Source organism: Dermacentor variabilis, chromosome 11, assembly GCF_050947875.1.
Source record: "Dermacentor variabilis isolate Ectoservices chromosome 11, ASM5094787v1, whole genome shotgun sequence".
Classification (NCBI taxonomy): domain Eukaryota; kingdom Metazoa; phylum Arthropoda; class Arachnida; order Ixodida; family Ixodidae; genus Dermacentor; species Dermacentor variabilis.
Window position 1 is genome coordinate 60,178,506 of NC_134578.1, and position 120,721 is coordinate 60,299,226.

The window sequence follows — 120,721 nt, forward strand, 5'->3', positions numbered from 1 at the left end:
CGTCATTTCGTGTCGACAAGGATTTCGAGAAGGGAACGTTTCAAGATCATAACTGCCCCAACACTGTCATCCACCATGCGCATTAAAAAAAAATATATATAGCCACATTGATTGAGTTAATGGCAACAGACCAACTCGGAAGCAGTTATGATTTAAAGCGGCAAGTTCAAACAGGAACAGTAAGAGTATTGCTGCGGAACAGTTTTATTTTTTCTGAAAGGCATTAAGCCTTCATTTGTTATCTGCACCTCAGCCACATAACACAGTAGGGTACAGTAAAACAGCAAGAATGCTACTCTCCTCAAGAACCGGGATATTCAAATAAACAGGCAGGGACGAGTAGTACACGCGACACAAACTTACACGCTTAGTCTTATGGCTGGCTGTATGTCGTCATGTTTACTCAGATAACCAGCCTTATCTTCACCCCAGTCCGTGGGAAGACCGCATTCTTACAAGGCCGGGTTTATACGTTACCGCATGAAAGGGGTACTTTATCAGAGCTGCAGCGCAAGTACATCTGAATTATCGCTGAACTCATTTATATAAGTTCACTCATACTTAGGGCTTTTATAAGGAAATTTGAAGGGTCTATAAAATAAAAACTCTTATAATAAGAACTCTGCTTATACTGTATTCCAATAGTGTGCTTCGCGGATGCATGCGCAGCCGTGGTTTAACAACGTAAGAAAATTAAATTATGGGGTTTTACGCATCAAATGCACGATCTCATTATGAGGCATGCCGTAGTGAGCGTCTCTGGAAATTTTGAGCACATGGGGTTCTCTAACTTGTGCCTAAATCTAAGTACCACGGGTGTTTTCGCATTTCTTCCCAATCGGAATGCGGCCGCCGTGGCCGGAATTCGATCCCGCGACCTCGTGCTCAGCAGCCCAGCACCATAGCCACTGAGTAACCACGGCGGGTGCTTTAACAATCTATTGCGGCTCTTACGGGGAAGCAGAAACGAACGCCATGGAATGGGAACACCAAGACAAAGTGCACAAGCGCATCTTCTCAGCTTCACCACATGTTCCATGAAAATATTCCATCTATGCCCTTGAGGGTCAGTACAATAAATAAAATTCGAGCGCCACCTTTAAGGCCTAAGCTACTTAATATTAACTGCTGCAGGCTAGGTCTTGTCGAAACGCTTTATGTACCTCTTAGGTCGTGATTCTTTTCTTCAGAATCGGTACCACTATCACCACATATTTTATACGTCAATGAATAAATCTAGTTTAACGTCGGGAGCGCTTTACGCACAGATCAGTTAGGGAGAGAGCGACAGCGGTTCTTATGGAAGCAGACGGCGTAAAATTTCATGCGCAGATATGTCGGTAATTATCAAGGGCTCATGTCCGCAACGGCATGGATACTTGTATCGCCCGAGCCACGAATTGCTTTGACGAGTGACGATCTCTCTTTTAAAGTTGAACACGTCAGAGGTATGCGACGTGCACGTTACTATTTGAACACACGTGGAATGACGTCGAGGAAAAGTCCTTTCTCGTTGAGTGATTCCGCTCGATTACTATGACCTATTCCCTCGCTTTGCGCACGCGCAGTGGTGCATGCTTAGTGACCTTACGTCCACTGCCGAGCGGCATATACGCCGTTCATTCATGACGCAGCTCTCTAAAGCCTTGGCATGTAAGGCGTTTGTGGAAGAGTGGTAGATACCTAGTGCATTTGTGGCGCAGCTTGTTAAAGCTTCGAGCTGTTCTTGAGAAACTGTTGTGACGTAGGTTCTATTCCGCGAAAAAAATGGAGAAATTCAAGTTATCTTTCATAACTTGTAATACTTAGATAGCGCACCATTTTGACGGGACAAACAGAAGAGAAACACAGAAAATGGAGCGCTACTTGCGACCATCCATTGTCAGCAGAATAACTGCAAGAAGGTGACGTTCCTTCTTTCACCCGCTCTTTCACCCGCTCCATTAGGCATGGTGACAAAGGGAGGAAGGACAGGGACACGGTGTTGCACTGCCCTGACTGTGGGTGTGCTCCGTATTTTGACAACAGTGCAGTTTTGTTCAGAGACAAAGATCATTGCACGTGCGAGATTGTGAATGCTGCAGTAATGAACAGTGAAGATTGTGAGCGCGTCAGCTCACCGTCGTTTTTCTTATGTGCCAAAGAAATAAGTTTTCTTGGGGGCAGCTGTTCACAAGTGCTTAGTAACGCACACATGTTGGTAAGATAAAGTTATTAGTTGTGTTTGTTATTTCTTTTTTGCCTATTTTGCTGCATATATTCACATCTGGCATAAAGCTTTAGTTGGAAGTTGTCGACTGTCTCGCTCCTGTCTCTGTGTGCTTCTTTGCAGATACCGCGCTAAAACACTAATAAGGTTTACCAGGGCTAGTGAAAGAGATCTGCGAGCTCTTGAAGAGGTAGTCGGCTAATATTCATAACACTTTATATATAATCTGTTGATGCCCTGATGCACTGTTCCGGGCAGTGAAACCAAGGGCATGTTTTTTCTGCAGCAGTTTTACATCTGCATCCGGATTTTTGTCCGGATCGGCGGGTTTTAAAGGGGACGCGTTCGGATCCGGGGGTATGGGCACCGATATATATAGCTTTTATGTGCGTGACCATAACCGCCATGCCCTTTCATTCTTCTACGTAAAGAGCTCATGGGCCGTCTGGCCAGGGAGATGTTCCTCCTAACCAGCAGTAGAAGCCCTGAGTGCTGCGCAACCCCAATGTGTCGCATCAAAGTATATTTTGAAGAGCGATCGAAGAGCTGTTGTTGTTGCGCATACAACTCTACCATCTCCCGCTAACGGATTGGCAAAGAAATGGGCACTTTAGTCTAAGTTATAGCTACAAATAAACTTTCATGACAATACTTTCAACTATATAGGACGCTTGACTAATTCGGAGCGCGAACCACCGGGACAAAAGCTAAAGCACGAGAGGAGACAAGACAGAGCGTTGTGTTTTGTATTTTCTCCCGCCTTAGCTTTTGTGCCATTAGTTGGCGCTCCGAATTATCCATGCTTCCATACCAATATGCCCACAATCTGTTTCTGATAAAGGACGCTCTTCGTAGCATGCTCCCGCTACAGCACACGTGTGCTGTCCATTGTTAACAAAATTAACCTTCGAGTCCTACAGGAAATTTAAGGACAAGCCCTTCTAACATTTCTAGGGCTACCTCGATGTGCTTCAACTTTGTCAACAACTGCCATAGTGCGACGCCACTCAATGACGATCTATGTAGCTGTCGACGCACTCCGGACGCATGTGCGCCATGTATCTAGAGTTCCTGACCGCGATATCCCCCGCTTGCCTTAGAAAGGGCCCAAGGTAGCGTTTTTCCAAATGAGCTGTGGCAGATCAGCATTCCTTGTCTTTGAGATAATCTCGCCCGCAACAAGAACGCCGTCTCCTCTGTGGTGCCTGAAAAAGCCTCTTGTTTACCTTGCTGTTGCAGGAATTTGGAAGGAGGCTAGCCTGACCTCCGCAGCTCTCAAGCTGAGCACACTGGAGTTTTGAATATTTCGGACGCTAACCGAAGCCATGTTTGCACGGACGGGTCACTCCCGCAAAGTTCGACGGGCGCCATTGTTATACCATCTCGATTAGTCATCGTCAAGTTTAAGCCTTGACACGTCACGGCATTTGCAGCTTCCGTACTCGCCGCTTTTCGCTCCGCTGTAGAATACGTTGGAAGAGAACCACCTAGCAAATGGGCAATATTTTAGGACTCGAAAGCAGCTCTACAAAGCGGGCGAGGTTTTCGACTTGGAAATTATGACCAAATGGTGTCCGAAATCAACAAAATTTGCCTTTGCGTCTGGACGAGATATAATCTTTATTTGCCAGCAGGGAGTTCGCGGCGTCGTTTGTAATCATCTCGCCAATGATGTTGCTTGAAGTGCCCAGGCTGGAGCACCGACACTATTTGTACCTTTATCGAGAGTATACGCTGCCCGTGAGCTTCGCAATATCGCGCGTACCATCATTTTCAGTCTGCAGAATACTCGACAGAATTCTACCCATCGACTATAGAGCTTCGAGCCATCACTGAAACTGCTAATAACAATGTTGAAACTTCTTGTTTGCTCAACTGCTATCATCATCGCTATCCTCAGAGTTGTCCCATGGATCATTCCACGCCGACTGTTCCAGCCTTGGCGCTCGACCATCAGCGATTTCCTTGACAAAAATTGAGGACTACCTATTCAAAGCAAGAAGTCTTTCGGCAAAACATTTTTGCGGAAAAAATTTTTTTCAGCACCGCTAGGAACATGTGTAAGTTTTTTAGACAGCTCGCAAGTATGAGTCGTAAAACGCATTGTCAAAAAATTTTCTGTTCTTACATTAGACGAGCACATGATTTTTCCTTGAGAATGAAGATAGGCTTTTCACTTAAAAAACGTGTTATCGATCTTTACGTTTCCGTGAGTTTCTTTTACGGCACTAAATATGCAAAATTTGGTGCATATTAGGATCTTTTTTGCAGAAACATATCTGTTACCGAAAGGTTATAATTCATAGAAACTAATTGCCAGCAAGTTGTACTAAGTCAAAAATAATTTGGGGCGAATATAATGCGAAATGGCCTCTACAGCTGGCTACAAAGTTGCAAAACTTTAGCCTAAGTTTAGTAGTAAATCTAGCAATGAGGTTTCCGGTGTAAAAACACGCTAAAAAGTGTATTTATTAGAAACGTTCATTGTTTACAAACTGAGAAACTTTTATCAAACGAGAAAAACATTTTTGAGTTTGTGCACGTGTTTCCCCTTCGTACGAAAGCGCCGTAGCGGTAAGTAGAACTTGCGCGGACGCAAAATTGCCTGAGTTGATGGAGCGACATCTAGGCAAGATAATCAGCTCATCAAGCTTTTAGCTGAGTCTTTTATTACAAATTATTAGCCTAGCCAATAAAAAACGCGAGCCCCAGTACAGTGCATTTAACCTGATGTCGTCGTACACCGACGGCCTGCATAGCGTCGTCACGCGGCATCGGAAAGTTACGCCGGTGAGTACAGAGTGCAGTTAGATACACCAAGATTTAGAAATGGGCGAGAACGTTGTGAATAAGAGAACAATTTGTTGCTTTGTTACGGCAAATATGTAGCAAATATCAGCCAACACAATTGTGTTTTAGCGACCATGTTGTCAATGATGTTAGAGGAGTGATGTCGACTCATCATTAAATGTTTTCGCATGCTTAAGTTCAAACTAATGCATTTAAAAAGACAATTGAAAGAAATAAATACGTTTAGTTGCTCGTCCACTCTGTCTTTCTTGTAGTTAAATGTTAAATTCAGACCGAATGACGCAGTCCGCTGACCTTAGGGAAGCGCAGGATTTAACATACAGAAGAAAAAATGGGAAGGCTCATTGGAGCTGTCGACTGTAAAAAGGTTGCGGCTATAACCTTAAAACGCGCTCCTATCCTCCTCAGATGCATTATATTTTTTCACACAAAACCTAGTATGTTTCAATGCTTGCACTTCCCCTCGAGGTCTTCTTGGAGCAATGTTCAGAATAAGGTTAGAATGATGTCTCTTAGGCATTAAAAGGCCACAATAATTGCTTTAAATGAAAGGAGGGAAACTTCGAGGGGAAATATTTCCGGTACCTACAGCGACAATGTATTTCTGTAGTGGCTCTAGCAAGACATCAGAACATTTATTGGCGATATCTGCCAGAGAAGTCAGATTATATGTGCTGAAGCGCGGAAAGACTCATCCAGATCCGCCTAGAGGATTACAGTTTTGACTGTGCCACTTTTGCGTTATAGAATAAGAAGGGCATCAGATACTTTTCTTCGCGGCTGTGCTTAATAGTCTTCTTGTATTTGCGTGTTTAGAGTTGTCGCACTCATTCTTTCATATGTCGGAACGCAAGAATAAAAACGCACGCTATTCATTTCGCACACGTTTATTCCATCCGACATAGAGGAAGGAAACCCAGGACAGGCCCCAACAGGCACACGCGCATTGGAGAGAGTGTGGCGGAAGTCACGTGCTGTTTTTCGCAAAGGCGCACTGGGACGGGTACCCCAAATGTCAACATTGAATGTGTGGTTTTTCTTGGCGCAAGGGCCAGGTATGGCCAAAGAGCGCCATGCAAATGTTAATGATTTCGCAGTGGAGTGATGGGTTCTATGGAGTTGATGTGACGTGGCTGTAAAGGGGCCTGAAATATAGTCGCTGTAAAGTGCGTAAAATGTATGTGTAATAAAATTATGGCGATGACAAATGATGCGTACTATGAGCGTTGAGGTGCATTTCAGAATAATGATACGATATTAAAAATTGCATGAGTTTCTAAAATTAACTAGAGCACCATGGCCTCGTTCGAGCTCTTGCGACACAAGGGCCTGGAGGCATGTGCTATATAAAACAACTATCACAGCGGCATCCTCTGGAAAGAGGATGCGCTACGAGTTTAATGCTCTTATTACATGTTGCACAACATCATTTGAAAAGTTGAGGACTGTCTTGGTGTCAAAAAGCGGTTCCTTACCGAGAAACATAGCCGGGTGTAGAGGGATGTTATAATGGTAAGCAAGCGGAAAATGTTTCTTTCCATTTCGGCTTCCCAGAACTCCAGGAGCACGTGGAGGACGCTAAGCCTCTCACCGCATCTACCACAGGTTGGAGGTTCACTTTCAGTAAGCAGATAACTATGTGTGCCAAACGTGTGTCCTATTCTGAGGCGACAGAATTGGACATCTGTTCGCCGAGATTTTGTTGGGGAGGGCCAAAAACCTATCTGGGGCTTTATAACGTGCAGTTTGTTATTTGTTTGCGCGTCCCACGTGCACTGCCAGTGATGTCGCAGTTTATTTCGTAAGAAAGGCCTCAGATCTGGGACAGGCTCATCAGCGGTAAGGTTAACAGCTTGCGATGTGAGTGACGTGGCCATCTCGTCCGCGAGAACGTTACCTTCGATTCCCCTATGGCCAGGGACCCAGCATATTATGATGTTCTGGTTAGATGAGTACGCTTTACACAATACCGAACACAGTTCATTGAATACGGGATTTTTATGTTTGTAGAGTGACATTAGGGCCTTCACGACGCTTAGAGAGTCTGTATAGATCGCTGCTTTTGGAAGTTTTGATCTTCTTATATGCTTCACAGCAGAGAGTAATGTATAGGCCTCGTCCGTAAAGATGCTTGTTTCCGGATGCAGTACATCGGATTCCGAGAAGGATGGGCCGACGGCTGCATAGGATACCCCGGCATTTGACTTCGAAGCGTCTGTGTAGAACTCTGCGCAGGAGTGTTTGTACTGCAGTTCTAGGAAATGCATTCTGATGTCGGCCTCAGGAGCGTGCTTTGTAACTTTTATAAAGGATATGTCACATTGTATCACCTGCCACTCCCAAAGAGGTAAGAGCTTGGTTAGGTGCATTAAGCGATGCTCGAGGAGTGGGACATGCATTTCATCGCTAAGCTCCCTCACACGCAGCGAGAAAGGCTGTCTTATGGAGGGGCGATTGCTGAAAAGTGTAGCGCACGTCATATCGGTAACGGTATGAAAACATGGATGATCAGGATTGGAGTGTACTTTAAGGAAATATGTAAAGCTAATGCATGATCTCTGTAGGTGGAGAGACCATTCATTCGATTCGGCATATAAGCTTTCAATCGGGCTTGTTCTGAAAGCGCCCGTGGCTAAGCGGATACCTAGATGGTGAACAGGGTCTAGCATCTTTAGCGCGCTCGGGGCGGCAGAGTTATATACCACGGCACCATAATCTAATCGTGACCGGATGAGGCTCTTATACAGATTCATTAGGCACTTCCTGTCACTACTCCACGTAGTCTGGGATAGAGGTTTCATTAGGTTCATTGTTTTCAGACACTTTTCTTTGAGTTGTATAATGTGTGGGACGAAAGTGAGTCTATTGTCAAGTATAACACCTAGAAATTTGTGCTCTTTGTTTACAGGTATCTGTTGTCCACACATTTGTAAGCAAGGATCCGGAACAAGGCCTCTCTTTCTTGTAAACAGCACACAAGAACTTTTTTGAGGATTGATTTTAAAACCATTTTTCTCTGCCCACCGTGACACCTTGTTCAAATCATGCTGTACCTGTCTCTCGCATACTGTGAGGTTACAGGATTTGAAGCCTATTTGAATATCGTCCACATAGACGGAATACAAAATGGCTGGTGGTAAGGAAGAACAAAGCGTTGTCATTTTAACAATAAAAAGTGTGCAACTGAGCACGGCTCCCTGGGGTACACCAGTTTCTTGTGTAAAAGGACGTGACAGCACATTGCCGACTTTCACCCGGAAGGTAGGATTGGACAAGTAGTTTTTTATTATGTTTAGCATATTACCATGAATGCCCATTTCCGATAAGTCTCGCAAGATCCCGTATCGCCACGTTGTGTCATACGCCTTTTCCATATCGAGAAATATCGAGAGGAAGAACTGTTTATGTATAAATGCGTCCCGGATATTTCCTTCAATACGTACAAGATGGTCGGTTGTGGAGCGCCCTTCTCGGAAGCCACACTGATAGGGATCAAGCATTTTGTTCTGTTCAAGGAAATGGATCAGTCGCTGATTTATCATTTTTTCAAATACCTTACACATGCATCTTGTGAGGGCTATCGGGCGGTAGCTTGCCACTGAGGAAGGATCTTTCCCTTGTTTTAAAACAGGGACCACAATGGCTTCTTTCCATGCGGTCGGAAGGTACCCTGCGTCCCAGATAGTGTTGAAAAGTGTAAGTAGTGTCAGTTGCGTGTCATTGTGTAAGTTTTTCAGCATTTCATACATGATTCTGTGAGATCCCGGTGCAGAGCTCTTGCATGCGCTCAAGGCAGCTCTCAACTCTGCAATACTAAAGGGGCGGTTGTACGGTTCATTCTGCCGACACTTTCTTATGAGTGGCTTGCGTTCTTCTATTTGTTTATATTTGAGAAAGGGTTTTGAATATTTGTTGGAACTTGACACGCTCTGAAAGTACTCCCCAAGTGAGTCTGCTTGTTCAAGCAGGGTATCACCTTGAGTGTTTACCAGGGGGAGTGAATAAGTTTGTCGTCCTTTTATCCTGTTAACCCTGTTCCAGACTTTCCCCTCCTCTGTATAAGAGTTGATACCCGATAAAAAACTTCTGCCAACTCTCTCTTCTGGCCTGTCGACGCGTTCTCCTTCCTTCGGATTTTGCTTTTTTAAAATTAGTAAGATTCTCCGCAGTGGGAGAGGCGCGTAGCAACCCCCACGCTTTGTTTTGTTTCTTACGGGCGGTCCTACATTCGTCGTTCCACCACGGGACGCGCCGTTTGCATGCGAAACCGCTTACTTCAGATATGCATTTAGATGCGGCATCTATAATGAAGGCTGTAAGATATTGAACGGCAGCATCAATTTCTAAAGAGGACATGTCATTCCATGAGATCCTGGTGAGAGTTCGGAATTTCTCCCAGTCGGCTGTATTGATTTTCCACCTGGGAGCCTGCGGTAGACATTCGTTTTCTTTATATGTTCTTAGTAGTATAGGGAAGTGGTCGCTCCCGTAAGGATTGTCGTTAACTTCCCATTCAACTTCAGACAGTAGTGACGGGGAGATTAGGCTAAGATCTATTGAAGAAAATGTTCTGTTCGCAAGAGAATAGTATGTCGCTTCCTTCTTATTCAGAAGACAAGCTCCAGAAGAGAAAAGAAACTGTTCAATAAAACGACCTCGCGCATCTATACGAGGGTCGCCCCACAGGTCTTTGTGTGCATTGAAGTCGCCAAGAACAACATAGGGTTCTGGCAATTCATCTATAAAGGACTGAAATTCATGTTTAGTTAATTTGTAATGTGGGGGTATATAAAGCGAGCAAATAGTGATGAGTTTGTTTAGCAGAACAACTCGCACCGCCACTGCTTCAAGGGGCGTTCGAAGCTGTGAAGGTTGACATGCTATAGTTTTATGAGTGAGAATCGCAATACCACCCGATGATGCGACGGCATCATCGCGACCTTTACGAAACGTAACATAAGTACAGAGAAAGTTTGTGTGTTTGTGTTTTAAATGTGTTTCTTGTAAACACAGCACTTTTGGATTGTGTTGGTGGATGATTTCCTGCACATCATCAAGGTTTCTAAGGAGACCTCTGACGTTCCATTGTATGATTTGTGTATCCATATTTAAAGTAAATTGGTGCTGTGTATACGGAAACAGAAATGTTGAATAAGATTACAGAGCTCTTGCGAGGCCCTGTAACCGGGGTTTTGCCGTTTTTGGAGCGCTCGAGGGAGCCTCGCCGCTCCTTAGGCGCTTGGTGCGCCGTGGGGATAGGTGTTGTGTCCATTGCCTCTTGTGAGGCGCCGGACACGTGCTATTGCGAGCGGGAAATTACCAGCGAGGGTCCCGCCTTGGAGGGCAAGACCCCTGCGCCCACCAGCGCGGAGGTCGATGGGGCTCCCTGTGTAATTTGGCTGCGCCGGCTGTTGCCAGCGCTGGGAGGGGCCGGGGAGGTCGAGGCAGCCTCGGCTGCGCCTACTTTCGTGGCCGCTATCGGCCCTGCGGGATCGCTGCGCGTAGCGCAGGTTGCCGCAGATGACTCTTGTGGGGCCGGCAACCCAAGGGTAGCCTGGCCTGGTTGCTGGTTGGATGGAGTAGGCTTACCTACTTCCACTCTGGGGGCAGGAGCCAAAGGTACCTGCTCGCTGCACGCGGGCTGGGTACTTGGCATTGGCCGCTGCGACGCTGCCCCCCGACGCGCCGCATCAGCATAAGGTGTGCTGTGAAAAGGTGAGCACCGTTTACGAGCTTCCTTAAACGAAATGTTTTCCTTGACTTATAGGGTGATTATATCTTTTTCTTTCTTCCAGTTCGGACAGGAGCGTGAGTAAGCTGCATGGTCACCACTGCAGTTCACACAGTGAGGTGTGCCACTGCAGTTGTCGGAAGGGTGGCCCTGGACTCCACACTTTGCACAAGTTATTTGGCCACGGCAGCTCTGCGAGCCATGGCCAAGCCTCTGACCTTTGAAACACCGTCTAGGGTTGGGGATATATGGTTGCACAGTTAACCTGATGTATCCTGTTTCGATTGTTTCTGGTAGTACGCTGGATGCAAATGTTAAGATAAGATGCTTGGTTGGAATTTCCTTATTGTCCCGTCTAATGATAATACGCTTTACATCGGTCACATTTTGACTTTTTCACCCTTCCAATAGTTCAGCTTCTGTCAAATCCTGAAGGTCTCCCTCTGGCACGACTCCGCGTGAGCTGTTCATTGATCGGTGTGGTGTAACAGAAACTGGTATGTCACCAAAGGTTACCAGACTGCCTAGCTTTTCATATTGATTTTTCTGGGGGATCTCAAGAAGAAGATCTCCGCTTGCCATTTTCGTCACCTTATAACCTGACCCTAAGGCTTCGGTCACGGATCTTGAAACTATGAATGGTGAAATGAGTCTCGCCTGTTTTGCAGTGTTCTCACTATGTACAACATGGTATTTCGGGTAATTCTCTTTTGAGCGGGTCAAATATGTAGTTAAGTCATCGGTGCGTCCCCTCTTCTGAGGGTGACGATCAAGTAGACGGGGAAATGCGGGTGTTCCCATAGTATTTCAGTTTCTTTTCGGCGGCAATGGCGGCCACCCACCACGGAGCCCAACATGGGGACGCTGCAGAACTAAACGCGTAAGGCTGCAGGCGCCAACCGTGCATTGCCACTATAACCTAATATATTATACCCAAGGGAGGGCACATACACAAGGTTAACCCTTGCCGCCGTGGAGAAAGGAAGTAATAAGAAGTGAAGAGAAGACAGGAAAGATGTAAAAGTGGGAGAGAAAGACGAAGATTGGAGAGGAGGACAGGAAAAGGCGACTGCCGATTTCCTCCAGGTGGGTCAGTCTGAAGGTGCCGTCTATGTGAAGCCGAGGCCGAAGAGGTGTGTTGCCTCCGCCGGGGGGCCTTAAAGGTCCAAACACCCAGCATCGGCTCAACCTCCAGGATCCCCTTTTCCCCAGACACGGCTAGCCGCGCACGGCTACGCGCGGGAGGGTCCAACCCTCGTGTGCTCGGGTACGTGGTGTCGCAACACACCAAACGCCTGCCCCCGCAGACGCCCCTTCGGGGGCCACAAAGAGGAGACGCGCATTGTGCAGCTGCTATGTGTGCTAAGTCTCTAATGGAAAGAACAAAGGCTTCAGGTACATTCTACACTCTATCAGGGGAATCGACTGGGTATCGAGACAGTAGTAGTGGTCGAGACAGTAGTAGTGGTCGCAATAGTCTCGTATAGAAGTAAGCGTTGAAGTAATTACACATTCGCTGTCAACATTAGCGTTAATTATCAATGAAAGCAAACAGCATAGATAGCTTCGTTTACATGGATTCCCACAGGCCGTCGGATCTGCATAAATATTTTGATATACCTTAGGGTCCTTGCTTGTGGCCAAGCTGTGTGTGGTGTCTGTTGTTAGGCAACGTTAAGACACTATTTAGCTTGGTTTCTTCTGACATGAAAAAAAAGAATAGACTGCTTAGCTGGTGCTCTAGAATATCAACGCTTCACTTCTATGCCTTTTATTGCCGCGGTACTGTGCAGTTCGCATATCTGGAGTTAATTGAGATTCTTGCTTCCAGAGGCTTCCCTGGCCTTCCTTTTTAGAAAATACTGAGGCAACTTCACTACATACCGCGAATAAACCTTATAGGGCAGAATAGCATACAATGACAGGCCGATACAACATCTGCCTGGTCTCAGGTTATTTATAGAGAGATCTCCAATGAACCTAGTCCGCAGTAACAGCACGCGAGGCTTACTCGCCTCGCCTACCTCAGTAATGAACTTTTTGCTTAGAGCGATGACTGCCTTAATAAACAATTAGGTCTTTGCCCTAGGTGAAAAAGTACACGAGCTCCTGAAACCTATGCAAACTAGGCATGTTGCAGAAGGTTCAACTCATGGGCCGGGCACTGCTAGAACCTCGAAACACAGGAACAAAGACAATTCGTTTGACCAGAATATCTACAAAGCAGTGTGGGATGAGGCCCTACTCTGCTCATGGTCTGGCACAGCAATTGCGAGGAGGCTGATACGAAGACCATTATTAGAATGTCTGCTTGTCACTCGACTGCCCGCATGGCTCTACTTGGGCGGTCGCATAATGCGCATACATGTGTCCTATTTTTCCCTAACGGTCGTTAAAAGTTATGGCTATCTTTGTCATTGAGCAGCAGCGAACAAAAGCGCATCCGGTCGGGAGGGGTGCTCTCCTTTCCTGTAAATAGTTAACTCCTGTCTCTCTTTCTTGGGTAATCTATAATTTTGCATCAATTTTTAACATATCGTTCAGGCCTGTTCATCGAAAGATACAACAAAACTTATAATCTTCACAATCTCCGTGTTTCATGCTTGTTGAAAAGCTTTCGCTGCACTGTGTTACCGTTCCACAATTTTTTACATGACAATCTGTCCACGTTTGACAACCTCAAACCCCTTGCCCATTTCCGAAAACATTCCAACCTATGCACACAAATAAAATGAACATTATTGGTGACCTTCAATTTTCCCGTCGAATATTTCACTTTCTATTTCAGAGACAACACTGAGGTTATCACCATGAGCGTTGGATCTTATCAACGGCATTTTTAGCACCGTAAATGTCGAATAAATTTTTTAGGAGTAAAGCATCTGTACCAAGAAAACTTTCTTACATAGTGAGCATGGGTAACCGCCTATGTCGCGTATGCTATACACATTTTAGTGGGCTCTTATTATGGTGGAAGACTTGAATAGGGGCGTAACAGGGGCGTAACCAGGGGGCGGGGGGCTTATGGGGCAACAGCCCCCGCCCCGCAATTTTTTCGTCCTTTCATTCACCACCGACCAATCGACCAATACAACCCCCGACGCAGGAAATCATTCTGGATTTTCTCTAGAATGTCTTTTTCACGCTCGATAAGACATTTCAGCGCGAAGATTGCGAAGTCTCGCTGGATTTCGTGGCAACGCCCATGCACCTGGAGTCACATAACGCAAGAAAGCCCCATCCGAGCACAACGTTTCGATGGCGTTTGGATGGCGAGCGGGCTCGTCGCGGCATCTAGCAGATGCCGCGGAATCTACGGAGCACATAGATTTCAATTCCGAAACCTCATGGGTCTAGACCTCAGACTCTGCTAAGGTGGCGCTGCGGAAAAACCCTTCACCAGCGCCCCCATCGCAGCCTTGGCGCGAACTGAGTAGTGCAAAAAGAGCTGTCCACAAGCGAAGGTGCATAGGCCACAATGGACCCTCCTCTTTCGGTTGTGTGGGGCACGGTTTTCTAAAAATCAAGGAAAGAATGAATGAATGAATGAATCAATGTTTGATGTTTAATGGCGCCCTTGAAACACAAGGGCCTGGAGGCATGTGCCATGCAAAACAAATATCGCAGCGGCATCCTCTGGAGCCAGGTGTCTACAAATTTAATGGGCTTATAACATATAGAATGGCATAATTTAAGAAGTTGAGGTATGCCTTGGTGTTAAAAAGCGGTTCCTTACCAAGAAACATAGCCGGGTGTATATGGCTGTAATAACGGTATGCAAGCGGAAAATGTTTCTTTCTTTCCATTTCGGCTTCCCGACACTCCAGGATCACGTGGAGGGCGGTCAGCCTCTCAGCACATCTGCCACAGGCTGGAGGTTCACAAAGGGACCTTAAGAATAGTCGCTTAAAAGTGCGTAAGCTCTTTATAATAAGATTATGGCGATGACGTTTGAAGTATACTATGAACATTAAGATGCATTTAAAAAGAATGATACGATGTGTAGAAATATATTAGGTTATAAATATGCTAGAGCACTACTGCCTCCTTAGAGCCCTTGAAACACAAGGGCCTGGAGTGATGTGCTATGCAAAACGAATATCGCAGCGGCATCCTCTGGAGTCAGGTGCTCTACAAATTTAATGGGCTTATAACATGTAGAACTCCATAATTTATTAAGGTTAGGACTGCCTTGCTTTTAAAAAGCGGTTCCTTGCGAAGAAACATAGCCGGGTGTAGATGGCTGTAATAACGGTATGCAAGCGAAAAATGTTTCTTTCCATTTCGGCTTCCCGACACTCCAGGATCCCGTGGAGGACGGTCAGCCTCTCACCACATCTGCCACAGGCTGGAGGTTCACTTCCAGTAAGCAGAAAATTATGGGTGCCAAATGTGTGTCCTATTCTGAGACGACGGAATAGGACATGTGTTCGGCGTGATTGTGTTGCAGAGGGCCGAAATCCTAACTGTGGCTTTATCACGTGGGGCTTAGTATTTGTTAGCGCTTCCCAGTTTCGCAGTTACTTTCGTAAGAAAGGCCTCAGATCTGTAACAGGCACATCAGCGGTAGGGTTAACAGCATGCTATGTGATTGACGTGGCCATCTCGTCCACCAGAACGTTACCTTCGATTACCCTATGGCCAAGTACCCAGCATACCATGATATGCTGTTTAGATGAGTACGCTCTACACAAGACCGAATAGAGTTCAATAAATACGGGATATTTATGTTTGCTGAGTGACATTAAGGCCTTCACGACGCTTGGAGAGTCTGTATAGATCGCTGCTCTTGGAAGTTTTGATTTTCTTATATGCTTCACAGCAGAGAGTAATGCGTAGGCCTCTGCCGTAAAGATACTTGTTTCCGGATGCAGTACCTCGGATTCCGAAAAGGATGGGCCGACGGCTGCATAGGGCACCTCGGCATTTGAATTCGAAGCGTCTGTGTAGAACTCTGCGCAGCAGTGCTTGTACGGAAGTTCCAGGAAATGCATTCGGATTTCGACCTCTGGAGTGTGCTTTTTAACTTTATATAGGATACGTCACATTCTATCACCTGCCACTCCCAAGGAGGTAAGAGCTTGGTTAGGTGCATTAAGCGATGCTCGAGGAGTGGGACATGCATTTCATCGCTAAGCTCCTTCACACGCAGCGAGAAAGGCTGTCTTATGGAGGGACGATTGCTGATAAGTGTGGCACATGTAATATGGTAACGGTACTAAAACATGGATGTTCAAGATTAGAGCGCAGTTTAAGGAAATATGTAAAGATGATGTATGATCTTTGCAGGTGGAGTGACCACTCATTCGATTCGGCATATAAGCTTTCAATCGGGCTTGTTCTGAAAGCGCCCGTGACTAAGCGGATACCTAGATGGTGAACAGGGTCTAGCATCTTCAGCGCGCTCGGGGCGGCAGAGTTATATACTACGGCACTATAATCTATTCGTGACCAAATCAGGCTCTTGTAGAGATTCATTAAGCACCTTCTGTCACTACCCCACGTAGTCTGGGATAGAAGTTTCATTAGGTTTATTCTTTTTATACATTTTTCTATAAGATGTTTAATGTGTCGGATTCAAGTGAGTCTATAGTCAAGTATAACACCTTGAAATTTTTGCTCTTTGTTTACAGGTATCTGTTGTCCACACAGCTCTAATAAGGATCCGGAACCAGGCCTCTCTTTCTTATAAAGAGGATACAAGAAAACTTGTAAGGATTGATTTTAAATCCATTTTCTCTCTGCCCACTTTGCCACTTTGTTCAAATCACGCTGTACCTGTCTTTCGCACGCTGCGGGGTTACAAGATTTGAAACCCATTTGAATGTCGCCCACGTAGACGCAATACAAACTGGCCGGTGGTACGGAAGCACGAAGAGTTGTCATCTTAACAATAAAGAATGTGCAACAGAGCACGACTCCCGTGGGTACACCATTTTCTTGTGTAAAAGAACGTGAGAGTACATTGCCGATTTTTACCCGGAAGGTACGAGTGGACAAGAAGCTTTTTATTAGGTTTAGCATATTACCATGAATGCCCATTTCTGACAAATCTCTCAAGATTCCGTAGCGCCATGTTGTATCCTACGCCTTCTCGATATCGAGGAATATCGATACGAAAAACTATTTGTGTACAAATGCGTCACGGATGTTTCCTTCATTACGTACAAGATAATCGGTTGCGGAGCGCCTTTCTCGGAAGCCGCACTGATAGGGATCAAGCATTTTGCTCATTTCAAAGAAATGGATGAGTCGCCGAATAATCATTTTTTTTTCAAATACCTTACAAAGGCGACTTGTGAGGGCTATCGGGTGGTAACTTGCCACTGAGGAAGGGTCTTTGCCTTGTTTCAAAACAGGGACCACAATAGCTTCTTTCCATGCGGTTGGAAGGTATCCTACAGCCTCAATAGTGTTAAAAAGTGCGAGTAGTATAACTTGCGTGTCATTGTGTAGGTTTTTGATTATTTCATACATGATTCTGTCAGATCCCGGTAGAGAGCTCTTGCATGAGCTCAAGGCAGCTCTCAACTCGGCAATACTAAAAGGATAGTTGTACGGCTCATTCTGTCGACACTTTGTTGTGAGTGGCTTACATTCTTCTATTTGTTTATATCTGAGAAATGATTGCGAATGATTGGTTGAACTTGACACGCTCTCAATGTTATCCCCAAGTAAGTCTGCCTGGTCTTGCAGTGTATCCCACTGTCAATTTGCTAAAGGGAGTGAACATCTTTGTCGCCCTCTTATCTTATTTACCCTGTTCCAGACTTTGGCTTCATCAATAAACGAGTTGATAGTGGATAACAACTTCCGCCAACTTTCTCTTCTGGGCTGTCGGCGAGTTCTCCTGCCTTGGGACTTTACTTTCTAAAAGTTGATAAGATTCTCTGCAGTGGGAGAAGCACGTAGCGACCCCACGTTTTGTTCTGTTTCCTACGAGCGATTCTGCATTCCTCATTCCACCACGGGACACGTCGTTTGTATGTCAAGCAATTTACTTCCCATATGCATTTAGATGCGGCATATATAATGAAGGCTGTAAAATACTGCACAGCAGCATCAATTCCTAAAGAAGACATGTCATTCCATGAGATACTAGTAAGAGTTCGGAATTTCTCCCAGTCGGCTGTATCAACCTTCCGCCTAGGAGCCTGTGGAGGACATTCGTTTTCTTTGGGTGATCTTAGCAGTATGGGGAAGCGGTCACTCCCGTAAGGATTGTTCGTAACTTTCCATTCGAGTTCAGGCAGTATAGACGGGGAAACTATGCTGAGGTCAATTGAAGAAAAGGTTCTGTTTGCAAGACAGTAATATGTGGGTTTCTTCTTATTCAGAAGGCACGCACCAGAAGAGAAAAGAACCTGTTCAACAAGACGACCTCGCGCTTCTATACGAGAATCGCCCCAGAGGCAGCTGTGCGCATTGAAATCACCAAGAACAACATATGGTTCTGGCAATTAATCTAAAAGGACTGAAATTCATGTCTGTTTAATTTGTAATGTGGGGGTATGTAAAGCGAGCAAATGGCAATCAGTTTGTTTAGGAGAACAACTCGAACCGCCACTGCTTCAAGGGGCGTTTGTAGATGTAGACGCTGACACGCAATGCTTTTCTGAATAACAATGGCAACACCGCCCGGTGATGCGACAGCATCATCGCAATCTTTGCTAAACGTAACATACTGTCGGGGAAAGCTTGCGTTTTGTGATTTTAGTTGTGTTGCCTTTACACGCAGTACTTTTGGATTGTGTTCATGGATGAGTTCTTCCACATCATCAAGGTTTCTAAGAAGACCTCTGACGTTCCATTGAATAATTTGTGTATCCTTATTGAAAGGAAGTTAGTGCTGTGTGTGCAGACACAGAAGTCGTGATAAGAGAGATTAGATTACAGGGCTCTTTCCAGGCCCTGTAACGGGGGCTTTGCCCTTTTTGGAGCATTCGAGGTAGCCTGGCCGCCCCATAGGGGATTGGTGCGCCGTGAGGATAGGTGTACTGCCCATTGCCTCTTGTGAGGCGCCGGACACGCGCTCTAGCGAGCGAGAAGTTTTCAGAGAGAGTCTCGCCTCGGTAGGCAAAACCCCTGCGCCCACCAGCCCGGAGGTCGATGGGGCTCCCCCTGGGATTGAGCTGCGCCGGCTGTTGCCAGCGCTGGAAGAGCCTGGGGAGGTTGAGGCAGTCTTGGCTATGCCTACTTTCGGGGCCGCTATCGGTCTTGCGGGATCGCTGCGTGTAGCGCAGGTTGCCGCAGATAACTCTTGTGGGGCCGGCAACCCAAGGGTAGCCTGGCCTGTTTGCTTGTTGGATGAAGTAGGCTTACCTACTTCAACCCTGCGCGCAGGAGCCAAAGGTCCCTGCTCGCTGCACGCGGGCTGGGCACTTGGCAATGGCCGTTGCGACGCTGCCCCCCGACGCGCCGCATCAGCATAAGGTGTGCTGTAGAAAGGTGAGCACCTCTTACGCGCTTCCTTAAACGAAATGTTTTCTTTGACTTTGAGGGTGAATATTTCTTTTTCTTTCTTCCAGTTCGGACAGGAGCGTGAGTAGGCTGGATGGTCACCACTGCAGTTTACGCAGTGATGGAGTTGACTGCAGTTGACGGAGGGGTGGCCCGGAACTCCACTCTTTGCACAAGTTATTTGACCATGGCAGCTCTGCGAGCCATGGCCGAACCTTTGTCATTGGAAACATCGTCTAGGGTTTGGAATATGTGGTCGCACAGTTAGCCTAATGTATGCCGTTTCAATGGTTTCCGGCAGAATGCTAGACGCAAATGTTAGGACAAGGTGTTTGGTCGGAATTTACTTGTCACGTCTAAGAATAACACGTTTTACATAGGTCACATTTTGATCTTTCCATCCTTCCAGGAGTTCCGCTTCTGTCAAATCCTGAAGGTCTGCCTCTGACACGACTTCGCGTGAGCTATTCATTGATCGGTGGGTGTAACAGAAACTGGTATGTTACCAAATGTCATCAGACTGCCTAGCTTATCGTACTGATTTTTCTGAGGGATCTCAAGAAGAAGGTCGGCGCTTGCCATTTTCGTCACTTTATAACCTGACTCTAAGGCTTCGGTCATATATTTTCAAACTATGAATGGTGAAACGAGTATCACCTGTTTTGCAGCGTTCTCGCTGTGTACAACGTGGCATTTCGGGTAGGTCTCTTTTGTGCGGCTGAAACATGTACTTAGGTCTTCGGTGCCTCCCCTCTTCTGACGGTGACGATCAAGCAGGCGGGGAAATGCGGGTGTTCCTATAGTATTTCGGTTTGTTTTCGGCAGCAATGGCAGCCACCCACCACGGAGCGCAACATGGGGACTCTGCAGAGCTTAACGAGTAAGGCTGCAGGCGCCAAACATACATTGCCACTATAACCTAATATATTATACCCAAGGGAGGGCACATAGACAAGGTTAACCCTAGCCGCCCTAGGAAATTAGGAAGTGACGGAAGGGAAGACATGATAGGACAGTAAAAGAAAGAAGATGGGAAAGAAAAAGATTGAAGAGGGCGACAGGAAAAGGCGACTGCCGATTTCCTCTATGTGGGTCAGCCTGGAGGTTCCGTCTACGTGAATCAGAGGCCGAAGAGGCGTGTTACTTCCACCGGGGGACTCAACGGTCCAAGCACCCGGCATCGGCTCATCCCCCAGGATCCCCCTTTCCGCGGACACGGCTAAGCCGCGCACGGCTACACGCGGGAGGGTCCAACCCTCGCGTGCTCGGGTACGTGGTGTCGCAACACACCAAACGCCTGCTGATGCAGACGCCCCTGCGGGGTAAAAATCAAGGACCTGAAAAGCTTCTTCCGCTCATCCGCGCTTCGGGAAGGGAGGAAGCTCAGCAGGGCGAAGTACTTGTACAATATAAAAGAAGTCTCAGGTGTTTTTTCGGCGTGTTGCAACAGGCAAGTACAGAGAGCATCAGGTTTGTTTATAGATATAGCACAAAAATCTAATCATTTCAAATTGGTTTGTATTGAAAATGTGCTGAGCACAAAGCTTAAGTATCTCCTTAATGAGAGCAGCATTTCGGGCAAGTTGGTAATCCATTACTTAAATGATATTCCGCGACAAAAACGACACGGACGTGAGAGAAGACGACACACCAAGCGCAAAGTATCTCCAATATTTTTTTGCATTTTATCGTAATGTTTTTCTCGCAGTTATTTACAGAGAATAAATCCTTCCATAGCCTTTTTAGGGCAACGAACTGAAAACATTTGCCAAGGCAGCAAACAGTGTGTGAACATAAAGAAATTAAGCTTCCAACAGTGCCTGCGCGTCGCATCTTTCTGCCTCGCAGGGGGTACAGCATCGCTCAGTACCTTTCAACTTTTCGCAGACGCTTCAAGCAACACACGCGTACACATAGATGTAAATAGACGCGACATTTATTTTACAAATGCGCGTTACGTCGCAATTACTCAACCAGTGCTCCATCAGCAACTTTATTGCTCACATTTGAGAGAAGGCTCAGCACAGTGCGAAACGTGCTTCTTGTATCGGCGCAGGACACGTAAAATACCGAAACTAGAAATGAGCTCGTGATACAACGATGCTCTAGAACAGGATTTTGAATTCACAAACGAAACAAATTGTCTGGTTAAACTGATCTGTCAAATCTCTCCGTTCCACTTGTTGAGTCAAGCGGACGCGGACGTCTGTTAACACGTGGAAGTATCAATCGCACATAAGCAGGATGGTTCGCAACGTTGTCTTTTTCTCTTGGCAACGAAGGGGCGGCTGTAGATTCTTGCGTTTTCGCTTGGTTGCCACTGTCCTCCGTCAGGGCTACGCAGCACAATTCCAGGAGAACATTATCACACTTTCTCATGCGAGACGCTGTGTTGTGAGGAGTACAAGTACTTCAAATACCCAACACGTTGAATGGCCCGTATCCAGCGCTCTCGCCTTTCCCCTTCGTACGATCGCGATGGAAATCGGTAAACCTGAACGTTGTTATTCAGTCATTCACGTTCATGGGAAATTACAACACAACAGTAGCGTCGATTGCGGCACTTCTTCGTAGCGCGCGGAGTTATCGAGGTTGCCGGCGTTTCCGCCATCAGTGTGACGAATGAGCCAGCAAGCGCTTTATGGCAGTTCGGCGGCGCGTCCCACTAGCGGAGAACTTCATAGCTCTTTGTCTGGGTGTTATATGCGCGAAACGCTCGCAATGTGGACCAAAATCTAGTTAAATCGTTGTTTCGCAGCTGCTAGCCACATAGGCAACTTAGGAAGGAAGTCGGGTTTCGCAATACTCAATTACTGCCTCTTCACACCGGTAGGTGGCGCTACGCAAAGCTCCAGAGTCTGACGTCTATAAAGATCACATAAACTTCTGTTGCGAAAGGTGCGTTGACATTTGCAAAGTCGTACTTTAGATTTTCAATTCCGAAATTCGGGGGTTTGATGTCCCTATAAACACTGGACGCCAAAGGTGCATTCACATTTACAAAGTCGTACAACGGACCATGCAACGACGCAAGCCAAATCAACATACTGTCACGCAAGTTGACAAGGCGCGCAGCGAGGTCCGATGGGGCGAAGCGTTGTGCCATCATGTCACAGAAAACAATATCAAGATTTTTTTCACCATCGCCGACGCATCCATGTCAAGACACTAGAGCCAGCAAAGATAACTACGTTCTCATTCATATTTTTTGCTTTGACTTTTACTAGCGACCACACATTGGGCATCTTCAATTTTCTTGTTCTCGTTACCCGCGGGCTGCCCGAGGCAGCCAGAGCTCTCATGCGTTTTTCTCGTGTTGCCCCGACCACTGCGCGACGCACTTCAGTGGACGTTCGTTTTTCGCTGCACGAGTGGATTTTTGCCTGGAAGAGTCGCTTTCCGTCTAGCAGACGATAAAAAAAAACAATGGTCGTATGGCGCCACCACTGTGGAGACTCGAAAGATTGCAACGCGCTCGCTTGAGCGCAACCTCTCCGGAAAGTCTTGTCTCGCCGGCGTATGATACGCAGCAGTATGCGCATGGTTCTTTGTGGACCAAGCGTCTCACGTTTTCTTCGATATTCCTTGGGTAGACCCATTAGGTGTCCAAAGTAGGCATTCGATTGTGGCCAACATGCTTTTCTACGGGTTTTGTCATTTCGGTGCCCCCGCCGCACAAAAGAGAAAATTCATTCTTGCGGCGTAGCGAGTTGCCGCGCGGTGAAAGTTCATTTTTGTTACTTCTTTATTTTGCAGAAAGTAATGGGCCACGGGTTTCTTCATTTGCCGGATACTCTTATTATACTATTGCGGATTTTATGATATGGACACTCCAGGCGCATACTTGCCGTCGCCGCCATGTTCCGTATAAAGTCCAAGGGCGATAATGTGACCGCGCGCGGCATGCTGTACGTGCCTGTGAAAGCGTAGGGGGGGGGTTGGTATGGGTGAGCCGACCATGTTGGTAGTCTTGTGTACGAAAAAGAGAAAAGCGGCGAAGAAGTGCGCCGCCTTCCATCGCACGCGATACGTCAGGGGGAGTGGAGGGAGGAGGAGCAGGACCTTAGGATTCTATGATCTGTGAAGTTGTGATTGCGCATCAGGTTTATTTGGCTTGTTTGAGACGCATTGTATACAGTGACTTTTTCATAGCTACGTTGATTTATTGGAGACATACGTATATTTATATATCTTGTTGCGCGGGTTTTCGTATACGTGCAGTGAATTTACGTTTCCAGTGACGCTTTTTGCCATTTGTCAAGCTGTATCTTCGCATTTGTGTATTTCATTGTATCTTCCCATTTTTAATGTACGAGGGCTAGTGAAATGAAAGTGAGCCAACCCATCCCGCGCAATAATGGTTCAGTTCATTATCTGCGAGGCATGCACGTAGCACACAGGCATCTCTCATTTCCAAAAGTGACACGCAGGTGTGAGGATAAACGTTCTTTAATGCTCTCATACACTGGGTTGAACATGGGTGCGTCACATAATGGACACTCCAGAAGTTGGACAGCGTGGTGCCGTGAGGTTTTTGACAGCTTAAGGTATTTCCCAAAAAGAAACTGATCTCGGTATAGCTGCCATGTATACGTGGAACACAGAATTTTATTGGCCACTGTGGAGCCTTGGAGCAAACAGTTCAAAGAAGGACGGGGAAGAGGCAAATTTGACCGAAGACCGGGCCAAAGCCGCCATACGATCCCCCCCAACAGAATCGCAAATGTTGATGAGCTGATTAAACAAAAACACAGGATAAGCATAGATGAACTGTCAGAGCTTCTGAACATCAGCCACGGTTCGGTTCACACCATAATTTATGAACATCTCGGTTATCGGATCTTGTTTGTGCAATGGATGCCCAAGCTTTTGTAACACCGCCAGAAGACAGAGGTTCAGTGCTGCTTTGACTCATCGAGATCTGGTATCACCATGAGGGTGACGATTTCTTGCCGTTAATTGCAACGGATGACAAATCATGGTGCCACTGCTATGAGCCTGAATCCCCCCCCCCCCTCACGACAGAAAAGCTTGCAGTATAAACATTCGAATTCACCACACCGAAGACAACAAATAAGCCACCATTTCCGCCGGAAACGTATTGCTAACTTTTTTTTTCAATCGCCAGGGGCAGTTACTGATAGAATTTGGTAAAGCTGGAGAGGCTATCAATCGTTTCCAATATTGTGAAACACCGGATCGTCTGCATGTCCAAATCAAGAACAAACGACGTGCAAAAGTGGCGAATGGGGTAATCTTGCTCCACGACAATCTCCGACCCCACGTCGCTGATTGGTTAACACAAAACTGGCAAAGCTCAAGTGGGAAACGCCGCAACATCCTTCATACAGCCCAGACATGTCACCTTGCGACTTCCACACTTTATGGCAATTGAAGAAACAGCGCAAGGGAACCAGATTCGTGTGGAACGATGACGTGAAAGAGTCACTTATAGACATTTTGACGCAGCGACCCAAGGAGTTTTATGAAACGGGAATCACGCGACTCGTTAGTCAGTCGAACAAATGTTAAATGGTGATGGAGATTACCTTTAAATAAAGTAAGCCGTTTCGCATGTATTGGCATCGGCTCACTTTCATTTGACCCGCCCTTGTATATTTTGCAGAACTCCTGCTTTTTATACGTGCTTTATGCTGCCACTATAATTTCGGTGCAATTCAATACACGACCGGTGACAGCTGCTCCTCGCAATGCATTGAAACGAAGGAAAGTGTCATTGAGATTTTCCCTGGCCACTACATTTGCAGAAAATGTACACAAGCTTCTTCAATCACAAAGTTTCATTAAAATACTTATCCTCAATTTGTTCATTTCATGGCCTTTTTTTTTCATATCCGCGACATGTCCTTCTTTGCTGGTATCGAAATGATATAGTTCTAAAGGTCGTGTGATATTTTCTTTAGCTATTAGATAGACAAAAAAACATGGATGCATTGATATCAGTTATTTCGGGTACAATTTTTGGGACATGCGAGCACATTCTTTCATGACAAAATGCATATTTTACTTGTCTTCATAGCTCAAGAATTTGTTAGAAGGATCTGTAGCAATGGCAATGTATTTGATCCCTCGAGAAACTCATAACGAGGAGGCCGAGCGGCAACGTGAGCCCCCCGCCCCCCCCCCCCCGTACAAAATTTCTGGCGGCGCCACTTGCGTTCACCATAGATCCTGATCTTCTCTCAGTTGTAATTAGAGCTTCTAAATGGGAATAAATTGCGATAAGGATCATATGCCCGAGCGAAACCTTTACAAGAATTTAGCAAAAAACTAACGAACAAACAATCCTGCAAGAAAAAAGAAAACAGGCAACGTCTTTAGAACAGAGCTGCAGCAAAATATTAATCATGATGTGCTTTTAGCACCCACTGTCGGCGACCTTCAGCTGACCTTGACCCAAAGTCAGAGCCCTTGTACGGGCGCTCAAACGAGAACAACCGGACAAGTTGCGAGAACAAAAAGAGATCATCCGGGCAACCAATCAAAACTTACGGCGAATTCCACTGGTCGATATGGAACACGTTTGGGTTTTCCGAATGGTCGATTGGCATCAACCGGCTCTTCGACGGAGCGCTCCTCGTTGATCTGCCGAGCAGACACAGATTTGATTGGAACTGTGGCGGCACGTTTGCGTCACTGCCGGTTTGTTCGGTTGCCCTGGAAGTTCTCGACTCTTTTTGAGGCGTTGTTTGGTAAGCCTGCGCAGTTGTTTACATTCTAGAATTGGCGTCGTTCAACCATGCGGCAGTAGTTTTCTTGCCTTCAGCGATTCTGACATCAGCTCTAGTTCCTCGGAATACAGCAGCTGTACGAAATTAGATTTAAGGTTAAATGATCTAATCGCGATAGGGGGGGCGGATATGGCGGGCGCCCAACTTCCTCTGCGCTCCCTGCCGGAGCATGTTTATTAGAGCGAAAGTTCTACTTGGGCACATCTCCTAGGGTTGCAAAAGGTTTGAGTCTCCGGAGCGCAAGTGTGGCTGATGTGATGTCATGCCACGTGATCCGCTGCGGAGAGGTGTAAAAGCTACGCTCGCTCGGAGCCTCGCTGCTGCGGTACCACCTGACTAGGCGAGAGTGTACGGTTGCTTCGCCGGTGCTTGGTCGCTCAGCCTCGCCATGGATGGCGCGCCGGCTGGGCTGTCTGTGCGTGCGCTTGAGAGCAAGCGACAAGCTCATTCCAGTCATCCAGCAGATATAGCAAGACGGCAGACTGCAAAATCTCAAGCGAAGGCAAAGTTTCCTGTTGAAACACCGGAGAAAGGGGAGGCCCGATTAGCACGTTACAGAGAAGCTTACCAAAAGTGGAAGTGTGCCAAGATCGGAGCTATTGCAACAGCCGCCGTCTTTCAGCTACACAAACAACAAGGACACGAAGCCGTGCATGGAAGTAATGGCACCCACAACGAACGTTTGAGGAACCACACCATTCGGCTGGCGGCAAGCTCTACTGTGACGGCCAGGTTTCAACGCGAATTCGCGGACAACCCGTTCGGCAGCATGCGCGGCCTAGCTTTAATGAAATACTGTGTGCATTCTCTTTGGAAAACCAATATACAGACCTTTCGTTCGTAGTAACTAAGTTTACAAAAGTTCAGCAAATTTTTTTTTCGCTGGTCCATCTGTGGCAGATTTTGTTTGTCTCTTGTTTATCCCCGCTCTAGATCGACCAGTGGAATTCACCATAAAGAAAATGCGATTTCTGGCCTCCAACCCTTTGTACAGAACCGCATTACATACGCTAGTTACTGCCCAAACAAGTTATAAAATAATGTTGCGTCCAAGTTGTTCCCAATATTGGCTCACAATATCACTCAAGCTGTAACTTCTAGTATGCTGAAGCTTTATTTGCCATTCCCAATACCTACGCTCAAAAGGCAGACACAGGGCACAGGCGCTTGACTGTCATCTTTCGGCGCTGAGTGCTCTTTTCAACGCGAGTGATTCGTGAGTCCAGCGGCGCGTTCAGCGTGCCGCGAATGGCTGTTTCACTGAGACAAAACTTGCAATGAGGTTCTTTGTGTGACAGGAAACTATTGCGTCCATATGGACCCGTACACAGTATGGTGTGGTGCGGTGTGGTGTGGTGGAGTGTGCCGTTGCGAACATGCACTACACACGTTTTAAGATTCTGGCTAGTATCTCCATTCAATCTGCTTTGCCGGTTTCCATTTCACGCTTACATCTACTCTCGATTACGGAAGAGCGAGAACTTTTTTGCTAAGTACTTATCTTCCTTAAAGCGATGATTGTTAGTGCGCTTGAATGAGAATATGTAGAAAGAAATTTATTCACTGCAGTCGGCTTTTATCTTGTGTCCATGAAAACCGCACAAATTGTGGCTTGAAGCATCCCCATATATCAGAAAAGTTATTTTGTCATGGTACATTGATGTTGCTCATGTCTAAGCCACAGTCAGGGCGGACACGGTGCATTATTTGAGGCATACTATCACAGCAACCTTTGCAATTTGTGCGGGAATCAAAGCCAGGCCGCTTGGATATGTAGTCGTAAACTGCTAAACAGTCGTAATATGAGGGCTCGAATGCATTTTCTAATTGCCACAGGAAGAAAATAGCTCTCGCTGAAAAGAAACAAAATAAATAAGATCATACTGTATTGTCAACAATACACAAATGTTGCATGAATGCGTTATTCTGTCGCAGTAAACAAACATTTCTAATGTGCACAAAAACTTGACGAAGCATTGCTTAAGCGCTCTCTAGTATAGATGTACCTGGAAAATTTTTGTACTGGTGACGTATGGATATCTGCGAAGCAAATTCTTTTTTTTTTCAGAGCGCGAGCACCTGTTTTCCAATAATTTAGAGAAACCCAGTCAACGCCTGTGATCGCTTGCATGGTTTGAAACGATTTTATCGAAGTGTGTCAAGCAATTTTGATTGCCATAGCAAAGAAATGAAACATTGCGCGCAGTTAGTTTTAGTTTCAGAAGGCTCGCTTTTGCCCATTTGTATGCTGAAGGGCCACGAAGCTCTAAAGAATGTTATGTTGAGAAGCTGTTAAATAGTGGCAAACTGCAGCGGCACCACTGCCTCGTGGTTCTCAGAAAGCCTTCCACGCCTCGCCTGCGGGCCCGAGAAGAGACCACTTCATTAAGTGCGCAAGCACCAACTTGGATAACAAAGCAACCACTGACGACTTCCATTTTGCTCTTTTACCGGAACGGAAGCGCTTAGTAAGGTCAACCAGTGTTAAAACTTCACACGTCAACAGCTGTGCCTAACAAACAGCCCCGCGACAAGAGCAAACAGCTTTTAGTAGGGCTTGCTTCGATTTTCCATTAGAAAGCTCACTACTCATATTCAGGCACCTGTGGCAATCTGTTGAACTGACTGGCCCAATGTTGCATTGAATGCGCATCGCCACGGACAACGCTAGGCTGGAGGCACCGGGTTAAAGCAAACGTTTCTACGGGCCCGCGTCGATCATCACTCAAAGTGTCGTGCCACTTGTGTGGCCTCTCTTCTGGAAGGTTTAAGGGTATACTTGCACACAGACCGCCGTATCACCTTGCGGTTATCAGTGGTTTCAATGAGCAGGGTACGTTTACATTGAATTACTGGTCGCTGATAACTTCGTACAGCAAGGACTAATATCACTCCCGCTGCTTTTGCATTTTCTAGTAGTTAAGCTGCAATTTTTACATTACCCTATAGTTTCGCACAGTGATTATGTAGGAATCCTGTATATATTAGTTACTTTTACTATTTTGTAGCTGGAAAGGTGTTTGAACACGAGCCCTTTGTTAAACTATGCCCGCAATGTCAGGTTTTAGGAGCGTGGGACGCTTAGCGCGCTCTCTTGCTGGGCGTACGCTCGGTCGAAGCTGCGTGACTGAGTGGGCACCAAAGGTGAAAATTTTAATCCCTCGAAAATCACAGCCATCAGTCTGAATTTGATATCTGAAGAAAGGCTGACATCTAATCATCCCGGAAAAATTTGAGCCACGTGGTAAGAGCGCTGTAGATTCCTGATCGGTTGGGATACTTCAGTTTGATATAATAGAAGTGCTGAAACTGCTCAGGAACCTAGAACGTTAATTGCCACACCGATGAAGTTCTCCGAAAATGTCATCCAGTCTTTTCTTGCTTAAATAAATGAGAATAAAATCCTAATTTACAACGGCGTGTTCTCGAAATATTGGATTTTGGAACTGTATTGTCCATTCACTTATGCAGCTCTAAGCGGACGCATATTCCGCATGAGTCTTACGACATACGTACGCCCTCAGATTTCATTTTGACTATGATGCACGCGCTACCATGTGTGAGCCACGCGAAGTGCACATGCGTTTACTGCAATAAAATTCTGCAAAGATGACCACGTGGTCATATGCTACACTATAGGAAAGACTTTCACCAGCATCTGTCGTGTTAATTCACTCAGGTCATTTTTTTGTTTTCCCTTGGTTTCAGATAACAGTGTTTTACCAAATTTCGGAGTGCGATTTGAAATACGCCGGTCTCATTCTGCAGACAGGCGCGCACCTTTTGTTGATAGCGTATTGAAAGCTAGTGAGTAGTGGCCATAACAATTTGTCATTACATTTGATTTTGTAGCAGGTGCATGAGCCTCTTCTCATAATAATGATGTTGCAAATGGGGATTATACATACATACAGAGGGACGACTCATAGTCAACAGACTGTACCGGGGACCTCCCATTAGAAATGAGTAGGATATGTAAATACAAAGCAGCTATATGCAAACACACAAGACACCATAATAAGTTAGTTACTAGCTAACGCTGTAAATTATTTAACGATACAAAGCACCTATTAATAGGATGATAAAGATGAAATGGTTACACTGAGTGCAAAAATTTGTGAATATTTGATTTGAATGTGTAAAAATGAGAGAGCATCATAATGTGACATGGTAATGAGTTCCAAATTAGTGTGGCTGAAAAATTATTAGTATATTTACCATAATTAGTTCTAGGTTTTGGTAGCCAATAGTTGTTGGTAGTAGCGAAACGGGTAGACGTGGAATATGGATACTGGCTGTTAGTAATTATAGAAAATGGGAGCTTTCCGTTAACAGATTTATAAACAAGTAATCCAAGTGATTATTTATTTAGTTTCTATAACGATAAAATGCCGTTAGAACTGAGCAGTGGAGATGCTTCCGATGTGTAGCTGCTGCGTGTAATGTTGCGAATTGCCTGATTTTGGGTATGCTGTAGTGGGGATAAATGTGTGGGATACGTGTTTCCCCATGATAATATGCAATAAATAATATGCTTGTGAATAACAGCGTAGTAGAGGGAGAGGAGTGTCTTCACAATAAAGAAATTGCGTACTATAATTAATATTCTCATTCCATATGCTGCCTTCTTTGTTAAGGATAAAACATGCTCGTCAAATTTAAGGTGTTTGTCTAATGTGACGCCAAGAAACAGCAAACTATCACTAGGATAAAGTGCATTGGAAGAAGAGGTTAGCGATGGATACACTGAGATATGCTTTTGTTAGCTGAGAAGATGACGAAGTTAGATTTGTCAGTATAAATGTGTACTCTGTTTAATCGGCACCATGTTACAATATTAGCCGCGCCTTGGTTAAGCTTACCCATCAAGGAATGAAGACTTTTCTCTGAGGAGAAGAAGGTAGTGTCGTCAGCGTAAAGGATACGGTCAGAGGACGTTAGGAACTGTGGGCGGTCATTAATTTATATTAAAAACAAGAGAGGTACTGATATATATCCTTGTAGTACACCAATGTTAGTTGTTTTAGGGTGCGAGTAAGTGCTGGATATTGATACAGCATATTCTGACAGTGTCTTTGCGGCAAGTGGACATGCAGCACTGAGTACAAATCAATAACATTAGAAACGTATATAATATTGCGTGAACATACAAAGAAAAAATATATATGTTAGCTTTGGGAAGACTTAAAAATGGCTCCAAAGCTTCTATTGGCTTCTTCAATAATACTGGTCCTACAGGTAAATTGCCTACAAAACCAGCTCGATGCATAAAATAATCTGGTGCATAGAGAGCCCATAAGACAAGCGAAATTTAATGACAGTGCAAAAACTTAGAGGAATCAAGGTTAATTCATCTTGTTGCAAACGCTTCTGTAACGTCGCACCTAAAGTGGTGGCCCAGTAGCTATGGCGTTGCGGTACTTGGCAAAAGGTCGAAGGTTCGCTCCAGGTCGTGGTGACCGCATTTCGACGTAACAAAATGCAAAGTCTGTTTTTTAGAATTATGTGCGCAGTAAAGAATCTTAAAGTGGCAGAATAGTCATGTGTCCCTCACTACGTCGTGCTTCATAACAGTATTGTAGTCTCTTGGCGCGTAAAACAAACAAAAATTAATGGAAGGTCTCACATTTGCAACAATCTAGAAAGTCTTGTGCACAATACCGGTATATTAAGCAGCATTTATATTGAAAAGGTTTAGGCTCGCGAACATAGAACAGCGATCTTTTTTAACCACGTTAATTTTTATGTTCCTTAAAGACTGCTTGCCTACGATCGGCATGTGAGATAGTTTCCAGAAAGCGCTTCATGATGCCTCAAACACCGCAAGGGCGCGAACATTTGCATATCCCCTTAATTTTAATAAATCGAAATGCATGATGGAGAATTGTTTGATACTTAGTTCACGACAGGGTTTAATAGGTTTAAGCTCGATTAAGGGAATATGTAGCTAGGAATCTCGCAGCCGCTTCTGATCATTGTTGCTTTATAGTTGATTATAAGTAACTTCTTTTTCAAGAGGTGTCTTTTAGGAAATGTTCTGATTGTCTAGTGCCAATTTAGTTGAAGCATAGAATCAATTTTCAAAAGAAAAACCCAAGAAATAAACAGCTTTGCAGCATGAGCAGGACAAAACCTTAAGAAGATATCATATCTTTCTAGGCACAGAACACTGCACAATTTGGGATACTGCCGCGGCACTGGACCCATCTTTATGCAAGCTTCTTCAATAATTACAATGTTTGGGATTTAGGACACTTACGAAAGTCTTCATAGGTTTACCTAATGTCTGAAATATCATTTCCCTCTCACTCGCCCTTGCTCTCAAGGCTCGGGGCAGATTTCTGAATTTGTGGCTTTAGAGTTTTACCAAGCTGTATTTAAAGAACACGCGGGTAGCACGCAAAATGATGCGTGAAGGTACAACCAGCCTCCTTTACTCCCCACCGGCGCACGTTTCTTTAAAGCAGGCATTGCCGACCAAGGCAAACGGATATGCAAAGAACGATCGGAAAAACTAGTCGATCAGCTGCAAGAAGGCCACACACTAAATGACAGTTATTTCTAGCAGGTTTGCTGTTGTACAGACCTATCGTACAATTTTGCTGTCACGAAATAAAAATAATTGATGAAGCATAACTTTTTTTATAAAAGCAAGTTTGAAAGTTATTGTGGTTTCTTTTGTTACAAAAAAAGCAAAAGAACAGCTAAGGCTCTGAGGCTTGGCACAGGTTGTTGCTCCCTGTGCTTTTAATGACAATATGCTGTTAAACCATTACAAAAGCACAGTCAGCTAATACCCTTTTAAGCCTCGTCACACCCTATTTCATCGCTTGAACCAAGAAGAATCTCCCGAGACGTTGCTAAGTTGTGGCTATGCTAAAATAGCGCAAATATTGGTAGCAAAACCCCTTAAAGGTTAGGGTACAAACGTTCGCATGAAGGTTCCATTAAGTCTAGTGGCACAAGATTTCGCGTATTTTTTATGATCTTATGTCTCTATGCCCTTCTGAAAATTTCTTGTTTTGTGCCCTTTTAAAACTTTCTCGCATTTCACTAGTGTCACCTAAGCGACATAACGAAACACCATGAAGCCTGCACTCATTACACTTTTACAAAACTTCTGGCAAGTTGGCAAAGGTACGTTGCCAATGCCGCATGGGCTTCTACAGCTGTACAATCATACATGAGCTGGTATTCTTTCGATTCGAAGGTAGTTACAACATAATTGTCCATCCCATGTCAAGGTAAACAGAAGCTAAAATAATTTCTGGAACACGGCAGGCTATTTCACGTGAACAAACAGTAAAAGCTTGCTCTTTCAACTGATTAAAAGATTTTTTACTTGAAATCGAAACTGCTATTTCACAAAGAAGAAAACATTGAAAATACATACGCAAAACTGCGTAATTCTCAGTTACAACTTCAAGCGAGCAAGAATACAGTAAACTGTGTAGCTAGATAAGGAAGAACTTCAAAGGCAGGCCACTTTAAAGCAAATAGTTTATGAAAGTACGGCTGTTAGTCATTATGAGATCTAATAGTCAGGTTATCGCTGCATAGAGATAGCTTAGTTCAGGAGACATAAATCGCAACAGTCTCGAAACTTTTGAACTTTAGAATTTATAGTAAAGATGAATGAAACTCGAGCCCCCTGTCAGAAAGCCCATTTTAAAATCTGCAACTGATGCAATGTTTGGCATATACTTAACAACAGAGCAGCTTACCAGAGAATGCCGTTCTGTCGTCACGCAATATAATGCAACTGTTCGTGACGAAAATAATTGTGTACCTTGATTGCACGGTCGGGGGAAGTCTGTCAGTACCTGCAAGATTGCGAAGGCCTTGAATCTTCCACGCCTAAAAATGCCTAAAATTCAATAATACGTAAACAAGAAGGGGTAATCCTGTTTTCTTGCGGTTGTCCACAAGTGTCTCTGCCTATAACCTAGTTATTTGTGATTTTTTTTTCTCTGAGGATATCGCTATCTCGAAGCGATGGAAGGGCTTGCGTGACATCTCGGTGAGCTATGCCAAGCGTAGTACAACTACTGTAGTAGGTGCTAGCCTTGTTGAACTGACCCTAGATATAGGGTCCGACGAAATGATATAGCTTGATTGCAGGCAGTGGTGTAGTCAGTACTGGCACCATATAAAGATGTGTAACGTTTTCCGAACTCCATCTTCAGATACTCACCGGCGTTCCTGTAGTGACTGCGACAACTCGAGGGAGAAGGGAATAACAAAGTATACTTCCTTATTCATTGCCAGGAAAACACTACGAGTAAGAATGTAGTCAAGGAAGCCGTGTACTATATAATTTAACGAAATGATAACTTTCACGACGACCGCGAAACAGCCAAAAGAACGGGCGCTGCATAAGCAATTCAGTAAAAAAAGAAAGAAAAACTAATCCTAGCCTATAACGCTGTCATCAATCTCATTACTTCGTTCCAGATAAATATTCTTTAGAAACGATCTGCGGTGATTGTAAACGTAAGCGAAACAACGAGCGAGTGACAACCTCTCGTCCTCGTCCCTCTGGTTCGTCCCCGCTCGCCCAAGAGCACACGCCTTTCCCCGGCATCCAGCGACGAACGAGGAAACCAGTTGGAGAGCCACAGCGTGCCCTCCTCGTCCCTGTCTCTTCCCGCCACTCAGTTATGCAAGAGTTCGCGCATGACGACACCCCCCCCCCCTCTTTGCTGCGTTAAATACTTCGGCATTCGTTGCCACCATTTGAGGCCCCGATTGCTACAAAATGAGGTTCTGCGTTGCGTTGAGTCCCCTGGCGAGGTTGGGAAACACAGCGTAATATGGCAATGTTATGTTTTCGAACAATTGAGAAACGTATTCTATTGGGCATTCTGTATTTCATGCACAGGCGTTTTGGCTCGCGTATTGATTTCTATGGTGGAACTTTTCACGAAGTTCGACTCGTTGGCATTCGTAGTTGGGCAAGAACAGCGGACTAAATTTTGAGCCGTAACTACGCACTACGTTACCCGTGAATAAGTAACTTTTGCAAATAATTTATTACCCCCCGCTATGAATTTCGCGGGAGCGTTGTCTACACCGCGTCCCTAATTTGTACAATGTATAAGGATGGTGTCTTGCTCAATTCGCTGAGGAATCCGGGGAAACTAATAAAAAGGTCGTGTAACGCACGAAAATAGGCGTGAAATCAGGATTCAGTAATTATTTGCAATGTTTTTAATTAGGCCAAGAAGTTGAAGTTTTGTCACACACTACACTTAAGATGCCCCTGTTTCCAATGAATTAAAATTCTTCTTTGACTACGCGCAGCATTGTGGAAAGCTTGAGTGCGATACTACGCAACGCTGAACAAGTATTTTGCACAAAAGCTATATTTAGGCTGCGTAAAATAAACACAAAGCCTCCCGTACCTATCGGCCATAGGGTTACCTTGCTTCCTTTAAATATGAAATTTGTCGTTCTTGGCCCTGTCAGCGAAGCGGGAAATCTTGTTAGCATCTTATGTAGCGCCTTGAAGCGAGCAGGTAACGAAAGTTTATTAATTTTCATTCAATCTGTGATTACCAGACCCATCGCAAAATTTGCGTGCTTGCTTCCCCTTGCAGTAACCACATTTTTTCAAAGTGTAAACTTCGAGAGTAATCTAGGTTTCTCAAAAAGAAAGCCTGGGAACCACCATACAAAGTTTTGAAGTGCTTCTAGTCGTACTAAGCACTTTAGTATAAAAGCAATTCTTGTGTGCTATATAGCTCAATACCTAAACAAGCGATTGATGCTGTTGAATCCTTTAGGTAAATGAAGTTGTGGGATTATTGCCAGCCTATGCAATGCAATACAGGCAGTTCTTTATACTTGGCTTTTCATGTTATTGCTAATATTTAAAAATCGCCCGTGACATGTAGCAGAATTCTACTTCTTGAGCTGGACACGCAGACAACATATCTACAATCAATAAAAGTGAATATTTAAATAAATAATTTCTTGCAAATTAGCTTGTAAACTAACTACTGCACGCCGAATACTGCTTGGAGCCCGTGCCTTTTAAAGTCATATCCATTTGGAACTAACTCTGAGGACTCACTTGTTTCGAGAAAATACATTGGCGCTCTACTAACTTTGGAGCTTCAATGCGGAATAACGAGTTTTCGTTAAAAATTAAGTAGAAGAACAGTGCATTTTTACAATTTTAACTGTACTAATCTAAAAACTGGTTATAGTTTCAAAATACTTTCCAAATGAATGTGCATTGTGAAATGAGAGGCTTATATTCGTGTTTTGCGATATGTGCAGGAACGCAACTAGTTTAAAAGCTAATCCGTGAAAATTTGTTTATGCGTATTAATTTCCAGTGAAAGTAATGTATGGCTGATTGACTAATTAGTTCAATAAGTTGAATTGAGGTAAATGCAACAGGAAATTAAAAAACATTGTTATTCTGAAAATTAAATATTTTGTTTTACTCTTATAAACGATTTCCTCCGCCGCACTAAAAATTGGGCGAGAACAATATAACAGCCTTGAACGATCTGTTTGAATTACACCGCACCCTTCGGCGAAGCTGTTTCTTTTGAGCGATTGCATTAGGAACTCATTAACTGGTAATTATAGCAAACATTTTGAAAATTTGGCCAGGTCTGACAACCGTTTGGAACGTGGCCCGGATGTCCTTCAGTGCTTGCATAAATAGTGTTTTTGCAGAATGCTCACTTTACTCTGGGCGGGTATGGACAGGCTTTCAAGTTCGCATGCACGTTAGCCATACTGTTCTCAACCTTTCGCAAAATTTGATCTCAGTGGCTGTCATACTTCTGCCAGCAGAGCTAGCTAAGTCCGACACTGTTCTAGAATCAGTTATATCGCTACTAAGTGCTCGTGCATATAAGTAATTATCTGCAAAGTCTATAATTAACCCGTACACGTAAAACTTTGCGTGCACGTTGCCCATAGCCTGCTCCGATTTCCACAAAACATGGAGAAGGTCGCCTGTTCAGCATGTGGACGACACCGTGGGCGCCTCATGTATGGCGCATGAAAGTGTGTTGAACACCACGACTGAGTAAACTTCATCATGGTCCATAATGAAGCCTTCAACGCTAAAATTTCGCAACATAACATTCTTTCTACTTCGCCAAATATGAGCCCAGTGAAACGCAGCGTTCTCGCGGGACGCTGAGAAACACCAGACAGCAGCTGCGTAACGCTTTTGAGCACTAGCCGAAGGAAGTTTTTTTTTTACAAAGGCTGCAATTTATGTACATTCATTTAACCTAGCATGCACCCTTGAAGCAACCTTTCCCATTTTCACAAAATATTTCTCAATAACGTTTGTAGTTGTCTCAACAGATGTTCAACGAAATGGTTTGCAATGCCCGTAAATAACCGACGCTCTTCGAACTTTGCCCCATGCAGAACTAACCAAAATTCTTTTTTTAGCTCGACATGTGGACTTTGTAGTACTCAAAGTTTTGTGAAGGTATTTGTCGGATCATCAGCGATTTCAAGGGGCCCCAACAGTCTGGCAGCCTTTGATATTTTCTAGAAGCGTGTATTCAACTAAGATAAATTTGATCGCGCTTAACAAAGAACATATTCCTCACTTCAAGTCAATATAAACAAGAAGCGTCATTTAGTTTGCTGATGAGACTAGACGAACCAACTAGGGTCCTTGTGTAACGCACTAAATTAGTGAGAACACAAGTTTTCTGCAATTATTTTTTTAACACCGAATCAACCTACTCACTTGAAAGTCCATACACTGAAGTAAAGATTCGTTAAAGTCACACGTTAAATTTAGTTCTTACCATTCGGTGCAACGTCGAGGAGATCGGTGCCAACACCGACGCGAGCTTTAAACTTGAGGTTGTATTTGCTGAAAATAGGCGTAGGAACTTCTTCATGAGGTGGCTCCACAAAGTTCGCAAGAAAGGTTTATGGTGGTTTCGTTTTGTATTCAACGGTGTAGCGGACCTTAGTGAACAAATATAGGCTGCCCTTGCCTTAAGTTCTTCCAATTTGTGTTTTATTAGACAAACGCTTGAAAGACCATCAGTCCTCTTGTAAGGAGTAGGTGAAAGACATTGTCTTTCTGGGCGGGTTAATGGTTCGAGTGGGGTGTATGGACCATAGAAATTATTGTGAGAGCCGCGTTGAAGCGACAATAACTGAACGACCGCCACTCGATGTTAAATCACCTTCCAACTTTTTGCCGTCACATATCATCATCATCATTGTCACCGTCGGGTTCACAATCATCACAATTCTCTTCAATATCATCACAATCTCCATCATAATCATCACAGTAATCTTTATCCTCATCATCATAGTACCCACTGGCGTTATTCTCCGACACCTTCATCACCTTTGTCACATTTTTAGACGGCACTGCGTTGGGGATCGGCTTATCGAATATGGTGGAAACAGACGTGAAAAACAGATACACTCCATATGCAAAACTGGGAACACTGAAGCCTCCAGGGCGTTCTGACTTCAAATTTTTCACATACCTAACACTCACCTTTATATATTTATTCACCTAAATACGGCTGCAACTTCTTTTGCGTAATTATTTCTTCATTCTTATGGTTCCTAACAGAAGTAGAACTCTTTGGTTTATTTATTTATGTGGCACTCATTTCAGCAACATCCAATAATAATTTCTGATGCAGTTTGCTTCAGGCACAATTACTTCGAGCAGTGCACATATTTTTTATCATTATTTTATGAGAGTTTCTAACATCTGCGGTGACACCCTTCCCGGCTTAAAAACAAGTATTAGTACCTTTGCCTTTTGGGCTATTTAGAGTTTTGTGGAAAAGTCTTCTATCAGAAAGTCGAAGTGGTGCTGTTATGTCGATTTTGCGCCAGACAGTTACACGTATTCATTAAACATTTCAATGAATAACTAAAGCTTCAATCATTTCTCACTATTACGATAACGTCATCTGGGTAGGGCAATACTTTAAGAGGAAGCTTTAGCTCGGGCCCAACTCCGACGCGGCCTATTCAAATACATGTAAAACGCAAAAATGTTTTTATGAGATAACCCCTGTACCGATTTTGATGAAATTTGTTGCATTTGAAAGAGAAAGTTAAATTCTAGTGACTGTTGGAAGCCGAATTTTGATTTAGGGCTTGAATTTTCTTAAAATGATTTTCAAATATTTGACCGTTTGAAAAAAATAGAAGCACGAAGTTTACAAATTCATGGCTCTGCATCAAGAACTGATATCGCGGTTCTGTAAACGGCATCTATTAGATCATTCAAAGCGGACAAATTCAATATGTCATTTTACATCTTACGTGAATTTGTTACGTTGGTTACAACGGTTTTGCAAAAGTTGTATTTTCCTATGATTAATTTTTTTTATATTCATGTGTAACATATCAATTTTGTCCGCTTTAGATGTACTATTAGATGCAATTCACAGAATTGTATTATCATTTTTAGTGGTTGAGTTACAGAGTTGTAAACTTGATAGTTTCGTTTTTTGAAAATGTTCGGTTTTTGCCAATTTTTAATAAAAAATTGACGACCTAACTCAAAAATGCGAAACCAACAGTCACTAGATTCTAGGTTTGTCTTTTAAGTGCAACAAACCTAGTCAAATTTGGTGCAGTGGTTGCTGAGAAAAACGAATTCTCCTTTTACATGTATTTAGATAGGAGCACTCGAGCGAAAGCTTCCTCATAAACACGTTTTGTCCAAGTGAGGGAAAGGCTTAAGTATTTTTTATTTCTCTAAAGTGTGTGTACGATGATAAAGTAAATAAAATAGGGCTCAGGGCACTTCCTTGGCGTACTACCCTGGTGTTTCCTGGCTGACGTGACACTGACGAGCCCTCAGGTTCCCGGGGCGCAGAGAAACGAACTCTCAACTGACCTAAAACGCGGAGCCGGTGAAACGCTACCGGAGAGACAGAAATTACAAATTACTCAATAAAATAACCACGCAAAGAATTTACGTATTGGAGTTAAACATATGCAAGCAAGATTTATTTTATTGTCAATCATGATTACGTTTGGAAGTTAAAATTCGTTTCTCCGACGCAGGTTGCGTTACTTGCCATTAGTTGACATCTGGGGCCGTATAAAGTAAAACTATTCCAATATGTTTCTATTCCAATCTCCTGACGTGAAATTTGCGTAACCACCGACGCAAGAAACGGGCGGTCACCCGCAGGGTTGTCTGAACACACCAATAAAACGCCCTCCTCGTTCATAGGAGGTCACTTTTGTTTGTTTTAAAAACGAATAACATTGCCTACACTAAGCGGCTTGTCGTATATAATTGGCTGACAAGAGGCGAGGAGAACGCTCAAGTGGAGAGGGATTCGATGGGGCAGAGCCAGTGCTCTGAAAATCGATAACCGGATGAAGAGGGTGGTGCCGCTGTCTGCGATTGGTCGGCTTTCCCTTACTTAGCTTGCGGTGGCTGGTCGAAAATCGCGGCGGCATGCAACGGAAGCTTAAGAAGATTTATTATACGCGAATACACCCATGCTCTCCGGCAGGTGCGAGTAGCCAGCGTCTCAGCGATCGGCGGCAGCCATCTTTTATTCCTTTGGGAACGGGGCAGCCTGCGGCTATTCAGAAGAAAATTCAGTTTTGTTCGGCATATTAATGCATCTTTAATGCGTACACGTCACTTTCACGGGGTGAGTTTTTGCGGTTTTGTGACGTCGCGTGACAGGCAGGTGAAGTGGGTGCAGCCCGAAAACTTTTGACCAATAGCCGGAGGCTAATGGCGAAAAAGCGTCGAATCAGAAGTAACTGTTTTTCTTTTTTCTCTCAAATCATGCATAATCAGTGTGTACACGTCATATAAGATGTGGAGGTATCGCGGTTTTCGTGACGTCGCGTGACAGTCAGATGAAGTGGGGGTGGTCGAAAAAAGTTTTTGACCAATAGTGGAGCGCTGATAGCAGAATTGGAATAGAAAAGTTTGGAATAGTTTTACGTTATAGCGCCCCTGATGGCGAGCACGCCACTGCACGTAAACAGCGGGGTAGTTCCCTTAACAGCTTCGGTGTACTACAGGCTCGCTTGCTGGTCTATGTTTCATTGTGTTTTACAGGGTTCAATGCCGGATTGAAGGTGGCAAGAACAGATCAGGTGATGCCGCGCCTACATAACCAGCGCTTATATTTAACTTTTCCTCAGCATTCACCTAATGCAATCGGAATGATTTCCTTAAAAAAAGCGGGGTATGTGTAGGATCTTGTATTGCTCCTTTGTTGAGTGATCTATTTTTGGCTTACCTAGACAGGAAGATCATGTCACGGCTGGCCAATACAAAAATTTAAAAAGCCTTTCGTTATGTGGATGATTTTTTATTCTGTTTAATTGTGAGGACAGCTGTGTGGCGGCCTGTGTTCGTCAGACATTGGATCTGTTTGAAGAATGCTCAACTCCGCTCACACTCACACATAAGCTTCAGGAGAATGGATCCCTCAAGTTTTTAAATTTGAATTTATCTTTTTCCTGGCAACATGTATGCTGGATGTATCAGCTGCGAGCCAATAAGCCTCTATTATCCTATGCACCCGCCTATTCAAAACTGCTTAAGAGAGGTATCGTTCATGCTTGCTTGCGTAATGCACTAACAAAATCCTGTTATCATTTGATAGAACATAGTTTCAGTTTGCAGATCGGTCGATTGAGGGCGGCAGCGTACCCTAGCAACCTCCTTGCCTCAGTCTCGGAGAACTTGCGTAGTAAGTCAAGCACTGATCCTCACGGCACTGAGCCTCAGGTACATGATTGAAGAAACCAAACAGCTGTTATCCCGTACGTTCATGGTATATCCCACAAAGTTAAAGAAAAAATAGGACAAAGAGCAGGTATCGATGTTGTTCTCCCTGGTCTAAAAAAAACCTTGCACAGCTTTGGGTCAGGACTATTCCTGTTGCTAAGGAAAGTAGGTCTTGCAGTATCAATCATAGAAAAAAGTATACAGTTTGTTCGAAACGTGCTGTGTACAAGATACCCCTGAAATACGGTCGGTCTTATATATGACCGACATGTAGATATCTCAATGTTAGATTGCAAGATCATACCAATAAAGTGCGCAAATGGCGGGAAGGGTTTCTAGTTGTCCATTGCATACAATGCGGGTGTATTCCGGTTTTTGAAAAAAAAAAGACGCTATGTTAGTTAGCCATCCTCATGAATACACTAAGCTTATCATTGAAGCAGCAGCGATCACTGAAGGTGAGTCCGTTAGTAATACGTCAATTGCATTAACAGATAAAGAACTTGTTTTTTGACGTCGCACATGCGCTCTCGTTCATCTTAAGGCGGCGGCCATGATTCCTTTGAATTTTGAATGCATACAGCATGTCGGTTTTGTGCTTTCGGGGGGGGGGGAGGCTTTTGTTTTGGTGTCTCAGTGTATATGCATGTTACTCAAAATAAAAATCAGTTGGAAGTCAGGGCTTGTCTTCGTTGTTCTTTTGACCCCTGTCTATGTACGCGCTGTAAGTGATGCTTGAAATGCTACAACCGGTTTTCTTGCACATGCCACAATTTTGGTATCTTCGCGATAGTACTTTTTACTCATTCAAATGTTTATAAAGTAATACATACCAAGTTTTCCATAGGTACTAAAGGAAAAAAGAAAGCATATCGAACTTATTAAAATAAAACAGGTATCTTAGAACACAGAGTTAGCTTAAGGTAAGCGATGTATTATTTTTCTTTGTTACAAAGAAGGAAGCTGGGGCTAGACGCTGAAACGCCTGATGAAGGCCTTAGCTTTCTTGTGCAATTTGACTTATTAGATCACAAAATAAATAGTATGACCAGCAGGATATGCACACGTACATGGCAAGCGCACTGTAAGTACTACATAGGAGCAGCTAAGAAGCAGGAGGTAGCGCCATAAAGATACTATTCGACTGTGAACAACATTAGTTCGACGCAATTATTGTTTAGTCCTGTTTTTAAACACCTTCCAAGAGACACCAATTTGGATATCCGTTGACACCCTATTGAGAGTTGCGATTACATAAAAGCTTAACTTTTCTTTGCCATAATAAGTACGAATTTTAGGGACTACATATATATCTCAGTAGAAGCAGTCTTGTTACAAGTAAATAGCTTATTGGCGTTAATATGCTGCAGCAAATCAAATTAGTTCAAGTGATTTAATTTAACCTACCCGAACGCGCTAGATAACGTTTGTGTGGAAAAGTGCTTTGTTTTGTCATCATAACCGAGAATGTACCACAAAGCTCTGTTCCGGAGGATTAGCAGTTTCTGATAATTAGTAGTTATGATGGTCATTCACTGTAAAATAAAAACGTTTATTCCCGAGTAAATAAGGCCGTAACACATCTGTAGCCTTAACCACACAGGTACCAGATTGACTACTTTGGAGAGATAGCCATTATTTTTACAAAATTCAAACTCTCGAAATTTGTATGTTCCAGGACATTTTATGGTGAAACCAAACGTCTAACATCTAATACAGACAACTCATGTATTTTAGCAACTCCCAAATGAATATGAATAATATGCATTTAATTATTATTATAGATCGGCATGAAAACGATTTATGTTGTTCTGGTTAAATTTATAAACCTTTTCTTTAGTAGAGACGGAACTTCAAATTACAGAAGTATCAAGTTTCTTTAAGTTTGGCTTACGTTAGTTATATTCCTGTGAAAAAACGCTTTCTTGATGCCTGAACTGGACGTGTAAACATATGAATGCAAAAGCAATGTCGGTCACGAAATATTTCCGTGACTCTATTGTATGTCTTAGGTAATCAACTACAGAGAATATGCATGCTACAGACTTTCACATTTCGTAGAGGTAAGCGGTATGCTGAGTGCGCTCCCCAACGACAAGCTCGTGCTTCACTACAGCAGTCTGCTGGCTGCTTGAACTGGTGCCGCGTAAAACTGTAATAACTGCACGAATGCAAAAACAACTTATATGTTTTAATTATATACGTATATTCATCAAAATCGAAGCAGAATCGGCATGCGTACTGGATAATAAATACGGGCACCAGCTTTCTAGACATTGTAGAGATGACGGCAATTTGTGATGACAATATAAGAGCGAAAGTGCCTGCCTGAAATGACTGTCTAGTCAAAAATAACAGATTGCAAATTTTGGATTTTTGCAAAGTAAACTCAGGAAACAGCTATAAAAATGTGTAGTGCAGAATAGTATACCAAGGGCAGGGTGCCGCTTACATTGGCCAACACGTGAATGAATCTGCTGTGTTTGCTGTACACCAGCTAATGCTTGCGTTGACTTAATCACGCGCCCGGGCCTTCTCATGGAGTGAAGCGCGTGTGTATGATGGATTAAAAGAGGCTGTTATGGCGCTGCCTTTCTAAAAGCCAATTATGTGCGCCATTCTCACTAAGATTTCTTGGGCAGCCGGCTAGCCATTGTATAGGTACGAGGTACTGACTAAATATTCAATGAGTGTGTATCAGAATTCACTGAAAGAAGTTCATTTGCCAATAAATTTAGTGCGTAAAGTAAGAGAACACAAGGCAGAAGCCTTGTGTTCCTCTTGACTCCCTACACCGATGGTTCGATCTTCAATGCCCTTCTTGTCTACTCTGGACGTAGCAATATCTCACATGTTCTACGTTTGATTCTCACGGCTCATTTTGTGGCTTAAATTGCTTCGAGGGCTGCGAAAGTGCACCAATAGATATACCTGGAGTCACTTCTCCTATACACACGTTTCCTGAATGTTGGGCTGCCGAGAAAGAAGAAACCGCCTGAGACAACCGCGTTTATTTGTGCGCTGGTGAGGACTGCGCTTCTACCTTCTGTCAATGATATTACCAAATGGTGTGGCCGACCAGGGAACTGAGGAAGAGGAGAACCAGGTTCTTGACCCCTCGCGTCAACACTTACGCCCAGTAAAGTGCTGACGTCTGGAGACTCAGGGTGTACTTCCACAGGGTATACGCAAAAATTTTGGCGAAGTTTGCTGGGTAAGCTCGACTCATGCAAGAGACCCCGCTAAACAGCAAGAACAACGCCCCGCAATTGGAGATAACTCTAGTTCACCGCAAAAGCCGGAAAATCCGAGGCGGGCGCCAGAACTTGAAACCATCAGCAAAAAGCGATGACTGCGACCACTCTGAACACTACACAAAGGATGACGCCGACTCATATAACATGACTTATATGACGGTGGTGAACCCACGAGTGACAACGTCATTTCATGACGAAATCTTTGAAGACGTGGAACATTATTGAATAGCTGAGGTCGAGCATGTAGCTACGTTTAACGAATGGGACAACACCACCAAACCCAGGAACGACTACTTCAGCTGCGCGGATGGTACTCACACGTGGTTTATGAACAGTGAAAGCTCGCTGTCATCATGGCCTGACTTCCAGCGCAGGCTACTCCAGATTTGCTCCAGCCCCGATCCGCGAAAAAGCGGATCGGGCGCATCAGTCGCGCATTCACAAACCCGACGAGAGTGTCGGGATGTATGCGGAGGACATGACGCTTCCTTTCAGCGTGCTGATACGAACCTGCCGGAAGAGAAGGAGTTGCGTCATCTAAAGAGATGCGCAAAGAAACTGCTTTTTAACGATCCTGTTCGGAGTCCACCGAAGTTTATTGCGGAGTTTCTCACTGAAGCGGCCTCTATAGAGAAGACGCTTCATCATCGATCCAATGGGTACAACCGACGAGTAAATGCCGCCTACATTTCGGACACGTCTATAGGCTTTAGGTGAGACGTAGTCTTGCTTTGCGAGCTATTCATTCAGTGGTTCCCTATGAGCTGCAGAAACTACGTGGTACGTCACTTCAACCTGTCACCTCTTTTGTCAGCACCACACGCAACGAAGTGCAGCATGCGCTTGAGACGTCTTTTCCCAATAGTGAAGCGCCACCTCAGCCAAGCGAGTCCCAGCGCAGGACTTACGGGGAAACATTGCTGTGGCCCGCCCAAGCTATGGCGCGTACTTACGTTGCTTCACCAGCCGCGTTGCAATCGGCGAAAGCGACTCCGCCAGCTCCGCTACTCCGGCGATCGCTCGCTGAACACCCACAAGGAAATCAGAGGTTTGGCAAGCACCTGATCGTAGACCGCTGTGCTACGCTGCGACGAAGCTGATCATGCGTATCGGGAGTGTCCTTACGAACGACTCGGACTACGGGGTATATATATCGATTGCGTCCGACGAAGATTTAAGCCAGACACCTCCATCACAGAATTCCTTGACCAGTAGCGAAAGTCGGGCACATCGCAGTGACAGTCACACTCACCCTCACTGATGGTGAATATGGTGTTTTGTGGCGCAAGGTCCAAGTATGATCCAAGAGCGCGGGGCCAATGTCAATCTCTTCAATGCGAAGCTATAAATTACGAACAAGGGATGTGACAGGGCTGTAAAGGGGCCTAAAAGACGGTCGCTGTAAAGTGCGTAATAGATACATGTAATAAAGCTATGACAATGACTATGAAGTGTGCCAAGGATGCGAAAGATACATTGTGTGAAATTGGTCACAGGCTATAAATTCCAAAAACCACTACTGCCGTCACAGAGCCCATGAAGCGCAAGGACCTGAAGGCGCGTGCTATACAAGGACTACAATCATAACAGCATCCTCTGGAGAGAGGATGTGCTACGAAACCTTTGGGCTATTAACATGCAAGACCACATCTTTCAAGAAACCTTGGACAGCTTTGGTGGTAAAAACGGGCTCTTTACCAATAAACATAACAAGATGGAGAGTGATTACAAAGACGGCGCCGAATAAAACAACACACGAAGAAGGGACACGAGACAGCACGTAGGCTGTCTCGTGTCATTCGGCGCCGTCTTTGTAATCATGCTTAACCAACTAGCCCACCAACACATGCTAAGATGGAGAGGGAGACAATAGCGGTATGCTAGAGGAAAATGTTTCCTTCTTTCTCTTTAGGCTTCCCAACACTCCTCGAGGACGTGGAGGACGCTGCGCCCGTGACTCCATCTACCACAGGTTGGAGGCTCATTGCCATTCAATAGGACATTGTAAGTACCATATGTGTGTCCTATTCTGAGTCGACAGAATAGGACGTCAGTTCTTCGTGATATTGTAACGGAGGGCCAGAAACCTAAATTTGACTTAATCAGGTGGACTTCATTATTTGTTTCGTTGTCCGACATGTGTTTCCAGCGGCTTCGCAGTTTCGTTCGCAAAAAAGGCTTGAGATCTGTGGTAGGAATAGCAGTGGTAGGGCTGATAGCTTGCGATGTAATTGATGTGGCCATATGGTCTACCAGCACATTACCCTCGATGCATCTATGGCCACGAACCCAGCATATTATTACATGTCTACGAGATGAATAAATATTGCACAAGTACGAGTAAAGCTGAATAAAAGCAGGATTTTTAGCTTTTCTCAAGGACATCAGCGCTTTTAGGACACTTGATTTTTCTAGTCTTAATTTCTTTATGTGTTTAACCGCAGATAGCACTGCATAGGCTTCTGCGGTAAAGATACTTGTGTGGGGGCTCAATACACCTGATTCAGAGAAAGAGGTGCCAACAGCCGCGTAAGACACGCCAACATGCGATTCTGATGCATCGGTGTAGAATTCAGAACAAGAGTACTTTGATTGGAGTACAAAGAAATGCACCAGAATTTCGAGCTCTGGTGCATATTTTCTGTCTTGCAAAAGATATACCACATTCAATGACCTGCCACTCCCACGGAGGTAGCTGCTTCGCAGGAGGAATTAAGCGATGGTCGAAAAGTGGCACATTCATTTCCACGCTAAGCTCCCTCACGCGTAGTGAAAAAGGCTGTCTCACAGAGGTTCGATTATGGTAAGGTGCAGTGCACGTCAAATCGCTAATGGTTTTAGAACACGGATGTTCTAGATTAGAGTGCACTTTAAAGAAATATATGAAGCTGATGTATGATCTCTGCAGATGGAGTTACCACTCCTTCAATTGAACATATTAGCTTTCAATGGCACTAGTTCTGAATGCGCCTGTGGCCAGATGGATACCGAGGTGATGGACGCGATCCAGCATCTTCAGTGGGCTCGGGGCGGCACAGTTGTATACTATGGCACCATATTATAGCAGTGATTGAATGAGGCTCTTGCAAATATTCACTAGACATTTCCAGTCGCTACCGCATGTTGTGTGACAAAGCATTTGCAGCAAGTTCATTGTTTTTAGACATTTAGTTTTGAGATATTTTATGTTTGAGATGAAAGTAAGCTTAGAGTCAAGTATTACAACTAGAAATTTGTGCGCTCTCTTGAGAAGTATTTGCTGTCCGCACAGTTCCACGCACAGGTCTGGAAGGCCTCTCTTTCTTGTAAAAAGAACCGAAGAAGTTTTGTGGGGATTGATTTTAAATCCGTTTTAATGTGCCCACTTGGACACTTTGTTCAAGCCCTGCTGTACTTGTCTCTTGCACACTGCGAGGTTACAGGATTTGAAGCTTTTATGAATGTCATCCAGATAGAATAAAAAATTGCCGGTGGCAATGAAGCATGAAGTGTGGTCATCTTAACTATGAAAAGCGTGACAGCTGAGCACACCTCCTTGAGGTACACCAGTTTCCTGTATTAATGGACGTGACAACACGGTGCCGATTTTAATGCGGAAAGCACGATTTGACAAATAGCTTTCTATTGAGGTTAACACATTGCCACGGATGCCCATTCCCAAGTCTCTCAAGATTCCGTAGCGCCACGTTATGTCGTATGCCTTCTCCATATCGAGGAATATCGATAGGAAAAACTGTTTATATAGAAATGCCTCGCCAATATTTCGTTCAATGCGTACAAGCTGATCGGTTGTGGACCGCCCTTCTCTGAAGCCACACTGATAGGGATCGAGCATGTTCTTTAGTTCCAGGAAATGTATGAGCCGCCGGTAATCATTTTCTCAAACAGCTGACAAAGGCAACTTGTGAGAGCTATCGGGCGGTAACATGCCGCCGACGAAGGACCTTTATCTTGCTTCAGAATGGGGATCACAATCTCTTCTCTCCATGCAAGTGGAAGATATCCGGCAAGCCAAATAGTATTGAAAAGTGCAAGTAGTGTCAGTTGTGCAAAAGTGTGTACGTTCTTAATCATGTCGTACATTATTCTATCAGGTTCTGGCGCAGAGCTCTTGCATTTGATCAAGGCAGCTTCCAGTTCGGCAATACTGAGCGCGGTTATATGTCTCGTTGTGTGAACATTTACGATCAAGTGCCCTACTTTCTGCTATTTGTTTGTGTTTTAAAAATGACTTCGAATAATGGGTGGTGCTGGACACTCGGTCGAAAAGCTCTCCCAGAGCATTGGCCTGCTCTTCCAGGCTATATGCTTTATCATTCACCAAGGGTATTGGCTGAATTTGCTGTCCCTTCAGCCTTCTTACACCATCCCATACATCGTTCTCTTGCGTGTAAGAAGTGCGACCTGATGTAAATCTCACCCAGCTTTCTCTTTATGCCTGCCGTCGTATGCGCCTCCTTTGTGATTTTATACGCTTAAATTCAATTAGATTCTCCTCATTTGGCGATCGACGAAGCATGCCCCATGCCCTAGTCTGCCTCTTTCGTGCTTCTTTGCAATTCTCGTTCCACAATGGGACACGTTTTGAGCATGAAAGACCATTTGTTTATGGCATGCACTTTTGCGCTGCGTCAATAATAAAATGAGTGAAATATGATACTGCATATTCTATATTATAATAGCCTGAAAAATCTCGAGATAAATAAGTACAGTCTTTAAAACTACCCCTCGGCTGAGGCGAATTTCCAGCGAGGGACATGCGGTGAAGAATCATATTGTGCTGCCAAAGTTAGAGTGACTGGGAAGTGGTCACTTCCAAAAGGATTCTTGATGACATTCCACTTCAGGTCAGACAGAAGAGAAGCAGTACCAATTGCTGAGTCTATCGATGAGTATGAGCTGTGGTGTACACTATAATAAGTCGGCTCCTTCTTATTAAATAGGAATGCACCAGATGTCAAAAGAAAATGTTCTATCAGCCGACCTCTCGCGTCACATCGCGAGTCGCCCCACAGGGTGTTGTGGGGAAAGAGCGTTTGGGGAAAGAGGGTCTTTTGGAAAGAGGGTGATCAGAAGGAGGGGGAATAACATTTTAGCCATAACGAATTCATTTAATTTCGGTAGCTACGCAAGCCGCCCACCACCGAGCCCAACAATGGGACGCCACGGGTCCGGAAGGAAACGCAGACGCCAGCTGTACGCAGCTACTGTAACTTAGTATAAAACACCCAAGGTTGGATACATACACCAAGTTAACCCTTGTCGCCTAGAAATTTGGAAGTGCGAAGAAGTGATAAGACAGGAAAGAAGAGACAGCGAGAGGAAAATTTTGGAATGCGGCAGAAACATAAGAAAGCAATGGGAAATTGTTAACTCCTTCTTAAATCGGGGAAATAATCGCGAAACTATAACAGAAATTGCCTATCAGGCTAAAGTGTACAAGACCCCCAAAGAAACAGCTGATGCGTTGGCTGATTTCTTCTTTAGCAGCGAACTACAGTCACCTGCGCATGACAGTTCCGTGGCACAGTGCCTGCCACAGTCTTTCTTTTCATTTCCTACTACATCCCAGGAAGTTCTAAACATTCTATAAAACATGAAAATAACCACCGCTGGCATCGATAAATTACACTCTTCCCATATAAAATTAATTGCACCCTTATTAAGTGATATCACTGCAGACGTAATGAACATTCTATTTAAATCGAGCAGTTTCCCACAGGAACTAAAATAAGGCAAGGTCATCCCAATTTTTAAGAAAGGTGACCGCTCTTCAATTTCCAATTATCGCGCCGTTTGTGTGCTATCTTTCTTTAGCAAGGTAATTCAAAAGCTTATCGAAAAACGCTTAACTAGTTACCTTACAAAATTTAACATCTCATCATTGCTATACAGCTTTCGCGAGGGTTACTCAACCGAATTTGCTCATGTTGCGCTAACCGATCAACGAAAACTGGCTATCGATGAAAGGCAATTATGCAGCTTCTGTATTTGTAGATTTAAGCAAAGCGTTTGCGAAAATAAATTATCACTTCTTATGTCATAAGAATGAATCGTTAGGAATTACCGGCTCACCGCTTTTTGTTACTACAAAATTACTTAACAGACAGAATGCAGGTAATAACGATTTCAGACGTTCATTCCAAAACCATGTTCACTAGTACTGGCGTGCCCCAGGGTTCTATATTGGGTCCGCTTTTATCTTTATGATATGGACATAATCTGCCTAACTGCACATCTTCGAAATGTATACTTTATGGAGATGATACTACTATCATTAACTACGATAAATGTCTTAACAACGTCAGTGTCCAACCATAACGGTGATTTACCCAGCCTGTAGGGGTGGTGGCATACTAACAAGCTACAGATAAACCTGTCGAAAACAAAATTTCTAGTATTAACTTCCCACCAACGAACACTTTACTTTATTCCTCCTATTTTTCTTGGCGCAGTCCTATTCATGCAAGTTTTTTTCCTGTAATTATCTTGGTGTAGAGTTAGACATAAATCTTAAATTTATTAAACAGATAAACAAAGTAAAACAGAAGATTACCTACGGGTTTAGTGTACTTCTAAAGGAACAAAACATAATGAACCATCAGTTATTACTATCGTCATACTTTTCATTTATTTATTTTGAGATTAACTACTGCGTTACGTGCTGAGGGAACACTTACGTAACCCATTTACACTCATAGCAAGTCCTACAGACTCGGGCTATTCAAATAAATAAGTTTAGCCCATATAACCACAACACTTCATATCTTTTGCGAACTAGTCACATTCTTTCAGTCACACACTACTCGTTCAAAGGTACCTAAGTACCTTTTTGCTCCGTCAAATCAATTACACATGATGCGGTAATTCGACACCACAATCTTCTCTAATAAATACAATATTACCAGGTTTGCAATAAATAGGAGCTTCATTTTACTCAAAATACATAATAATCATGGCAAGCAGAGCGTCCATTTTTCATCTATCGCGTCTTGGAACACATTACCATTAAATCTAGAAACACTTAAAATTCAAAAATTCAAGAAACAACTAAAAGAATACATTCTGTTGAATGCTGATGCCTAGTTCGTGCTCACAACCATTCTTTCAGGGTGCCTTCATTTTATTGTCATTGTCATACCATTAGGTTTCTGTTTGATATCTTGGCCACACACATATATTCGAGTTCGCAAATTATGCTGTGTACGTCACGTCATTTACGCTGTTACATTATTAGCCGTCAACGAGATTATGTTAGAGGGGCTTTTTATATGACATTTATGCACACGTAATTTTTCAGTCACGCTATTCATAATAAAACCCGGATTTCTTCCACGTTAGCCATTTGTTGAAACTGCTGTAATTTGTGTTTTATTGCGTTTACATTGCAAGGAGGTCCCATTGCAGTTTTCACTAAGGGACCTCTTTCTGTATATTACCATTTTGAAATCCTTCTAATCATCACAATAAAACCGATTCTGATTCTGATAATCCACGGATGTGACGCAGCCAGGTGTCGACCACAATTCGGAAATCCACGTTCTGTCGCCTGTAGAAACCGTTCAGAAGGATTCATAGTTCTCGTCTGAAGTTTTTCAACTAATGCAACATTCTTTTTGTCAAAACATAGGACCTGCAATAAGCAGTACCGGCAACATCTCGGCGCCAACATTTTCACTTAGAAATTGTCAATTGGTATCTGGTGAACGAAAGACTCTTAAACCTAGTGCTTCTGCTAATATTATTGCATGTAGTGAGTGGCCACTGACCACAATAGAATGCATGCGATCGTTGTTTTTCTCTTCGCACGCAATAGAGAGACGCCGTGACCTTGCTTCATCCTTAGGGCTTTAGGGAAAGGCTTAAAAACACTCGAGCAATATGAACACAGTTCTTTCCTTGAAGGCATTATTTCCATCGACCTCTTGCAAGATCTCGTGAATTTCTACGTGATTCCTTCTCACTTCACATGCAATTTCAAACAATTTCACAAGAAATTGAGGTTCATTATTAAAGGACGAGAAATGGTTTGCACAAGTGATGGCAAAATGCTGCCTTTCCCTGCAGCAGTAATGCTTATACTAGAGCTAAACCGGACGATTTCGAGTACAAGGAGGCCATAGTGGCGCCGCTACAGACTCTCCCTCTCTTTTGCTTACTGACAGCATGAACATTCACGACAGTCTTCCTAATATGTGCTAAAAATGCCTGGGCCAGCAACAGAACCTTCCTTGGCCACTCTACGCTTTCAGCACACTTGCCAAATGGTAGTATATATTCAGAGCCAAACGGTAATATATTCAACATTTAAAGACTTTATATTAGGCGCAGTCAATGTTGAGCTAGCGAACAGGCCCACATATTGCAAACTATCTTGAGAAGTGCGTTCTCTGGGTTTTTATAGTGAAGAGCTCTTGAAAAACAATGCTAGTAGATTTACAAATAACTGCCGCTTTTTATATGACAACCTATGTAACACCTTAGATTTTTATTATTAAACTTATGTTTACTTTGAGGTATTCTGTACCCTAGAATTTAAACATGATCGATATGACACACAATTAGCCACGCTACATTAAGCACATATTCATTCCTAAAGTATTTTGCTGATGTAGCATATGTGTATGAAATGACGGAGGGTGCATTTAGTACAGAAATTCAACACGTTCATCGTTCTTCCCCTTCAGTGAATTGTTTCGAGCAAAAATGAAAACCTACGATGCAGCCTGATTTACGAAGACTGTGAAGTAATGTGAACAGTACTCGGAGGCTGCAATTATGAGGATTTCCAACTCACCCTTTCATACTTTCTGTAGAAAATTGTGCGGTATACCCAGTTGCCATCGGTCCCTACGAAGGTGGAGTTGAAGCACCTGTATACCGATTTGTTGTAGGGGTCTAGTGGCATCTGGCCCAAAAGGAGACTTCTCTTCTGGCTCAGCAACTGTGGGTAAGCAGAGTTGGTCCCTTCATTATGACGTTCACATGGAGAATGCTATAAGTATGAAGTTCCTCGAAAACGAAGCAGGTGAATTATATAAAAGCAACAGCTTTTATTCCCGTCCTGAAAGGTCCCTGTCACTACCACAGAGAGTGCAGATATTTTGCCAATGGATAACATAATTTATGCCTGTACGAGAGCGTATTGCGAAATAAAATCTTAAAGAAATTGCGCACCTTAAGGGAACGAAAACGAAAAACAGAATCGCAAGGTTTATTTGGGAGCTGAAACATATACGCAACATAACAGAAGGAACAGAGGTGCAGTAAAAGAAGCACAAAAGAGAAGCGGAGCACACAAAGTGACCTGCATTGAGTGAACAACCAATGCATCAGTCTGAAGCCAATATTTCAGCAATTCAACTTTTCTTAGACCTTAAGAAGCCATCAAAGCACAGGTTGAGTCTTCCCTTATTTGGGCTTTGTAGATCACTCCATTTCATTATTATTGTGAGCTTCTTGTATTGCTTGAAACCTTAGAGAGTAGGGGCTTCTTTATAAATATTTGTATCTGTTAGAAACACTCGAAGGGGTCTTCTGGCCCGGCAGTACCACAGCTGCATCCTTTGACGTAGATGAGATGAAACAAGAAGTAGAATATTAGTGAGCAAGCGCCTTTCAAATTTATGCTACCTACAATATGCATATATCACCGCGGTGCACCAATGGTCAAGGAAAAAACAGGTAAGCTTGTAAGTAGAAATGCTTGAAGTGTTGCGTGATTTCCCACCTCATTCTTGACGGTTAATAGGAAGTGACCCGAATTTGTATTGAAGCACCTCTCGTCCGGTGTCTCTTTACAAATGAAGCTGCAATTTCGATACAGCATTCTTGATTTGGGACGAAGGTTTACAGAGGAATCGTGTATGAGTAAGTGAATATACATTTTAAGGCGTCCGCAGACCATTCCGACTACAGTAAAGTTTTCTGGCGGGCTAGAAGGGGATGCCTTTTTATAGCAGTGTTACAGCTTATACCAAGCATATGTAAAAGAAGACAGGACAGGACAGAGTGCAGACCTTCAACTAACAGTTTCATTAAGGGGAGCTCGCCAATTGTCATTGGACAAGATTACAAACGAAAAAAATATACTCATACACCACCACCTCGCCGTCGTTGTCTTGCAATCCCAAAGGTAATACGCTTTCTAGTGAAACGTACATGTGCTTTTTTCTTGTTTATACAGACACGTGTACTAAATTGTACTTCTCCGGGGACCACTTTTAAACGGATAACAAATGGTGCACGTTATCGCACGGCGCAGGACGCACCTACATCTACAGGAAGCTTCTCGCATGTTATAGATAATTGTATTTGTTAGTTGACATTGACAAGAACTTTAATAGATTGTCCTGAGGAACTTGAATGGGGGAGCCGAAGGCTCCCCAATTAAGTTGGTGGCTCCGCCCACGACGGGAAAGGGAGGTGGTGACTCTCCGCGACGTCGCGGGCCCTCTGGAGGGCGTGTAGTTGGTTCGTGAAATCCGAGCTCGTCAGCAAGGCGTCCCACTTGGACTTGTTATAAACGTCAGTGCCCGCGTCGTATGGGCGCCGCCAGAGCATGTGGTCGAAGGAGCAGTATGCATAACCGCATTTAGAGCACGACTGCGGGAAGTTGAGGTCTATACAACTATAGGCTCTGGGGGTGAGGTAGGATCTGGTCTGTAAAAGCCTGAAAGTAACGGCCTGAGCCCTGTTGAGTTTCGGGCTAGGGGGAGGGAATTTCCTCCTGCTGTGTCTGTAATAGGACGTAATTTCGTGAAAGGTGGTAAGAGAATCTTTGAAGGGGCTATCCTGTGGGAGAGCCGGATCGTTAGCTCGGGCGCGGTTCATGAATTCACGCGCCAGGCAGTTGACCCGCTCGTTAGGGTTGCAATCCGCTTGGTTAGTTACATAGTTCACGTGGGCCGGAAACCACGCTATGGTATGACCTCCAGTTTCTTCGCCCGTAGTAATACGATAGGATCTGTTGGCGATGCCGGGTGCGTGTTTAGAAACTAGAGCGGACGAGAAAGGCCTGGCCGCCGTGCGCGAGTCGGAGAAAATGGTCGTCGGGCCTTTTTCGACTTGAAGAGCCAATGCTATCGCGGTTTCCTCCACCTCGCTCGCTTGTTTAGTGTAGATTGACGCGGCGCTGATAAGTGTTCCGAGTGGGTTAACGACCGAGACTCCAAACCTGTCCTCGCTGCCATATTTGGCGGCGTCGACGAAGAATGCATCTGCCCCGTAAGGATAAATTCGTTGAAGGATAGTTCTAGCCCGCGCTCTTCTTCGACCTTCGTTAAATATTGGTTCCTCGCTACGGGCTCAACCTTTATACCTTTCCGGGGCTAATTTAAACAGGGGGTGTCTGTCGAGTGGTGCCTGCCCTCTCCCCATACCAGCTTCATCAATAATATTCATTACCGGCTTAGTTGACGCAAGCCTGGAGATCTGTGAAATAAACTGTGCTTCAATTAATTTGCCTGTGGTATTGTGAATTCCGAGTTCAAGAAGTTTTACCGTGCTAGCGGACTGTGTAATATCGGGTATTATTTTGAGGCCAGACCTGATGTGCGTGTCGAGTTTGTTCTTTTCGATTTTGCTACTTTTCAGGTATGGTGCCATGTAAGTAATATGACGGATGAAGAAAGCTTGGAAGACCTTGAGGAGGTTGTCCTCCCTGAGTCCCCCATTTTCGCTTGTGATTCTAGTGGTGAGCCTTAGTATATTGTTCACCTGCGCGCCCAGCTTGTTTAGAGCTTGTGCATTAGCGCCTTTGGCGTTGATTAAAAGTCCTAAAATTTTGATGGAGTTCACCCTAGGAATAGGCTGCACTTATCGTGTTGTAATTTCGACTGACATTTGCAGAGGCTCGAGGTTCCTAACGCCCTGCCTCGACTGTCTGTAGAGGAGGAGTTCGGATTGGGCGGTGACAGCTTGAGACCCGTGCATGTAAGAAATTCTTCTGTTACTCTATGGCTGCCTGGAGAGAATGTTCTAGATTAGCCAGAGATCCCCCCGGGGACCAGATTGTGATATCACCTGCATAGGCTGCATGGCCTATTTTTGGGAGTGCGGCCAGCCTTTCGGAGAGTTTAGGAATCGCGATATTAAATAGTAGCGGGGATAGGACCGAGCCCTGAGGGGTTCCGCAGTTGCCCAGTTCGTAAAGACCGCCCGAGATCGTGCCCAGTCGAAGGAACGCTTTCCTTTCCGATAGGAACGACAGAGTGAAATTAAAGAATTTCCGCCGAAGGTTGAGATAGGTAATTTCGATCAAAATACGTTCGCGAGCCACCTTATCAAAGGCCTTAGCGAGGTCGAGTGCAACGATATCTCGTACGTCCCGCGCCTTGTTGTCGAATATGGATCTTTTCAGGAGGAGCATTGCGTCCTGTGTTGAGAGTTTCTTTGTAAAAACTATTAGATTGCGCCTAAATAGTTTGTGCTTTTCTACGTGTTCTACGATTCGATCGTGTGCTGCATGCTCGGCCACTTTGCATATGCACGACGTTAGAGAGATGGGGAAGGGGAATAAACTTTTATTATAGAACCAGCCCTTTATGATGGCCGGGCCTAAGCCTCCCATGAGGGGACGTCGAGGGCTTGCCTCGCCGCTGCCTCACGGGCGTGCTGCGTCGCCCAGGTTTGGTCGTCGAGGGCGGAGCTCCGCAAAGCCTCATACAACCTCGACGAGAGGATCGTGGTGTTAATGTGTGTGTACTGTGCTGGGCACTAACACAGCATATGCGGAAGCGTAGCCGGGTGAATGCCACAGCATCGGCAGTGGGGGGCAGTGCAAACGTCTGGGAATATAAGGTGGAGGCGGGTGGGTGAAGGGTACGTGTTTGTTTGTAACAGACGCAGGCTGGTAGACTGCGCCCGGCTGAAATTAGGGTGAGGTGGAGGGAAAGTTCGGCGACTGAGGTAAAAAACCTTAACGAGATCGTTATAAGTGGTCAGATTATCGCTGGTGTCCAACTCGTCTCCAGCGGCTAAGGTGCGGTTGAATAGGCCTCGCGCAATGAAGTGAGTGACTTCTTTAAGACTGGGGAGGTGTGAGTAGACAGGGCCCACATGGGGCGAGTTCCATGTCAGTGAGCTCATGCTGTCTTTAGAGTGTGGTGCCTAGCAGAGGATGCGAATAGCTTGGGGAGAAATACGGCCTTTGCTGAAGTTAGTGACGCCTGAGCGAGAGTCACACACGATGGTGTAACAGGTGGGATCTAGAGTGGACAGGGCGATGGCCACTTCTTCAGGCGCCTTGGCAGTGTGGATAGTGACGCTGGAGGCGTTGTGTAGGACTCCATGGCGTGTGTCGATGGCCGCAGATCGTGTGCCATGAGAATATTGGGCTGCATCAACAAATGTGACGCCAGGTACGTGAGCAAGGGTTTTTATGAGAGCTCCGGCCCGAGCTTGGTGCCGGGCCCTGTTATATTCAGGATGCATGTTTCTAGGGATAGGGTCTGTGCAGATCCAGCTGCGGATGTCAGTCGGGATCGATTGTTTGGTGCCCTGCTGCTGATGGTAAGTGAAGCCAAGCGTAGATACTATAAAGCGTCCCGTTTCAGTAAGGGTGAGCCGTTCAAGCTGAGAGCGTTGTTGGGCTTCAATGAGTTCAGCAAGGGTGTTGTGAACTCCCAGTTGGTTGAAGAGTTCAGCGCTGGTGTAATGCGGGAGGCCAAGTGCTTGCTTTTAGAACCCTCGTATGAGGGTGGCGAGCTTGTTTCGCTCAGCCCGGTACCCGTTGAGGTACGCAGCAACGTAGGTATTGTTACATATGACAAATGACTGCATGAGGAGGAGGAGGCTTCCTTTTTTTGAGTCCCCCTCGTCGGTTAGAGATACGTTTAAGAAGGCGTAGAGTGTTTTGAGATTGGGCACAGATCCTGTTGAGAGCCAAGGCAATGGCGCCGTTGCTAGAGATGGTGACACCGAGGACCCGGGCACTAGGGACGTGTGGAATAGGACTGCCATCTTGAAGGTGTAGGTTGATGGCGTCACAGGGTCGGTGATCAGATTGGTGTTTGGGAGGATCGACACCGCTGAATGGGCTTGTAGAGAAGAAGCTCCAATTTAGCCGGCGAACAGCGCAGTCCGGTTCCTTGGAGATAGGCTTCAACCGTGTCCATCGCCATTTGGAGGGCCGACTCCAGTTGACCATCACTGCCTCGGTACGCCCAGATGGTGATGTCGTTGGGGTAGATGGTATGGTTGACATTGTCGATTGTCGACTCGTTGTAGTTGCTGGGCAAGGCCAATTATTACCAAGCTAAAGAGCAAGGGAGAGATAACTGAACCTTGCGGGGTGTCTTTGCTGCTAAGGGGAAGCTGGTCTGATTGTAAATCCCCGGCCAAGAGGGTGGCCGTGCGATTGCATAAAAAGTCACGAATGTAATTGTAGGCTCGCTCTCCCAAGTGCAGGTGGGAGACCATGTCAAGGATAGCTGCATGGAAAATGTTGTCAAAGGCTTGAGTGAGTCCGTTGATGGCTTTCATGTTACGGGAACGGTCGTTTACCACTTGATGTTTCAGCTGCAACCTTGAGTCCTACAACCTGCAGCCTTGAGTATAAAGGTGAGGGCGAACTCCGGTGATGGTGCGGGGATAGAGATAGTTGTCTTCGAGGAGAGTGTTGATGCGTGCTAAGAAGGCGTGTTCCATCACCTTGCCTACGCATGAAGTGAGGGAGATGGGCCTTAGGTTATTGAGGCTAGATGGTTAGCCAGGCGTTGGGATTAGGATAACGTTGGCAGTCTTCCAGATAGCTGGGATAGCGCCATTGCGCCAGAAATCGTTGATGTAGTCAGTCAGATGGGACACGGACTCGTCATCGAGATCGCGAAAGGTTTTTTAGTGACCCCGTCTGGGCCTGGAGCAGAACGACAGTTAAGCTTGCGAATAGCAGCACGCATTTCAGATATGCTGGAATCGGCGTCTAGTGTAGGGTTGGGATTACCGACGTAATGGCTGTGGGGACTAACATGTCCCATGGAGATATATCTGGCGCAGAGGTAGTCAAGCACCTGTTGTGGACCTTGCTTAAGGGTCTCCGTATAAAGAAGTTTCTGCAGCCGATCCTGTTCGATGGTGCGAGCGGTGGTATTGTCAAGCAGGTGTTTGAGCAGTTTCCACGAGGATCGGCGATGAAGATGTCCATCCACCATATTACACAGCTCAGTCTATTGTTACCGACTGAGGGTTTGACAATGCTCCTCGATGGCTGTATTGAGTTTGGAGATCTTACTTATGAGGCGATGGTTTAGGCGCTGCCCCTTCCATCGAGCTAGGATGGAGGCCTTAGCCTCCAGAAGATGGGCGACGCGGCTATCTATGCGTTCCACTGGGGCATCTGTAGTTACCACCGAAGTCGCCGTTTGAACATCAGTACATAGCGCTTGCATCCAGGTGTTCATGTCAGCAATGCCTGCTGCTGAGGCAGGACCAATGCGTATCTTACGAAAAACATCCCAGTCGGTAATATTGAATTCTTTAGTGGGGGCAGGGGCGGCAGCGAGTTGGGGTGAAGAGATAGCAAGTATATAATGTTCTGCCCATGTCTTGCTGGATATAGGTCAAATGTGCATTATTGATATGTTTGATAAAGGTGAGGTCGGGGGTAGAGTCCCAGGTAGTGGAGGTACCGAGGCGTATGGAAAAGGAGGCATCCGTGATAAGCGTGAGGCCTAAGTCGTGGTAATCTTGCCAGAGGTTGCGAGCTCCAGCTTCCGTGCGAATGTAGCCCCAGCCTGTATGGGCGAGGTTGAAAGCGCTGCCGATGTGTAGGGGGTGCGTACCAGCTACGTGAAGAGCCTTCTTAATAATAGTAATATTTGGGGTTTTACGTGCCAAAACCACTTTCTGATTATGAGGCACGCCATAGTGGAGGACTCCGGAAATTTTGACCACCTGGGGTTCTTTAACGTGCACCTAAATCTAAGCACACGGGTGTTTTTGCATTTCGCCCCCATCGAAATGCGGCCGCCATGGCCGGGATTCGATCCCGCGACCTCGTGCTCAGCAGCCCAACACCATAGCCACTGAGCAACCACGGCGGGTGGGAAGAGCCTTCTTAAAGAGGGCGAGGAGCGACACTTTGTTTTGTCCTTGGGGCTATTGTAAATGTTCAGAAGGAAGATGCGTTCTTTCCGTTTACGATTGGGAATTGATTCGAGGAATAGATGTTCGATGTGAGGTCTATAGAGATCGTGTTGAATAACAGGGATACGACACTGTAATAGGGTGGAGACGCGACGAAGAGGGCGGGTGGTATGGAAGGTTTGATAACCGGGGAGCGTGGTGGGGTCGGTATTAGTTTCTTGAAGTGGGATGGCATTCTGGCGGTGGGTATGTTGGCGTATGTATTGATTTAGTACTGGTAGTTTCTGGTGAAAGCCTCGGCAGTTTCACTGCCAAATGCGAGTGTCTTGATTAGTGTGAACAATGATAGGAGATGGTGGATGTCGCCATGGGCGTCCCGGAAGGGTGGCAGACGGGGGCAGCATGGCTAGGATGCTTGAGAATATGAGTTTATGAGACACCGCGACCCCGGCATACCTTGTTATTTGGGTAGGGACAAACGTCCATACGGTGTCCGAGGCGGCCACACTGGTAACAAATGTCAATTTGCTTTCGATATAGCGATCATGGGAGTAACATGGAGCCGAAGCGGACCTGATAAGGCACATCCAGGCCGTCAAAAGCGATGATCACTGTTCTAGTAGAGGCGATGCGCTTGGCTGCCGAGGCTGTCGGGTTTCGGGGAGTAACAATTTTGTTGTGGATCTGCTGGGAGGTCTCCGTGAGTGGGATCCCACGGATGACCCCCTTTGTCATGTGCTCATCTGCGGTTTTGTAGGCATTCACCTCGTGGGTGACACCATTGAGTTGGATAGGGTGGATACGAGCATACCGGTTTGCATGGTCCGGGTGAGGTGTGCTGACGACAACGACGTTTTTTGCGTATTCGGGTAGACAGCGTCTTCTAAGCTTTCTTCGTCCGTGAGTTTGGCTGCTTGGAGAATGGCTGCGACCACATGACTGCCGATCTTGGCTATATGAAGGGAGCCCTTGGGGCGGATGACAATCTTGATGTCCTCCGTCGGAAGCGGTGGCATGCGGCCAGCATTCAAAACTTGAGCTTCAACGGGCTGCCTCACACGAGAGCGGGGCCGTTTACTTGTGGCTTCCGATGATTCATTGGTCGGGGTCGAATTGTCCTTGCCGCGTTTTGAGCGGTGGGATCAGGCAGTGAGCCAGCCAGACTGAGCGGTCACTTCTTCCGGCGAAATATCCTGGCCGGCGACCTGGATTTCCAAAGCGAAGACAGAGGGGCGGGTTCACACTAGTGGGAGATGTAAACGGCGTGCACCAAGGCGTAACACGCCGCCGAGATGCAGCCGGCGCAGTCGGAGACCTAACGACCGGTGAGCTAGGCTTAGCATGGCGGCGACGTGGCGGGTGGACAAGAGGTGCGGTTCCCAGGAAGATGGAAAGTCCCACCTGAAAACTAAGTGCCCACAGAGTCCGGAGAACTTCACGAATCACGAAATGTTTGCACAATTACGTTGGAATGGTCTTGTTGAAAGACAAGCTCAGATAGGGTGATAAAACCGGAAATTTGCGCAAAGGAGGCGGACTTATTGAGGTATAGAATATGTTTTGCTCCGGTCCAAACAACATTGTGGCATTCTAAATGCAGTTTGGAGCTAATGTACGGCAGTGGACTTCCTGATATAGAAAGCGGGAACCAACGCTCTACTTTAGGCAGAATTAACTTTCACGGAATGGATACTTTTGTTATCACGCGAATATTATAGAAGTTTGCGTACATTAGGACTACAGCAGAGCTTTGTGAATTTCGCGCACTCGCATTTAAAATTAAAATTAGCGCTGACTGCATTTCTACAGTTAAAAGCGCTGGTCTTGATCATGGCACAAGTAATTTAACAAGTATTTGGCGTACCGAACAAGTGCTTCTCTGTGCGCCAGGCTGCGATATTGCGATAGTATTTCGTAAGGGACCGCAAATTTCCGCGTAGCGCGGTCTATATTGAGGTAATGCTCCCTTGAAGATCAATGCAGTGCATAAAATGACGGTCGTTAATGGAAATGTAAAAAACTGGAATATTCCTGACTAACACGCTAGTACACAATACGTGATTACCGCCAATTTCAGGTTGTAGCAACGACGCTGAAGATGGTCGTGCTCTCGAGATGTTTGTATCAGAGAGTGACAAGTGGCCCTTTGTTTGATCATTGCTCTATCCATATTAAAGAAAAAATGAAGAGTAGAATCACAACATACAGACCCGGCTGAATTGAGAGTTACACTAAAATGTGCAAATTTTCCGACTATAAATAAACCGACAGTTCAACCTCTGCTTTTTATATTCACAACAATGTTGCTCGCCGCATGGTAAACTGCGAATTTCTTTGGGAAGGTTTCGTTTAGTGAATTGAAAGAAGCAGCTAACCAGAATATACGAGACCGGCAGCAAGATTTGGCACGTCGCGGTGTGTTGGTGCTTTTTCGTCATCGTGTTTCCATTACTACTTAACAAATCAACAATACTAAGGCTCAGTATTACTGTTACGTCTTATTCCATTCCTTTGACAACTCACAAACGCATTGCTGCTAATGTGTTAGCCACTTCCGCGCGGAGAGAAGATAAGGCGTTCGAGGGGTACTTCTACTTGGCAAAGTACGTAGCACGTGATGAACTTGAAACAGTGCTAAAGAGAAGTTCAATTTTTGTGCTATTTTTCATTGATTGAAAATGTTCCTTTGCTCAAAACAGTGACTCGAAGACGATACTCCAACTACTTGCACTTTGGTGAGCTACTTCCAGTGAACGAAAAGGGTAGTACCTGCTCTCTATCACAAAACCGTGCAACGTAGTGGTCATATGTCTTTTAGAAGCGTGCACTCGTATGGGAACTTGAATTTCTGAAAAAATTCTTGCCGCTTCGAAATGTCTAACACTTTGCGCTTCCTCATTCCGAGGTTGCATGTTCGATCACCGCGGCGGTGGCCTTAATTCAATGCGGCAAAATGCAAAGCGTGTACGCCAATTTAGGGGTTCGTTAATGCATTTAAGGTGATCACAATTAGTCCACAGTACCCCACTAAGGCGTGCCTAATGATCAGATCACGCTTTCGGCCCGTAAGGCCTCAGAAAATGAGAAAATGGTGCTGCTTGTGACCAACGCGGCAGCAAGGGAACTATTGAACACGTTCTAAGCCCTTGTCCTCACTAAAGCCCAAACAAGCAGTAATTGGCGACCGCGGTGGCCTGTCTTGATGACTGAAAGCTTTTGGAGCAGCCGTGGAACACCACTCAGCACAGTCGCCACACAACAAGTTAGTCAAGGCACTCTTGAAATCCTTACGTTCGAGTGGCCTACTAGAGAGACTATAATTCTTACAGACGTTGCATTTTACTTTCCCGCATTTGCTTTATCTGTCCCGTATTGTTTCAACCTTTCATTACCACACACTTTTCCATCAGTTCAGGGTAGCATACAAGAAGCTCTTGCAGTTAAGCTCCCTCTCTTCCTCATCAAATTCTCTCTCTCTCTCCAAAACCACATATTGTATGCTTTATTATGATATACATATAGGCTTCTAGTCTCATCATTGTTTCTTTTATAAAAATAATGTAGGCGAGAGTCGGGCTTACCTCTTTTACTATCTTGGTCGATCCAAACGATTCTGAAAATGAATAAAAATGCCATACGTCGTAATCTAGGAAGCTTGCCTTTTGGACAATAGTGAGAAACATTACACAATAAGAGATAGAAATTGAAAAAGAAAATTATAATGATCTGTTGTGATTTTTTTGGGTATTCGATGCGGTGAAATGGGATGTAACGCGTTATACGTTTAAACAAACTATATTAGAGTGCAGTGCATGACCCGGGACAGTATGCATCAAGGTATATTTTGTTATAGAGAAAAATTGCAGAAATCCTTCACGCTGTTGCAATTGGTGTTATGCGAATCATTTTGCAGGTAGCTTGCTAAGCAGCATCATTCCGAGCTTACCAAAGCGTAACCAGGTGTTACCAGTTACCAGTGCCAAAGTACGGCATGTAGCTGCGACCAGTGCCAAAGCGTTACAAAGTCTCTGTGTATACAGAGCATGTGCGTGTGTGACAAGATCGGACGTGCGTATGATTACAGCCGAAAGACGTACAGCATGGTAACAACGAACGTATGACGGCAAAGGCGTGATTGCTTACGCATCTGGTTGACGCGAATTTATACGACAAGAGAAATGGGTGGTCATACAAAGGTACTTAGCGGGCGTAAGTGAGAGTTAGACGGATTGGAACGTGATCTGTGGGTATAAGCGTTATACTCTCCTACGTACCTATGCCCACGTTAACATGAAGAAGGCATTTGCTCTCCAGCGACGAAATAATAAAATGTGAATTTCCCAGAATGATCATAAAGGTGATATAGCGTGACACAATTTGTAGGTATCGTTAGCTACTACGAGGAAACTACTGGCGAATGTGGGCCAGTCCCAAAGACGGGTGCAATATAGCGCGGCGTCTAAAAGAGCGAGCTCTCACGAGGAAAAAAAAAGCGAAGGAGACATTGGCACATGACGCATGCGCCAAACGTCTAGAGGAGCTAGTCGGTTTTGGCACGAAACTGTTCGCGTGAGATAGTGGAACGCTTTGCGGCTCTGCTCGAAGGCAGACATTCGGTTACGCGTTGTTTTTCATTAAATCGAGACAATAGGGGAACCCACTCGCAGAAAAATGCCTGAAATGAGGGAAAGAAAGCGTTGCATGAAAAGTATGTGTAATATGTGCAACGCCTCTGAACATGGTGCGATATCGCGCAATGTGTTTACGACTTCACGAAGTGCACTCAGACACGCCACGCCTTTATGCAGAGACTCGAACATGGAATTACCTACGACATATACTATTCCAATTCTGAGCATACAGTCATGGTCTATAAAGCTTTGAATACTTCTGCTTCTATAGATTCAGTTATTGCGCATATTTAGATTCGGTTATTGCGCATATTGGCACGCAAGCGCTTTGCGGAACGTAGGAGCGCGCGTCGTGTCAGAGCTTTTGGTACTGGGAAATGGCTAGGTACGTAAGCGGGCGAGCGTAGTTAGACGCCGGGCTTGTCAGCCGCGTCAGCCAGTGCGTCGAACCATTGGTCGAACTATAGACGCTGTTGTTGTCGCCAACGTGACGCAACGTGTGTGCGCATTCACGCTACATCGGACTCTATATAGGCCTTTAAAAGACGCTACATTTAATACCGATGCAATACGTGAATTACATCGTAAAAATTAAAAACGGAGTGCTCACTTTCTGAGGCTGCACGGTCATTTGCGATGAAATGCGCCAACAGGAACTCGAGCCTTTCGAGCGTACTAAACACTTTCTCAAACTCAAAACAAGGTTCATACTTTTTACTACAGACTCCTACCGTGCACGATCCTGGAATGGGTTCTGCTCGTTCGTCGCGTTTGACGTTGCATTTTGCGCAACTCTTTTGCCTCGACCTCTCCCGAACAGACGGTAACCACGAGAGCAGCACGCGCGACTCCCCACATCCGCGCCCAAGAGTCCAATGCGCACGTTCCGGCGCCGACAAAAGTGGTATACTCAACGCAGCGGGAGCCGGAGCAACGGCAAACTGCATCACAACGCCATCTACAGGCAGCATCTGGGATCGAGACCGCCAATGGGTGCCCCTTATTATCTGCAGGCATGTCGATCCCAGATGCCGCCTGTAGATGGCGCCGCGATGCAGTGTGCCGCTGCTCCTGCTCCCGCTGCGTGGAGTATACCACTTTTGTCGGAGCCTGTACGTGGCGGCCACGTACGCATCACGTACCGTTAGTGTTGCATTCTGCACATGCGCACGTTGCAGAACGTAGTAATCTCACGTACGCAACGCCGTTGCGCACGCGAAGCACTCAGTACTAAAACTGTGAAATTACTGCTGCATCAACTGCCGCACTTGCTTTCATAACGTTCATGCGCGCTTACACAGATGGAAAAATGCATTCTATTTGGTGCTTCTCGACGCGATACTAAGGAAACATGTGCTTCTCGCAAAATAAACCAGTGATGCAATTACGCGCCGCTAGATGCACACCCAAGTGATTGGTACAAATGCATCTGTGTTGCACCCTATCGCCATTAGGAGGGTGTAGAAGTAACAACTGCCATGCTGAAATTAACACAAACGTCAACTAACTGAACTATCGAAGCTCAACTCCTCTCCGAAGTGTTAGCTGCCCTAACACCTCTTAAAGTATGCTTCAGTTTTCATTCATGAACAGGCGCAAGTTACCCATTTGCTCTGTCCCACGAACCGTTTTTGACACTTCTTTGGGAGACTGCTTTATACCTATCGCCATGCAGCGAATTTACACAAACTTAAATGTTGGTAACGAGATTTACGGCAGCTTAGAAAGGTCATGGGTTTGCATATGTTCGAAAGTCTTTTCGAGCATGTCCGTATACACACTTCTACTTTGGTGCTGTGTCACCTACTAAATGTAGTTAATACCGCAAAGGCAGGGTCCTGAACAAACATAATGCAGAGTATACGTGGTATAGATAACCACAAAGGCAATCAGTGCCATCGCTAGCCACCCAGCCATTCCGGCTTAGAGCTCGCTTTTCAAAGAAAACAGATGTTTTTGATGTGTCTTTCTGTGCACCATACGCATTATAGATTAAATGTTAGAGGAGAACTTGCGCAAGGGGCACAAAAATTGGCTTTCAGAAAGGCCGAAATTGACAAACGTCATGTGGCAGAAAGACGGAACCTTTGCAGTCAGTGGTTAAAATTACAAGCAGATAAAAGATTGCGAGTCGGCCGTTTCATTGGAGTTGCCGTAAGACCTCCGATTGCTACGCTGGGTTTTTGAGCTCAGTACTAGTAAACTGAAGTTTGTTTCCTTTCGTTTCTGTTGTTGTTACCGCAGTTTGCCTACGTGGCTAAAATCTGTTTCGTCACTTGCGTCTGTCAAGGAAAGGTGACAGCAAACAGTGCGTTCTCGTGTCTATTCGCAAGTTCCGTCGCCTATAGGGGGCGCGCGAGAGACTCAATATGGCGCCCACAGAGAGTATAGGAACCCTTGAACACATGTGCGTTCTTCATGTCGGCTCATATTTTGCCTAGCGCTTGAAGATGGCACTACCTTTTTGTGGATCGCTGTCGCTGAGTGACATCATGCGCCACATTGACGCCTCAGAAACGCGAATACGGTGCCTCATTGAAGGGGAAGAGGTCCTGAACGCCAAGCACATCATTTGTTGCGGTGTGAAGGCCTGCAGCGCATCGTCTGTTGCCGTGCAAGGGCTTTGTCTGCAGACGTCCCATGTCCGCCAGAAGCCACACGAGCTGGAATTTATTTATGACAGGGAGGGTTCTATCAAGGTACGTTAGCTTGCATTTCCTATTTTTCGTGCTAATCGCGACGGCCCGCGAAGCCTGCCTTTCGCGCACTGTCGTTTCGCGACGAAGCAGTTTTACTGCTTTATATGTTCTCAGGCTCCTGTCACGTAATTAGTTATGAGCAGATATTTTCGATAATTAAAAAAACGATATCACTAACTCGATTTTTCAGACGTTATTTTTGTACTTCGCTATGCTAAAGCATGCAGATGTAAAGAAAGGTTGTTTTATTTCTCGCTGGTATTATCGTTCGAGTGATGAGGAGTCGCGACAGAAGCTTGTTGCGTTCGCGTCGCGAATTCAGTATGTCTGTTTTATGTTCCACCAATCTTGTTTTCAGGGCCACTGTAGCTGTAAAGCTGGTAATTCACAGCGGTGCAAGCACATGATTGCGATGCTGCTACTCGTGAACAGGCAAGTTAATTTTATAGTTTTCGTGATATTGACATTGATACTGCTGCACACTATCAAACAATGCACGTAAGCATGCCTAGGCCAAGTGTCGCTCAGTTCTGTTACAACCTCATTGTAATGGGTTCCGAATGCGAGAACGCTCGCGTACCGTGCAGTGGGTGCACCTTAAACACTCGGTGGTCCAAATTAGCCTGAAACTTGCTTCAGCGTGCCTCTAAACCAGATAGTTACTTTGGCATGCAAAACCAAATAATTATTTTGTAAAAGTTTCATAGATAAACAGAGTACACAAATTCGTGAAAACTCTTTATTTGTCATGTGTAGATTGCTTCTTGATCTTCCGCCTTCAGCGCGTCTCTAAATCAGATAGTTACTCTGGCACGTAAGACCCTATAATTATTTTTCAAAAGTTTCGTGCATTAAGCACAGTACACAAACTCATGAAAACTCTTTATTTGGCATGTGTACATTGCATCTGGGGACACAAGAATCTAGGGGAGCAAATTTCATGGCAAAATGTATGTAGCCAAGTTGCGCCATAAGAAAACTGGAAATTATCAGTCTTCATAGTGCTTTGGCTTGATTCATTTGCGTAGATACCTTCTGTGGGTTTATCAGAACAAGTGGAATGTTAAAATACAGGCATGTTAACACAGACTAACTTTGGCTTACAAACAGGTCCGGCTTTGAAAGCTTACAAGCTTTGTCATCTACTGACATGAAGCAGGCCTGGGGAAGACTGCACGCTTCTCCACTCTACGAGGCAAAGCAACTGCAAGAGCTTTGTCACGTGCAGGTGCGCCCGTGTCAGCACCTTAGTGACGAAATGAAGCAACAGACCAGAAGAAGACTCCTGGAGGCTGCACCACACAGTGCACTTGCGTTACATTTTCATGGTCGCCTTCATCCAAGTGGGTTTGATACTCTTAGCACTGATGTATCCCATGATGAACAAGCCCTATTTAACCACATGGACAGTGAAAGGATAAGATTATACACAAGCATGCTTTTCCATGACGTAATATTTTTTGATGCAACACACTTAAAGATAATCAAGTTCACAGAAAGTGACATCACAGAGGCACAGCAAAAGTTTTATGCTACTAATGTCATAGTGACAGCAGCACAGGCTGCACAGATATGTGCAGATACAAGGACTCAGGAGAGCACCAAGTGGCAGCGAACAAGAAAAGTTCGAATTACAGGCAGCATTTGCCATGCATACTTCACGTTCATCCCTCGGCATGACCGCACGTGGGAACAGAAAGTATCTGCTATGTTAGCCAACTCTTTTCGTGGCAACGCAGCAACGAGATATGGCAAAGCGTGTGAAGGCTATGCTCTTGAAGAATATGTAAAGCTTACTGGCAATGCTGTCACAAGGCTCGGTGTGGTTGTGAACCCACTAGTGCCATGGCTTGGCTACAGTCCTGATGGCATTTCATTTCAGGGTGGGAGACCAGCCATTCTCCTCGAAGTTAAAAGCCCAGTTCTTGGGAAATTGCACAAAGCTTCTGACTTAGCTCGTGAAAAGAAGCTCCAATATGTGAAACAAAATGGGGAGGATCTTGTGCTGAACCACAGACATTCATATTTCTCCCAGGTTCAGCTTGGCATGTTTATCTTGAATCTGAATGTGGCTCATTTTATTGTTTATTCAAAGGTGGAATCGCTCATCCTTACTGTGCAAAGGTCCAATGCACACATTGACCAGCTTGTGCGAAAGCTTCAGTATGTTTACTTCAAGCATCTTCTTCCAGAGCTTGCTAAGCATGCATGACTCGAATAAGCATTGCCAACTGGAAAGTTGTTGAGAGAAACCTAGTCTATAAGAGTGTGAATGTTTCGGCAACAGCAGTGTGCCCTAAATCATTCATTTTCACTCTAGCAAGTCTACTGTCTTGTGATATGCTTCATTGTTATTTTTGTTCCTTTAAATCAGTACATGCCTAAGTCCTTAGCATTGCACAAAAGGAAAAGCTGTGATACTCTGTGTATTGTGTGGCACAGGTCAGTTATGTCGTTGGCAGGCTCATTCAATCTAAATATCTCTTACGCCGCCGTGCACTGGATTCTAGTCAGAGACATCAATAAAATGCAAGAGGAAAGAGAGGGCTACAAGGAAATTTCCCCTGCTATCAGGTTGTCAGTGCTGGGTTGTTCAGGTAGTGTTCTTACAAACAGCCTGATTTACTCTTATCCCCAAAGACTGCCTATGTTCCTCACGACACAGGAACTTCTGAAAATGGTCACCTTGTCTAATATACCATGGAGTGAAAAGCAAAAATATTTTTCCGGCAATGTGCCACGACTCGGTTGCCTGTACATACCCCTCACTTTGCCATGCCATGTGCTTAAAAAATCTTCAACAAAGTTGTGTAGAGCAATCTAGTCTATAAGAGTGAATGTTTCGGCAAGAGCAGTGCGCCGTGAAACATTCATTTTCACTCTAGCGAGTCTACTGTCTTGTGATATGCTTCATTGTTACCTTTGTTCGTTTAGATCAGTACGTGCCTAAGTCCTTAGCATTGCACAAAAGGAAAAGCTGTGGTACTCTGTGTATTGTGTGGCACAATTCAGTTGCAATGTCATTGTGCAAGTATGTTACAGGATGCTTTGCTTTATATACTGTAAATTGCAAGTGTGTGGAAATACTCTAAGTTTGTAATACTACACTGGATAATACTGGATACTACACACTAGCTATTCATACTCGAAAATGAACTATTTCGTATATTCAAATATTTCATAACCGCTGAATGCAAACGTCTCGTTACTGTTCTCCATCTGCTAAGCAAAACATCAGAAATAATCAGAAGTTAGAACACAAGTGTTACCAAGCAGTGCAGAAATACAACGGGCAATGCAAGCTTTTTTTCACGAGTTGGCAGAAAAAGCCTACGTGACTTGTAATTTTTGCTTGCAATGTTTAATGTTTATGGCAGCCTAGTATGTAACTGTTTTATGTTTTAATGCTACAGCCTGGGATATTTATGAACGGTCATTTTTCGTGTGCCTGCAGTGTACAAGTCGAAAGCTGCATTTTTTCCCACTAGGATCTTTTTCCAGCAACCATTTATTTATATTTGTAGCTAGTCATGCAGCAGCCACTCTGTCATGAAGATCTTGTTCGTGCTTAGGCTTTAACTTGTTGAGAGGCATGTACAGTACCTATTTATACTATTTTGTCCCACTTTCGGCTGTTTTCAAGTGACATCAGCATTACTAAAATACTGTTTATAAAATATTCAACTGTTGTTTGCGACATTTCACCTTAGTCATTTCTGTACTGTTTTGTGCAACATACTGTGTTCATGTTATTACTTTATATGTGATCTGTTATGTTTCTATTGAGACGTGGCTTATATTCATATCTATGTACGTACATCAAAGTGGGGCACTACAAGTGCTGTGATGTCGAGCCCTGCTTTGTGACTGGTTACAAGGTCTCTGTCAAGTTGTAGTAAACTTAGCTAACCACACCACGATTGTGTAGGAAAAAATAGAGAATTCAATGAGAAGATAGCTCTGTTGGCTAGAAGGCAGCGAATATTGACTCATGGCAAGCAGATATAAGCTTGGCCTAGAAAGAAGTGTTTAATCTTTGCATCATACTAGTACTAAAATGTGAGTAGGCTTCAGCATTTTTAATTTAAACTGAAATAAGTACACCAACTCTTTTTTTTAGAATTCAGTTGTAATGAAAAATGGTCAGAGCAAATTTACTGGACAGCTACAACAGCAGTAAGTGCGCAGTGTGGATCCTAAACATGTCTTGACGCAGGAAACCTGCCAACGTGAACGTCATGTGCCAGCCTGCCTCAAAAGCAACCTGTACTTCTTTCCTTGTGCCTGTTGCTTTATTGAAACAGATAGGGGACTACATGAAAGGGTTGTGAAGGCCCTGGCCCAACTCTTTGTATTTGTTGCACTGTCGTGGACGAACTAATGGAAATGCGGGTTATTCTACAAAGTCATTTTTTTCTGTATTTGTTGCTCTGTTCCAGCATAATTTTACAAATAAAGTATGTGTGAGTATCAAACAGTCACTGGTCCCTGCTAGTCCCAACTTCACATGGTTTGTTCAGTCTGAATTTGAATTTATTCTTAAACAAAACATACAATGAGTAGCCAAAAAATGCTACGGAGCTCGCAGCTTGGCAGGATTGCTCTCCCTTTACATGGCAGCTAGAGTGTACACTTTTTACATACAAATGCAGAGAATGAAATCGCAAGGTAAAGAATGTGTTTTACTTAAGAAGGAAGACCAGGAAAAAATGTGTTTTCATTGCTTGACAGCCTGAAATGAAGGATCTTTCGCGCTAATATCGCGAAAAATTAACACACGCCATGTCCTCTTTCTGAACACAAACATACTGAAACAAGTAAAATTACATGTGTAAACGTAACGGGAAAAGAGCTGTTTGCAAGTGATATGAACTGATTACGCAAATTCTTGTCGGCAGGCACTATTTGTATGCAAAAAGAACCACATAAGCAAGTACAAGTAGACATGTTTGGTAAAATGGAAGTAATCTGTCATCGCAGTAATCGCATACAGAAATATCTCAAATAGCAACAATGGGCACATCAACATCAGCAATACTACCCAAGCGGTGTTTTATTTCAATTTCCTTGCAGAATAACAGCACAATGCGTAAACTATCCTGTACTGTTTTGCATTGGTATGGCAACATGTATAACCTCAATAAACTTAGGCATGTAACATTTAAAAATTAAATTTAATGAAATTTTCGTTTCCCAGCCGCTTGGGCTGGAGAGCGAAACCACTTCTCGAGCTCGGCAGCACAATACCTTACCCGCTAAACTACCATGGCGGGTTGCATGTAAAAATTATACTGCTTGTAATATTTGAACTGTTTTTTTTTGTCGGCATAAGCATGTTTAATATCAGGAATATGTCAACTCAACAAACTTGGAGCACACTGCTCGACACCGACTTACTTGGGTGGATGGCATGAGAGCACATTGTTTTGAACAATCACAGGATCTCCTCATTTCTATATTCAAAGGCACTATTACTGCTCAGCGCATTACTGCCATGACCAAGCGTCACCACAAACTCTCTGTAGTGTTTGCAGTGCTGCTTGCAATGTATGAAACCAACAGTAGCATGCACAGCAGAATGGTAGCAAATTAAACATACGTCCTTGCACTTTAGGTATCCCAGCAAAGCATACATTTTAAAGTACATCAAAACAAACAGGCTTTTGACTTCTGGCTCACAGTTCTGGAACAGTAGATTCAGTGAAGATTTTCAGGCGAGAGAGATGAAAATGAGAGAAAAGCAGGGAGGTTAACCGGAGTTAAAGCCTCCAGTTGGCTACCCTGCACTAGGGAAAGGGAAAGACTGAAAGAAGAGCAGGGGACAAAAAAGAAAGGCTTAAAGAAAGAAGGGGGGAGCGGGTCATTACAGTCTTTCCAATAGGCCACTGCTACGTAAAAATGTCAACAAAGCCTCGACAGACTTTCGGTGCGAAGGCAGTTCATGTCGGCATTTTTAGACCCACCCTTCGGCTTTGCCTCTCCAGGTCAGTGAGCATGCATTGTAGTTGGTCCCCTGAGTTACTAAGCAAGGCAATATCATCAGCGAATCGCTTGCAAGCACAAGAATTTTTCATTGCTGCGTCTTATCTTGAAAATGGCAAAGGTTTTCAGAACCTTATATCAGACAGTATTGGGGTCGACAGATTAACAATACCTGCTATTACCGTGAATATTTGGTCAAGCGCCCCTGTCATTTCCCAAGGCACTGGGCCCTTGAGTACTTTGAAAACCTTCATTCTCTGGATCGCTCTTTCAACATGAACGCGTGCTCTAGCGATTTTCAGTGTTTTGCTTGCATCTGCAGCTGAGAATTGCTGCTGAGAACGCAAGAAAGGGGGTTGTATAATACCCAGCCCTAGCTTTGTGCAGATGTCATCTATATTAAATCCCTTATCAACCATGACGTCATCCTGAAAGCTTGTCAGCTTCTGAAGTACCTCTGATTTCTCTACGCAAGCCTTGTCAGAAGCCCTACCACCAAAAGCACTGCTTACGAAGGTTATGAGACCTGCAGGTGATACACCCACAAGGACTTTAGCTGTATGTGTTCCCTTATAGTGGGAGTATGTAAGTATTCTGCATGAAGCACAGTGACTCTTTTCTACCTCAACCTCTGTGCAGTCGAGAATGACGCGCACCTCTGAGAAATCTGAAAAGCAAAGTGGCATGTTTTTTTGTATTTCCTCTGTTGTGGACCAAGGAATGGCACATTCCAAGACTGCAGCAAGACTGCACAACGTGCAGTAAAAGAGCCTGTGCACAGTTGTTTTGCTTATGTTAAATAAGGCACCTAAGCAATGAAATGGAAGACAAGTCTTTAGGCGCACAAGGACAAGTGCAACACGCTCAAGCACGGACACCTCAGAGCTATTATTGTCAATTGCAGCCACCTCACTGCAAATGGAATGAAAAGTTTTAACTGACTGAACACCTGTGAACGCTCGAACAGCATTGTCTGTAGACAGCAACTCTGCAAGGTTTAACTTCTTGCTTACAATGGACAAGGAATCCACCTGCACAGATTTTTCGGCTTGATTCTTGTCATTGCCTGATGCTGCAAGTTGCAGAAGGGCCTCCACTGCATCTTCTTCCTTATGTATCGTGTCAGCCCCAGCTCCAGATTCTCTAGTAGCTTCATGGCTTGACTGCTCCACCTGTACCAGTAAACAGTAACAAAATATATGCACTCAATGTGAGACAGCACACCATGCAAAGGTCTTGTCATTATTTTACTGCGCTACCTAGATAACGTTCCTTGTCTCCAAGCCCAGTCCATGATAGTTTATGAACAGCAGCCAAGCATAACACACACTAATAACTGTGAAATATGTGTGTGAACTACTGCAAACAAGTGATGTTGCTAATGAATAATATTTAAATACATAAATTTACTGCAACATTGTGACCGCCTTGACTCGCAAAGGCCCTTCTGTTAGCAGACTGCCACTTATGTACAATGGCAAACAACACAGCAGAGTGCAGTAAAAACAAAACTAAGTTCCCTGGAAGATGATGCAGAATAGGTGACAATTGTCATTTCTTCAACATTTTTTTTATGCAGTGGTTCTGGTTAGGAATGCTGTACGTCACATACATTGCTGATCAGATAGGCATGCATTAATTGCATAACTGCACTTTGAAACTGCCCTAATTTCCAATGAATCTCTTACACTGATAGCCTTCATACAAGCTCATACAGCAGCAATTCGTTGTTAACAGAAATTACTCCAACATAACAATGTCATCACCTTGAATTTACATCTGCATAGAATGTAAACAAAGCAGTGCATCACTGTACACAAATATAGCGGTAAATAATGGCTCTGATAGACATCAATGTGGCACTTGTGTATCTTACCTCCATCTGGTCTTCATATGGAATGCTGTTGTGCCCAGACACTCCTTTGGTCTTGAAAGTCGCTCCTGCACAAACTAATCACAATTTTTGTTACCATGAGAGAAGTGCCTATTCATGGTCATAGTACAACTGTCAATGTCTGTTTTAAGCTACAAAGAAAACTACTGATTGTTCACAGTAAGTTCACGTTTATAATAATGGGCACAGATGGGTTAAACGCCAGATGATAATGTTGCTAGTATAAACACACGTATTCAAATGATACAAACCTTGAGAATGCCTTGCAGATGCACGTTTGTTACGTTCTTTGGCTGCTTGCATCCTAGACAAGTTCATTCTGTCATGAGGCCGTACAGGTAAACATTGGGACGGCACAGCTGTCAACTTCAGTCGTCGCCTAGCAGGCTTCCACACCTGCGGGTCTGCATACCGAAAAACGAGCTAGTTTCACTGAGGAGCATTCTTTGCAAACCGTTGTCTAAAGGTATGAATGAACTATTGCTATCCTGCACTACACATTATCTGGTGTCTGTATCCTCCAAGCCATAACTTTCTGAAGCATAACTATTACTGCCTTAAACACTCATATGTTCTCTTTGCGCTGGCGCAAGTGCGCAGCTAGAGCTCAGGCGCGCGTTATCGCACGGCGCGCAACCCAGAACGTAAACACATGCGGTTCTGGCGGGACGAGACATAACTGCGACCACACTACGGGCTGCTGCCGGTGAAACACGGTCAAATGCTCACTACACCCGCCCATACTGTAGCATTCCTCTAGAGTTGCGTCAAAGTGCTACAAACATGTGAGTTTCTATCTTAAATGCTCGTATGTTCTCGTTTCGCTGGCCACAAGTGCGCAGCTCGAGCTTCACCCGGCCACCACACAAAGCCACGCCGCTGTTCGCGCTGCTGCAATACACTCCGCGGCTCTACTTTTCGAACTAACACATCAATTATCCGTAGGAAAAGAAATAAAATAATGCACATAAGTAAAGGAATTTCGTTTTCTTACCTACTTGGCTCCAGAAGAAGTCACTTCCGACGAAATGCGCACTGCACACTTTCATCGGTGGTGTGACCGGCTTGCCAATTCTCAACTTCACAACCCATTCTTTCTTCTTTGCCGCATCTTTGGGGAACGAGTGGAGGCTCACGTCGCTTGCAGCTCTGTTGGTGCATTGCGGCACGCAGCACATGCGATTGCTCTTGAATTTATTCATACCATTAAGCCCACGGTGACCAAGCCTACTAACCGCCATGAAGAAAGCAAGCAAATGCGCTACCGTCGCACCACCTGCAGTTAGTCCTATACTCTTTGAAAAAAATTCGCCGGTGACCGCGGGGTGGCGTGACAGTCTGCGGAACTTGCGAATAGCGGATAGCCACATTAATCGGACCGTCTACCTACGCGTTTGAAGTAGGTTTTTTGCATTGTTTTCACGTTCGCTAAAGAGCACTTGTCAAAACAAAGGAACGAACGTAGTGTAACAGTACCGCAATAAGCTTACTTATACGCATGACGCGACGGTACAATAAATGAGGCTGTAGAACGGCAGTTACCGCGGGCTGCTTGCTTTACTTTGCCATTGTCAAATCTAAGTGTATAAAATGTTTTTTTTTATCCCTGTTTGAAGAAATGCTGCAAAGAAAAACAAACAGCATAGTACTTCTGTGTCTTGCATTTGTTTGCCATTTTGGGGCACGCTAATTGTTTTCTTTAAAAAGAAAAATAATTTCGCACGAGAAATAATGCACTCTTCATCCAGAAAACTGGTGAACTATGCATTAGTGTGCCTTCAGGGGCATTACCGCTGAGATAGATAAATTTGCTAGAGGCGCGATGAACGCTGCCTGAGTGACGTGTTTTTATATGATGCCGGCGCTTTGTCATTTTCGTCTGCTTTCAATTGTCGTCACTTGTTTTTCTCATTTTCACATGTGTGAAGTGAACTTTTGTTCACTTGTGGCAAATGCGCAGTCTGTTCCGCTTGGTTTTAAATAGAGAGTTGTTTGAATAAGCCATTAGTTGCAAGTAAGCGCTTGTGGTGACTATTCTTCTCCTACCTTGTTGATTCGCGCTGCCGTCACTGTTATTTCACTTGTTTGATCTGTTGTTAGTCATGTGCTCCTGCTTTCGCTGTATGCTGTTTTTCTTACCAACCTCAGGCAATACTCCAGTTGGAGGCTGTGATGTATGTGTATAAGTAAACGAAGAAAAAAAAACGAAAATTCCATTACGAGTTTTGAAGTGAAACTAACTAAATTTGAATCTGTCCTTCCAATGGTCACTAAAACGTAAAAGGTGGTTTATGAGTTAGCAGAACCTCCCCCCCCAACTTAAAATCCTTTCCTGCTCAGTGGCTATAGTGTTAGGCTGCTGAGCACGAGGTCGCGGGATCGAATCCCGGCCACGGCGGCCGCATTTCGATGGGGGCGAAATGCGAAAACACCCGTGTACTTAGATTTAGGTGCACGTTACAGAACCCCAGGTGGTCGAAATTTCCGGAGTCCCACACTACGGCGTGCCTCATAATCAGAAAGTGGTTTTGGCACGTAAAACCCCAAAATTTAATTTTTTAAGTATCCTTTCCGATAATCTCGATGATGTCACAAACTGCCAGTGGCGCAATCTCAGCATTAAATGAACTACGGTGGCAGCTGAATAACACGTCAGTTGAACTGCAGAACATATAGATGATTACACAAAATGACTAGTCGCTCGCAAAGAAGCAAGAGTAAAGTTTGAACGTGCCATTTTACGAAAAGAGGCATATATTGAGGAACTGCTCAAAGTCGAAATGAACGACCATTTAGGTCCGTAAAGATTTCTCGAAGCATGTGCTTTGCTGTGGGAAGCGTTTATGGTAAAACACGAGAAGTGATATGCAAAGCGGCGAAGGACGTGGTAGTCTTATTCACAATAAGCTTTTTTATTTACATGGAGGCGTACTTCTTCGATGAAGCTAGTGCATCAAGGAAGCGTTGCCTGCGCACTTGTCGGTCAGGCAATAAATACAACAACCTGAGAAAACGAAGGTTCTTCGAGGTGCTCGGTTATTACTTTAAATGCACGTGTGGTTCTGAATAAAATCGCGGATATTGAAAGCATCGTTCCCGAGCATGAACCTGACGCGTTGATTGTAACTGAAACCAGGTTGACGGGATAAGTAAAAAAATCTCTAAACTAGCCGGCATGCATATTCTTCTGGCAACTCTGCGATCACACACTGATGTTGAGCTATCTTCTATGGCTGTGCCACAAGTTCATACGAGAATGAGGCCTTGGCAGGTGACGTCTAGCCAACAGGTTTGTTGCAACTGTAGATTCAACCCACCATGGTTGCTTAGTGGCTATGGTGTCGGGCTGCTAAGCACGAGATCGCGCGATCAAATCCTCATGGGCATACAGCCGGCTAAGGTCACCACTACCTACCGCGTTTGTATGATATTGTTGAGTCACCTGTTAGTGTTGATTACTAGGATGTTGTTCCTAATTTGTCAACAAGATTTGGACCCGCTTGTGAGCACATCAGCATCCATAGGTTACGATCGTGGTTACGCACTTCTTTGTCCCTTGTTCATTGTCACTCACCACCCAACCCGGCGAAATAAGTACCACAGCTCTACTAGCAAGAACTGCAGCATTGTCAAAAGTTTCAAGGCGTCTGCTGTCGTTACAAAGTGTTAGTGGAGTACAAGCTGCAGGAGCAGCTATGTTTACACTTGATGACACGGGCGCTGTAGTTTCCGTCATACTGGAGATGCGTGTCAAAAACACGGTAATATAGCCCTATCTCTATGTGGCCTTCTACATTACTTCACCAAAATGCATAACACTGAAGTACCAGCCACGTGCATTACCAGGGTGGTTACGCACGGCGATATCTCCATAACTGCAACTTCTTCCTGCAAGGATGTCAGTCGGATTAGCCTTTTTGCAATGAAAGCACCATCACTGACTGTGCACGTGGTGGAATAGAGTGGTCTGTCATCTACGACATCTTGGAAATGCTGTGGCCGAAATAAATGTCCACAAGCTTCATTTGTGAGATATGATGGGCTGGGATAATTTCTCGAATAAGACATCATGGGCTGGAATCACGCCTCTGTGACTTTGTAGTCTCCCTGCCATTTTTTGAGTCCATGATTCATAACAACGGTTTTCGTTGCTGAAAACATCTGCTGATGTTACTTTTACGACATCGCTGAATCCTCCAAGCTCTGGCATGAGTCAGCAACGCTGGCTTCCACATGCGTGCTTTCGAAGTGTTCGTCGTTTCACAACGTCAGCACCGACCTTTAGGAACCGTCCCTCGCCTTGCGTCGGGGAAGCAATCGACTCTTGGTTTTTGTTGATCACCACACCCAGTATGCTGAGAGAGCTGCCCTTCTTCCGCTAGAGCATTGCGATGTCGTTCTTGCTATTTTGTGCAAATTCGCGCTTCGACGCGATGCTCGTCGGAAAATTCTCAGTGGTAGAAGCTGTGTGTACATGCAGCCCCACCTCACTACTCTCTTATAGTCACCACACGCTGAAAATCACTTTCTATGCTCACCCAACTTTGACTAGGGAATAATTGTCCCTATTTGTAACCTATACCTTTAATACCATGTTTCTAGAAATTGCTTGTTTCTCCCCATTCTTCTTGTCGTATGAGGGAGAATCCTTTTGCGTGCTACTGACATTCCAGCATGGTGCCTCCGAGTAGCGGTTGTATTTGTGAAGCAGCCAATGACGAAGGCAAATTTTGGCGACTTGCTGATTTCCTAGCGAGAGAATTTGAAGCTTGCCGGCAGAATCGACACAACTGGCTCCATCATTCAGTTGCACAATCCGCTTTCTTTTCTCTTTCGTTCTTCGAAGCTTCAAACTCAATACCATGGGTCATAGCCTGCAGTCAGCCCAACATACGGTAGAAGGGGGAGAGTTTACCACGACACCGTGCGCGGCCGTAGTCCTAAACTTAACCATGATCCCGTCATTGTGACTCGATCGTAGGTCCCCAGAGTGGCTGATTTCCTATCGCTGATATTATAATGACGAAAGGTGTCGGATCTGGCGCTATGTTATGAGTGCCGAGCGCTCTAAGCTGCTATAGGCTAGCCTCTGTTATACAAGGTGTTTCTTTTTATTTGAAAGATCAGTTTTTTAAAGGAAAATGTCATATCTAGGTCCCTGCGGGAGATATGCTACGAGCCTAGGCGAGTATTAGCAGAAACAAGCTATAACAATATTTGGTTAATTAAGGAAAATATGCTATTTTGCGAGATGTGCTAATTAGCTTTCAATTGCTATTTTTGCTGCACTAGCAGTCACCTCGAAACTGAAGCCGAGTTGTTGAGAAATCTTGTATACTTAGTAGAAATTTTAGACTAGCATCCCTGTCTCAGAAATTTCCTATAGAAATGCCTCGGCGTTCGAGATAAGATTGTCCTGAACTGTTAAAAAGAAACTTTGGCGAATATGTTAACTGGAAAAGCAACGTATTTGGTACCATGCTTTAAGCTCGCACATCTAGAAAATGGGGTTGGTTACAGGATTTCTACTAAGCAGACACGACTTCTCTGCTTCTAGGCTTCCATTTTACAATTACCCCATGTGGTGCAAAGTTAATAAGCGTAAATGCTTATTCAGGAAGTTGTGTTCACTGCCGAAAGCATCGAAGAAGTGTTAATTTGTGCCCGCCCTTTTAATCTAGCTTATCAGCGAGAATGGCTGGGGCCTAGATTGGACAGTTTCAAGTGTACAAAACTAAGATCATACCTTCTACAGGCTCCGTTCTGTCGTAGATCACAATCCTTGCTATCGGATTCTTCTTTTTATTCTGATTATATAGAACAGTGGAGGCCTTTCTTAAAGACTATCACGGTATACAACACCAAATGCTTCCTATTTTGTCATTTTGAAGTTGCGTATCAGTGTGTGTACCTGTACTGCAGACAAGGACGTAGCCGGGCGTTGCGACTTCGCTAACGAGATATGGCAACAGAGAATGAAATCTACACGGTGCACCCACATCGGTGTGAGATTATTATTAAGACCTCAAGATCCCCGTTATCACTAGTAAGCAGCGTTTTCCAGGTATTTACGTGGCTGAATTTTCACCTGAGCGTATGAGCATTGCCTGAACCTATCGCTACGCTTCTTGTGTCTACAGAGAGAGTCTTCTTGCCGTCTTCCTTATTTTCAGCTCACAGGTCAAGGTGTTGCCGTCCTGCATGAAGGACATCAGAAGTTCAAAGGAGAGGGTTTTATTACATGGCAAGTGGCTAGGCAGAAGCCTGGCGGCCACCAAACCAAACATAAGGGTGCATTGTAATTTCAAAGACAATGCAATGGCTGCTGCTTATAACCAGATCCGTGTAAAGGAGGGTGGCCGGATGTGTGCGGCATCAGAAAGCTGCGTGCAGCACCATAACAGTTACGTCCCTGATATAGAGCCGTTGCAGTTATCAGAAACTGATTTAGTATTTCCGGCACACCACTGAGTACCTTTTCTAACTCAAACAATGGCACCATTTCGCCAACTTTCCAAACTTACAGAGTGCCTGAACGTGCGAAAATTAGCACACCAAAATAGGCATTCATTGCCTGACAATTACAACTGCTTGGTTCACGCAAACTTGATAAGCACTCACCGATAGTTCGAATGAAGAGGAGGCACGTGAATGAGACAAAACCGACGGTGTGCCACAACCTCCTGGCCATGACTGGAGACATAGTCAGAGAAAAATACACTTCGTTATTACTCACAGCAGACTGATTCCTTCTCAAGTGCTTACTTTGGCGGAACACTGGCCAGACACAGGTTGCGCCAGATTATTTATAAAATAGCAATAAAGAAATTATAAGGTCTAAACCAGTTAATACTTAACCCATGAGGCAATACGTCCAGTAATTAGCAGTAATGTCAAACAAAAGTACATTTCTCCTAGGAATATATAAGAACAACGAGAAAAGCTTTTTCCAAGATTCATTAAATACGTTTTGCTTTGTAACTAGGCATAAAGACAGCGATAAATGCACATCTTTACCTGGACTTTGAGTAAACAGAAGTCACTGTGCAATCGTGCCGGCAGCAATTGCACGCCTGTGTGATATATGCCGGTTCAACAGCTCTTATATTTCGGTAGAATTCGTTACTTTCGAGTAATGACGCATGTGCAATTCACTTTAACATTAAAGCGTTAAAGGTCCTGTGTCGTAGAGAATCGGGCGTCGACGTACCGCGTCGAGCGTCGAGGGCTGTTTCGGCAAAAATGATTTTCAACAAGAATGCAAGCCTTCTAGGTAGCGCAAGGAAGCTACTCGACTAATTGAATTTGTTCAAGGTAAAATAGGCCCAAAATATTTCAAGTGTGACTTATGCACATTCTACAGACGTTACAGCGTCGGATTGTTTATTGAATATACTCGAAAACATAATTCTGTTACATGGAGACTTTCTTACGAGTCGTAAATTCAAGTGACTTACAGCAGGAAGATTCTGTTGCGCCTGACCAGGAATGGTAAAAAATCCTTCACAAATATAGGAAGTCACTCTATTACGCATTGTAACATATTGATAAATTGAGAAAGTGGGGCAAATCTTGTAAGAATAGCACTGGAAACCTGAAATAACAAGATAACAGAAATAATGTATTTCTTGTCGGAAACAACACACGGATGCTGCAATTAGAAAAGATTAATTTGCGGTTATGGTAATCAATACGCATAGATGCTCATCCCAAACATCTGTAATGTTTTTAGCGGATCACATCTTGAATACTTCTGAGTATCGTTTCGTCGTTATCCTCATCATCATCATAATCAGCCTATTTTTACGTCTGCAGCACGGCCAAGGCTTTTCCCAGTGATCTGCAATCACCCCCGGCTTGCGCTAGCTGATTCCAACTTGAGCCTGCAAATATGCTAATTTCATGACCTCACCTAATTTTCTGCCGTACTCGATTGCGCTTTTCTTCCCTTCGCACGCATTCTGTAACTAGAATGCCCCACCGACTATCTGTTCCATGCCTTACATGACCTGCCCAGCTCCATTTTCTTGCTCCTAATGTCAACAAGAGTATCTACTATCCCTGTTTTCTCTCTGATCCACACCGCTTTCTTCCTTTCTCTTCACATTACGCCTAACATTTTTTGTTCTATCGCTCTTTGCGCGGTCGCTGTTCTTGAGCTTCTTTGTTAACTTGAAAGCTTCTGCCGGATATGTTAGCACCAGTAGAATGCAACGATTGTCCTTTTTTTCTTTTCAATTAAAATGGTGTGATCACATTTAGAATTCTGTAACTGCCGCATGCACCCCAACCGATTTTTATTCTGTAAGTTTCCTTCTCATGATCAGGGTCATCATATCGTGTTGGTGAAGCATATCACTGGCAAGGACAAGGGGAAGACGTACAGGAATACACAGCACTCGCTGTACTCGCAAGCACTTTATTTTTTAAAAAAACTTCATATTTAAACACCTGCGCACCCTCAGACGTCAAAGGTAAGCAAGGCAAGAATAAAATCGCTTTCAATTCCACTTGGCGCGCATACTCGGCCGTCAAAGATAGGCAACATACGTGTCATGGTGTGCAATCTTGTCCTTTCTGTGGCATCCGTAACAAATTTTGCAACAAACAGGACAAAAAATTGTTAAGGGTGCAATAAACAAGGAAAGGATTGCACACCATGATAAATATGTTGCCTATCTTTGACCGCCGAGTGTGCGCTGGCAATTGACTTTGAAAGTGCCTTGAATCTTGTTTTGCTTATCTTTGACCTCTGACGGTGCGCGGGTATATAAATATGAAGTGTGTGTTCTGAAATAGAGATGTTGCGAGTGCAGCGAGTGTGGTGTATTCTTGTGTGTATTCGCCGTGTCCTTGTCAGTGCGCTCCTTCCCCATCACGGTATGAGGATTAATCAGCAACTCGCCCTGCTTTCCACACTACTGATCAAGGTTCTTTGTGAGTGATTGACCTAGCTAAGCGTACCCCTGCACTGGCTTTAGAGGCTGACTGCCGATCATGAATTCTTGTTCCCTTGCCAGGACATTAAATGCTGCCTTTGTCTTGTGCGTATAAGGCTTTGACCCTGCTCCTACACTTTCTCGCTTAAGGTCTTCGATCATTCTTCGCAGTTTATCCCCTGTGTTGCAGAACAGGGCAATGCAATGCGCAAAGCGAATATTGTTGTGACATTCGCCGTTGACCTTCACTTCTAAGACTTCCCAGTATAGTAGTCTGACGACTTCTTCCAAGCTTGCTGTGAATAGCATTGAAGAGATGGTCTCCCATTATCTAATGCCTTTCTTGATGGGTAATTTTCTACTTTTCTTGTGGAGAAGTGAGGTAGCTGTGGAATCTATGTAGACATTTCGTCAGATATTCACGTATGCCTCCTTTACTCCTTTATTACCCAATGCCTCCGTGATTGCTTCCATCTCTACTGAATCAAAAACCTTTTCGTAATCTACTAAACTCTTAAGAGGTGCATTGCACTCTGCGTGTTGTGGCATCGACGTGAGCAAATGCAAAATGTTCCTTCCGGAAGGCAGCCTTTTGTCTTGTCTGATCGAAGTCTAGTGTCGCTCTGATTCTATTGGAAACTATCGTGGTGAATATTTTGAACAATACGGAAATGAGGCTAATTGGTGCATAATTCTTCAATTCATTATCGTCTCCCTTGTTATGCATCAGTATAATGCTGGACATCCTTCCAGCTGTCTGGTGTTTTTGAAGTGGCAAAGCATTGCGTAAAAGGAGCCGCAACCTTTTTAGACATAATATCTGCTTCATTTTTGAATAAATTGACTGTTATTCCATCTTATGCCGCTTTTCCCGGGGCATGTCATGCAAGGCCCCTCTAACTTTATCGCTAGCTGATCACTAGCCTCTGTATCCTGTTCATCACTGCTTCCAATGAAGCTTGCATGGCTACTCTGCGTACTGTGCAGATGATTATAGATGTATTCTGCTGCTTTTGCTATATTATCACAATTTCTGATGACATTAGCCTGCTCATTATTTACTGCAAGCGTGTCGCCCTGTACTATGCCACGTTTCGTCTTCCTCATTTCATTCTGTGGAAATTTTGCACATTTTTCAAATTGAGAGAAATCCTATACATTAGTAACCTATTATCTCTTTCCTTAACCCTACCTGGCAGTTCTTAATCTTGCACTATGCTGGGATTCAAAGAGAGTACGAAATCTTCATTTGTTATTTCATTATTACGGCTTTCTTTCTGAAGAAGGTATTCATTATTCCTCGTCTATTTCTTTTCGCGGATGATTGCAACCAGATTTTGCTTCTCTTGATGCAGGTACAAGCGTGCAATGAATTTTGTCCTAAGCTTTTAGCACACTTCAAGCCTGCTATATACCGGCTGTTTCTACGAAGACGGTAAGTAATATTTAAAAGTAGAGGTTTTGAAATGAAAGGGTGGTTCTCTCAGTGACATACCACCAGGGTTGCCGACAGCGAGGTGACGAGTAATCAGTCACTAATTATGTAACTCCTTCAATTACCATTCAAACGTTCGGTTTCAGCAAGCCTAGCATCATTGGGAAATTCAAGTGAGCTCTCCGTGCATGAACTATCAACTTTTGGATCGGGAATATTGTGATTACCGTGGAACCATGGTAAGGCGAAACTCGGCTATCGACACTGCCCGAAGACGAAACAGGGAGGCTGCCCCGAGGGCAAGGCCACGCCCCTCAAGGCGTCGTTGAGAGCAAACCTATGCTTTAGTAACCTATTATCCCATCCCTTAACCCTACCGAGAGTTCTTAATCCTGTACTATGCTGAGATTCAAAGAGAGTATGAAATCTACTTCATTTGTTGTTTCGACATTAGGGCATTCCAGGTCTACTTTCTATCACTGCGTTTTCTGAAGAAAGTAATAATTATTCCGAGTCTATTTCTTTTCGCGGATTCTACCCACACCTCTCCTCTACTATTCCTAGAATCGATGTCATAGTTGCCAATGTTGGCTTGCTGAAGCAAGATGTTGCTGCTCTTTATGCTGATACAAGACTCCAATGAATTTGGTCCTTAGCCTTTAGCACGCCCCAAGCCCACTATATACCGGGTGTTCCTACGAAGACATTAACTAGTATGTTAAAATAGATGCTTCGAAGTTAAAGGGTGGTTCCGTTGGTGACATACCATCAGAGTTGTTGACAACGAGGTGACGAGTATTCGTTCTCGATCTATGTAACTCCATTAATAGTTAACGTTCGAACGTTCAGTTTCAGCAGGCCTAGCGTAATTGGGAAATTGAGGCGAGCTCTCCCCCCCCCCCCCCCGCAGGAACTATCAACTTTTGGATTTGGAACAGTGGGATTACCGCGGAACTGTGGTAAGGCGAAACTTGGCCATCAGCACCGCCCGAAACTGAAACAGGGAGGCCGCAGCGAGGGGGAAGGCCACGCCCCTCAAGGCGTCTTTCTCTTTACGTCACCCAGCAGCGGGCGACCAGCGCGCCGCGACCGCAAGAAGCCACAGCCTGCTGTCTGCCCGCTGCTGGGTGACGTTATGCAGAACACCTCTTCAAGGGGAGGGGCTTTGCGGCCGCTGCAACCTGCCAGTTTAGGTTTCGTGCTCTAATAGCCAAATTTCGTCGTGCCGCACTTCCCCGGTTAATCGCAATTTTCCCGTTTCAAAAACTCATATGGCCTCTAGAGGAAGAGCGTGCTTCAGTTGCCCAGTTACGGTGAGCCCGTCTGAAGTAATAGTTTTTAACGCAGCAATCTACTTTTTGTTAATAAGCGACTAATTACCACGCATAAACCGTCACACTACGGTCGCCACCGTTGACGCGTGTCTCCAAAGAAACAATTCACTTATTTCGGTATGGCCAATTTCTAATATATTCTAAACCCTTCGCAGAAACACTCGGTACAGTCGCAAAGTGGCACTATAATTGTAGTAAGTAGCGATAGCCGCAAAATGGAAGTTTTCTGGACGCAGGAGTGACACGTAAAGATTTCTAGTTAGGAGAACGACGGGTCGGATTCGTTTCAAGAATTATTATGCTTCATGCTTCTCACTAACGTTGGTACGTAGTGGTACCATATGTGAAGGAAGTATACACTGACGAAGAAACTTCCGTCCATCCTGCGAACAAACACTTGTCTCAGTTTTGGTTACTCTAACAGATGGCCACATCTAATGTTGAACGATGCTGCATTCGACGCAATCTAGTTTGAATTCCATATTTCCTACAACGGCAAAGCATAATATATATATATATATATATATATATATATATATATATATATATATATATATATATATATATATATATATATATATATATATATATATATACACAATTTCACAGAAAGGAACATTAGTAAGATAATCGCGCAACTCGTGCAGCTTTATATCCGCAGTTTTACGCGTGCGCAGGAGGAACAAAAACCACTAAACAATGAAGTAACACAAAAGTGCACAAGGAATAAATAAAGTCGTTTAAGTATTCATAGAGAAAAGCAACTAATATCAATTAGGAACGTATAATACATTGCATATCGTACGGGTACTGTTCTTTGCCAACTATAACGTTGCGAAAAAAAAGAAGACCGAGCAGTATAACACTTACCGGAGTCCACAGGCTAATTCTTCGTCAGATGCTATTTAACTCACGGCATGCTAACTTTCCTTTTGCAGTTTTTAGTGCTGTCCTTAGATACAAATGAAATGTCACTCAAAGACGTAGTGACGATGCTCGGGGCTTGAACAGCTTATGTATTAACAAGCGTCGAGTGCGGCTGTTTGCTTTCATCCACCTCCCTTGACACTGAACTGATATATACGCGACATTTTCGATACGAAGCCACCGAGCTCGTCGTGCAAAGCAGCAAATGTCGCTTCTTGGAAGAAAGAATTGGTATAAAGTGGCATTCATACTACATTAAATACTGCCGTCGAACTTGTTGTGCAAAGCAGCAAATTTCTCTTCTTGGAAGAACGAATTGGTATAAAGTTGCATTCATACTGCATTAAATACTGCCGTCGAAGTCGTTGTGCAAAGCAGCAAATTTCGCTTCGGAAGAAAGAATTGGTATAAAGTGGCATTCATACTGCATTAAATACTGCCATCGAACTCGTTGTACAAAGCAGCAAACTTCGCTTCTTGAAAGAAAGAATTCGTATAAAATGGCATTCATACTGCATTAAATACTGCCGTCGAACTCGTTGTTCAAAGCAGGAAATTTCGCTTCTTGGAAGAACGAATTGGTATAAAGCTGCATTCATACTGCATTAAATACTCTCAAGAAAAGCTATTCACAGTGTGAGGTTATTGTACGTAGCAATGTGTAAGACATTTCTTTTTGTGTGTGTGCGAAAACAGATCAGTAAGCCGAGTTTTTTTGTTTCATTATTTGGCATTGCATGCACGTCATTTCGTGTCGACAAGGACTTCGACAAAGGAACGTTTCAAGATCATAACTGCCCCAACACTCTCATCCGCTGTGCGCATTTAAAAAAAATAGCCACATTGATTTTGTTAATGGCAATATTCCAACTCAGAAGCGTTATGATTTAAAGCAGCAAGTTCAAACAGGAACAGTAACAGTATATCTGCGGAACAGTTTTATTTTTTGGAAAAGCATTAAGCCTTCATTTGTTATCTGCACCTCAGCTACATAACAGAGTAGGGTACAGTAAAAGAACAAGAATGCTACTCTCCTCGAGAACCAGGATAATCAAATAAACGCGCAGGGACTAAGAGTACAGGTGACACAAACTTACACGCTTAATCTTATGGCTGGCTGTATGTCATCATGTTTATCAGATAACTAGCTTTATCTTCACTCCAGTTCATAGGAAGACTGCGTTCTCAAAAGGACGGGTTTATACGTAATCTCACGAAATCGGTACTTTATCAGAGCTGCAACGAAAGTACATCTGAATTATCGCTGAACTCATGTATATAAGTTCACTCATACTTCGGTCCTTTTAAAGGATTTTTAAAAGGTCTATAAAATAAAAACTCTTATAATAAAAACTCTGCTTACACTGTATGTTATTAGTGCGCTTCGCGGGTGCATGCGCAGCTGTGGTTTAACAATGTAAAAAATTAATTTCTGGTGTTTTACGCATCAAAACCACGATCTGATTATGAGGCATGGCGTAGTGAGGGTCTCCGGAAATTTTTAACACGCGGGGTTCTTTAACTTGCACCTAAATCTAAGTACACGGGTGTTTTCGCATTTCGCCCCATCGGAATGCGGCCGCCGTGGCCGGAATTTGATCCCGTGACCTCGTGCTCAGCAGCCCAGCACCATAGCCGCGGAGTAACCGCAGCGGGTGCTTTAACAATCTATTGCGGCTCTTTGGGGAAGCAGAAACAACCGCCATGGAACCGGAACACCAACACGAGATGCCCATGCGCATCTTCTCAGCTTCACCACATGTTCCATGAAGATATTCCCATCTATGCTCGTGAGGGTCACTACAATATATAAAATTCTAGCGCAACCTTTAAGGCCCAAGCTACATAATATCAACTGCTGCAGCTAGGTCATGTCTAAACGCTTCATTTGCATCTGAGGTCGTGCTCCTTTTCGTCAGAATTGTTACAAGTATCACCGCATATTTTATACGTCAATGAATAAATCTAGGTTAACGTCGGGAGCGCTTTGTGCGCATGTCGCTGAGGGAGAGAGCCATGGTGCTTTTTATGGAAGCAGATGGCGTAAAAGTTCATCCGCAGATACGTCGGTAATTATCAAGGGTTCATTTCCGGAAGGGCACGGATACTTGTATCGCCCGAGCCATGAACTTCTCTGACGCGTGACGATCTGTCGTTTAAAGTTCAACACGTCAGAGGTATGCGACGTGCACCTTACTATTTGAGCACACGTGGAATGACGTCAAAGAAAAGTCCTTTCTGCTTGAGTGGTTCCGCTCGATGTCTATTCCCTCGCCTTCCGCACACGCAGTGGTGCATGATTAGTGACCTTATGTCCACTGACGAGCGGCATATACGCAGTTCACTCATGACGCAGCTCCCTAAAGCCTTGGCGTGTAAGACGTTTGTTGAAGAGTGGTAGATACCCAGTGCACTTGTGACGCAGCTTGTTAAAGCTTCGAGCTGTTCTTGAGAAACTATTGTGACGTGGGTTCTATTCCACGAAAAAAATGGAGAAATTCAAGTTACCTTTCTTGTTTTGTAATAGTTGGATAGCGCACCATTTTGACGGGACACACAGAAGAGAAACACACACAATGAAGCGCTACTTGCGACCATCGATTGTCAGCAGAATAACTGCAAGATGGTCACATTCGTGCTGTGCTCCGTCACCCGCTCGTTTAGGCATGGTGAAAAAGGGAGGACAGCGACACGGTGTTATACCCCTATCAGACAGACGCGGCTAAAGTCCTTTTAACTCCTTCAACCAAGGACGCCTTTATATCGAGGGAGATGCGCGTCATGTCACACGGCAGGTCCTTAGGAAAGGAAGTTAAAGGAAGTTCCTAGCGAAAGGAAATGGAAGCTCTCTCTTGCGGACTGAAGGGAGTACTCTTGTTGCCAGCGTGCTTGAATTTCGAGTCAAGAAATCACCCTCATATTTATTAATTTCACTTTTACCAGCAATTATAACTGTTTTATTGCAGATAATATAGTATTTGAGCACTGACAAAGACATTTGAGTTGAGCAGCTACATTCGACTCTCGAACAGGGCGTTCTCGGAATTTTTTGTGTTTAAGATAGATGACATCTTTAAAATGCAATGCATAAATAATTGTATTTTGTAAGAAAAGACAAGTTACCAAAACTTTTTAGCAATATATAACGTGTTTCTTTCATGACTGTGTACGAGGTGAGCAGCGCCTAATGGGCAGCCAGCGGCAGCTTTCAAAAGCTCGCTTATAGGCCGTGTGACACGGAGTTAACTCCTTTGAGGTGAAACTCCCTTGTGGTCCTTTAAAGGAAGGAAGTTTGAAGGAGATCCGAGTTGCCCGCGTGACACGGGTATTAAACTGCCCTGACTGTGGGTGTGCTTCGTATCTTAGCAACACTGCAGTATTGTTTAGAGACAAAGATCATTGCACGCGCGAGATTGTGGATGCGGCAGTAATGAATAGGGAAGATCATGAGTGCTTCAGCTCACCGTATTTTTTATGTGCCAAAGAAATAAGTTTTCTTGAGGGCCGCTGATCACAAGGGTTTAGTACCGCACACATGTTGGTACGATCATGTGATTAGTTGTGGATGCTTTTATCTTTTTGTCTATTTTGCTGCATATATCCACAACATCTGGCATAAAACCTTAGTTGGAAGTTAGCGCCTGTTTTGTTCCTGTCTTTGTGTGATTCTTTGCAGATACCGCACTAAAACACTCATAAGTTTTACAAATATCATCATCATCATAAGCCTGGTTACGCCCACTGCAGGGCAAAGGCCTCTCCCATACTTCTCCCACTACCCCGGTCATGTACTAATTGTGGCCATGTTGTCCCTGCAAACTTCTTAATGTCATCCGCCCACCTAACTTTCTACCGCTTCCTGCTACGCTTTCCTTGCCTACGAATCCAATCCGTAACCCTTAATGTGCATCGGTTATCTTCCCTCATCATTACATGTCCTGCCCCTGCCCATTTCTTTTCATTGAATTCAAGTAAGATGTTCTTAACTCGCACTTGTTCCCTCACCCAATCTGCTCTTTTCTTAACCCTTAACGTTACACCCATTATTCTTCTTTCCATAGCTCGTTGCGTCGTCCTCAATTTAAGCAGAACCCTTTTCGTAAGCCTCTAGGTTTCTTTTTTTCTGCTCTTTTCTTATCCCTTAACGTTACACCCATTATTCTTCTTTCCATTGCTCGTTGCGTCGTCCTCAATTTAAGCAGAACCCTTTTCGTAAGCCTCTAGGTTTCTGCCCCGTACGTGAGTACTCTGTGAAGTTTCACCAGCGCTCCTTAATGAGACCCGCAAGCACTTGGAGAGGTAGTCGGTTAATATTCAAAGCACTTTGTATGCTATACGTAGTGGCCCTGGTGCAGTGTTCCGGGCAGTGAGACTAAGGGAATGTTTTTTCTCCAGCAGTTTTACATCTGCATCCGAATTTCTGTCCGGATCGGCGGGTTTTAAAATTTTCGTTCGGATCCGGGGATATGGGCACCGAAATATATAGATTTTAGGTGTGTGGCCATAATAGCCATGCCCTTTCGCTCCTTTACGTAAATGAGCTCATGGGCCTTGTGGCCAGGGAGCTGTTCCTTCTATCCAGCAATATATGCCTTGAGTGCAGCGCAACACGAATGTGTCGCATCCACGTATTGCTTGAAGAGCGATCGAAGAGTCATTGTTGTTGTTTCACATACAACTCGACCATCTCCCGCTAACGGATTTTCCAAGAAATGGGTACTTTACTCTAAGTTATAACTGTAACTAAAATTTCAGGACGACGCTTTCAACTATATAGGACGCATGACTATATTGGAGCGCGAACTACCGGGACAAATGCCAAGGCACGAGAAGAGATAAGACAGAGCGCTGCGTCTCGTCTTTTCTCGCGTCTTAGCTTTTGTCCCAGTAGTTCGCGCCCAAATTATCCATGCTTCCATACCAAATCGTCGATTTTCGTCTGATTCTGATACAGGAATCTTTTCCTGAGATGCTTGCGATACAGCACACGAGTGCTGTCCATTGCAAAGAAAATGAACCACCGTGTCCTACAGGACATTCAAGACCAATCCCTTCTAACATCTCTTGGGCTACCCCGATGGGCTTCAACTTTGTCAACTACCATCGCGAGAGACCTGGCAATAACGAGTTACATAGCTGTCGATGCACTCCGGGTGCATGTTCGCCATTTATCCAGAGTTCCTGACCACCATATCTCTCGCTTGCCTCAGAAAGGACACAAGGCAGCGTTTTCCAGATGTGCTGTGGCAGATCAGCACTCTTTGTCATAGAGATATTCGCCCGCAACAAGAATGCTGTCTCCTCTCTGGTGCCTGAAACAGCCTTCTGTTTACCTTGCTGTTGCAGGAATTGCGAAGTAGGCTAGCCTGACCTCCGCAGCTCTCAAGCTGATTCCATTGGAGCTTTGAATAGTCCGGACGCTAGCCGAATCCATGTTTACACGGATGGTTCACTCTCGGAAAGTTCGATGATGTGTGGAGTTTTATGGCGCAAGGGCCAGGTGTGGCCAAAGAGCGCCATGCCTGTGGTAATGAGTTTGCGGTGTAATTATGATTGCTATGAAGTTGGTGTGAGGTGGCTGTAAAGAGGCCTTAAAATATACGCGCTAAAGTGCGTAAAATCTGTATGATAAAATTATGGCGATGACGTATGACTTGTACTATGAAAATTTAGATGCTTATAAAAAGAATGATACGATAGGTAAAATATATCACGATTATAAGAAATGCCAGAGCACTACTGCCTCCTTAGAGCCCTTGAAGCACAAGGGCCTGGAGGCATGTGCTACGCAAAACAATTATCGTAGTGGCATCCTCTCGAGAGAGGAGGCGCTACGAATTCATGGGACTAATAACATGTAAGACGACATCTCTGAGGAATCCTAGGACACTGTTCGTATTAAAAAGCGGTTCTGGAGTGAGAAACATTAGAGGATGAAGAAGAATGTGTTGGCGGTATGCTAAGGAAAAATGTCTCCTTCTCCCAGATTCGGCTTCGCGACACTCCAGGAGGACGTGGAGTACGGTCAGCCTCTCCCCGCATCTACCACAGTTTGGAGGCTCACTTCCGGTCAGTAGAAAGTTATGGGTGCCATATGTGTGTCCTATTCTTAAACGACAGAATAGGACATCTGTTCGGCGTGATTTTGTTGTAGAGGGCCAGAGTCCTAACTGTGGCTTTATTAGGTGGAGTTTATTATCTTTTTCCGCGTCCCACATGCGTTGCCAGTGGGCCCGCAGCCGCCTTCGCAAGAAAGGCCTCAGATCTGTGACAGGCACCTCGGCGGTAGGGTTAACGGCTTGCGATGCTATAGACGTGGCCATCTCGTCCGCCAGAACGTTACCCTCAATGCTCCTGTGGCCAGGCACCCAGCATATAATGATACGCTGGTTAGATATGTACGCTTTGCACAAGACGGAATATAGTTCATTAAGTACTGGATTTTTTTGTCTATAGGGTGACATCAAGGCCTTCACGACGCTAAGGGAGTCTGTATATATCGCTGACTTTTGGAGTTTTGATTTTCTTATATGCTTCACAGCAGTCAGTAATGCGTGGGCCTCGGCCGTAAATATACTTGTTTCCGGATGTAGTACATCGGATTCTGAGAAGGATGGGCCGACGGCAGCCTACGACACTCCGGCATTAGACTTCGAAGCGTCTGTGTAGAACTCGGCGCAGGAGTGCTTGTGCTGGAGTTCTAGGAAATGAATTCGTATTTCGATCTCTGGTGCGTGTTTTGTTACCTCTAAAAAGGATATGTCGCATTCTATGACCTGCCACTCCCAAGGCGGTAACAATTGGGTTGGATGCATTAGGCGAGGCTCGAGTAGTGGGACATGTATCTCATCACTAAGCTCCCTCACTCGAAGCGAGAAAGGCTTTCTTACAGAGGGGCGATTATGGAAAAGTGTAGTGCAGGTCATATCGTTAACAGTGTTGAAACATGGATGTTGATTATTGAAGTGCACTTTAAGGAAGTATGTGAAGCTGATGTAAGATCTTTGCAGATTGAGTGGCCACTGATTCGATTCTACATACAAGCTTTGAATGGGGCTAGTTCTGAATGCGCCTGTGGCCAGACGGATACCCAGGTGGTGGATAGGATCCAGCATCTTTAGTGCACTCGGGGCGGCAGAGCTGTACACTATGGCGCCATAGTCTAACCGAGTTTGAATAAGGCTCTTATAAATATTCATTAAACATTTCCTGTCGCTACCCCATGTTGTGTGTGATAGCGTCTTTAGTAAGTTCATAGTTTTTAGACATTTAGTTTTGAGATATTTTATGTGCGAGATGAAGGTAAGCGTAGAGTCAAGTATTACACCTAGAAATTTCTGTTCTTTGTTGACAGGTATTTGTTGTCCACCCAGTTCCATGCACGGGTCTGGAACCAGGCCTCTCTTTCTTGTAAAGAGAACACATGAACTTTTGTGGGGGTTGACTTTAAATCCATTTTCGTCTGCCCACTTAGATATCTTGTTCAAACTCTGCTGTACTTGTCTTTCGCACACTGCAAGGTTACATGATTTAAAACCTATTTGTATGTCATCTACGTACACGGAATAAAATATAGGTGGTGGTAATGAAGCGCGGAGTATGTTCATTTTAACTATAAAGAGCGTGCAGCTGAGCACGCCTCCCTGGGGTACACCAGTCTCCTGTATAAATGGACGTGATAGTACATTCCCGACTTTCACGCGGAAGGTACGGTTGGACAGGTAACTTTCTATCAGTTTTAGCATATTGCCATGGATGCCCATTCTCGATAAGTCTCGCAAGATTCCGTACCGCCACGTTGTGTCGTACGCCTTCTCCATATCCAGAAATACCGATAGAAAAAACTGTTTGTGGACGAAAGCGTCGCGAATATATCCTTCAATACGTACAAGATGATCGGTTGTGGACCGCCCTTCTCTAAAGCCACACTGACAGGGATCTAGCACTTTCTTCAGTTCAAGGAAGTGAATTAGTCGTCGATTAATCATCTTTTCAAATACCTTACAAAGGCAGCTTGTGAGGGCTATCGGGCGGTAACTTGCCACTGAGGAAGGGTCTTTGCCTTGTTTCAAAACAGGGACTACAATGGCTTGTTTCCATGTGGTTGGAAGGTACCCCACAGCCCAAATAGTGTTAAAAAGTGCAAGTATTGTAACTTGCGTGTCACTGTGTACGTTTTTAATCATTTCATACATTATTCTGTCCGATCCTGGCGCAGAGCTCTTGCATGCGTTCAAGGCAGCTCTCAACTCTGCAATACTAAAATGACGGTTGTATGGTTCGTTCTGACGACATTTTCTGATTATAGGCTTACATTCTTCTATTTGTTTGTGTTTGAGAAAGGATTGTGAATAATTTGTTGAACTTGACACGTTCTCCAAATGCTCCCCAAGTGAGTCTGCCTGGTCTTGTAGTGTATCACCCTGTGTGTTTACCAGGGGGAGTGAATGTGTTTGCCGCCCTCTAATCCTATTAACTCTGTTCCAGGCTTTGGCCTCATCCCTAAACGAGTTAATACTCGATAAAAACTTGTGCCAGCTTTCTCTTCTGGCCTGTCGGCGGGTTCGCCTGCCTTGGGACTTTATTTTTTTAAAGTTTATAAGATTCTCTGCAGTGGGAGAAGCGCGTAGCAACCCCCACGCCTTGTTCTGATTCTTACGGGCGATCCTACATTCGCTGTTCCACCACGGTACACGTCGTTTGCATGCCAGACCACTCGCTTCGGATATGCATTTTGATGCGGCATCTATTATGAATGATGTAAGATACGCTACAGCAGCATCAATTTCTAGAGAAGACATGTCGGGCCATGAGATGTTAGTGAGAGTTTGAAATTTCTCCCAGTCGGCTGTGTCTATCTTCCACCTAGGAGCTTGCGGAGGATATTCGTTTTCTTTAGATGTTCTTATCAGTATGGGAAAGTGGTCGCTCCCGTAAGGATTCTTCGTAACTTCCCATTCAAGTTCGAGCAGTATAGACGGGGAAACTATACTAAGATCGATTGAAGAAAATGTTCTGTTTGCTAGAGAGTAATATGTTGGTTCCTTTTTATTCAGCAAGCACGCACCGGAAGAAAAGAGGAACTGTTCAACAAGACGACCTCGCGCGTCTGTACGAGAGTCGCCCCACAGGGAGCTGTGCGCATTGAAATCGCCAAGAACAACATAAGGTTCTGGCAATTCGTCTATAAATGACTGAAATTCATGCTTGTTTAATTTGAAGTGTGGGGGTACATAAAGCGAGCAAATGGTGACGAGTTTATTTAAAATAACAGCTCGAACAGCCACTTCTTCAAGGGGCGTTTGTAGCTGTAAACCCTGACAGGAGATACTTTTATGGACCAAAATGGCAACACCGCCTGATGATACGACTGCATCATCGCGATCTTTCCGAAACTTGACATACGGTCGGAGAAAGTTTGTATGTTGTGGTTTTAGGGTTGTTTCCTGTAGACACAGCACTGTTGGATTGTGTTTTTGGATAAGCTCTTGCACATCATCAAGGTTCCTAAGAAGACCTCTGATGTTCCATTGAATTATTTGTGTATCCATATTGGGAGCAAATGGGTGCTGTGTATACGGAAACAGAAGTATTAATTATGCAGATTTCAGTGATTAAATTACAGAGCCCTTTCGAGGCCCTGTAATAGGGGTTTTGTTCTTTCTGGAGCGCTCGAGGGAGCCTCGCCGCTCCTTAGGCGCTTGGTGCGCCTTGAGGATGGGTGTAGTGTCCATCGCCTCTTGTGAGGCGCCGGACACGTGCTCTTCCGAGCGGGAAGTTACCAGCGAGGGTCCCGCCTTGGAGGGCAAGACCCCTGCGCCCACCAGCCCGGAGGTCGATGGGGCTCCCTGGGGGATTTGGCTGCGCCGGCAGTTGCCAGCGCTGGAAGGGGCCTCTGAGGTTGGGGAAGCCTCAGCTGCTCCCACCTTCGGGTTCGATGGCCCCGTCTGCTGGGTTGGCGGAGCAGCGCTAGCTGCAACCGCTGCGGGGGCAGATGGCGTAGCTGCCGACTCACTGACTGTGGGCCGGACCGCCGCCGGAGGCCGTTGTGACGTTGCCCCCTGACGCGTCACATCGGCAAAGCTTTTCTTGGGCAGGTATGAAACCCGCTTGCGTGCCTCTTTGAAGGTGATATTTTCCGTGACTTTAATTGTAACAATTTCCTTTTCTTTGTTCTAGGATGGGCACGACCGCGAGTACGCGGCGTGCTCCCCATCACAGTTTACACAGCGGAGAGCGTTCTCACAAGTTTCAGTGGTGTGTTCTTTGGCACTGCATTTAGCACAAGTTTGGCGGCCGCGGCAGCTCTGCGAGCTGTGGCCGAAGCGCTGGCATTTGAAACAACGGAGTGGGTTTGGCACGCACGGTCTAACACGGAGCTTGATGTACCCGGCCTCGATTGACTCGGGCAGGACACTTGAATTGAAGGTGAGTATTATGTGTTTGGTCGCACTCTCTTTACCGTCGCGCCTCATCTTTATTTTTTTCACATTGACAACATTTTGCTCACTAAAGCCCTCCAAGAGCTCTGCGTCTGTCAGCTGAAGCAAATCATCGTCTGAGACAACGCCGCGGGTAGTGTTCATAGTGCGGTGCGGAGTCACTGTGACTTGAACGTCCCCAAATGACACGAGACTGGGTAGCTTTTCAAATTGTTTCAGATTCTGGAGCTCCAAGAGGAGATCTCCACTTGCCATCCTTGTTGCCTTGTAACCTTGACCAAGAGCCTCAGTTAAAGACTTTGAAACTAGAAATGGGGAGATTGTGCGTACTTGTGTGTCTGACTTTTCCGAGTAAATCACATGAAATCGTGGGAAGTTTGGTCTTTCACGACCAAAGAACTTGAATACATCTTCGGTGCGCCCTCTTTTCCGAGGGCGATCAAGGAGGGGTGGGAAGGAATTTGCCATAGGAGAACTTAATTTGCGGCAATAACGCCAGCCACCCACCATGGAGCCCAACAAGCGGACGTTACAGGAACTGTAAAAACAGGTCCTGCAAACGCCAGCTGTACGTTATCACTATAACCAAATATGAGATAACCTAGGTTGGTTATTCACACAAGGTTAACCCTTGCTGCCTGGAAATACTGGAAGTAAACGGAAGCTAGGAGAAGACAGGAAAGATGAAAAAGTAAGAGAAAGACGAAGGCTGGATGGAGAGAGAGACAGGAAAAGGCAACTACCGATTTCCCCCGGGTGGGTCAGTCCGGGGGTGCCGTCTACGTGAAGCAGAGGCCAAAGAGGTGTGTTGCCTCCACCGGGGGCCTTAAAGGTCCAAACACCCGGCATCGGCTCAACCCCCAGGATCCCCCTTTCCCCGGACACGGCTAAGCCGCGCACGGCTACACGCGGGAGGGTGCAACCCTCGTGTGCTCGGGTACGTGGTGTCGCAACACACCAAACGCCTGCTTGCGCAGACGCCCCTTCGGGGCTCGGAAAGTTCGACGGGCGTCATTGTTACGTCATTTGTATCAGTTGTCGTCAAGTTTAAGCCTTCACACGTCGCGACATCTACAGGTTTCCCGGCGCTCTTCGCGCTGCTACAGAATACGTTGGAAGAGAACCACCTAGCAAATGGGCAAAATTTGGTACTCGAAAACAGCCCTACAAAGCGTGCGAGGTTTGCGACGTGGAAATTATGACCAACTGATGTCCGAAATCAACATAATTTGCCTTTGCGTCTCTGAACGAGGACGTGATATAATCTTTATTTGCCTGCTGGGACATTGAGGCATCGTTGGTTATCTCGCCGATGACGCTGCCCGACCTGCCCAGGCTGGAGCACCGACACTATTAATACCTTTATGGAGAGTAGACGCTGCACGTGAGCTTCGTAATATCGCGTGTACCATCACTTTGAGTCTGCAGAATACTCCACAGAGCTCTACTCGTAGATTATACAGCTTCGAGCCATCACTGAAACTGCTAATGCCAATGTAGGAACTTCTTCACTCGCTTAGCTGTGATCACCATAGCTATCCTCACAGTTGTTGTCTTAGAACGTCATGTTTGTTCGTCGACCGACTTTCCTGCGTGGTCCTTTGTGAGTTTCTACAAACTGGTGCCGAAACTCGGGAGCTGTATTAATCAACGACAGAATAGTCTCCAGGAGTGAACGAGGAGCCCGCGCACGGATTCACTGTGAAGCGCGGAGCCAACAGAAGCGACTGCCATCATCCGTCTACCGACAGCCGCCTGCTACAAGGAGGCTCAGCTGATCAATGATAGGGCACTTCCCAAAAGGACGGTAAGCGTCATCTTTGACGATAACGACGCCGCTCTCTGTGAGGCCACAAATACTGAAGTTTACCTCATGAACAGCCGGCCCAAAATGCTTCACGAGAGTCTTCGTTTTCTAAACGAAAACATCGAAATAATGATTTCTAACGACGACACATATAAAGAATAATATATAATATAATATATTCGATATAATATAATATATCGGACGTCTGTGAAACCAATAATATATTGGTTTCACAGACGTCCGATACATATGAAGAATATACTATTCAGGTAGACCACAGGGATAAATTCGTTATACTCAAGTCTAAATGAATAAATGAATGTGTGGTGTTTATTGGCGCAAAGCCAGGTATGGCCAAAGAGCGTCATGTCCATGGGGATGAGTTCGCAGTGTAGTTATGAGTTCTATGAAGTTGATGTGACGTGGCTGTAAAGGGGCCTTAAATATAGTCGCTCTAAAGTGCGTAAAATGTATGTGTAATAAGATTATGTCGATTACAATGACGTGTACTATTAACATTAGAATCCATTGCGAAAGAATTATACAATGTACAAAATATGTCAGATGCTTATTTTGGCTAGAGCATTACTGCCTCGTTAAAGCCCTTGAACCACAAGGGCCTGGAGGCATGTGCTATATAAGAAAATTATCACAGTGGCATCCTCTCGAAAGAGGATACGTTACGAATGCAATGGACTCATAACATGTAGGATAACATCATTAAAAAAAACTGAGGAGAGCTTTAGTGGTAAAGAGTGGATCTTGGCCAAGAAGCATAGCTGGGCTAAGAGGGACATAATAGCGGTATGCAAGAGGAAAATGTTTCTTTCTTTCAGCGTCGGACTCCTGACACTCCAGGAGGACGTGTAGGTTGGTCAGCCTCTCACCAAATCTATCACAAGCTGGAGGTTGATTTCCAGTAAGCAGAGAATTATGAGTCCCAAATGTGTGCCCTATTCTCAGACGACAGAATAGAACATCTGTTCGCCGTGGTTTTGTTGCGGAGTGCCAAAAATCTAACTGTGGCTTTATCACGCGCAGCTTATTTGTTGTTCTGCGTCCCACATGCGTTAATTTGCCAGTGGTTTCGAAGTTTCATTCGTAAGAAAGGCTTCAGATCTGTCTGTGACAGGAACAGCAGCGATAGGATTAACAGCATGTGATGCAATTGACGTGGCCATCTCGTCCACCAGAACGTTGCCCTCGATGCCTCTATGGCCAAGCACCCGGCATATAATGATATGCTGATTAGATAGATAAGCTTTACAAAGGTAGGAATAGAGTTCAGTGAAGACTGGGTTTTTGTGCTTGCAGAGTGGCATCAAAACCTTCATGATTCTTAGGGAGTAGTATATGGCTATTTTTTTTGGAGTTTTGATTTAATGATATACATCACAGTCGACAATATTCCGTAGGTTTCAGCCGTAAACATACTTGTTTCCGAATGGAGTACGTCAGATTCTGAGAAGGATGGACAGATGGCTGCGTAAGACACCCCGGAATGTGATCTGCATGCGTCTGTGTAGAAATCTGTGCACGAGTGCTTGTACGGAAGTTCTAGGAACTACATTAAGCTTTTGATTTCTGGAGTGTGCTTTGTAATCTTTAGAAAGGATACGTCACATTCGATCACCTGCCACTCCCAACGAGGTAACAGCTTGGTTGGATGCATTAAGCGATGCTTGATGAGTGTGACTTGTATTTTATAGCTAAGGTCCTTCATACGCAGCAAGAAAGGCTGTCTTACAGAGGGTGATTGCGTAAAAGTGCAGCACACGTCATATAGGTAACGGCAATTAAACATGGATGCCGATGAATAGAGTGTATTCTGGGAAAATATGTGAGGCTGATGTATGTTCTCTTTAAGTGGAGTGACCAATCATTTGATTCGGCGTACACGCTTTCAATCGGGCTTGTTTTGAAAGAACCCATGGCTAAGCAGACACCTAGATGGTGGACAGGATCTAGCATCTTTAGCGCGCTCAGGGCGGCAGAGTTATATACTACGGCACCATAGTCCAATCGTGACCGAATTAAACTCTTGTAAAGAGGACAGGCCGCCATTGGAATCTGAACCTGGCAACGTTTAACGTTAGAACGCTATCTAGTGAGGCGAGTCTAGCAGTGTTATTGGAGGAATTAGAGGGTACTAAATGGGATATAATAGGGCTCAGTGAGGTTAGGAGGACAAAAGAAGCATATACAGTGCTAAAAAGCGGGCATGTACTGTGTTACCGGGGCTTAGCGGAGAGACGAGAACTAGGAGTCGGATTCCTGATTAATAAGGAAGTAGCTGGTAACATACAGGAATTCTATAGCATTAACGAGAGGGTGGCAGGTCTTGTTGTGAAACTTAATAAGAGGTACAAATTGAAGGTGGTACAAGTCTATGCCCCTACATGCAGTCATGATGACCAGGAAGTCGAAAGCTTTTATGAAGACGTGGAATCGGCGATGGGTAAAGTCAAAACAAAATACATTATACTGATGGGCGACTTAAATGCCAGGGTAGGCAAGAAGCAGGCTGGAGACAAGTCAGTGGGGGAATATGGCATAGGCTCTAGGAATAGCAGAGGAGAATTATTAGTAGAGTTTGCAGAACAGAATAATATGCGGATAATGAACACCTTTTTCCGCAAGCGGGTTAGCCGAAAGTGGACGTGGAGGAGCCCGAATGGTGAGACTAGAAATGAAATCCACTTCATACTCTGCGCGAACCCTGGCATCATACAAGATGTAGACGTGCTCGGCAAGGTACGCAGCAGTGACCATAGGATGGTAAGAACTCGAATTAGCCTAGACTTGAGGAGGGAACGGAAGAAACCGGTACACAAGAAGCCAATCAATGAGTTAGCGGTAAGAGGGAAACTAGAGGAATTCCGGATCAAGATACAGAACAGGTATTCGGCTTTAACTCAGGAAGAGGACCTTAGTGTTGAAGCAATGAACGACTATCTCATGGGCATCATTAAGGAGTGCGCAATAGAAGTCGGTGGTAACGCCGTTAGACAGGAAACCAGTAAGCTATCGCAGGAGACGAAAGATCTGATCAAGAAACGCCAATGTATGAAAGCCTCTAACCCTACAGCTAGAATAGAACTGGCAGAACTTTCTAAGTTAATCAACAAGCGTAAGACAGCGGACATCAGGAACTATAATATGGATAGAATTGAACAGGCTCTCAGGAACGGAGGAAGCCTAAAAACAGTGAAGAAGAAACTAGGAATAGGCAAGAATCAGATGTGTGCGTTAAGAGACAAAGCCGGCAATATCGTTACTAATATGGATGAGATAGTTCAAGTGGCTGAGGAGTTCTATAGAGATTTATACAGTACCAGTGGCACCCACGACCATAGTGGAAGAGAGAATAGCCTAGAGGAATTCGAAATCCCACAGGTAACGCCAGAAGAAGTAAAGAAAGCCTTAGGAACTATGCAAAGGGGGAAGGCAGCTGGGGAGGATCAGGTAACCGCAGATTTGTTGAAGGATGGTGGTCAGATTGTTCTAGAGAAACTGGCCACCCTGTATACGCAATGCCTCATAACCTCGAGCGTACCGGAATCTTGGAAGAACGCTAACATAATCCTAATCCATAAGAAAGGGGACGCCAAAGACTTGAAAAATTATAGACCGATCAGCTTACCGTCCGTTGCCTACAAAGTATTTACTAAGGTAATCGCAAATAGAATCAGGAACACCTTAGACTTCTGTCAACCAAAGGACCAGGCAGGATTCCGTAAAGGCTACTCAACAATAGACCATATTCACACTATCAATCAAGTGAGAGAGAAATGTTCCGAATATAACCAACACTTATATATAGCTTTCATTGATTACGAGAAAGCGTTTGATTCAGTCGAAACCTTAGCAGTCATGGAGGCATTAAGGAATCAGGGTGTAGATGAGCCATATGTAAAGATACTGGAAGATATCTATAGCGGCTCCACAGCCACCGTAGTCCTCCACAAAGAAAGCAACAAAATCCCTATAAAGAAAGGCGTCAGACAGGGAGATACGATATCTCCAATGCTATTCACAGCATGTTTACAGGAGGTATTCAGAGGCCTGGAGTGGGAAGAATTGGGGATAAAAGTTGATGGAGAATACCTTAGCAACTTGCGATTCGCTGATGATATTGCCTTGCTTAGTAACTCAGGAGACCAATTGCAATGCATGCTCACTGACCTGGAGAGGCAAAGCAGAAGGGTGGGTCTGAAAATTAATCTGCAGAAAACTAAAGTATTGTTTAACAGTCTCGGAAGAGAACAGCAGTTTACGATAGGTAGCGAAGCACTGGAAGTGGTAAGGGAATACACCTACTTAGGGCAGGTAGTGACCACGGATCCGGATGATGAGACTGAAATAACCAGAAGAATAAGAATGGGCTGGGGTGAGTTTGGCAGGCATTCTCAAATCATGAACAGCAGGTTGCCACTATCCCTCAAAAGGAAAGTGTATAACAGCTGTGTGTTACCAGTACTCACATATGGGGCAGAAACCTGGAGGCTTAGGAAAAGGGTTCTGCTGAAATTGAGGACGACGCAACGAGCTATGGAAAGAAGAATGACGGGTGTGACGTTAAGGGATAAGAAAAGATCAGATTGGGTGAGGCAACAAACGCTGCTAAACGACATCTTAGTTGAAATCAAGAAAAAGAAATGGGCATGGGCCGGACATGTAATGAGGAGGGAAGATAACCGATGGTCACTAAGGGTTACAGACTGGATTCCAAGGGAAGGGATGTGTAGCAGGGGGCGGCAGAAAGTTAGGTGGGTGGATGACATTAAGACGTTTGCAGGGACAACATGGCCACAATTAGTACATGACCGGGGTAGTTGCAGAAGTATGGGAGAGGCCTTTGCCCTGCAGTGGGCGTAACTAGGCTGATGATAATGATGAAAGAGTCAGTAAACACTTCCTGTCACTACCCCATGTAGTCTCGGTTAGAATTTTAAAAAGTAAGTTCATTGTCCTTAGACATTTTTCTTTCAGATATTTAATGCGTTGTATGAAAGTGAGTCAATATTCAAGTATAATACCTAGAAATGTGTGTTCTGTATTGACAGGTATTTGTTGTCCACTCAGTTTTAAGCAAGGATCTGGAACCAGGCCTCTCTTTTTTGTAATGAGATCACAAGAACTCTTGCGAGGATTGATTTTGAATCCATTTTTCTCTGGCCACTGTGACACTTTGTTAAAGCCATGCTGTACCTGTCTCTCGGGCACTGAGAGATTACAGGATTTAACACCTATTTGAATGTCGTCCACGTAGACGCAATAAAGTACGGCCGATGGTAATGAAGCCCTAAGTGTTGTCATCTTAACAATAAAGAGTGTGCAGCTGAGCACGCCTCCCTGCTGTACACCAGTTTCCTGTATAAATGGACGTGACAGTACATCGCCGACTTTTACCCGGAAGGTCCGATTGGACAAATAGCTTTCTATTAGGTTGAGCGTATTGCCATGAATTCCAATTTCGGACAAGTCTATCAAGATTCTGTAGCGCCACGTCGGGTCGTATGCCTTCTCCATATTGAGCAATATGGATAATAAGAAGTGTTTATGCACAAATGCGTCACGAATATTTCCTTCATTACGTACAAGATGATCGCTTGTGGACCGCCCTTCTCTGAAGTCACAGTGATAGGGATCAAGCAGTTTGCTCAGTTGAAGGAAATGGATGAGTCGCTGATTAATCATTTTTTTCAAATACTTTACAAAGGCAACTTGTGAGGGCTATCAGTCGGTAACTTGCTGCAGAGGAAGGTTCTTTGCCCTGTATCAAAATAGGAATCGTAATGGCCTCTTTCCATGCGGTTGGAATGCATCCTACAGCGCAAATAGTGTTGAAAAGTGTGAGTAGTCTAACTTGCGTGCCGTTGTGTAACTTTTTGATAATTTCATTCACGACTTTGTCAGATCCCGGTGCAGAGCTCTTGCATGCGGTCAAGGCAGCTCTCAAGTCGGCAATACTAAAAGGACGGTTGTACGGTTCCCTCTGTCGGCATTTTCTTATGAATGGCTTACAATCTTTTATTGGTTTATATTTGAGAAATGATTGTGAATAATGGGTTGAACGTGACGCGCTCTCAAAGTGCTGCCAAAGTGAGCCTGCCTGGTCTTACAAAGTATCGCCGTGTATGTTTCCCAAAGGGAGTGAATATGTTTGTCGCCCTTTTATCCAATTAACCCTGTGCCTGACCTTGGGCTCATCTGTATACGAGTTGATACCCGGTAAAAACTTCTGTCAACTGTCTTTTCTGGCCTGTCGGCGCGTTCTCCTACCTTATGACTTTATTTTTTTAAACTTAATAACATTCTCTCCAGTGGTATAAGCGCGTAGCAATCCCCACGATTTGTTCTGTTTCCTACTAGCGATCCTACATTCGTCGTTCCATCAGGGGACACGCCGTTTGCATGCCACAGCACTTACCTCAGATATGCATTTAGATGCGGCATCTATTATGAAGGCTGCAGAATACTCCGCAGCAGCATCAATTCCTCGGTGTACGCGACAACCTTGAGCTTAAATGCAGTATCGTAGGCCATTAAACGCTTCTCCATTGTGGACTCTTGGCATTTGACAGATGAGTCGAAGGAGCTAGCTGAGCTGGCTGAAAAAAACTAACCGCACAATGAAACGATGGTGCCGGGGACTTGCGCGCTTTAACGGAGAGACACGAAGGGGCCCAGCTGGTCGCTACCGAGCCCAGGACTTCAGAGGTCTCTCTGAAGTCCTGGGCACAGCTCTCTCCCTCTAGTGGCACATCGCAAAAGTACGGCCCGCCCGAAAACTCACTGCTGCGCGCGTACGTTATCAGCGCACCGAACGTGATTGCTTCGTTGTTGGAATTTGTGTTGAACAAGTATTGGGCGGCCCACTTTGGGGTGCGGGCAATACACAGGTGCGGCCATTGCTAGGGGTTATAGGGTAAGTATGCGACTATGCCTCACCCAGTTCATGCTTTCTGCTATCCGATGAAAGCCAGGGCCTTCGTCATGCAGTGTGACTGCATTTGGCCTCCCAGCCAACCGGAGGCACAAAAACCGATGGCTGCCATGGGGGCCCATTATTGCATTCGAATCACTGAGCACTGTATATTATAGAAATCGACATTTATTGATAGTTTTCCCAACCTTCGCTTAACATGTATTTTGTTACATTTCTATTTTTTAACAAATTAAGGCTATGAGTCCCGGTTTTCTATGAGTCCCAGCAATTTGCAACCCTCGATTGCCAAACTTTTTTCTTGATCAGTGCGTATTATATTGGTAGTGCAAATGCACTTTCTTATTGCTTTCCCGATATAAGGTCAGCCATGAAAGATCACGTGATTTGTGCGCTATCTGCAAAATTAAAAGAAAAATCTGGAAACATTGTGCACGTCTAGCACTGACAACGTTGTGATAATTGAGCGAAGTTTCGTGAGTTGGTAGCGAGAGCGTGCAAAGACCATGCGAGGTTACACCTCAACGAAGCTGAAAAACCATTTCAACAGAACCCACCTTACGATAACTGTCGACATTAATGCGGTCAGCATTGAAGCAATGCTGGGTCATGTCGCATTGATATCGCCGAAACATGTCCTGTCTGAGCCGTACACTGCAGTCGGACTCCACTTTTGCACGTCCCTCTGTAGACTCTGAGCCACCTAGCACGCGCGTGCGAAGTCTCCTTTTTTGCATGACCTCGCAGAAGCATGAAGCATCGATTTCTGCTAACACCAAAAAATTATTCTCTGCATGATGCGCGCTTAAACGGTGGGCAGCTGAACTTGAGGAACGCGTGCGACGTGCGTTCGATTCTGCCCACCACCGGCGAAATTTCGGAGCATTTCTTTTTTCATTGAAGAGCGGCGTAAGGAGGTTAAATGGAGCCAGTGTTTCTTGGTTAGCTAAGAAGGCCATTCACATTAACAATAATATGGGAGGGTGCCGTGGCCCCCCAAAAAAGCAGAATCCTTGCATAAGGAAACAATGGTGGGATTGGGAAGGCCCGCATAATATTTCAAGACGATGTTTGGCGTACTTTTACGTGAGAGGCTGCTAACAATGGCGTTCCTGCGTAGTAGCTTGTGCCGGCATCTTCGTTTTAAGAAACTTCTATAAGAGATCACATTAAGCGAGGGAAAATTTGTTCCTAAAGAGTGGTGTGTGACCACCGAGACGAGGCTATGCGCACTGTCTCCAAGATAGCTTCTCAGAAGTTTCCAGCGGTACGTTTTGAAGGAGCATTTCATTTCTTCTTTTCGTCGAGGCATCTGGGAGCAGCCCGAGCCGACGATTACTTCTGTGCAAGAAGGTCGGAAACTGCAAGTGTCCAGGAGAGAACAACGTGGCATGTGCCCGAAGCATTGTCCCTTCCTTATCACCAATTAATTGCTGCGTTGTACTTTCTACTTCCCATAGACCACGATATTTGCAAACAGGTCACTAGGAAAGCTCGTCAGTACATGTCTTGAAAGAAAGGAGTGCTAAAAGCTAGACACCCAGGAAGGCACAGGCGCAGCGTCTTGAATCCTTTTGATCTTTGTCCATTTTCAGCGATGCCTGCTTCCAAAACCTGAGCTTTGCTTTGCACAGTTACCCCCTTCTCACACGCTAAGACGGACGCTATAGCGGCTATTATACTTCGAAGTTTGGCTCAGTGAGAAATGTGCCCAAGCACAATGTGTCCCACGGGTACTATGACCTCACTGATTGATTTTACGCTACATGGCGAAGTTCACTGGCTTAACGAGGAGGAGTGTGCAAATCTGATGAAGAAGCGTAGTGAGACATCACCTGCGGTCCTGAACGTTTGCGAAAATTTAAATAAAACGTTAATCCTTTGTCTTCCTCTTCCCTCCTCCCTTATTAACAGCAAGACACTCTCAGCGTCTAGAGAAGGACGAAAGCGTTCGGCACTAGCACTTTGGGAGACGCCCCGAGGATGGCATAACCAACCGGTCCTTGCGAGAAGCTTCAACGGCTTGGGCCAAATACACTTTCGGGAGATGACCGACCCTAGCTCTTTGAAGGGGTTATAAAGTTCGAGTGTAATGCCTTAGAAAATAAACTAGCGAGCCTTTTGAACATTGATATGAGCACCACGGAGAGATCAAAATGACGTTACCTTATTTTAGCGAACTGCAGTGATTTTCTATTTATGCATTGGCGTTAGGAGCATCAAAGTGAAAAAAACTGTAGAAGGACGCGCATATTTAGCTAAAAGTGTTCGAAAAATATTTTGAGCTTACCGCTGCACTTGCACTGCTCAAATTTTGCAGAAAAACCACATTTTGGCGCGTACGTCGCTGGGTGTAAGCACGGTTAATTGTCTGTTTCTTAAGCAAAAAGCAAAAGGTGGCCTTCGTTTTAGGAGTTTCAAGCTACTGCAGCGTCGGCGACATGCGTCGCTGACTGCTGGACGCTTCAGAAAGCAGCCGGTAATGGAGGTTTGCGGTGTCTACTAGAAGAGCGGGCAACACGCGGCGACACTCCAAAGCCCGTTGTGTGTCTGACCTCGAAGCTCTTACCTAGCCATCCACGGCACGTATGCAGCGCGTGTCTGGTGTTAATAACATCCAGTTTGATAGACGCCAAGTGTGGTTCCCGGCTCATGCCCCTCTGCGCGCGGACTGCCAAGACCGTCCGGATGCCGGTCCATGTGTGATCTCCGTGGTGCCCTGGCGGTCGCAATTCGATGGGGTCAAAGTAAAAAAAAACCCGTGTCTTGGGCATTGGGGGCACGTAAAGAATCTCTGACGGTAAAAATTAATCCGGGGTCTCCCACCCCTACGGCGTGCCTCATAATAAAATCGTGGTTTTGCTACTCAAAACTTACAGAATTATTAAAATCTTAATGGTCAACTGTGTCCCAGTTCTTTCACGAGTGCTCTCTTCATGTATTTTACTTCCTGTTGGCGCTGTAACGTTAAGCAATATTTCACTGAGCCGTGACCTTGGTGTAAGATACATTGAAGAACCCCGACAACTTCCCATTGGTCTCATTTTCTGTCCTATTGATGTGCGATGAGTGCAACACCACTGGCGGCTGTCATCGTGCTAGCATTGTGAGACGCTTGGTAGCTGTCAGGGCTCTATTTCTTCTGCCAATAAGAAGTTCCCTAGCGTGCTGAATCGCGCTAACAAACCCTGTCCGAGAAGTTCGAGCTCCACGTTAACTCTTGGTTTCACTGTTAATGCTGCATATTTCGGGCAAAACTGATAAATTTATTTCTGCCCAACCACTGGCTATGCCATATACAAGCTATGGCCCGAATATCCATGAGATTTTGGGCACATTCGGAAAGTTGCGGAATTGCCTTCTTTGGGATTGCCAAACCACACAGATACTTCTATCGCAACAGCGCAAGGTAGCTCTTGCAGGCGTCTGGAGTGTTCGGCATGTCGCACAGCTTGAGTGAAAGCACGTTTCCACAGGCCAGTTTGAATTCGGCCGGAGGTTCTAGACGGAGGCTCACAACGGATAGTCAATCTTACCACCATATTTAGAAAAAGTTGTGTATAAGAATGACTGTGTGCCACTTTCTTCTTTCTTATCTTGTGTCGGCGGCATTGGCCCAAGTCGTCTAACTAAACAGGTTGTAATGCTTCCTCGTTAGAGTTCCACGCAACGAGCTGTACCGCACAACTGGCTGACCGCTCTTAAGCAGGAAATCTTGGGGTGCTTCACTTGCGGCAGCCCACACAATATGGTCTCAGCTATCAGTCCCAATCATCTAACAAAAATAATTTTGTTTACTGAGTTAAGTGCTCCAAATGATTCAGCAAATTTTCCGCAACTTCTCGTTGTTGTTGTATATATTGTTTTCCATTAGCACATTTATATTAAAGGTCATGCCAGCGGAAAGAAAACGTTTATTTTTCCCAATTTAGACTTCGATACTTTCTTGAGGATTTAGGATTCAACGTGCTGTTTGGACAGCCGTCATGCAGTCAGCATAGTTGCGTCATTGTCGTGCCTAGGTGTTATAACATTGTTCGCGTTAAAATAAATGACGTCTCTCACTCATTTCTGCTTTTATGACCAGGTTAGAGCAACAGGCTTTGCACGCTGGACGTAAGCTTTATAAGACTCAAGCGAGAGGCCGCCTACTAAAAAAAATGGACAGGCATATACATCTAAAATGTTTTGTCTAATAAAGGTTGTTTGCATCTAGCCCTTTCGATTCTTCAATACTATCTATTCTTACGCTTTCATGACCACCATGTGGATGTAGTACGTTTCATTTTTCATATTTATTTTGTCGGGTATAGCTTGGCGGAAATAAAAATAAGATGAAGAACTGCTGCGCTGTGTTTATTAGAATGTCTGCGGGGGCAGTTCATGTCAACATGTTGCCATGTTCGCACTTATTCTACTGGGAATTATTTTCTTGCGTTTTCATGATTATTTCTGCATAATACATTCAGTTTTTTTTTGCGATAAAGGCAGTATCCAACCAAGCGCAGCGACCTACTTCTGAGATCAGGTACTAAGCTATATTCGGAGCTCCATTCCTAGGTATATGGCCTATTTGCATTACGTCGACTTTTGGTGTTTATTTCTCATATAAAACGCCGACATACGTGCGCTTTTGTCTTTTGGTGTAGAATGCGCTAGAAGTAAATGCACACGCACGAATACACTGCTGCGTGTAACTCGCGTTCATTATGAGCTTAACCCCTTTGGATGAATGTCACACGGGCTCCTATTTTATGCAGTAGCTCCTGTATATTTAAATAATGCGTGAGGGCTTTGTTGACAATTAAAAATAAACATAACTACGAATTTTACTGCTTCTATTAGGAACGGAGAGTCTGATGCTGTGAAGAATGGTTATAAAAGGTTCAAGCTGACCAAATTTGGGGATTGCTCGCGAAACAATAAAGAGTATATTTTCTGATGTACACCAGGCAATTGAGGTTACGCTAAAAAGTAAAGAAGAAATACTGGAAGAATGATTGCTGGAAAATAAAGTTTTCGGGGCCTTCTTTGTACGCGATGAAGCACTTTAGAGGTCTTGACACACCCCAGAAAGCACTGGCCCGGCATAACTTAGTGATTCTTTTGCTTGAATATATAGTTTTCTAATCAGGCGCCGCTCAAGGCCAGCCAATTCAGGTGATAACATAAAGAAGTGCCGCTGGGACCACTGATGAAGAGAGAAAAAGGAATTACATTAGAATAGAATCATCCCATTATCTGGCCGTCTTGTAGAACCCGTACACTTGCATGTCACACGGTGAGAAAAAAAAAACGACCAAGTAATGTTATACTAGCGTTTTAAGTACCAGATCCACTATCTCTGAGTATGAGGCAAGCCGTACTGAGTGACGCAGGAATAATTGTGAGTACCTGGGCTTCTTGTTACCGTGCACGTGAATCTCAGTACACGAACGTTTATTTTTTTTTTTTGAATTTCGCTCCCACTGAAATGCAGCTTTTGCGGCCGGATCGAACCGATGACTTCGAGCTTTAGGAGCGCCACGCCACAGTCACTGGATTGCCGTGGCGGCCACTGGAGGAGAAACGCACGCGCGGTAGACAGATGCACTAAAAATGTCACAAGAGTCATCCAGGAGCCACAAGGCGTAGAAGGCCCAATTTACTAAGCAGCACTCCAGCGACGTAGTTCAGTCGGCCCACCAGATATATTTGCCTAAAGAAAACCTTCCACAGATTGTTGCGAGAGGCCTTTCTTACTGAGGTCTGTCCTTACGTATTCAAAGAACTCGTAGTGTTCATTCAGAGAAGTTGGCTTCTTTGCATGCACGCAGTTTTTGTCAAAAGGTACATGGGCTTGTTCCTTCTGAGATAAATTCTGTTACTTGTTGGTGCAGAGTCTTTATTCTTCACCATCCGCTTCTCTGTGCTGCCTATTTTCTGTAGTATTGGAAAGAAACTCACCCAACTGTTTATCCACATAAACATGGGAAATAAGCGCCCGTGCATAGCCAAAATAAAGTAAAGAAAGATAATGTAGCCCCGATAGAAAATGACGGCATCTACAACGACCTTAGACACGGTAATCCGTACGGTGCAAAGACAAATATTTATTCCGTCAGAATGAAGTGCAGAGGTTCATGACCCAAGGTACTCCGGGAATCAAGCCTGTGTGTATCGAGCATGAAGTCTCGACCTGGCCGATTTTTTCGCGTAAGCGGGTGCAGTTATTCTGAGGATTAATAACTTTCTTTTTCGATAACCATGCGTATACCTCCACGCTATCACGGTAGTCTTCTTCGGTGGAATTTTGGAATGTCCAGAGTAGGAAAAACGGTTCCGCTGAAAAAGACACACAGTTTCACCTGTCGCCTCTTACAGTTTGTATATCGCGGGAAAAACACGCTAGTAGTTTGTATTGCTTGTCACATCACATCATCATCATCATCATCAGCCTGGTTACGCCCATTGCAGGGCAAAGGCGCAAGGGCCAGGTTTGACCAAAGAGCGCCATGACATGTTGTAATGTTGACGATGTATTGTGGATGACATGCACAATGAACTCACCATGGTAGATGTAATATGGCTGTAAAAGGGCCTAAAAAGCTTACGCTGTAAGTGGAGTGGAATATATAGGTGGTAAAATAATGACGGTGACTAGGATGTGATGTGGGCGATGGCAATGGGTTTTCGTTAAAAGATGATGCAATAAAAACCATAACACTGACACCAGAGTTTCAAGAGAGCCCTTGAATGCAGGGCTGTTAGTCATGTGCTTAAAAGTTGCCTGGCCAGATGATTTTCAGGGTGTCCGTTTCGGCTAAAAACTCTAAGACTGTTTGCAGAATTAAAAGAGGTTCATCGCTAAGAAAAAATGCAGGGTGAAGGGGTAAATTCTCGCGGTATGCAGCAGGGAAATACTTTTTCCTCTCTGTTTCTATTGCAGGGCACTGAATAAGAGCATGCAGGACAGTGAGATTGTTGCCGCACCTAACAGAAGTTGGAGGATCGCCCCCAGTCAAGAGATGAGAGTGGGTGCCGTATGTGTGGCCAATCCTTAATCGGCAAAGAAGTACTTCCTTGTACCTTGCTGTTTTCCCATTTACCCAGTTCCCCAGTTTTGGTTTTATTATGTGAAGCTTATTCATTGCTTGTTTATCCCATTCGCCTTGCCAATGATTCCGCAATTTACTGCGTAGAAAAGGCTTTAGGTCTGTGGCAGGGATGGGGATATTTGAATCTGCATCGCTAAAAGTTACTGACCCAGCGCTTTCGTCAGCAGCTTCGTTGCCTTTAATACCTTTGTGACCAGGTACCCAGCATATCACAATCACTTGATTGCACATATATAGGGAACACAACAGACTGTACAGCTCACTAAATACTGAGTTTTTATATTTTCTTGGTTTAAGTAGGGCTCTGACTACACTTAACGAGTCTGTAAATACAATAGCCCCAGCAAGTTTTGTGAGCCTTATGTTTTGAAAAGCCGAGAGTATAGCGTAGGCTTCAGCTGTAAATATACTTGTGTGTGGATTTAGTGCTCCGGATACTGAAAATGAAGGTCCCAGAGCTGCGTAGGAAACACCTTTAGAGGATTTGGAAGCGTCTGTATATTATTCTATACAGGAGTACTTCTCCTGAAGTTCACGAAAATGGAATTGTATATGTGCTTCTGGCGCCCTCTTAGATACTTCTACGAAAGAGACGTCGCATTCAATGGTCTGCCATTCCCATGGTGGGAGCAGGCGGGTGGGTGCCATTAGGACATTCTCTGGGACTAAGACACCTGTTTCTTCTGTCAGTGTTGTCAAACGAAGGCTCAACGGAGGTCTAATAGCTGGGCGGTTATGAAATATTCTGGCTGTAGACACTTCATGAATAGATGAGTGACATGGATGGTGCACGTCTCATTTGACCTTCAGAGCATAGGAAAAAGTTAAATATGTCCTTTGGAGATACATACAGGCTTTCTATAGGACTTGTCCTGAAAGCGCCTGTAGCCAGGCGTATACCCAAGTGCTGAATGGGATCTAGCATCTTTAAAGCACTAGGCGCAGCAGAATTGTATACTATTGCTCCATAGTCGAGGCGGGACCTTATAAGGCTTTTGTAGAGGTTCAAAAGGCATCTCCTGTCACTTCCCCAAGATGTGCGGGACAAGAGCTTTAGTAAGTTTATTGTCTTCAGACATCTCGCTCTCAGATACTTAAGGTGAGGGACACATGCTAGTTTAGAGCCTAAAATGATTCCTAAAAAATTATGTTCGTGGCTGACAGATAGCGGTTGTCCATTAAGATGGACAACAGGGTGAGGTAATATACCTCTCTTCTTAGAGAATAGAACGCATGTGCTTTTTTGGGGGTTTAACTTGAATCCATTCACGTCAGCCCACTTAGATATTTTGTTTAGGCCAAGCTGTATATGTCGCTCACAGATAGAAATATTGCATGATTTAAATCCTATTTGTATGTCATCCACATACACTGAATTAAACATTGTTCGTGGTATGACGCTATAGAGGGAATTCATTTTTACGATGAATAGCGTGCAGCTCAGCACACCACCTTGTGGCACACCTGTTTCCTGTGTAAATTGACGAGACAACACTTGACCAACCCTCACACGGAACGTACGATTAGAGAGGTAGCTTTGGATCAGGTTCAACAGATTGCCTCTGACACCCATACCAGCTAGATCACGAAGAATTCCGAAACGCCAGGCTGTGTCGTATGCCTTTTCCATGTCTAAAAATACCGCTAATAAAAACTGCTTGTGCACGAAGGCATCTCGGATATTCGCCTCCATACGGACAAGGTGATCTGTCGTACATCTACCCTCCCTAAAACCACACTGCAAGTGGTCTAGTAGTGTGTTGCTTTCAAGATAATGAATTAGGCGTCTGCTTACCATTTTCTCAAAGAGTTTGCGTAGGCAGCTTGTCAGGGCTATAGGCCTGTAGCTGCTGACCGAAGTTGGATCCTTGCCCTCTTTGAGAATAGGAATGACGACTGCTTGCTTCCAGGCAGATGGAATATAACTGGCGGAGAATATGGAATTATAAAGTGATAGTAGGCTTTTATGTGTTTCGGCGTGTAGGTATTCGATCACCTCATAAACTATTCGATCGCCCCCGGGAGCTGATTTATTGCAACAGTTCAGCGCAGCCTGAAATTCCACCATGTTAAATGGCCGGTTGTAAGGTTCATTTTTATTTCCTTTCTGATTCAGAGGCTGCCGTTCCGCTTGTCGCTGGTATCTTAGAAATGTATCTCGAGATGTACTGAAAATGTGCTCCTAGCGAATCAGCCTGGTCCTCAATAGTGTCTCCTTGGGTGTTTACCAAAGGTTGAGGATGAGTTTCGCGGCCTTTTATTCTGTTGACCCTATTCCAGACTTTCCGCTCGTCTGTATATGAATTGATGCTACTAGTGTATTTTTGCCAACTTTCCCGTTTGGCCCGGTGGCGTGTTCTTCTGCCTAGTGACTTTATTTTCTTGAAATTGATCAGATTCTCGGCAGTTGGAGATTCGCGAAGGTGACTCCACGCCTTATTTTGATTCTTACGAGCTTCTTTGCACTCCGCATTCCACCAGGGAACACGTCGTTTGAAGGGCGATCTACTTGATTCAGGGATGCATAGTGACGCCGCATCAACAATAAATGCTGTCAGATATGCCACGGCGTCATCAATAGAAAGTGCAGAGATGTCTTCCCAAGTCATGCGGGTGAGTTCTTTGTAACGCTTCCAGTCGGCTGACTCAATTTTCCAGTGGGGGACGCATGGAGAGCATTCATCACGTTTTGTTGATTTGATTACAATTGGAAAATGGTCGCTGCCATATGGATTTTTAAGCACGTTCCACTCTAGATACGGTACAAGTGTACCAGATGCAATGCTTAAATCAATCGATGAAAATGTTTTGTTTGCCACGCTATAGAATGTAGGCTCTTTATTATTTAGTAAGCATGCACCTGTAGTGAAGAGGAGGCTTTCTACTAAGCGTCCCCTGGCATCACAACGACAACCTCCCCAAAGAGTATTGTGTGCATTAAAATCTCCGACGACAATATATGGTTCAGGTAGTTCATTCATAAGGCTTTGGAATTCCGTTTTTAAAAGATGGTAGTTCGGGGGGATGTATAGCGAGGAAATTGTTACCAGTTTATCAAACAGTATCGCACGGACTGCAACTGCCTCTAGGTGTGTTTTAAGCGGTAATTGCCGGCAAGCAACACCCTTATCTACAATTATTGCCACACCGCCAGACGAGGTAAGGGCGTCGTTGCGGTCTTTTCGGTAAATGGCATACTGTCGGAGAAAGTTCGTGTGTGAAGGATTAAGATTCGTTTCTTGGACACACAGCACCCTTGGATTGTACTTATTTAAGAGTTCCTTGATGTCATCTAGGTTGTGGAGTAAACCCCTGACGTTCCATTGTATTACCTGTGTGTCCATAATGTATGTGTTTTGTGTTGTGTGTCTAAGAAATATAGATTATATAAGCTCACGAGACCTTTTCAGGCCCCTTGATACGAGCTCTCTCTTTCTTCCCGGCGCGCTCGAGTGAGCTGCGCCGTTCCTTGGGCGTCTGAGACGCCGGATTTGTGCTTGTATCCATCACCTCGTCTGAGGCGGTGGATACTGCGCGCGGAGCAGGCACTTTCGCGGGAGTGGTGGGCCGATCTGTACGAGCAGTGGCCATGGGTACAACAGGCCCGGAGGTCTGCTGGCCCTCATTTGCGGGCGACGGAACAGCGCTGGCTGTCCCAGTCAGGGGGGCCGATGGCGTGACCGCCGTCACTCTCCGAGTGACTTGGGCGGGCGCCGAATGATGTGGCGCTGCCCCCCGGCGCGCCACATCGGTGTAGGAAGGACTGTTCTGATTGTTGGAAAAGAAACGCTTGCGTGCCTCTGGGAAAGTCAGATTTAGTTTCACTTTGAGTTCTATTATTTGTTTGTCCTTTTTCCACGAAGGGCAGGATCTCGAGTAAGCAGGGTGGTCTCCTTCACAGTTGGCACAGTGGGTTGCTGAACTGCAAACGTCAGAAGAGTGTTCGATGGAGCTACACTTGGCACAAGTCGCACGCCCTCTGCAGGTTTGTGACCCGTGCCCAAAACGCTGACACATAAAACATCGACGCGGGTTTGGAATGTATGGTCTGACACGTAGCTTGCAGTAACCGGTCTCGATTGATTCAGGAAAAATGCTGGTTCCAAAAGTTATGATAATGTGCCTGGTTGGTATTTCTTTGTCATCTCGTCTTATTTTAATCCTTTGCACCTTGACAACGTTCTGTTCCTGCCATCCTTCTAGTAATTCACTTTCACTAAGTTCGAGAAGGTCATCTTCCGAGATGACCCCGCGCACTGTATTCATCGTCCTGTGTGGGCCTACTGAGACGGGAATGTCCCCGAACGCTACAAGTTTCGAGAGTCCCGGGTGTCGTACTGTGGCTTGTCGCGAACTTCGAGAAGAAGATCACCGCTTCTCATCTTTGTTACTTTATAACCTGGGCCTATTGCTTCTGTGAGGGATTTGGCTACAAGAAAAGGTGATATCATTCGGACTGTCTTAGTTTCGTGTTGACTGTGAACAACGTGGTATTTCGGAAATGACTGTTTTGGTTGCATAAAAAAGCTGAAAGGTTCATCGGTGCGCCCCCTCTTCAGGGAGCGATCAGGTAGTGGGGGAAAAGCGTTTGCCATACAAAGTTTGGAAATTCGGCGGCGATGGTGGCCACCCACCACCGAGCCCAACAAGGGGACGCTACAAGGTCGGGAAAATACCTGCAGACGCCAGCCATGCATCGCCGCTATAACCCAATATACGATACCCAAGTTTGGATAACTACACCAGGTTAACCCTCGCCACCTGGAAGTCTGGAAGTAATAAGAAGCGAAGAGAAGACAGGAAAGATTGAAAGTGAGAGGGAAAGACGAAGATTGAAGAGAAGGACAGGAAAAGGTGACTGCCGATTTCCTCCAGGTGGGTCAGCCTGGAGGTGCCGTCTATGTGAAGCCGAGGCCGAAGAGGCGTGTTGCCTCCGCCGGGGGGCCTTAAAGGTCCAAACACCCGGCATCGGCTCAACCTCCAGGAGCCCCTTTTCCCCAGACACGGCTAAGCCGCGCACGGCTACACGCGGGAGGGTCCAACCCTCGTGTGCTCGGGTACGTGGTGGCGCAACACACCAAACGCCTGCTGACGCAGACGCCCCTGCGGGGAACATTTCAATAGTTATTTTATATGGGATCCTTCTTTACCTCGACTCGGACCACTGTCAAATTTTTGCGCTTGCACGAGAGAGGCATCTGACATTCCGTCCATTCGCTTTGCCTTGACCACCGCGGAACCACACCCCCTTTTTACGCCGAGCCATGCACATCCCCCTACTTTGTGAGGGTTGAACGACACCAAGACATTCATTACCTCTCAGTGGCAGGCGTGGAAGGCGTTTATGCACGCACCCCCTTCTGGGGAACTGTGTTCAGAGGGAGGAATGCACATTACGACCAATTTTGAAAAGAACGTGAGAGATAGCCGCCTTAATTTTCTTGTGCACTTAGGGGCTGTATAATATTATTTTTCGAGACACTAATTCTCCTGCAAACCGACTTTTTCTAGAAATGTGACAAAAATTGACAAAA

The 120,721-nt window shown here is 44.8% G+C and overlaps 2 protein-coding genes across 2 annotated transcripts; both read right to left on the reverse strand.

Annotated features, from left to right (window-relative positions):
- Positions 1 to 27,498: 27,498 nt before the first annotated feature.
- LOC142564104 (uncharacterized) lies at positions 27,499 to 88,820 on the reverse strand. Its single transcript, XM_075674958.1, has 9 exons — positions 88,771 to 88,820; positions 83,829 to 83,851; positions 82,879 to 82,950; positions 64,633 to 64,664; positions 53,763 to 53,909; positions 42,542 to 42,558; positions 37,759 to 37,826; positions 33,688 to 33,786; positions 27,499 to 27,816 (listed from the first exon to the last, which is right to left on the reverse strand). The coding sequence occupies exons 3-9, from the start codon at positions 82,946 to 82,948 to the stop codon at positions 27,611 to 27,613; spliced, it is 639 nt and encodes a 212-aa protein (XP_075531073.1). The 5' UTR covers positions 82,949 to 82,950; positions 83,829 to 83,851; positions 88,771 to 88,820; the 3' UTR covers positions 27,499 to 27,610.
- Positions 71,961 to 77,479, reverse strand: LOC142564765 (uncharacterized). The gene is made up of 4 exons (XM_075675913.1): positions 77,252 to 77,479; positions 76,509 to 76,661; positions 76,240 to 76,313; positions 71,961 to 75,535 (listed from the first exon to the last, which is right to left on the reverse strand). Exons 1-4 carry the CDS (start codon positions 77,457 to 77,459, stop codon positions 74,489 to 74,491), a joined length of 1,482 nt encoding a protein of 493 aa, XP_075532028.1. The 5' UTR covers positions 77,460 to 77,479; the 3' UTR covers positions 71,961 to 74,488.
- Positions 88,821 to 120,721: the final 31,901 nt, after the last annotated feature.

What these genes read in the sequence shown, in the direction of transcription:
- LOC142564765 (XM_075675913.1), bottom strand. Translation starts at nt 77,459, where the DNA reads ATGAATAAATTCAAGAGCAATCGCATGTGCTGCGTGCCGCAATGCACC. An exon ending in CTTCTTCTGGAGCCAAGTAG is followed by an intron (nt 76,662 to 77,251) that starts GTAAGAAAACGA and finishes TTCGGTATGCAG; the next exon opens with ACCCGCAGGTGTGGAAGCCT. An exon ending in CATATGAAGACCAGATGGAG is followed by an intron (nt 75,536 to 76,239) that starts GTAAGATACACA and finishes TTACTGGTACAG; the next exon opens with GTGGAGCAGTCAAGCCATGA.
- LOC142564104 (XM_075674958.1), bottom strand. Translation starts at nt 82,948, where the DNA reads ATGGCCAGGAGGTTGTGGCACACCGTCGGTTTTGTCTCATTCACGTGC. An exon ending in CCTCTTCATTCGAACTATCG is followed by an intron (nt 64,665 to 82,878) that starts GTGAGTGCTTAT and finishes ATTCATTTTCAG; the next exon opens with AATCGTTTGGATCGACCAAG. An exon ending in CCTCGACGTTGCACCGAATG is followed by an intron (nt 33,787 to 37,758) that starts GTAAGAACTAAA and finishes GCAATCTTGCAG; the next exon opens with GTACTGACAGACTTCCCCCG.